Source organism: Gymnoscopelus microlampas, assembly GCF_963454915.1.
Source record: "Gymnoscopelus microlampas genome assembly, chromosome: 3".
Classification (NCBI taxonomy): domain Eukaryota; kingdom Metazoa; phylum Chordata; class Actinopteri; order Myctophiformes; family Myctophidae; genus Gymnoscopelus; species Gymnoscopelus microlampas.
The window spans coordinates 28,961,704-29,105,882 of NC_139940.1; the positions used below are offsets into that span (position 1 = coordinate 28,961,704).

At 40.8% G+C, this 144,179-nt stretch overlaps 4 protein-coding genes across 7 annotated transcripts; 1 reads left to right on the forward strand and 3 right to left on the reverse strand.

Moving 5' to 3' along the window:
• Positions 1-13,067: 13,067 nt before the first annotated feature.
• cUnh8orf76 (chromosome Un C8orf76 homolog) lies at positions 13,068-18,575 on the reverse strand. The gene is made up of 8 exons (XM_084052905.1): positions 18,466-18,575; positions 18,077-18,178; positions 17,124-17,267; positions 16,486-16,536; positions 16,212-16,356; positions 15,918-16,071; positions 15,279-15,411; positions 13,068-15,098 (listed from the first exon to the last, which is right to left on the reverse strand). Exons 1-8 carry the CDS (start codon positions 18,568-18,570, stop codon positions 14,919-14,921), a joined length of 1,014 nt encoding a protein of 337 aa, XP_083909031.1. The 5' UTR covers positions 18,571-18,575; the 3' UTR covers positions 13,068-14,918.
• Positions 18,576-19,341: 766 nt separating this feature from the next.
• On the reverse strand, positions 19,342-36,594 carry tbc1d31 (TBC1 domain family, member 31). Its single transcript, XM_084051369.1, has 23 exons — positions 36,243-36,594; positions 35,467-35,607; positions 34,681-34,796; positions 33,734-33,912; positions 33,231-33,382; positions 32,675-32,834; positions 31,358-31,558; positions 30,434-30,607; positions 29,870-29,949; positions 29,490-29,636; positions 28,729-28,862; positions 28,179-28,312; positions 27,625-27,804; positions 25,338-25,570; positions 24,762-24,834; positions 24,059-24,138; positions 23,828-23,963; positions 23,455-23,547; positions 23,067-23,195; positions 22,465-22,659; positions 21,833-21,902; positions 21,411-21,590; positions 19,342-20,542 (listed from the first exon to the last, which is right to left on the reverse strand). The coding sequence occupies exons 1-23, from the start codon at positions 36,311-36,313 to the stop codon at positions 20,406-20,408; spliced, it is 3,195 nt and encodes a 1,064-aa protein (XP_083907495.1). The 5' UTR covers positions 36,314-36,594; the 3' UTR covers positions 19,342-20,405.
• A 2,770-nt stretch (positions 36,595-39,364) lies between these two features.
• derl1 (derlin 1) lies at positions 39,365-47,838 on the forward strand. The gene is made up of 8 exons (XM_084053798.1): positions 39,365-39,695; positions 41,872-41,983; positions 43,313-43,377; positions 44,024-44,050; positions 44,190-44,285; positions 44,664-44,716; positions 45,338-45,448; positions 46,592-47,838. The coding sequence occupies exons 1-8, from the start codon at positions 39,543-39,545 to the stop codon at positions 46,749-46,751; spliced, it is 777 nt and encodes a 258-aa protein (XP_083909924.1). The 5' UTR covers positions 39,365-39,542; the 3' UTR covers positions 46,752-47,838.
• Positions 47,839-47,982: 144 nt separating this feature from the next.
• Positions 47,983-75,168, reverse strand: zhx2a (zinc fingers and homeoboxes 2a). Of its 4 annotated transcripts, none has more exons than XM_084053797.1 (14): positions 74,782-75,168; positions 71,736-71,844; positions 62,307-62,833; positions 61,334-62,029; positions 60,667-60,879; positions 58,921-59,163; positions 57,402-57,617; positions 56,836-56,920; positions 56,450-56,635; positions 55,045-55,193; positions 53,757-54,021; positions 53,490-53,646; positions 52,616-52,741; positions 47,983-50,982 (listed from the first exon to the last, which is right to left on the reverse strand). In XM_084053797.1, exons 3-13 carry the CDS (start codon positions 62,403-62,405, stop codon positions 52,624-52,626), a joined length of 2,427 nt encoding a protein of 808 aa, XP_083909923.1. In that variant the 5' UTR covers positions 62,406-62,833; positions 71,736-71,844; positions 74,782-75,168; the 3' UTR covers positions 47,983-50,982; positions 52,616-52,623. The 4 variants fall into 4 exon arrangements, with proteins under 4 accessions (XP_083909923.1, XP_083909921.1, XP_083909920.1 ...); XM_084053795.1 differs by having other exon boundaries at positions 52,620-52,741; positions 55,045-55,448; XM_084053794.1 differs by having other exon boundaries at positions 55,045-55,448.
• Between the last annotated feature and the right edge of the window lie 69,011 nt (positions 75,169-144,179).

A 144,179-nucleotide genomic window follows, 5' to 3' on the forward strand; every position in this document is an offset into this window, starting at 1 on the left:
TTTACCATTTTATATGGTTTGCTTTATTTATGTTCATAGTGTTGTATTTGCCCTTTATGGTTTTATGTTTTATTCTTTATGTTCATTGTGTTGTATTTACCCTTACATGGTTTGTTTAATTCTTTGTTCATAGTGTTGTATTTCCCCTTATGTGGTTTATTTTATCTTTATGTTCATAATGTTGTATTTACCCTTACATGGTTTGTTTTATTCTTTATGTTCATTGTGTAGGGTTGGGATTCTTCATTATCATTATAATTGTTGATGACCAAATGGACCATTACAGGTCTGTAACTCTTTAGTGTACAAATGGAACCAAATGGACCCGTTATGGTGGTCCTTGAAATGTAAAAGTTTGAGGACCACTGGTATTGTAATGGTTTATCAGACGTGAAGTCCACACACCAGCTCTGACAGTGTGATGGATACAGTTCCAAATGCTAACGCAGCTACAAGCTCTTAGCCTGTCTCAAAGTGGGGTCCGGGGACCCCCAGGGGTCCTTGGGGGGATTTCAGGGGGTTCCCAGCTAAAGTAGTGAAGGTAGCATCATAAACATTTTAACCACTTTATCCATTTATATGTTTATCGTGCCGCGCTGTGAGCTTGGACATCTGCTATTTTTTGAACATTTTCGAAGGCCCGCTCTTGTCCCCAGACGGCCAGGACGCTCGCCTCTTTCGCCGTTTCCACACTATGACCCATTCTAAAGCATTTATAAACGTTTATAAGCAGTTTGTAGACTATTAACAAATCATTAACAACCTGTTTATTGACATTCGTAAATGATTACTAAAAGCTTTATAACTACGGTTACAAATCATCTATAAAGGTATTAGTAACTATTCATGAATAAGCCATGTATAATACATCTGTAAATGATTATTAAATCATTTGTAACTGATGTTACATAATATATACAAGCTATTGGTAGCTTGTTCATGTTTAACATATGCTTTGTTAAACATTCCTAAAGTATCTATACATCCTTAGTACATGTTATTATGTGCCCTATAGTAAAGTGAAGACAGTTCATCATTTACAACTGTCTGTTAATGTGTTTGTTCATGTTTAACATGCTTTGTAAAACATTCCTAAAATATCTATAAATCCTTTGTACATGTTATTATGTGCCCTAGAGTAAAGTGAAGACAGTTCATCATTTATGACTGTCTGTTAATGTGGACTTTCTCCTTACCTGTTGCAAACTACCTGGCTTTCATGAATGCAGACACCAAACAATTACTAGAATTATCATTCATGTTAAGCAAATGATGCGTAAGACATTCGTAAAGAGTATGTAAACCATTTGCAGACGTTATCATGAGCCTGAGCCTAGTTGCTTCTTTTGGGCTTGTTTTCATAGACCTGTCCGCTTGTTTCTTTTGCAAAATCTGGCAACACACTGATTACCTGCATTACACCTGCAGTAGCCTACTAGGGAGGAAGTGAACAGTAATGCAGTTGCAGACTGGACAGAAATATGTCTAATTCATGTTTTATGTGTTTTAACTGTCTTTTTTGATGGTGGCTGTTTGTATCCACAATGTTTGTTTTGATGTGTAGGCTAGTAATGTCCTCCATGCTTAGCAGTTTAGCTTAGCAGCTAAAGCTAACTTGCACTGGGAGGTGGTGACTGCAGAGGCTCCAAGCTGCTACTCTGTGATTCTGTTGTGATTAATTTCTTTGTTTAAATGTCAGTGTGTGTGCTGTGGCCAAGAGTTGCTACATTTTATATCTTAATAAATTGTAGTATACTTGTATACTATATAACGTTACTTTTGCCACTTTTTGATGTCACATGTTTTACTAATCACTGTTAAACATGAAATAATAATGCATAGTCTTCACTTTACAACAAGGCCCATGATAACGTTAGCAAATGGTCAACACACTCTTTACGAATGTCTTACGAATCATATATTAAACATGAAAGATAATTCTAGTAATTGTTTGGCATCTGTATTCATGAAAGCCAGGTAGTTTGCAACAGGTAAGGAGAAAGTCACATTAACAGACAGTTGTAAATGATGAACTGTCTTCACTTTACTATAGGGCACATAATAACATGTACTAAGGATTTAAAGATATTTTACTCTACTCAGAGTCATAAGTTTACAAAATGTACTAAAGTACAGTGAACGTCTGTGCGGTTTGTCTTCATCACTGAAAATAATGTACATGTAAACTGATGTCATGTGCAGTTGGGGTGAAGAAACACAACCATTTCACTCCTAATAATACTTATTTGATTTGACATCCTGACTTGCTGCTGTAGCTGAGGCTTGAACCTGTTACCTGCGGCTCACTAGTCAGTGACTCTATCCATTCACCTACAGCTGTTTCCTTGGAATCTATGGTTTTGAAACGTTTTGTTGTCAACCCCCCAAATTGACATGTATTTGGGCAGTGGACCCCAATGTGAAAAGATGTAGTGTCAGGGCCCCCCATGAAAAAGATTTATATTTATGCTGTAACACATTTTTTTAAAAGTTATTTGTCTTGTTTGTTGTTCAAGTCAAAGCACCAGGAAGGCTGCACTTGTCAGCCATCTGTTAGCTCAATGGGTTGAGACGCAGTATTCATGATCCAGAGGCCATGAGTTCAAATCCCATTGATGTCTTTCCTATGATTCTTTCCTTTGCAGACTGGCTTCCAGAAGATCAACTGAAAACTACCAGGAAGGCTATATTTGTCATCCAACTGTTAGCTCAATGGGTTGAGACGCAGTATACATGATCCAGAGGCCATGAGTTCAAATCCCATTGATGTCTTTCCTATGATTCTTTCCTTTGCAGACTGGCTTCCAGAAGATCAACTGAAAAGTACCAGGAAGGCTGTACTTGTCAGCCATCTGTTAGCTCAATGGGTTGAGACGCAGTATTCATGATCCAGAGGCCATGAGTTCAAATCCCATTGATGTCTTTCCTATGATTCTTTCCTTGAGTGGGTTCGATTCCGAGTCATGTGTCCCCGGTAACTTGGGGCAACGGATAAATTGACTGATATCCGTAGAATAACTTGTAGGAGTGTCCTGGTTCAAATCCAGTCACCACCTTAGTAACCGAATCTGGCCAATTCGGTCTCAGTTACTGAGATAGATAGATGAATGCTTTAACAGGTTGCATTGACGTTAGTGGGAATCGAACCCAGGACCGCTCGGTCCTGGGTTGTACTGGATTTGAACCAGCACACTCCTACAAGTTATTCTACGGATATCAGTCAATTTATCCGTTGCCCCAAGTTAACTGGGACACTTGACTCGAGTGGGAATCGAGCCCACTCAAGTCAAGTCAAGTCATGTTATTGGACAGACGCTCTACCAGTCGAGCTATGCTGTTGACTGAGAGTTACAGGTTTCCTGGTGGTTTTAACTTGTTTTCTAGAAGTTAGTCTGCAAAGGGAAGCATCACTAAGGATATCAGTCAATTTATCCGTTGCCCCAAGATACCGGGGACACTTGACTCGAGTGGGAATCTAACCCACTCCAGTCAAGTCAAGTCAAGTCATGTTATTGGACAGACGCTCTACCAGTTGAGCTATGCTGTAGGCTGAGAGTTACAGGTTTCCTGGTGGTTTTAACTTGTTTTTCTAGAAGTTAGTCTGCAAAGGGAAGCATCACTAAGGATATCAGTCAATTTATCCGTTGCCCCAAGTTACCGGGGACACTTGACTCGAGTGGGAATCGAACCCACTCAAGTCAAGTCATGTTATTGGACAGACGCTCTACCAGTTGAGCTATGCTGTTGGCTGAGAGTTACAGGTTTCCTGGTGGTTTTAACTTGTTTTTCTAGAAGTTATTCTGCAAAGGGAAGCATCACGAAGGATATCAGTCAATTTATCCGTTGCCCCAAGTTACCGGGGACACATGACTCAAGGAAAGAATCACAGGAAAGACATCAATGGGATTTGAACTCATGGCCTCTGGATCATGAATACTGCGTCTCAACCCATTGAGCTAACAGATGGCTGACAAGCACAGCCTTCCTGGTACTTTTCAGTTGATCTTCTGGAAGCCAGTCTGCAAAGGAAAGAATTATAGGAAAGACATCAATGGGATTTGAACTCATGGCCTCTGGATCATGTATACTGCGTCTCAACCCATTGAGCTAACAGTTGGATGACAAATATAGCCTTCCTGGTAGTTTTCAGTTGATCTTCTGGAAGCCAGTCTGCAAAGGAAAGAATCATAGGAAAGACATCAATGGGATTTGAACTCATGGCCTCTAGATCATGAATACTGCGTCTCAACCCATTGAGCTAACAGATGGCTGACAAGTACAGCCTTCCTGGTGCTTTGACTTGAACAACAAACAAGACAAATAACTTTAAAAAAAATGTGTTACAGCATAAATATAAATCTTTTTCATGGGGGGCCCTGACACTACATCTTTTCACATTGGGGTCCACTGCCCAAATACATGTCAATTTGGGGGGTTGACAACAAAACGTTTCAGAACCATAGATTCCAAGGAAACAGCTGTAGGTGAATGGATAGAGTCACTGACTAGTGAGCCGCAGGTAACAGGTTCAAGCCTCAGCTACAGCAGGATGTCAAATCAAATAGGTATTATTAGGAGTGAAATGGTTGTGTTTCTTCACCCCAACTGCACATGACAGCAGTGTTATATCAGTTTACATGTACGTTATTTTCAGTGATGAAGACAAACCGCACAGACGTTCACTGTACTTTAGTACATTTTGTAAACTTATGACTCTGAGTAGAGTAAAATATCTATAAATCCTTAGTACATGTTATTATGTGCCCTATAGTAAAGTGAAGACAGTTCATCATTTACAACTGTCTGTTAATGTGACTTTCTCCTTACCTGTTGCAAACTACCTGGCTTTCATGAATGCAGATGCCAAACAATTACTAGAATTATCTTTCATGTTTAATATATGATTCGTAAGACATTCGTAAAGAGTGTGTTGACCATTTGCTAACGTTATCATGGGCCTTGTTGTAAAGTGAAGACTATGCATTATTATTTCATGTTTAACAGTGATTAGTAAAACATGTGACATCAAAAAGTGGCAAAAGTAACGTTATATAGTGTACAAGTATACTACAATTTATTAAGATATCAAATGTAGCAACTCTTGGCCACAGCACACACACTGACATTTAAACAAAGAAATTAATCACAACAGAATCACAGAGTAGCAGCTTGGAGCCTCTGCAGTCACCACCTCCCAGTGCAAGTTAGCTTTAGCTGCTAAGCTAAACTGCTAAGCATGGAGGACATTACTAGCCTACACATCAAAACAAACATTGTGGATACAAACAGCCACCATCAAAAAAGACAGTTAAAACACATAAAACATGAATTAGACATATTTCTGTCCAGTCTGCAACTGCATCACTGTTCACTTCCTCCCTAGTAGGCTACTGCAGGTGTAATGCAGGTAATCAGTGTGTTGCCAGATTTTGCAAAAGAAACAAGCGGACAGGTCTATGAAAACAAGCCCAAAAGAAGCAACTAGGCTCAGGCTCATGATAACGTCTGCAAATGGTTTACATACTCTTTACGAATGTCTTACGCATCATTTGCTTAACATGAATGATAATTCTAGTAATTGTTTGGTGTCTGCATTCATGAAAGCCAGGTAGTTTGCAACAGGTAAGGAGAAAGTCCACATTAACAGACAGTCATAAATGATGAACTGTCTTCACTTTACTCTAGGGCACATAATAACATGTACAAAGGATTTATAGATATTTTAGGAATGTTTTACAAAGCATGTTAAACATGAACAAACACATTAACAGACAGTTGTAAATGATGAACTGTCTTCACTTTACTATAGGGCACATAATAACATGTACTAAGGATTTATAGATACTTTAGGAATGTTTAACAAAGCATATGTTAAACATGAACAAGCTACCAATAGCTTGTATATATTATGTAACATCAGTTACAAATGATTTAATAATCATTTACAGATGTATTATAAATGGCTTATTCATGAATAGTTACTAATATCTTTATAGATGATTTGTAACCGTAGTTATAAAGCTTTTAGTAATCATTTACGAATGTCAATAAACAGGTTGTTAATGATTTGTTAATAGTCTACAAACTGCTTATAAACGTTTATAAATGCTTTAGAATGGGTCGTTACAAATGATTTAATAATCTTTTACAGATGTATATAAAGGGCCCAGATTTCGCGGATTAGGGTGCTTTTTTCCCCGTTTTTTGTTACTTTATTTCGGTTTTAGGGTTAGGGGTAGGGTTAGGTTAGGGTGATAGATATATAATTCCAAAAAAAAAAAAAAAAACTTTAATTTTTTATATATATATTTTTTTTTATCGGTGGCTTTGGACAAAACATTGGTGGCTATAGCCACCGAAGCCCACGCCTAACGACGCCACTGCAGGCAGGGACCCCCAAACTGATGGGGTGATGGAGCAGGGACCCACTACCTCGTAGGGTAGGGGGTAGGCCACCACATATATCGTATATTTATGTATAAAATTGTGTTTTATATGTATAAACAATTAAACATGAACAAATGGTTGCCTGGAGTCTGCTCCTATACCCACAGGTTGTCCCAGTAGGTGTGCAAAAGACCTTTTTATGGAAGTCCATAGGTCCAAAAATTAAATAATAAATATCACAATGAAATAAATAATACACACAATGATATAAATACAAAATACAATTAAATAAATAAAAAATACAATGAAATAAATACATTTATTTATTTATTGTGTATTTTTTTTTATATCATTGAGTTTTCTATTTATTTCTTTGTGGTTCTTATTTATTTCATTGTAACTTTTAATGTCAACATTTATATATTACATGATGCCGCTTTTAGCTATTTAATCAAGTCCATAGGTCCAAAAATGTAAAAATAAATATCGCAATGAAATTAATAAAATCCACAATGAATTAGATAAAAAACACAATGATATAAATAAAAATACAATTAAATAAATAAAAAATACAATTAAATACATAAATGTATTTATTTATTGTGTAATGTTTTCTATTTTATTGCGTTTTATATTTATTTCATTGTGACTTTTAATGTCAACCTATATATATTACATGTTGCCACTTTTAGCTATTTCATAAGGTACATTGGTCCAAAAATGTTATAACAAATACCACAATGAAATATATAAAAAACATAATGATATAAATAAAAAATGCTAATAAATAAATAAATACATTTATTTATTTTTTAGTGTTTTTCATTTAATTGTGCTTTTTATTTATTTATTTTGTTATTTATTTAATGGTTCTTTTATTTCATGCTGTCTTTTCAAAAGAATGGCTTCCATTTACAGGATAATGGTTTGACATCACCGTCTGTCAATCAACAGGAACGGGGCGGGACCATAGGGCGGGACCTATTTGCTGATTGGGTAATCCCTGGCTCTGGATTACTTTGGTCTGTCTGTAAACATAGGAGACTGAAGCCAGCTCCGCCATTTTTAAATCCCACTGAATATCACTAGTGTTTTTATCTGTAGGTAAAGTAGGCCTATTATAATCGATTTTGAAGTAAAAGTTATGGCATATTTGAATGAGAATGACTTGAGGATATGTGATGTTTACTTTAGATTAGATAGTTGTTGTTTTTTTCGCGGACCCCCTGCGGACCCCCCCGCGATTTCCTCCCTCACAAAAATGATAGCCTACTTACTTGTTAATGTTTTTTTTTTTGGTAAATAGATCAGAGAGAGAGAGAGAGAGAGAGAGAGAGAGAGAGAGAGAGAGAGAGAGAGAGAGAGAGAGAGAGAGAGAGAGAGAGAGAGAGGTTGCCACAATAAGGTGTCAACGAGGTGGTCAGCAGTGTAAATGGCTCTTACAATTTAAATAAGGCTACAATGACCAGTTACAGACACACTTCATCCACCTGAAAGGTGCGAATAGTTGCTACTATACTTTTTGGGAGGGATGTTCAGCAATAAAAATGACCCAAATAAATGACAGTATCAGTATGCTCAGGGTTAAAAACATGACAGTGCTTACAGACAAATTATATGCTTGGCTTGATTAATAAACTAAATAGAAAAAAACAGATTACAGGACAACAATATCAGATATCCCCATCATGCAAGAATAAAGACAGTAAACTCAAATAGCATTCAATGTTAATAATGAAAAAATATGTAATCAGTTACTTCAACTTGATTATATGCAAGTATAAAGACCGTAAAACTATATATACATTGGGGGTGGTTAATAATGAATAATATGAATGAATATTTGATTGGGCGCTGGGTCCGCGGAAGTTTACAAAATTGTGGAGGGGGTCCTTTGGTCCTAAAAGGATGGGGACCCCTGAGATAGAGAATGCCAGTGTTAAACATTACTTACAGCAGCCCTGAAGGTTAAATCTGTACTCCAGGTTGAACACCTGTATATCGGTATCAGAGAATGAACATTTTAAATTGAATGTTCAATAAGGAGGTTCAAGCATGTTTGTTTTTACTTTCTTTTATTTTTTCCCCAGTTTTTTTTCCATAAGCAGAATTAGAGGGTATCCAACAACATAATTATGATTTGTTTTAGTTTTCATTTCATTTTATTGTATTATTTAAATATTGTGTTATATATACATTGTGGGTTTTCCTTTCCTTTAATGCCTATGCGAACCCGGGGGTCTGGTGAAGGGGGTAAGAAGCGGCCTGGGTTGTTTTACAATCACCATGACCACCAGATCAGAGGAAGAGAATGTCCCTATTTCTAGCAGGCAAAGTGCCTCCCTGATTGGCACAGCATCGATGGTTGGTTGGGGTAAGTCCCTGCGACATACTAGCGTCATGTCCAGGGGATGTGCTTGTACATCAAGCTGCCTTACGCTAAGGAAACAGGCTCCTGCCCTATGGGCCTCAGGGCTCTGCAAGGCTTACTTATAAGCATGGTATCTCAGATCTGGTTCAGAACCTGTATGGAACTGTGACTGAAATCTTACAATTTGGGGCTATACACTGTTGGATAATGTTGATCTTGTGGTCTTCACAGCCAATGGTCACCACACGAATCATGCCATAGCCAGTCAGTTTGTGCAGAATCTAGCAGATATCCTCTTCACTGGAGGAGCCACTCCTGGTACTGGGGTCATATCACTAAAACTACCCCCGTCCTCGTACCTCGAAGCGGGGAAACTTTGTCTAGCTGATAAGAGAGATTGAGCATTATACAGGCCCCAATAAGATGTCTCTATATACCAGCTCTAAAACAAGTACCAAGAACTGATGCTATCCAAGATGCCATCAACCACAGTGTTTCAAGAGCACAGAAGGAGGACACTGCTTGGCTCTGTCAGCTCCACTCTTCCCCTGGGCTGGTTGGCCTATAATGTTGTGCAAGATCACAATGGTGATGAAGCTGAAAACAATAGGTGTCTTTGTCCGCTGCTTGACTTGCCCCCTGCCCATCCTGATACAGTGCTCAGTACCACTGCCTACTTAAGATACATCACTCAGCATGAGCTACAGTCATATAACGTTTGACATGCAGCTGTATGGTCGCTTGCCTGATCTAGTGGAGTGATCCACAGCGATGGTCATCAGTGGTGCTCAGACCTGGGATGATGCACACTCTAATGTCTTTTGTCGGCTTAACCCGATAACAGATCGATTCAACAGCTGTGGAGGTGGAGGAGCTAGTAGGTGTGTCATTTGGAGTGCATCTTTAATGGAAAGGCCTGGCCCAAGGCTGTGCCTTCTGCATGGTAGTGTCTGTTCTTCTTCAAGACTTCTTAGAGGAGGGAGAAAAGACTCATGAGTAGATAATGGTATTCCTGGAGAAAGCAAGAGAGCACCCCACAGGCTATACCTATGGGTGGATTGCCTCATCAGGGGAGCAAGAAAAGAATGGAGCTCTCTGCCCTCTTTGACTACGAACTCGGCCCGGTCCCTTCAGAATCAGCTTTATTGTCACATCACAGGTTTACAGAAGTAAAAAAGTGGGTGAAATTTGTTTTTGTGCATAGTTCCCAACATATTATTTCCATAGAAAAAGAGAAAGGGAAGAAAAAGAAGGGGGTGGGGGTGCAAGGGGGAAAGGAGATCAATCAAGTAAACAAATTATCTACATATTTACACATACAGTACCTATATCACGTACCTGAGATAAGATATCATGTCATGTAAGCAGAGACAAACAGTTCACACAAATTCCCACTGCAAATGAAAGAGGAGCCTCTTTTTCCAGTGTACAGATTGTCTATCAGTGATATATATTAATGTATTCGGCTGTTTGCTTGCTTACAACAATAATATCTATCTCTTCCTATGACATAGCTGTCCTGTGGTTGCAAAACAAACCACACTAGACCCCAGGGTTCTCACAGACATTACTAATTTACCCTCAGAAAAGAAAACAATTATGTATAACAAAACATTTTAAAACATAAAATAAAGACAAAAACAAACCATATATATCTGGATACCCTCTGAACCTGCTTATTTTTTTTGGTTACCAACTTTTTATTTTATTTTTAAAAAAGCTTTTCAGAGGGGAGAGACATTACATCACATCACTATGTATGGACAAACAGTTCACACAACATCACACACTAGCATAAAAAAAGCATATCTTTTCAGTACATAGATCAGTCAGTGATCATTAATGTACTTTCTCATTGTTCATTCTCGTCCTCTGATCTGGTGGTCATGTGATTGTAAAACAACCCAGGCCGCTTCTTACCCCCTTCACCAGACCCCCGGGTTCGCATAGGCATTAAAGGAAAGGAAAACCCACGATGTATATATAACACAATATTTAAATAATACAATTAAATTAAATGAAAACCAAAACAAATCATAATTATGTTGTTGGATACCCTCTAATTCTGCTTATGGAAAAAAAAACTGGGGAAAAAAATAAAATAAAGTAAAAACAAACATGCTTGAACCTCCTTATTGAACATTCAATTTAAAATGTTCATTCTCTGATATCGATATACAGGTGTTCAACCTGGAGTACAGATTTAACCTTCAGGGCCGCTGTAAGTAATGTTTAACACTGGCATTCTCTATCTCAGGGGTCCCCATCCTTTTAGGACCAAAGGACCCCCTCCACAACTTCCGCGGACCCAGCGCCCAATCAAATATTCATTCATATTATTCATTATTAACCACCCCCAATGTATATATAGTTTTACGGTCTTTATACTTGCATATAATCAAGTTGAAGTAACTGATTACATATTTTTTCATTATTAACATTGAATGCTATTTGAGTTTACTGTCTTTATTCTTGCATGATGGGGATATCTGATATTGTTGTCCTGTAATCTGTTTTTTTCTATTTAGTTTATTAATCAAGCCAAGCATATAATTTGTCTGTAAGCATTGTCATGTTTTTAACCCTGAGCATACTGATACTGTCATTTATTTGGGTCATTTTTATTGCTGAACATCCCTCCCAAAAAGTATAGTAGCAACTATTCGCACCTTTCAGGTGGATGAAGTGTGTCTGTAACTGGTCATTGTAGCCTTATTTAAAGTAAGAGCCATTTACACTGCTGACCACCTCGTTGACACCTTATTGTGGCAACTTCTCTCTCTCTCTCTCTCTCTCTCTCTCTCTCTCTCTCTCTCTCTCTCTCTCTCTCTGATCTGATCTATTTACCAAATGTGTGAAAAGAAAAAAAAACATTAACAAGTAAGTAGGCTATCATTTTTGTGAGGGAGGAAATCGCGGGGGGGTCCGCAGGGGGTCCGCGAAAAAAACAACAACTATCTAATCTAAAGTAAACATCACATATCCTCAAGTCATTCTCATTCAAATATGCCATAACTTTTACTTCAAAATCGATTATAATAGGCCTACTTTACCTACAGATAAAAACACTAGTGATATTCAGTGGGATTTAAAAATGGCGGAGCTGGCTTCAGTCTCCTATGTTTACAGACAGACCAAAGTAATCCAGAGCCAGGGATTACCCAATCAGCAAATAGGTCCCGCCCTATGGTCCCGCCCCGTTCCTGTTGATTGACAGACGGTGATGTCAAACCATTATCCTGTAAATGGAAGCCATTCTTTTGAAAAGACAGCATGAAATAAAAGAACCATTAAATAAATAACAAAATAAATAAATAAAAAGCACAATTAAATGAAAAACACTAAAAAATAAATAAATGTATTTATTTATTTATTAGCATTTTTTATTTATATCATTATGTTTTTTATATATTTCATTGTGGTATTTGTTATAACATTTTTGGACCAATGTACCTTATGAAATAGCTAAAAGTGGCAACATGTAATATATATAGGTTGACATTAAAAGTCACAATGAAATAAATATAAAACGCAATAAAATAGAAAACATTACACAATAAATAAATACATTTATGTATTTAATTGTATTTTTTATTTATTTAATTGTATTTTTATTTATATCATTGTGTTTTTTATCTAATTCATTGTGGATTTTATTAATTTCATTGCGATATTTATTTTTACATTTTTGGACCTATGGACTTGATTAAATAGCTAAAAGTGGCATCATGTAATATATAAATGTTGACATTAAAAGTTACAATGAAATAAATAAGAACCACAAAGAAATAAATAGAAAACTCAATGATATAAAAAAAAATACACAATAAATAAATAAATGTATTTATTTCATTGTATTTTTTATTTATTTCATTGTATTTTGTATTTATATCATTGTGTGTATTATTTATTTCATTGTGATATTTATTATTTAATTTTTGGACCTATGGACTTCCATACCTTTTCTTTCTCTACAAAATATGTATAAACATATACCATGTTATTGTGCATTCAATACTAAGCTATTAAAATATGCCATGCTATGTTTAAAGACATATTGACATTTTTGGAAAACAAATTAACAAAACGTTTTTAAAACGTTTTTTATTTTATTTTTATCAAACAATAATTTCGCGGATCCATGCAGTACCTCCGTGGACCCCCTAGGGGTCGCGGACCCCCTGTTGAAGACTTCTATAGAAGAATTGCAATAATTGAATGTCATCTTTATTAAATTCAAAGACAATTGGAAGGGAACAAAAGATACAGTATGGGAAGTATGAGGGGTCATCCTAACATGTATGATGACTATGGTGCTGACTATGGACAGCAAGAAGATTAGCTGTCACAGAGTCAGTAAAAGAGCACCTACATACATAAGGCTGCAAATTGTAACTGGCCCCTGTAATAAGTCTAAGTTATCAACTCCCAAATGTTTACTGTACATATATATTTTTTTTGTAATTACATTTTCTTTCTTGGGTTTATCCTTTTAGCATCCTTAAACTGTACCTGTGCTTTTTTGCAACCTGTTAAAGCATTCAATCTATCAAAAAACATAGTCATTAACTATAGTCAGCACAATAGTCATTAGTCAGCACCATAATCAGTGCCATAGTCAGCAGCACAGTAGTCATTAACCATAGTCAGCACCATAATCGGTACTATAGTCATTAACCATAGTCAGCAACAGACACTAGACAGTACCAGTCATTAACCATAGTAATTAAATACAATACTTCAATGGCTTTCCACCACTGAGAGGATGTAATCCATACCCGTCTGTGTTGTGAGCCTTCTAGCATGGCGTTTGTTTTCCTAATGAGCGAGTTGCCCCAATGTTACAATACATTATGTGCAAACAAATTAGGGGTATTTACAGATGATTGAAGGCAGTTTCATTATTACATTAAAAGCAGTTAAATCATTAAATTGAAGTTCAAGTATAAAACAATACCCAAGCTTAAAATTGATTCAACTGTATGTGAAAATAAATCAGTTAATGTATTTAAAGGCTTAAATTTATTAGAAAAAAAAAACTATTTAAGGAATGTGGCTGTGGAGAAAATTGCCAACTGTTCATAGAATGGAAACAGAGCAAGTAGCAATATGTGCAAGGTAAATTATAGACGTTCATAAATAGGCTACATTTCCAGGTAAGCTATTTGACAACTTGATGCATCAAATGTGATATCTCTGATCTGTCCATTACTTATTATTACTGGACATGTCTGGAGATCTAGATAACTGTTATAATCCATTCCTTTGTTCTCCCGATGAAAATATACAATATTTAAGGAAGCATATGCTCTCAATAACCTGTTTTCCAAACTGTACCAACATCTCATCAGTGAGAGCCTTTTTCAGAAGTTCTATCCATGGGTGCGGTCGGAAATATGCACAAAGCGCTCACAGTGCACCAAAGTCAGCGCACTGACCGACCCTAGTCAGATGCCGGTGAAAACAACAATGGTGGAGGAAGTAATTGCTAAACACAACGAGCTAGAAGAGGTGAGTACTAGTGCCAGTAAACTCAGTTTACTGAACTGTTGTTTATTATCTGACACCCGGTGGGAAGGCAGTGAGGGACAATACAGACAGCAGGCACGGAGGCTCAAAACAAAAAACAAAGCAACATACAATACATCAGTGGTTCTCAAAGTGGGGTCCTTGGGGGGTTCCAGGGGGTCCCCAGCAAAATGTGTTAATACAGTATCACAATCATTTTAACCACTTTATCCATTGGCTATTCAAAGATAGCACATATACAAGCTCACAGTGCTTCACTTCGTGCTGCACTAAGAGCTTGTACATGCTATTAAAAAAAAGAAAGAAAAAAATACACAAATCTTCTCTTCTGGGGGTCCCTGGCACAAAACATTTTCAGATGGGGGTCTGCGGCAAAATACGAATGAACTTGGGGGTCCTTGACATGAAAAAGTTTGAGAACCACTGAATTACATCCTCCACAGGCAAGGTGTGTTGTTGTTACTGACCGTTCGTAAATCAACTGAACTCACAGTGACATCACTGCCAGAGTGCTCTGAAAACTGAGCAGATTCTCAGTGTAGTTCCAAACGCACCCCGTGTTTCTAGTATGTGGGGTGACAGTGCATGTCTATGTAAATAGCAGAAGTAGAGCTGTCAAAAGGGTGATCAGTCAGTTAAATGTTGTCTGTGTCTTTCTATAATGACCAGGTCCATCGGTTTGCAGTACGCCAGTCAATAGGATCTTGTTCCACCAGCGATCTTTGAAGCTCTGCATACAGAGACCAGCTAGACTTTCACCATCCTGGTTGTCTTCTCTCATCTTCTCTGGGATCAGGTCCTCTGACATCACCTAAAGATCAAAGAAAGAAAAATAAACCATACATGTAAAAACCTAATTCATTCTGCTATAAAATCCAAGCCACAATCTTTGCAATTACATGGCATAATTAAGCTAAATTCTAACCACCACCGCTATCTCCGGACTGTGCATTTGGGAAGATCATGGACATAACAAGGAATGAAGTCTGACCTCAGTGAGTGTCTGCCTTGTGCCCTCTTTGGGATTTAATTGCTGTAACACTTCCTCTGTCCTCTGGAGGGTGCTCTCACTGCGCTGTAGCACAAAGGAGGACTGCTGCTGCCTTAGGATTCTCAACAAGAGTCTACAAAGAACAGAGGACAAGAGAGAGAAAGACACATTATAGATAAATACTGCTCTACATTTTTCTTTCATGACTTGTAGTACTTTTAATAATCATACTCCATGACTGTTGCATCACGCATAACTGTTTAACCCATTCTGTACTTGGAACCTGTGATGGTTGCCTTAAATTCTACTAGTTAAATAGCAATAAATACAGATTTTGCGTTCTGGTGGGATGAAAATTCTTAAAAAGTCACTGTCCAAACACCAGTCTTATCCTTTCAGAATGCACAATGTGTATACAATATCTGAACTACCTGCTTTCTCTACAAAAACAAATGTTTTCTTTTTCAAATTCATTTCTCTAATGAAATCTACTTCAGTCATGGAGGAAGAAAAACATGAAGGCTATGGTGTGTTACAGAACGACTTTCAAGCCTTCTGACAGATGATAGCATGAACAGTCAAGACTCCCAGTCATCCAGGTCGCTCTGGTTTTCTGATCTGTCTTCTATAGTAATATACCTTGTTCGGATTAAACACATGCAGGCCTTGAGCCAGACTCCGTTTGACTCATCTTCCTCGCTGCTGTCTTCCCGGTCCACATCATTTTCCTCTTCTCTACGTCTACCAGGCTGCAGTCCTGTGGAGTCACACTGCAGGGTGCGGAATCCTGATGCTGTTGTCAAAGAGATTGAGGATAAATCAAAACAAAACAAAAAGCTATTATGGTGGGGGTGCGTGTTGGCTAAAACAGCTAGAGCTGCTTGAGCCCCCCGCCATGCTATATGAGATAGTATATGAGACTCCAAAATGTACCCTGTAGTTTGTCAACCTTCAGCAGGTCCAGGCAGGTCAGTCCCAGGTCATACCAGTACCATGGGTTGAAAGGTAGCAGGTTACACAAGTCCTGCAGAGATGATATCTTGGATCCTGTTGGCCCAAAGTGCTGGTGGATGCTGACCTTTTAGAAATAAAAAAGGAAAACTACAATGTATTTATACGCACGCACACGCACACGCACACACACACACACACACACACACACACACACACACACACACACACACACAGTATGGGTTCTGTTGCTGACCTTAAGCAGCAGTAGGCAGGTCAGATGACACGTGTTAGAGGCTTCTTTGCTCTGGAGGAAGGAGAAAAACAAATGACTACTTTCATGCAGTAACTCAGAGTCATATTGATTACAGCTCCCCTTTTATGCACTGAGACATGTTCATATTGTGGTGGTGTTATTTGGATATCTGATGAGCAGATTGGGAAGGGCAGCACAAATGTATGATAAATGATTTAAGTCAATTAAATGGGATTAAACGTAAGATCATCACTACATCAGAGCTCTAGCGAAGCATGCTGGTAATTAAAAAGAAAAAAAAACTAGGTCAAACTACATGTCTATTGATATCCACCGATGTGCTGTTTTGAACTGTAGTGTATAGTAAAGCTTAAGGAACAGGACAGGGTCACATGTTACTGTCCTGACAGGGAGGATGACACAGCAATGAACTTAATTAATCTGTTTAACCTGATGAGATCCTTAAAAGGATTGAAATTCCGTCTATTGTCTGTCTATTAAGGTGTTTGTACTGTAGAGCATTATATAATATGCAGGCCTGCCCTTCAATGAACTATCTCTGTAAAACTCACATAATACCTTCATGTACAGCAAAAGGAACTGTACATGACCAATAATAACAGCAGTAGTAATGGTACCAGTAGGTTAGTCATCTCCAGGGCTTTGTCTTTGTGTCCTAGGTGGGTGTAGCACCGGGCCATTCCCTCTAGAACGTCTCTTCTGATGGTCAGGTTATTGTCAGGAACCCATTCCAGACAGCTGATATATGCATCCAGTGCTTTCTGAAAATCATGGAGGTTGAGAAACTGGTTTGACTTTGTATAGCAATTCTTTTGTAATGTACTATACGTTTTCTATCGCAGAGGTTGCCAACTCAGGTCCTTTGGACCCCTGGTGCTGCTTGTGTTCTATCCTACAAGTTCTAACACTAGTCCCTGATTAGACAGTAGACACCTACCAGGACACCAGGTGAGTGAGTGAAATCCTGAGAACCGGGGGTTGGGCAAAACGCTGTTCTAGTGTAAAACCGAAAGTGATAAAGATGGAGGAGCTGTAAGATGGAGACGTTCTACTCTAAACCTGAATGTGATAAAGGCGGAGGAGCAGTTCTACTGTAAAAGCGATAAAAATGGAGGAGAGAGTGGACGAAACGAGACGGAGGTCATGTGATTTATGAGAGCATAATGGTGGGGTGGTCAGGGTCCATTTCAGATAGTGTATATATTTAGTTAAACTTTAAAATTCCACTTTAGAGGCACTCCCATTACTCTATCACAAATCACTACTGCTGCTGATACATCTACTATAGTGTTGAGGCCATTGAATACACAGCCTGATAAACATTTAACAGCATTTTAATATTTTCTTCATAATGTGTAGACATTAGACAGGAATCTCTATATCTCTATAGTTACCATACAATAATAAGGTGGAAGCAGGTATCATTTTGGGCAAGCATTAGCAAAATTGCTCCATTTATAAGTGACACTGCGACTTCTGCTTAAAATCAAGGGATATCCATATCCTCTCACTATATGAAATCAATAACACATTTTAAAGACTTGAATTAATACATGTTGTTTCCACATACCTGATAGCCCCCCTGTCTGAAGGCCAAATCAGCTCGGAATTTGAAGACTTTCTGCTTCTCCAAAGAATCGTCTGTGTCAACAGCAGAGCCTTCACAAAACCACTGGGAAAGAAAGATCAAACTTCATTGCATTTATAGTTTACCTCTTGAGTTTGGTTTCGAGTCGTTTTCAATGACTCGCAGTCTCTTCGCAGATGCCATTTATAGCTAGAAAATGGAATAATAAGCAACACAAAAGACCAGTGGTGGAAAGTAACTAAGTATGTACTCAAGTACAAATTTGAGGAATGTTTACTATAACCATCTCTGTTATTGCCTTACTGTTGCCTTTTGTGTCATATAAACCTCTAGCGACATGATAACTCAAATTAAATGCTCGACATTCTTACCTCTGGTTCACAGTACTTGGCATTATAATTCAGTAGTGTGGTGGAAACTTTGTCTTTTGTCTCCACAAACATAGAATCATCAAACCCACTTCCAAATATCTCCATTTTGACACGAGGAGGGCGGAGTCACGCATTTTACGTCACTACGTCACTACGCAGGCGGACTACGTCAGGACGCACGTTGACGAAATAAATAATTTATAAATACATGCATGCAGCATGAAATTCATGAATTCAGTGGTGGAAAAAGTACTGACATTTTTAGTAAAAAGATCAATACTGCAATGTAGAAAATTGCAAGTGAGTAAAAGTACAAAAGTATTGGTATCAAAATGTACTTAAAGTATCAAAAGTAGAAAGTACTCATCATACAGAATGTCCCCTTTCAGTTTTCAAATGTATAAATTGTATAAAAATCTTTTGAAAATAGCAGTGGGCTTGTAGATCGGCTATTTTCAAATGGACGAAATGTACATAGGTAATTAACATTAAATGATTCATTTATTTTTTGTAATCATAATCAAAATCTACAAAATAACTAGTAACTAAAGTTTTCAAATAATTGCAGTGGAGTAAAAGTACAATATTTGCTTCTGAGATGTAGTGGAGTAGAAGCAAAAGTACTGAAAACTGGAAATACTCCAGTAAAGTAAAAAAAATACCTCAAAATTGTACGTAAGTACAGTACTTGAGTAAATGTACTTCGTTAATTTACACCACTGTGGAACATACATTCTGTGAGACATTCTGTGTTTCCAAATTAGACCACCTACTGGTTTATTCCAAGCTGCTTTCTACACTTATCCACTGTGCATGCACCAAGTTCAGAATCTCAAATCAGACACCCACAAATTCACAAACACCCTGGGGAAAACACACAATTTACTATTTAATAATATGATTATCTGTTTTGATATTGTCTCTGTATTGATTGTCCAGTGTATGTAACTTTGCGTGATCATTGTTGCTGCTGCCTGACCAGGTCTCTCTTGAGAATGATACCTCAGGTCTCAGTGACATTACCGGTATAAATACAGAGTAAATAATTTCATAATGTATTGGGCATAGTATTCTTGTCTCATGTAAACAAAAAGCACATGTAGAGGTACAGTATGTAGGCAGATATTTATAGCATGTGCATCTTAGACTGCACAATGAATTCTACAGCAGGATATTTTGTTGACATTTTCTTTTATTAAAATAAAAAATTAAATAAGTCAAATAATATAAAACACATTAAAATGCAAATCCACACAGCTACAAAAAATAAAAAATAAAATCCTGAACGTGAATGGAACGTCTGACATGAAGGGAATTCCATTTCATCATGAGCGAGTCTCTGAGTACATGCAGCACTCTGAAGGCCATGAGTAATGCACATTATCGGTATTGCTGTATGTGTATATAAAGTCAAGTGGATATAATGACGTAGCATGATCTTTTGTTTCTCTCTGCCACTGATAAAGAGATAAGGTAGATTGTCATAACATTGCCATGGTGTGAAAAATCGATTGGCATAGAATCATCGGTCACATGACCATGGAGCAGGATTGTGTCAACTACGCCACAAACCTGCAATGGACACATAGTCTACATAGTCGGGTTATGTTTGTCAGGCATATCACCAAACAAAACGTTCCCACAACAGCTACAGTGTGTCCTGGTCTCTGTCCAGGTGGTGCATCAGTGAACCAAACAGGTGATTTAGTATGAGTTTACAGAGACACAGACACGGAGAAGACAGAGTGCACTGAGACCGTTGTACTCTGGATGGGAGTTTTTATATCTGTATTGTTGGAACATGGTGAGCAGGTCTGCTTCGTCGTCGCCTCCAGACTTGGTGGAAATTTCGTTCACCGCTTTAAGTCACTGAGAAGACAGGGTTGAGCTGGAGCTCGGTGGCTGCTGCTGGCGGGACAATAAGACACCTGTGGCATTCACTAGGAGACAGGGGACTGTGAAGCAAAGGAGCTGCCTTCTCTGGCCCTGGCTGCCAGCTTCTGTCTCAGCTCTCTGACGTCCCTCATCAGTTCTCTCTCTTTGCTGTCCAACTGGGCCCGGCCTCTGTCCAGCGAAACTGAAAGACATACATAAAACATGCTCAACTAGAAAGGGTCTCTAATATGCAGTAGCAGGGCACAGATCTCTGCCAGACTTGGTGGTGTACAGGCATGTTGTCACGATACATAACTGCTTAAACCCTGGACTCCGGACTCTGTATCAAATCTCTTCACCAAAAACAAGCTCACAATGCATTGCTAAGCGGTGTGTTGCGAACTCGTAGATGATCAGCCATTTCTACGGAATGTTTGCCCCCCCGAATAGGGACGCTATGCTAGGGTTCAAGTGGTTAACTAAAAGTGCGTCTGTCCCATGCATGTGCACATGCGTCTTATTTGACTTACGGCATTCGTGCATACACGTGGAATATGTGTTGTGGTGTCTCTGTCTGTGTGTGGGTGGTGCGTTACAGACATGTGCAGGCATCATAGTTGCCTGTGATCTCTATGTTTCTCTGGGTTTTTGTCAGTCGCTGTGTGCGTGTGTGTGTTTCTGTAAAACGTGTCGAATGGCACAAGCTCTGAAGTAGAGTCTGTATGCCGGATGGATAGCGGCGTTATATTGGCTAGCTCTACTCCATAGCCATGACATATATACCACAGCCTGGAGTGATGGTGGGTCTAATGTAATGCATTCAGAAACAAAAATAAAGTAACAGTTGAATTCATTGAAAATATTCGGGGAGTGTCTTCCTTGGCCTACTGGCAGTTTGCACAAAATGTTTGGTGCGGACACATCCAGTGGTTTTCAAGATTAGTGGAGCACACACAGACACTCAGACAGAAACACGGATGGGCGAAACCATAATCTCCATCCCCGACCTTTACATGCATGAAAATGGACTGCAGTATTGACTGAGTAAAACAGAGACCGACTGTGCTCACAGTTGGTGGAGGTGCTCTCTGAAGGCGAGTGGCTGTTGAGACACACCATGGTGGTTCCTTCCTGGCTTGGATTGTTCATGGCGACGACATTACCATTAATAGTAGGAGCAGGGATGGCACTTTGTTTATGGAGCAGACCTCTGGTAGAACATGGTGATCTTATCCTCGTCTGTCTATGGCCTAATGGGAGATAGGGAGTTAGGGACAAGTGTTAGAGATCAAAGACACACACAGCCAGTGGTGGCCTCAAGCATCGGGGAGCCTGTTTAAACTGAACCAGTTGAAACACAGCTAAGGCCGCCAACACACAGCACATGTCTGGTACTTTGTACTTGTCTGAAAAAGATTTTCTAGAATTGCTACTGTGTGTGTGTGCGTGCGTGCGTGCGTGCGTGTGTGCGTGTATGTGTGTGTCCAATTACCTGTGTCTGCTGAAGACAATGATGGGTGTTGCTTTTGTAACTGGGCTCTGGCACTCATGACCTCATCCCACTGGAGCACACAGATAGAGAGGCACAGTAAAGTTTTTGAAAGAACACACTGACATTTGAATAATCTGATCACCATCAGGCTGTGTGATGAACAGATGACATGGCATTTCCCATGTCTGTGTTGAGTAATTGCACACTATGTTGAGATGACACAAACCTTGCAATCCTCAAGCTTGTACTTGTGTCCACACCGACACATGCATTGGTGTCAAAATTTCAATAATAATGCAATGCATCACTAATGTCATCCATTGCTTATTTCTTTTAACTAGTTACTAGTCAATTGAAATTGAGATGTAAAGGTCAGTCATTGTTCGAATTAAAAACAGTGACTTTCTTCTTTAAGGCCGAATTCACACCAGCAGCATTTCTACCGCTGCCTTTTTTCTCTAAATGTCTGTGTACAAAATGTCTGAAACACCCACGTCTTCAGACCACAGCATGCTTTATGTTCTGGTTGACTGCCGCTTTGTCACGCCTTGGAATAGAGCTCAACTTTACTAGGCTCGGCCTCCTGTCACCAGATTAAATGTATGTGCATACGCACGCACACACACACTTACCTTTCTCCCCTCCATTTCTCTCAGTGTGTTCACCAGCCTGTCTTGCTGTTCCATGGTTTCTCTGTGCAGCCCGGCCAGCCTCTGTTTTTTCCTCTCTTGTTCTACATCGGCCCTCTCAAGGCACTGTGCCACCTCTCGCTCCCAGTCTGACTCTAAGTCCAGCTGGCAAGCCTCCGCCATTGACTCCTCCAGGGCCTATGTGACAACGTGTGTCCACGGCATGAATAGAAGACAATCATTAATCTCTGTATTAAAGTAAAAAAAATCATACCAGTACAGTGACATACATAATTAGCAATTTATTTGTCATTGTGTCGCGCTGATATTGATATTGGCACTTCATCATGTGCGAGTAAAACCTTGTTCAATACCAACCCAGCACAGAGTTTTCTCGAGTTCTATTCAGGCATTATTTGAATCTCCTGTTAATGCAGGGATTCCCAAGTATTGTGATCCAGAACCATTGCTGTGGATGTGCTTCAGTCAGTCCTGGTTTTGTGTAATCGGTTGTAGACATGCGTGTGTGTGTGTGTGTGTGTGTGTGTGTGTGTGTGTGTGTGTGTGTGTGTGTGTGTGTGTGTGTGTGGGATTGTAACACCAACCCGGAGGTTTGCTTCTGCATTGTGTACGAGTTCTCTGTAGCTCTCCTCCTCTTCGTCTACCCTCCTCATTCTCATCTCCACCTCCTGCTGAACCTCCTGGCCAACGCGCTCCTGCTCCTTCAACAGTTCCTATAAGAAACAGAGGCAAAGATGTAAAGTTCACAACCAGACAATTCTGCTGTCAACTAAATTAGCTAATACTGCGTAGCATGCTGGTCCAATGTCATCTCACTGAACATCACTCAATCCTCCACGTGTAAAGATTTTCAACATTTGCTGAATATAAATAGTCTTGAAGGGACTGCTACATAAATGTTTGTGTAAATGCACACATTTACACACAAAAAAGCCCCAAATCCCATCTCTAATGTGAGGAGATGTTTTGCACCTGTTCCAACTGTTTCCTTTGAGCCTCCATTTCCATCTGTCTGATTTCTATATCCTCAACTGCTGCTGCCGTTTCATGCTCACGGAGATCCATCTATAGCAGGGCATGACCATGTTATAACATATGAATGTTATAAAATCACAATAATCCATTTATAACAACAGCAGAACATGAAATGGCGATATTGGTTTATAAGATGTTGTTAAATGCGAAGAATCTTTCAAATTTTCAAGGCAAGGACAATGACACAATGAACAGTAGCACATGGTCCATGTATTAAGCTATGAAGCGTTTACATGCTATATATTATGACACAAAGCCCATCTGCCTTGCAATGCTAAGACCTTCCATGGTTACTGGGAACCCTGCGTACCTTCCTACTAATCTCCTGCTCTAGTCTTTGTATATGGGAGGCTCTGAGGTCTTGCTGGTGTTTGAGGAAGCGTCTTCTGGAGGCATCCAGCAGCTGTAACTCCTTCACCTTCATCTCCCTCTTCATGGCTGCCAGCCTGGATAAGGGCAGATTTGCATCATTAGGAAGAACACGATAATAACCAACTGCAATAATTCATGAACTTTTTGAAGTCAAAATCTATGTGTTTACTTAGTCCTCTGTTGTGTTAGTTTTTCCTCCTCTTGTGCCAAGATGTGTCGACGTTGTTCCTCTGCCTGTTGCAGTAGCTCCTGCTCAAAACAGTTCAGTCCAATTCATTTCCATTCAATTCAACAACGGTGAATCAAACTGACTTTTTTTTAAAGGACGGCTATTGTATGTCAGTTGGTCTGTTCAACCACCGCTTTGGTCCCAATCATGATATCTTAAAAAATACTAGATGTATTGCCATAGAATATGCTGTTCACTTTTATGCTCCCCAGCTAAGAACTCTATATATTTTGGTACCCTAATGACCTAGCCTATTGTGGCTCCCAAAGGCCAGAAGTTTGACTTGCACACAACATATCGCAAAATCGAATGGCCGGATTGCCATGAAACTTGCTGAATGCATTCTTGCTTCCCAGAGGATGAACCACCCAGAAGGGTGACTCCATGTCCTTTCCACTAGCACCACCACAAAATGTAAATTTTGCACAGAAGATAGCATAATAATCAGATTGCAAGATTGCTGCTAATAAGCAGATTGCAAGGTATCGTGGAACCCATGGCCTTCAGATCAGTGAATGGTGAATTGTATGACTGCAAATGAGAGATCAGCTTGCTCACAAAAGTAACACTACAATGTACTATCTTTATAGAATATAAAGACATATACATATTTAAAAGAGCAAGATGTTGGTTTTGAGTTTACCTGTTGCGCATAATAAGCCTCCTCTTCAGCTTTGCGGCGCACAAAATCTGTACGCAGATCTGATAATGCCTGTCTGATGACAGAAAAATACACCAGACAGTTAAAAACAACCCATTTCTCATACTGAAGAGATCACACAGACAGTATGACATACAGACAGGTAAAATAAGTTCTATAAGCGTTCACCTGGACAGGGACATAAATTCTCTCACTCATACACAGATTATTTCTACACAGCACAAATACCACTTGCTTGGGGAGACAGAGACAAGTGAGCAATCTTGACAGTTCTCTCTGCAAGATATTTCTGCACCCCGTCTGTTCAGATCCAGGCACAGAGAAACATCACTTTCTATGATACTGCCTGTACTGCCAGTAAATATGAATGTTACCGTCTGCAAAATATCGTACAAGAGTATAGGTATTGTTATCATGTCAGGTGCCTGATGCATAATCCTCTACTTTGCAAATAAAGTGACTGACTTTATCTTGAACCATTAATATAAACAGGATTATATAATAGCACTATGAATAGTACCAAAGTCTTCTATAGGGAGATACAGTATAGATGCTCACCTCTCTCTGAGGTACTCCATCTCCTGCTGTCGTATCTTCTCCCTCTCCCTACTCTGGTATTCTACTATGAACTCTGGGTAGTGGTTGAAGACGGGGTACTGGCCCTTGGTCAGAGGTGTGAAGTCAGACAACATGGCCCTGGGGTGGATGTCTGCTGGTGTGCTGCTCATCAGACGATAGGCCTCTTTGATCATTGCTCCCACGTCGAGGTTGTTACGATGGTGAAAGAAATACTGAGGACGATGAAGACACAGGTAGAGACAGACTGATAATTTAACTTAAGAGAAAAGAAGCGGCAGTGATACAATGAGAGTGTGTGTTTGTGGTCTATAGGCCCCGATTCATAACGAGGGTCGTAAATATGGTGTAAATGAAGTTCGTAAAGGAGGTCGTATTTCTGGTACTCACTAACGGACGTGCAATTCAAAAAGGGGTTCGTATATGACAGAGACGTGCGTATGACCAGTTCTATATTATAATGATCCCGATCCCGAGAGGTTCATTTACATTGCTCCACGCCCCATTTTGCACCATAAAAGGCGTGAACCGTGACTCAGCAGTTTCTCTCTAATCAAATCTGTCACTTTACTGAACAGTGTTGCCATGTCCGCTTATTATAAGCAAATTCGCGCTTATTTTTCTGTAAAGTTGCTTGTAAATATTGGTAGAAGTGGGGTGCGTTTTTTTGGGCTTGTTTCTAAAGTATAGTTGGTTATTTGGGCTTGCTTCACAATTGTTCAATTGTTTTAACCGGTGGTTCTCAAATATTTTATGTCATGGACCCCCAAGTTAATATGTAGGCTAATTTATCCCTATAAGCCCCATCTGAAAATGTTTTGTGCCAGCTGGAGGCAGATTTGTGTTGTTAGAATGTTTAAAAAATCTTCCAAATATTCCACATTTTATTACAAGATTTTTTTTTAAATATAGCAGATCTACAAGCTCACAACGGTTTAATTAAAGTGCTTATAATGGCCTAAGTGCCGGTTGCTTCTTTTGGGCTTATTTTCATAGACCTGGTTGCTTATTTCTCTCACAAAATCTGGCAACACCGGAGTTTAACTTCTCGTCCAAACTTACAGCTGTCGGCCGCAATGCCTTGACACTGACAGAGAACTTGAACATCATTCTGATCTGTCTGGAAGCGAGTCCCACTATTGCACGATGGATCAGCTGAACGTAATTTGTAATGTTTACAAGGTTTAACCCCGCCAGCAAATAATAGACTAATAACCTGGAAAGGATAAAACATGCTCACGTTTACCAGGTAAAAAGATGATGTTGAGAATAAATCCAGGGCATACAAGTGGAACGATTATGGACCAGAGCTTATTGATTACTTATTGATTAAATTAGTTAATTTTGGATTAATATATCACTGTCCTACGTCTGAATGGGGAATGGATCTTCTGGACACAGCTTTCATCACTATAGTTTCCTCATCAGATGGTGTGTGTGGCGTTCATGTGATCAATATACAGTAGAGTAGCCTACAGTAGGCTATTAGCCTACAAATTAATACCGCGGCACAGACACTGGTGCATCAGTCCCTCCGCAGTTTCATTAAGGCATGAAGCCTATTTTCATTATTACGTGACACTTTGGCTGAGATGGCCCGCTGGCAAACACACTCAGGGACCTAATAATTCAGCTCTAAATGCGACTCATAGCCTAGAAAATAAATAAAAAGCGGTGGAATCTACATCATGTCTATATTATGCATAGGCTACAAGCAATACATCGTTTGACATTTATTTTTTATTTTTTATATATATGTGTTGACAAATGTTGGGCACATATATATTTTATTTGAGGTTTGCCACTGTTGTAATTGATTATGGCATGAAGAATAAAGCATTCTAAAGACATACGCAAATTTCAGCCCTGGCAAGACTGCCTCGGGGGTGACGTGAGAACGTGCGCACCTGACGCACAAAACACAGACCAAAAAATCTTTATGAATCAGGTATAGTGTGTACGACTTGTCCTAAATGCCGGTACGTACAAAATATGGTCGTAAAGCCCTTTATGAATCAGGCCCTATAGTGTTTTAATTTGTTTTCTTTCTCATGGTCACTATGTCTACACCTGCTGGTACGTTTTATGAATGAACAGCCTTAATGTATCCTGTACCCTGATTTGAGTATCTCGCTTGACTTTAAATTCTGGAATACCATCACTTGACATGGTCTATAGTTTCATTGAATTTCACTGCTGAAAATAACAGAATAAAAATGTAAAGAGAGGAGAAGAGCAGAACCTGGACAGCAGGAACCATCTACTGTACCTCGAAGTCCTGCTTCTGAGAGCAGAGAAGCAGCGGCGCGCGGCAGCACGTGATGTAGGCCACACAGACCATGAGCAAGAAGGATGGGTGGTTGGAGAATACATTGTCAAAGAGGCGGAGCCACTCATCACGAGTCAGCACCTCGGAGAACAACGTCTCCAAAAGGGGCCACACGTACAGCTGGAACACAGAGACACACACTGGTATCATCATATTTCAACTGCTCCACCTGGCTTCCCAGTGAAGAGTCAACAAAATACAGTGAAACCATTTTCTGCAAAATAAAAAAAACTAAACAAAAATCCATGAAACATGGAATTTTTCTAAAGACATGTCCTTCCAACAGAGTATCACAACGTGTACAATATATAGACCGATATCATGTTAAGATACTTCACTGTGAAGTTATGATCCCTTAGGGGGAATCGATCCCTTAACAGGGAGGTCAGAGGGCATGGTCAGTCACAGAGCGCCCGTGGTACTGGGATCGTCCAATGATAGAATGGTCCCTCCCATCACTGCCTTTCAACTGATTTGTAATGTAATGCTGTTACCTGTGAAGTAATTCCACAGTCCACCAGGTGTTGGAGCAGCTCCTTATCGTGATGAGCTAGCACGTTCTCTACCATGCTTAGGATGTTCAGCGGAGGGTTGGGGAAGTACTCAAACCAATGCTGGCACCAGTTCACTGTAGAACATATTATGAGCAAAATAAAATAGTTGAGGTATTCACTTATTTGTTTCAGAAAAAAATACTTGAGATTTCAAGTTGTTCAATAAAACCTGTAGTTCAACTCTGTCTCCACCTGCTGAGCCATTGAGGCTCTAAACTGTAGAGCCTACAGCTGAGCCACATATAACAGACAATAATTATCATGAGGAACCTATGATTACAGTCCCTCTCCCTGCTCTAGCTAGAATCATAATCATAGATTATAACCAGATAGCATTTTCTCACGTACAATAGCTGGTGGATGCTGTGAAATACTTAAATTGGGTTCCAGAAAGTGAATACTGAATCACAGGAGACTTCAAATAATCGCTGCTGAAAACAATCGCTGCTGAAACAAAACACCGAAACCATAGTAACCAACAACTCCATACCTATAACAGTAGCCACCACCTCGAAGCAGAGCAGTGGGTTGTTCTCAAACAGCTTGACGAAGGGAAATGCCACCAGGGGAAGGTACTCCGTTTCTCCAAAGATGGCCGCCCAGTGGGCTAATGAAGACAACACCCTGTAGAGAAGAGGGGATAGAAATTAATCATGTCTGCTGAGATGGGAAGCTAGAGGACTAATAGAAAGGCAGATTTTAAAAAGACCTTGTAAAAGCACCAAATATGTTTGTAAAAGGATCGTACCACTGGTCTGGCATGCTCAGTCTATTGACTAGGATTCAATGTATACTTGACTGCTGACCATTTTATTTATTAAGTTTAACATATTTATATAAGTATAACATAGTTGTTGTTGTTTTTCATAGGATTCCATTCATTTCAGTAGAGCATGTAAATCAACTGGGAGAATCGAATACACTAAATCTAAACTAAATATCGCCCTACTATTATTAGTTCCTGAAGGAAGATTATTACCAAATGACATTCAAATGTCCATGACTTTTATAAGTGAGGTTTAGCCAATGTTGACTCAGTTATTCAGGTGGTTTGGTAATGTTTGGAGTGATTGTAAACATCTAAGCAAAATCTAAAAATGAAGCCATTATAAGGAAAAATAGTCCACAGTCCACACCACTATGTTCGAAGCTGTGAATAGACATGTATGGACATTTAAGAAGTGTTCACAACAATTGTACTTATGTTTATCAGCACATATGTGATCATTATGATTTGAATTAGTGATGTACCTTTGCAAACCCCTCTGTAGCTTGTAGCTCTTGATAGGGTATTTCTCATGTAGGCTAAGGTAGGCTAAATGAAGACCTTTATCTGTTAGACTGCTGTAGGCCGCATGGTTCTCTGGGAGACGCAACAATGTGCGCCATACAAACATCCTGGAAGACACGCATATAAGGAAAAACATAAACATACAGACACCCAATAAAAAGACTTCGAGATTGCAAATGTGTTTTAACAAATTTGTATGTATGTATGAAACAACTTTCAAATTAATGTCAAATAGCATTTTATCTTGAACATTTTCCAACAGATGTGTGTGTATTCATAATCAAGGACCAAACAGTACACAGGAAATACAAATTAATCTCAAAGCCTTGCCTGTTTTTACCTGTATTTAGCAGGGTATTCTCCAAAGGCCTTGAGTAAACCCACCAGTCTCTTCTTATTCAGACCAGCTGGAAGCTCATTCTGTTCAGAGACAAACATAAACAATTAAACACTTAGCCAACCACCTGGGGAATCAAAAAAAGTTGTTAAAATCTAACAAAGGGGAGAGCAAAACCATCGTACAAAAGTGTTTCCTTCCATTCTCTATTTGAGGATCTAATGATTTAAGTAACTGTTAAACGTTCCCATTCCAAAAGGCAAGACATGTCACTTCTTGTTATGTGTGTGTATAAAACATGTTGATATATATATATATATATATATATATATATATATATATATATATATATATATATATATATATATTTGAACAATAATGTTACTTCTGCCAAAATAAAGTGAAGATGTTTGTATCCTATGATGTATAGGAACTAGCAAGAGGTTTGCTAACCTTGATGTGTATGTCACATGCTTTGAGTGTGAGTTAACCTTAGCATGTGTGCATGCAGCCATAAAGATAAAGAGACATTACCGTCCTTGTCCTTCATTGCATTCACAGTCCTACCTCTTTGTCCTCTGTCATGGAGCCAGGACACGGTCTAATGACATTGCTCTGAGTCCGCCTCCCGGAGGTCTTGGCTGGTCTATGAAGGACCTCTGACCCAACCTTGACTTTTAGGTTAGAAGAGTTACCATCAACCTCGCCACCTGACACTACTGCCACCTGGGGAGGAGGGGGCTGGGGGGCAGAGAGGGACAAACTGAGGTTTGAACAGAGCAGAACAAGAGCAGTCAGTTGACATACTGGTTCATGGTGGTACAAAACAAAGGAGCAAGCTGGCGAGGAGGGGAAGAGACCTGGGAGGCAGGATCTCCCTTAGCGGCCAATTTAACCTAATAAAAGCCTGATCTACGTATTTGTCGTATGTTGGTGTCGCATGGCCAAAATATTGATCTACAAGCTTGCATCGAGATGCAACGCATTGTGAATTTGTAGATCTACAACGGAGTACAAAATGATTAAGCGTAAGCCTAGGCTATTTTTAGCGGTGCCAGCCGCTCTACATTTGACCGTGTCTGTGTGTCCGTCCGTATGTTATGTCCGTCCGTATGAGCACGGCAAACGCAGTGTGCAGCCACCAGGAGGCAGAGTTTAGTAAAACACATTTTTGAAATAAATTTACAGGGATTTAACATTGTTTCTCTAGTTCATATATAGCCCAATTAAATAAACTCATCAAAGGCACCGCTTCCTTCACACAGGGTGTGATTTTTGAGAAGAGAATAGAAGAGACGTAAATGTGGTTTTAACACACACACACACACACACACACACACACACACGCACACACACGTGCACACGCCTCTATTCCTGCATGATGCTCAGAGCTCTGTATATAGAGCCATACTCATACAACATTGATCATAGCTGCAGCAGCATAGATGCAGACTGAAATCATTTACATTTTCATCTACTTCAAATCATTACCCTGTTCATCTTCTGGGTCAGACTCTGGACACTGTAAACATTGATACTGCCATTATCCATAATGGCCACAACATGGCGTCCATTAGGACTGACTGTTGCTGTGGTGATGGCATCGTCATGGGATCCAATGTGGAAGAGCAGCTTGCAGGTGTGGATGTTGATGAAGCGCATTACACCGTCTTGACTCAATACACCAAGTGTCTGAGAAGACAGAAATAGTATAATATACATTGTGAACCAGTGGTGGAAGGTAGCTAAGTAAATTTACCCAAGTACTGTACTTAAGTACAATTCTGAGGAACTTTTACTTTACTGGAGTATTTAACCTTTTACTCCACTACAATTATTTGAAAACTTTAGTTGCCAGTTACTTTGCAGATTTAGATTATTATTATTACAAGTATAAAAAACATAAATTAATTAAAGGTAGGGTAAGTGATATTTTTTGGTTAAAACAAAAAGTATTTTGTTAAAAGGTTAAAATACTATATTCTGATAGTAATCATTGCTATAGAGTGTTTTTTCAGTAACAGATGTCTCCCTGTCTCTCCAGCTCTTTAATAAACAGAAAATACATTTTTCGGTAGGTGTCAAAATCTCAGCCAATCAGGAGAAACTAGAAAGTACCCATTTTTAAGCTTAATTTGTATAGTGTTCCAGTTCCAATTTTGCCTGCTAATTTCTTTGTGTAATCACTTCCAATTTCACTTGTTAAATCTGTATCCTGATTGAGTTCTCTATCCTGGTTGGATAAAATTGGAAATGAAACTGAAACTGAAACAAAAATGCATTTTCTGTTTTATAAAGAGCTGGAGAGACAAGGAGACTCCTAATACTGAACAAACACTCTATAGCAATGAGTACTATCAGAATATATAGCTATTTAACACTTATTTTAAACAAAGCAAATCACTAACCCTACCTTTAATTAAGGCCTATTTCATACTTAATATATATTATATTATATAAAGTATTTTTTTTATATTGTGGTATTAAGTATTAAGTATTAAATCGGAGTACTTCCTCCACCACTGATTAGAACAAATGTGATTGTGGCTGGAGATTTGGGCATCAACTCGCCAGTTGTGAAACAGTAGAAACTAGCAAAATAAGTTTGATTTTTGTTTTGGCTGATTTTCGTTTTTCTTTCCATATCAACACAGTTCGAATGTTGAGGAAGGTTTTAATTCCAACAGATATACGTTTAATGACAAAACAGACAGACAAGCACACATACACACAGATATACTGAGCATTGGCACTGAGAAGAGAGGAGAGGAGTAGAAGAGGAGAAGAGAAGAGGCTCTCTGGGGGTACCTGGCTGGCTCCTGCATCAAAGCTGTCAGGCAGGAACTCCAGCTGTCGGATGGTTCTGACCTTCACAGGCATTTGAACCACCCTGATCAGCTGTCTGCTGTCCAGACACCACAGGTGAAATAGGTTGGAGCGTCCTCCTGCTGCAAGGGTCTTACCATCACTGTCAACACAAAGACACCACACCCACTGTTACTGCATACTAACAAGAAGATCAGTGCGATACGAATGGATGTTTTGACAAAGACAAATGTCTGCCTGCCAGACCTGCAGCCATCGAGCCAGCCAACATGTATTAGTCTTGATTACGTTTCTCAAAAGTTCCCATACCGTACCTTAGTTGGAATTTGGGTTTGGCTATTTTCTTTTTTTTTCTTAAACATTTGAAAGTATAAAATAGGGTTTAAGTGATAAATACCAGGAGAAGACTAAATGTATGCCACGACGATATATCACGACGATATGCTAAATCCCAGACGATATCTAGTCTCATATCACGATGGCGATATAATATCAATATACTGGCCAGGCCTAATTGATACTGCCATAGAAAACCCACCGCGTGACAGCGAAGGCCTTGTAGCAGATTCGTGGCCCTTCCTCTGGGACTGGTAGTTGGTATTTGCAGGACAGCGTCTCACTTTCCCACGCAAAGATGGAGTCATCACTGAAACAGCTGAGGATGGTGTTACTCAGAGGCAGGAAAAATACCTATAACACAAACAACTGTATTACAATTACAACATCAATAACAGGAAACATTTCATGATGTTGTTGCAAGATACACTGCTCAGAGATTGCAACATTAGTGCAGCAAACACAAAGGGACCCATAGATGTAGGCGTGCAACAATTAATCAAACTAATCCATTTAATCTATCCTAAGAAAGAATCGCTAATCGATAACTTAAAAAAATAATAAACTAATAATCTATCCCTATTTTGTTATAGATGAAGTTACAAAACATTACATTAATAGTGAAAATAGCCGATCTACAAACTCAACGTGTGGGCACCGTTATTCACAGTGCCTAAGCGGTTCATATTGTGTGTGCTTCCTTACCCTCTGTATGCCAACAGACTGTTTGATGTTGAGCTTTCTCTTCCTCTGGAAGGTGTCCAGGTCCCACAGCTGGGCCGTGTCTGAGGAGGTGGTGATGGCGTAGCGGCCTGAACTGTGGGCAGAGATGGAAGAAACTGCTCCCTCATGACCCCGCATCCAGCTGACCAGCTGTTTTGTGTCTGGTAATAAATGAGTAGAACAGAATAAAGAACATACATAAAAACAACAGAGAGTCACTCAGGAGTAAAAATTAGGAATTTATGGCAGTGGTTCTCAAAGTGGGGTCCGGGAACCCCCAGGGGTTCTTGAGGGCTTCGCACGGCGTCCCCTTCACGATGCCTGATGAAGGTCCGAGCGACCAAAACGTTGTATCTGTAACTTTTTTTGCTGTAAGTGAAGACAGTGTGCGGGACTCCCCTTTTTTGCTCTTTTCGAGTTCATTACTCTTACACACCTGTCCATTTCAGTAGGTGTGCAAAAATACTTTTTTTCTAGGGTGCCCCAGCTAAATGAGTTAATATAGCATCAAATTCAGTTTAACCACTTTAACCCTATTTTATACTTTGGTTATTCCAAAATAGCCGTTAAGCTCACAATGTGTTGTAAATATTACAATTGCATATCACAGGTTAAAATCCTATCAAATTATACTGATTTCTGGCCTGCAGTCCTCTAAATATTATTCTAACTTAAATGCTTTTCCGCCCAGAATTGTTCTTGGCACACTCCTGTCTTAAAAATGTGTCTAATATGGTAAAACTGTGGAGCTTAGGCTGATTAGACTGACAAAGACTGTGTGATGTGACGTCTTCATCAGGGATAATCTTAAATACTTGTATACTTTAACGGTGGTGTATCTGCACGCCACCATTAAAGTATACAAGTACTGAAGGAATGTAATTTTGAAAGAGAATGGCTGATTGTTTATGTAGAAATAACTACCATACCTTTGTCAAAACATTTTATGGAGTAGTCAGCCAGGGCCACCAGGAACTCTGTGGTCCTACGGAGGTTGAATGCCAGAGCGGTACAGGCCAGACCTGTTTTCTGCACCAGGCGGAACCTGTCTCAGGTCAAAGTAAGATATAAGACTAATGATAAAATACACTTCACAGACACTGAAAGTGATTTTGAAGATCAGAGCAGTACAGTTCATGCAATGCAATCAGATGAAATTCTACCAGACTGGAATACACTTAACACAGCAGTAGCTGTAGCATTGGCAGTGAGTGAAAATAACTTGTGTAACTCAACCATCGGTGGACAGACTATTATAAATATTATACAACAGTTAATTTACAATTTAGGCATTTACAGTAGCAGACACTCTTATTCAGGCCAGGGCGACTTATAAAGTATGAGATCAGAGTAAATGGCATGAACCCTAGTCAACAAATGACAGGGTAAATGATCAGTAGAGTACAAAGAAAAACAATTACGCAACTACAGTAGGATACCAGGTAACCAAAAAACCTCCCATCAGTTTAAACAACAGCATTCGTATTTAAACAAACAGTATATATTTATCTATGAACATATATGTGAACAAGTTACCAAAATACATCTGCAAATTGCAAAATAATTATAAAAAGGTGTGCCATGCTCTGTATTGTCCTGTAAGCTGTAGGTCATCACCAGTGTTTTGAATTGGATGCTGGCAGCAACCAGAAGCCGATGAAGGGAACGCAATTGAATAGTGATTTGGTTCTCTGTGGCAGTGGAATATAGCTAACCTGTTTCTGCTGATGTCAAAGACGTAGATGTTGCCATGATGATCTCCAGCCAGGAAGCAATCTCCCGTGGTGTCAAAGGTCACATGGAGGAAACGCACAGTCTTGGCTTGTTGGGCACTGCGCATCACTGTCACTAAGATTCTGAGAGGCAAATAACACGTTTAATATAAACAACACTTCACCACTGCTATTTTCTTCTCTAACACCACCACCCATGCCTGCTTAATTCATGATCTGTTTGGTGAGCTCTGAAACTGCACTGTTGGGCAACATTCGCCACATTTCCCCCACCTGTCCAAGGATTTCAACAGCAGGTTTCTAGACCAGTCCCTCATTTTGGCCGCTACTGTTTCACCCTGACAGTAGATAGAGCAGTTGTCAGGAGGTTAACGGTTTCCCCTTGGCCCCAGTCTATGTGTCCCTGAACTAGACACTTAACCCCTAACTGCTCCCCCCTGCGCGCTAGTCGTAACCATCTGGCCAGCCATAAGCTGGGTGAAGCTGAATTTCCCCCACGGGATCATAAGGCATCCAAAAATAACAAGAATAAATTAACACTGAATCAAATGCAACAAGTGGACGTTGGCTGGCTGATATTTCTCCCAATCAACAACCTTTAAAAACATCTGAGAAGAAGGCACATACATTAACACAGCCCAGCTAAATCACAGCATGAAGTTGCAAAAACTTCATACACGCTTGCTTGGTGCACATATGAATCTGATTTATCATTACGTACATCCTTTGTAAGCAACTAGCATTATTTACAACCTTACCCAATGCCTGGTGCTGGCTTTCGGTGCCATACTTTCCCCTCCTCTTTGTTTCCTATGTCTGTCACTTGCATGTTAAAAGGTGACAGATAGGAGCTACAGGTGACAGAAAGAGAGGTTATAGGAGAATGAACAGTTAGCTAGTGTTCATTAGCCATAAACACAACACAGCCTATCGTGCGGCGGGGCGAACAGCGCGAAATTTGAAAGAACATTAACATTTCACTTTATCCACGAAGTCACTGATAACAAGAGCTAAGCGCCGTCTTGTACATCGCCTAGATTTTTTTATTTGAAAGGCAACCAATATCCTTCCTTTGATGTAATCGTCGGGAGAGGAATCTTTTTCGTAATAATTATTTTCACGACAGATATTTGTCGCCTGAGTTAAACGTCACGCACGCATGTAAACAGAAGTGTGCATTGTGGGAGTTGTAGTCCATAATACATGATTCAGCGCTAATTCCAGTTTTTGGTCACATGTTGCATCACTGAATGCTATCGTTGGTATTATGTGCAAATGCTCATGACAATGATTTAAAATATGTCCTCAGGATTAATAAGACGCCCCGTTATCTTTAAGGCCACTGTAGTGCACATTTGACAGGAAGTATAATCAAAACAGAAAGGTAGATGTTGTCAAGTTGTCGAACACAAACCACAGCCGATCTCACCGTTTAGTTGTCAAAATAAGATTGTGACATAGTCAGGCCTGGAATTTCGTCATTTTAGGGGAGAGGCCACTTGGCCTTTGCCTTTGGTGTTGTCCATTTTTTGAGGGCACAAATGCCAGGACAGGAAGGCCATCAAATAAAACAAGATTTTAGTCCATTGAAAGAATTTATTGAATTTAAGGGTTAAGGATGATTTTAAATGTAATATTATCTGCAGTGAAATTAAAACATATATGGTATTTACAATCTGATCCATGCTCAGCCCTGCACCAATCAAAGTCACTGGATTGGTTTTAAGATGGGGACTCAGGGGATTTAAGAATTCAGAATCTCAACAAAAGACACTGGTGTCTACATGACAAGAAAGTGACACTGCTGTGTACATATTGACAAGAAAGAGACACTGGTGTCTACATATTGACAATAAAGAGACAGAGGAGAAAGTGGTAGAGTCTAGCCTGGCTCCAGCCCCTGAATCGCTAGCCATGCCCATTAAAAAAATATGTTCAGGCGATTCTGGTCTGGTGACGCTCTCATAGGAGGTCTCAGCCTCGGTTGAAAATCTGTACGACGAATCGGGATCGGGATAATCCAGTATGAACCAATCGCCAAAGAGTCTTTGAAAAAAAAAAACTTTGGCCACGCCCCCATCTCAGCAATCGGCTGCATTGAGAGGGCTTTCAGACTGAATAATGGAGTGAAACGAAATGAAAATTCAGGCTGAGTGTCAGGCTAGGTACAGTCAGCATGGGGCATTAAAGCTGTGGCCTCAGGGCGTGCAATTTTTTTGAGGGGCGCAAGGCTAAACTGGGGCAACGACGGCCATGGCCTTTGTGGCCTCCTTGAAATTCCTGCCCTGGACATAGTCGTAAAACAAGAATGCCAAACTCACATAATCTTGATTTATTTCTTTTTTGTGAAGATGGATGGATGGGTGCGGGTAGAGGTAACAAGGGGAGAAAAGGGATTGTTGGGGGCTGTTGTGTTTACTTATTGTGATGCGACCAGCTTTACTTATTTTTATTTCCATATATATTTTTGGTTACATTGCATTGTTTACCTCCCACTGTCCCTGTGACCCCCACTGCCCCTTCATTTGATTTACTGTAGGCTACTCTTCTTATCTTGTTCGTCTGTCAACCATTCATGTTTTATCTGTCTATAAATGTTTAATGCCATCCACTTCCTTTTCAAGAGGTCAATTTATTTTCTCCTTGTAAATAAATAGTTCTTACCACTTAAACCCTATTTCATTGACCAGAGTCAATGGGGGGTTGTACAGAAATTTAATTATAACAGTATGGCTTCCTTATAAAACAAATTGTATAAAAAAGGGCTTAGGTGAGCATGAGAGCCTGATGGCAGGTCCTTATTTGGTCATCAGGAAACCTAATCTTGACGTGAAATCGTAGTCTCAGTCTTCTTCATCAGGATGTGTAGTGGTGTGAGAGTGTTTGTCAGTAAGTTTTCCATCTCAACTTTACACATGTGCTGTACCTTGAACCCATGAAGACTCTGTATCCTCTCTTTGATATTTATGGTTGTCTACTACACACCACACTAGCCTTGGATCAAGACTATCATAGATGTATTTTATCGAGTCTGACTTTTACTTTTGTATATACAAATGTCAAAGTCGATCAAATACATATATGACAGCCTTGATCCAAGGCTAACACCACACAATCATCTGGAACATCTGGATCTGATCTGGATGGAGATGAAGCATCAAGTAAAAAAAAAAAAACACAGGCACACTCACAGAAAAACAGCTATTTTTTTTTCTTGCACTTGCACTATACTAACTAAAAGTTTTGTTTGTTTGTGTATTGCAGGGGTCTTCAAAGTTTTTCTGGCCAAGCCGCCATGGACCCCTTAGCTGAGAGAAAGGTGAAGCAGGGACCCCCACCACTACATATTGTATAAAATTGTGTTGCAGATTAAACTTTTTCCTAGATTTCATAGACTTGTTTGACAGCACTGTCAAGTGTTGTGTTGGATTCATGTTAATGTGTATTTTCAGATTTTTAACCACTTAAACTGTCAATACTTTTTCCTCCGTGGAAAGACTGGTGATGCGAGGTTAGTCAATATTTAGTAAACTTGACCTTTCACTCTGTACTTGGTCTGTTCTTCTTTCCCTCTACACCAAGCCTCTTTACCAAAAATAGCCATCTACAAGCTCATAAGAGCTTGTAGATCTGCTATTTTCGGCTAATGTTCCCCTCAGGATAGGGATGCTAGGGTCCAAGTGGTTTATGGGGGGAAAAAAGTATCCTATCACACAAGGATTTGGTGGCCCCCCTGTAGTAACTCTGAGGACCCGCTAGGGGCCCCGGACCCCCTGTTGAAGACCCCTGGGTGTAGCGTGCATATTATGGATGCTTTTATTTTGAAAACAGCTGACCGGAAATGCCCTGGTGATTCACAGCAACTTGACGCAGATGGAACGCTAGCTACTGGTGATTAGCCACGTCATGTCAACTAAACATAGCAGCGGATGAACAAACGGAGACGTTTTATTTGTACTTAGAGAGGGGCACCACTGTGTGCCAGTCAGTTGTTTTATCTTCGGTGGATCTTCTAGTTCTCTGCGTTTGATCGGTTGTTGTGATCATCATATGCAAAGATGTCAGACATCGGGGACTGGTTCAAAAGCATCCCCTTTATCACCCGGTACTGGTTTGCTGGGTCGATAGCTGTTCCTCTGATAGGGAAACTGGGATTGATCAGTCCCATGTACCTCGTGCTATGGCCAGAGAATTTCTTCAACAAGTTTCAGGTACGTATAAGTGGTTGTGTGTGCTCGTCTGACAGTTCGATCGTCTAACTCTTATGTAGTCTCGTTCTCAGCCTTCCTATACTCATGACTCTTTATGCGACCAGTTAGCAGGTGGCTACTAGCAAGGCTCATAGGCCTCCATATAACAGTAACAGCCAATCAGAGACAGGGAAAATAGGTATGACTTCCGGATGCTGTCAAGCTACTATAGGTTGATTTGAATAAGAATAGAACAGGACACCTGTTTAATGTCTGTCTGTGTCGTTGAAGCGTTTAATCTGTCTTTTACTCATGATTACACACACACACACACACACACACACACACACACACACACACACACACACACACACACACACACAGCACAGGCGGGTTGCCGGGTTTAAGGTGTCAATAAATGACATTAAGGGGCTGGGCTGGTGACTATCAAAAATGACATTACATATTGTATGATAATGACAGGGCTGGGCTGGCATATTATGACTACAATGATTCCTCAGAGAAACAGACATAAGATTTGACATGATAGTTATAAGTATGACATTTCAATATTGCGGGGAGCGCTTCGACCAACATTCATCAACGTGGGCTTTTAGCTGAATTGAACATGAGCTGGGATAGATGACACCTTTTCTTTACAATTTGCCACCTCTAGCCTAGAGGTGGCAAATTGTAACAAGACTTCAAATCATAGTAGTACCGCACTTATGCTGTATGTATTAATACAGAGTTTGACAACACAGACAGTTTGAGTTGAGCTGAAGCCTTTTTTTAACCTAAAATGTGTCACTATATCCGGAAGAGAGTAATGACAATGATTATGCTCCAAGTCAGCCTTTAAATCCTGGATGACTTCTGCTTCTGTGAAATGGGATCAGGTGTCAGAAGTAAGAAGTAAGTAAATAGGTCGGAGTGACTTTTAGGGTGTCTATCCCTTTTTTTAATGTGCTAGACCACTTGGAGATGGATTGCTGAGGTGGAGCGCAAACACCTACAGTACCATCAGCACTCGGGCGAGTGCTCTCTGACTGAGCGGACACATTACTTGATGTCATTGTTCTACCCATCATCACTATTAGAAGGCCTTGCTTCATCCTGCTCTGACTGGTTTCCCCTCTTTTGTTAATGCTGTCTCTTTGACTTTTGTGGATAGTCCAGGGGCTCACTCTTGGGCAGTTTTTTTGTATTAGAATATCAGGCTAGCCTGATTATCAGACTGAAGCTGCGTGGAGCTTCAGTCTGACATTGGCTCCAGTGTAGGCGATTACAAGGGGGAGGTGATTAGAATTTCCCTAAACCGATCACAAAGGATCCCCATCACCCCTCTGACTCTCATTGGACGGTACTTTTTGTACCGAATAAATCCTAGGCTCACATTACAACACCAGACCAAGAGGGGCAGTCCACTCAGAGAGTGGGCGGGGTCCATGGTCTGGAACCAGGCTAATATCAGGCCACTGTGCGGCCTTCAAATCCAGTCCATATTAGCGCTCGGTTGGCGCAGTGGTAAAGTAGCCCGCCACTGCTGAGGTTGTGGGTACGATTCCACCGTGGTGCATCCGGGTCTACTGGCCCGTGTTCGGGCGAGGGAAGCCAGGCAGGGAGGGTGATATCACTGCACGTAATCCTACGGGCTGGGGTTACACCTGTCAGCAGGGAGTGTTGGGGCGGGAGGAGTAGGACGAAGCCTCTACGTCCTCCTGGTGGGGTCTCCTCACTCACTGGCAGGTGAGTCGGTAGGATACAACAGCAGTGACAACACACAGAAATGTGTATGGGGAGGAATTTGCATAACGACTAAATTGGGGAGAAAAATGGGTAAACAGACCCCATCCTCCACCATCGACCCACCCTCTAGGCAATTTTAATATAGGATAAAACACAATTCAATGTGTTACAATTTAGGCATTTAGCAGACACTTTTATCCAGGGACTTACAAGTTGAAAAACTCAAGCTGTTTAGAACATCAGGTGTTCCGTCTTTTCTCTCAGATTTGGAAACCAGTGATCTCATCTCTCCATTATGTACTTTACACAAGACCTTAGTTGGACTTCACACTAACATATCTGTAACCCTGCAAACTACAGCGAGCAACCTACCTTTTCTGCTTTAGTTATAATAAATGCTATAGGGGGGATATACACAGAAATATAATGTGTCTTGTGTTTGTTTCAGATCTGGAGACCACTGACGTCTACCCTGTATTTCCCAGTAGGCCCCGGGACTGGATTTCTCTACTTGGTCAACCTCTATTTTCTCTATCAGTACTCCTCTAGGCTAGAGACAGGTAAGCTTATTGTACATTACAGCAGTGATTCCCAAACAGTGTGCTCTGAGACAAGTCTAGGTGTCCGGATTTCGTGAATTATTTTAATACAACAAAAATAAATAGTAGACCTAGCTTACAACATGTGTTGGTGTGGTCTGTTATTTTTGCTATGAATACAGGTGTGCATTGAGATTTTGACTTCCTCATCATCGGTGTGCCTTGGGCATTAAAGTTTGAAAATCACTGTGCGAGTATGTAGTATGTACACTCATGTACAGTGCACACATGGGACAATATGAAAATTAATGTCACGATTATCATAGCCAAAATATACATATACAAAACGTATACTGAAATCACTTTACCTTGCATTTTGTTAAGAAACTAATATTTGTATTTGCATCATGGCACGTATTTTTGTGATCATCCTTTTTAGTGAAAAACAAACAAGGGCAGATTCATACTTCATATATACTTAAAGTAGTACAATGCAACTCCCAAAAAAATGATTTTTAGCAGCCTCTGCTGGTCACTACCGTCGTTGCATGCTTGAAGTCGATGCCTGCATTACCCAGAATTCCATTTGTTTTCACCGGAAGACGGAAGCGTTTCAAAAAGTGTTCTTTTAATTGTTTTTTACTATCTGCGGATCGTTTCTCTTAGACAGTGGAGCATTAGTTACCGTGTGCTGTGTTTTCTTTTGCTGTTTTTTTCCCATCTTCAAATCCTATAATCTCTTAAAAACAGCGTGAGATTCCTTTTTGTAATTAGCGCGGTAGTTCCTGGCCAAACAGGAAACCGGTGCGGTAGTTCCTGGCCAAACAGGAAACCGGTGCATTTCCGTTTCCGTTTTCCGGCCGGATGACGTCATTTTTGCGGGAAACACGTCCCTGTCAACTTTCAATAGAAAATATGTTTATAAAAGGCTTTCGGGGGTGAAATTCATGGAGTGGGTGTTGTGAAACATTTGCCACTCACAAAATATATACAATTTAAAATTTTTTTTTTTATAAGGTATTCATAAATTATAAGCCCCCCCTGCATAAATAAAGGATAAATAAAAATAGCAACATTGTGTGAATCTGTTCTTTGAATAACGTCAAAACTGGCATTGAAGCATAGGGTTAAACTGTAATACTTTGAACCCGTTTTAGTTAAAAACGAACCTGAACAACACTTTTCAGCTTTTTCAAGTCACAATTATCCCAATAAGGGAAATTCACCACAATAAATGATCTTGAGTGTTTTTATCCTGATAAAAGATCAAATCTAATATCCATCACCAGTGCAGCATCACGCTTTTCTGTTAACCTTTTTTCTAATAAATGCTCCATTTTTGTCTTGCAGGAGCGTTTGATGGCCGGCCAGCTGACTACGTCTTCATGCTCTTTTTCAACTGGCTCTGCATTGTTGTATCCTTACATTCATCACAGATACAACACTGGCCTTCATCTTCAAGCATCCCAAACCCATTGAATCTTCTATTCAGGCTATTAGGCCTGTTGTTCTAGAATCGACTTGAGGTTTTTACTGCATTGCTTTGGCATCAAGGTTAAAACTTTGTTAGCTTGTATTCCTCTCCATCTCTCTACTTTCCCTCCTTTTTCTTCTGCACCCTCTCTACCCCTCTCTCTCTCTTTTTCTCTCTCTTTCTCCAGCTCATCTTCTCTTTCCTTGTCCCTCCAGGCTGCAGCAGTGTGCCAGGTTTGGGTGGCATTATGCCAGTGGCCCAGTGGCATTCTACCCCTGCAGAGCAGCCTAAAATAGGTCACATGCAGCACATGCTCGCTCACACCCTTTCCTTGTTTGAAGTTGTGTGTAGTACACTATCAAGAGTTCAGCTCTGATTAACAACCCTTCTGGATTGACAGATTGATTTGGATCAATGCATTATTCTTTCAGTGTACTTTCACACCCCCAAGCTGCCAAGTTAATGTGTCTAGTTCAAGAACAGAGATGGTCAAAAGCTTTTCTAATTCTCATGTTACTGCCACAACAAGCCATGCTCTGTAATCAAATTGTGCCGTAATGTTGTGGGCCTTGACTCTGAACCTGTAGATAACTGGACTGATGATGGACATGCAGGTGAGAATTTGTTATATTTATACACTACAGCAGCATTATGATCTCACATTTACCCCAAGTCCCCCAGGCACCACTACCCTCTTATCAAGTTGTCTAGGTATTTGATTTTTTAAATTAACATTGTCATTGTTGTTTCCAGTTGCTAATGATCCCATTGATCATGTCTGTACTCTACGTCTGGGCTCAACTCAACAGAGACACCATCGTCTCTTTCTGGTTCGGAACACGATTCAAGGTACACGTTGCGAGCTTGTAGATCTGCTATTTTCACAAATTTGTTTTGGGAATATTTCTCCTAGATGTCCAAAATAGGGACGCCATGTTGAAAGTGGTTAAAACAAGTCCAAACATTCTTTCCATTAGCACTTCTGTTTGTAGATGGTGTTATGTAGTAGTCAAGATTATATTAGGTGTGATTTTTCTTTTTTATAGCTGCGACAATGCAACTATGGTAATTCTGTCGTTCCTGTCCTGTCTGCCCATTATCTCATATACCAAATTATCAGTATTACTACTCTTAGTCTCTTTACCTTGAATGTCATTCAAAATAATTATTATTCATTGTTAAACATAATCATAATATTAAGGTTAATATTAATTTCCCGTCTCTCAGGCTTGTTACTTACCTTGGGTCATCCTGGGCTTCAACTACATCATCGGAGGCTCGTAAGTAACCACGTCTTTCCCTACCTGTTGTGACAGGAAAGACATTATGTTGCATAGTAAATGACACACACACACACACACACACACACACACACACACACACACACACAGCTTACATTTGCATCTGATCAACTTAAGTACTGTCGTTTCAAATGTTAAGAAAAAAGTTCAGCATTAAGCCTTATATACTGTAGTTTTTGCACCATTGCACAGTGCCTGCTGCAAAACATGTTGACATGTCATTTGGATTGTAGCTACTACAACTAACATTCCCAAGTCTGGTGCCACAGTTTTCAGTGGTCACAAACATATAAGTTGTATTCTACTATGAGCATAAATACATGATTAAACGTATTAAAGCTGCAATTCATAACTTTAATGTCCCACTCGAACTTGGGTACCTTGCGCAATGGCCAAAGTCGTTACTGTTGAGCTGTTTGTTAAAGTAAGGCTTAATTCACACACACAAGTTATGGATTGCAGCTTCAATGATGAATTCAAATGAATAAATGCTTTGTTTTGTGTATGTTGTTGTCTAAGGTGGTGAATGAATAGATTCATGAATACATTAATGATTCATTCAATGAGTAAACATTGTGTTGTCTTCTGTTTGTTCTCTAGTGTGGTGAATGAGCTGATAGGGAACCTGGTGGGTCATATGTACTTCTTTCTGATGTTTAAATACCCCATGGACCTGGGAGGACGCTCCTTCCTCTCCACACCAGAGTTCCTGTAAGTATGTTCTACCTGCGTGTGCACAAACAATTTAATGCACATCCTCCTATTGGCAGAGGACAAATACATTACATTTTTGGGGTCCTTGACATGAAAAAGTTTGAGTACCACTGATATACATGTAGCAACATACCCTGCAAGACATGCAATACGTGTTGAGAAAACTACTTTGCTATCTGATCTACAATATCCAGAATTCACTGCAAAGGCTTGGTTGTCTAGCATTTTGAGGCCATTGCCTTTAGTAGCAGAGGGGAGAGCGGCTGTAGTGTCTGAACAAATCATTGAAATGTGATAGTTTCCCTTTCATTAGCTTGTAATGGTAAAACAAATGCTTGAGAGAACATTGTTAATGCGTGCACACGCTCACACAGAGCCCATGCAGTTTCCCAGTGGGCATGCAGTGCCGGTTTTCCGGTGTGTAGTTTGTTTGACTTTTGTCAGAATGTTGGCTCACTGAAAGAACACTACAAGTGAAAGGACTGCCAAGTGGGGTCAACGCACATCGCTTCTGTCCTATCGGTTGGCGCCTGGTCAAGGTTCACTGTGTCTGAAGCAGCAGCACTGAAGCGTGTGAAGTCCGACACACGTGTGGTGTTGGATTCAACATTGGCGAATCTTGGTCGGGCGCCAACTAATAGGAGACAATTGCAGTGCATTGATTCCACCTGGCTGCCATGTTTTGCTTGTAATGTTCTTTCATTGAGCCAACACTCCAACGTGCAGTAGGTCAGACGAACTACACACCAGAAACTGGCACTCCTGCTGGACCTGCCCACAGCCCCACAAGATAACATGGGAAATGGTTGTGTCTGTCTCATTGGCTTGTGCTGCAGATGTGCTGAAGCCTGTGTGACTGGGCCCTGCCCCTAACACTGTCACACTGAATGGCCCAAGACAATATCAATTTTGCCACGTCTCAAGAACAATATGAAAATGTAATCTGGGACGATACAAAGACAGCCAAATAACGTACAATGTGTGTGGACACCTCTTAGATAAACGTTTTTGCTTGTAATTTAGTTTTTTGTTTGTATTAACCTTTACTCCAATTGATAGACATGAAGATGAGGTTAAAAACAGTGGAGTAATCCTATAAGAATTATTCACCTCTTTTCCTCTTTTCCTCTTTGCCTCTAGGTACCGGCTGTTGCCCAATAGGAGAGGAGGGGTGTCAGGCTTTGGAGCTCCTCCCAGCAGGAGACCGGCACCAGAGGAGCAAGCAGGAGGTGGAGGTGGAGGTGGTGTAGGAGGAGGCCGTCATAACTGGGGTGCGGGCTTCCGTCTGGGGGACGACTGAGATGACAAAGAGAGGAATTCCTGCTCCTGACTCCCTCTATTGAATGTGCAATGAATGTTCATCATTAAAATCCTTGCTTCTTCACATCCTCCCTTGGAAGGATGACATCTTTGCTATTACAAAGGATGAGGGCAAGCTATTTATCCATCTTAGTTTATTTCATAAATGGTACCATCAGGGAACACGTATTAGCAGGTAACTGCACAAAACGAAGAAGCAGGAAAACAAATAACCACCTCTCACCCTGGAAATGACATCTATGTGTGTTCTTCAAGGCAATAAGGGAAAGAGATGTCGAAGCAAGCATTTTAACCAAGAACATAGCGCACATCAGGACTAAGACTCTGCCTGCAGGTTCCATTCACGAAGCAGAGCTGGCTTCCTACCACAAATACTACTGTGGATGAAGTTAACAACAATAAATGGATTTCATGACAAATCGCATAGCCCCTCTTCCACCTGTTATTTTTCCTTCCTTCTCATCCTTTTTTCGACCCCCATTGGACTGCGAGACTAGACAAGTGGTAGCTGCAGACCAGCATGTTTTTGTTTGTTTCTGTGCTTTCTTTTCTCTGGTCCATATCTGTTGGTCTCTCTCTCTCTGTCGGTCTCCCTCTCTCTGTGATGCCATATTAGATTACATTGTAATTACCAACTTGTTGGGAGTGCACAGCCAGCCAACCAACCTTCTGCTGAACACATTTGAGACCATTTAGAGAGCATCGTTTCATGGTTTGGATTTACATACAGTTAGGCACGGAAGATTTGATTTCTAACTTGTTGGGTTATAGATCTGATTTAGCTACGACTGTCTAAATGGTGAGGAAACAACAGAAGAGTTGTATTTTATTTATCATTTTTAGAGTCATGGAAATTTTATATCTGTGCCATGGGGAATTAGAAAATGACAAGTTTGCGGTTCCATTGTAAATACAGGAATTGATTCATGGGAGAGTTGGGATTCTGTAAATGTCTCCCTTTTAATTAAATCAATGTGAAGATAAAACTTAACACTTTTGCCATGGCACTTACGAGAAGCATGGAAGACAATTACTCACTATTGTGTGGAGAAGGATTATCTATTAATCGCAAATTATGAAGAGCTGCAGGCCCAACAAGTGAAAGTGCGTTATATTTGGTGGAAATTTGTAAGGGTTAATGAAATTCATGATTTAGTTTGGCGATTCTTTTCCTTAACGTTGTGCAAAGTCTCAAGGTATAGGTGAGCGTACCCTGCTGCACACCACTGTGCCTCTGCACCCTGGTTGAGTGAGATTCACTGTGACTAATGTATAAGAACCTTTTTCTACACAGAACCAACCACCACTCTTCTGGGTTCATTATAAGTTTGTCAGGTTTGCGATTCTATTTGTGTTGGGATGATTTCACTGCGCTTGATGTTTCCCACTGCTAGGGTTCAAAATTAGTTTTGGTTTGTCTTATAGATGCAAATATGAAATGCCAGTTCAACAAAAACAAGTCCAGATGTTGTGTTTTGTGATGTTGGTATCATTACCTGCTACAGTTTCAGTTCAGTCAGCCAATGGCATTTTTAAAAGATATGAATATCACAAGATATGACAATGCATACTCTTACGCCTAACTTGGGGAGAAATCATTTGAAAGTGGTTTAAGACGTTTGTGCTACGGTGCACTTGGTTTAACTTTTTGTTAATGGTTTTGTTAAAGGACATTCACTGAAAATATGAATCAATTGTTTTTTGTTTGAATACAAAATGTATTTGACCACTCACCCATGTGGATTACAAGTTGTAAAAAGTTTGTGATCTGACACCACTCCCACGTGGTTTGTCTCTAGAGCTTAATGTATACTTTATTGTAATACTGCATCGCTCACTGAAAATAACTTTCAATTGAAAAACATGTCATGTTCGGACAGCGACAGTTGTATGATTTGGTATAGATTAGCCATGACAGGTTGGCTCTCAAGACTCGTCTGCTTTGCTTTGACCACCTGTCTGTTTCATGTTTTGTACAATTGCATTTTGTACTAAGTAAACAGAAGCAAACTAAAACTGCCTCCATACACTTCTTTGCAAAGCCCCACCACCTCGCATGCCATTTGACATACAATTCATTACCAGACATGAAGAGGTCTCAGTTGGTTGTGTATTTATTGAGTTACAGCAGAGTTGATGTAGAAAACAAAATGTAAAGCAAGCAGTATTCGACGGTTAGCACCCAAATGTACAGTATTCCAGATACCTGAACACAAAACTAAAGCAGCAACAGAAGTTCAACCAGCTAACAGCCATACATCCACAGTGCAAAGCAGGGTTAAGAGTCAAGCCAATCAATTCAGGTCATTTCTTTCCCCCCCAAAAGCTTTTTGCCAAAGGAGAGCGTTAATATCTAACCAATGATGAAATAAGAGTAATACAATTCAGCCCACCTGGAAAGAACATTGCTTTTTACTAAATTAATTACCAACAACCACTGTAAGAAATGGCAATTGACAACTGACATTTTAAATCCTTATGAAATTGTGACATAGGATTTACCGCCTGATCATTACAATTATTCCCAACCGCAGAGTTTTAACTGCAATTAAACATAGCATATGTGGAGATATGATGCAAAAAGCATGTTTGGATGCTGGAATTTACAAAATACCAATCATCTCGACTGATAAGAACAAGATGGGGTCTAATATCGGCATGGCTTCCCTGTGGATGGATCTCTGATGTTGACATCAGTCTTACCGTGTGTTTGTGTGTACACATATATACATATACACACACACACCTCCTTGGTCTACTGGCAGCTTGCACAAGAAATATGGCGCAGTGGTTTGCGAGAGTAGCCGTGGACACCCAGACGGACCCTCTTCTAGATGGCCCTCCTCCTAGGAGCCATGCCGTAAAAATCAGTAGTGGTGTCATGCTTTACTCATCAAACTGATTGTATTGAACCTAACCCTGCTTCACATAGAGGGGAACATCTAAATTCAGCCAGACTGCTAGAGAGAGAGAAGATAGGGAGGGGGTGTTCAAATATCACAGCTGAACAAATGTACTTTCTTTTAACGAGAATTTGAATCACTTTATCGTGTGATATGTAAGTGCCTGACATGTTGAGTCAAGAAAATGTCAAGTTTTCAAAACAAACAGAATTACTGAGAAAATGAAAAGATTACAAAATGTATTTCACCCAGTTCTGATGTTATAAATCAAAATGTTTCCAAAACAAATGTCAGACAACAGAGCTGACAAGGCAGCATGGTGTGACTGGTCAGACATTCAGACACTGGTCAGACACTCCTCCCTCAGTGTTGCATCATCGCTATTTATGAAGAAAAAAAAACTAAAACATTAAAACATTCAGGAACATTTCAGCTTCTTGAACATACCCCCAGTCCTGAAGCAAGGAAGCAGCAGTTGATTGTAAGAATACTAAATGAATTAGAGAAACATCATGTACAGTGCATTAACCTGCCATAAAAACTGACATCCATTTATCCAGGTCTGCCCACTTGCCTAGTTATTATCCCAGCATTCATTCTCTTGCCTTGTTTTCTCAGCAAGCAGGCTGTGGTTGTCTTTAAATTGCCTAAACATCTGTCCTTTCCTTGTAACTGCTCCTTCATCTCCACTTTTGAGGCTGGTTAAGTGTCTTTAAAAACATTTCAAGGTACAAGGAAAGGTCACAACTTCAGACAATTCAATGACCTCTTACTACAATAAAGATGACATGGCCTATTGTGAGAATAGCTGTTATTACCAGTCCATGCAAATATAAGTGCCATCAATGACCACTCTTAATGAGTAGCCTGTAATTTGAATTTCCAAAATATGACTGAATATTACCAACTGACATACAGGTAGGCTATTATATGCCATGACCTAAAAAAAAACATTCCTCCTTTTGGGGCACCTGTCAAAGACTTCTTTTATAAATGTAACAAAACCTGCCATCCCAGCTAAATTGTACAAAGGTCGTTGTCATTTTTGCAATACAGAAAAATATTTACAAGGGCCCTTTTTTTCTTCTTTTGTTTTGAAGTGTAGTAGTAGTAATAATAAGAACAATGCATCAAGTCCAGCTTTGGCACTCTTCTGTCAGCCTCTGCAACACACATCAGTGCTCAACAGTGGAACTGCGAAGTCCACAGCGCTTTGTGATGACATCACAGGCAGAGTGTAAGATCATTGGTTCCAGATTCAGCCATCTTGAGTCATCTCCATGGTGACTCAGCAGCCAGTGATTCCCACTACATGACAAATAATTGCATAAGAGCAAAATATATTTGTTTAAGTCATTACATTGTACACTAAAGCAGCATTTAGTTCCAACTATACAGAGAGGCAAATTTACCCAGGTTTTGAGCAGACGGTCAGTTGCTTGTTGTATATTATGTAAATGGTGCCAGACATGCGACATTTAGGACCCTCATGGAGTTTTAGCCAGTTAAGCTTTTAAATGTTTTTGTCAGTCCCGGTCTGCTTATGGGGCGAGTAATGTAAATAGTTTAACGGCTGAAATCTTATCATGCATGCAACTTCCAGTGAAGCATGACTTGGTTTGCTCCTTTACTAATAGGGCCCTTAATCGCTCAAAGGTTTTAAAGAACCTGCTGGAAACGTCAGCAGTGCTGTGACGAGGCACTGAGCGTCTTTTCTGCACTGTTCATCAGGGGTGTTTTTATATCTAGTCGCCAGAGTTCAAATATATTCAACTTTGGTCGTTTGTACGAGAGCACTTTGTGCTTTCAGCTGTGAAAAAAACCCGCATTGGTTTACACATGGCCTTAGGGAGGGACAATGTACACCTTTATGATTCTTTTGAATATATGTTGTATTTTGTATATAGTTTTTCATGTCAGCAGATTTTCAGCATAGCTCTGCAAAACCTGATAGGTGTTCTGTTCAGCCAACATAACTGATACCTCCTGTGTGGGTGGACAGGGGTTTTAAGGCAAGGTTTATGCTTCGTCTTTCCCACCTCCAACTCTATGAAATGTGTATATTTCTCATTGATCTTGCCTTCCATTTCTCTTCTGTAGCAGAAGAGAAACGTTCAATGACGTTGGCAGCTGACGGCAACGTCCTTGTTTCTGTTTTTACAGCGACGTGAAACAGATTTCCTTGTTATTGCAAACAGAAGCGGTCATGTGTAACATGTCATTTGAAATGAGATACAGTGAGAGCCAAGTGCTGGAGAATCTCGCCATTGTGTTCGTACTGTATGTACCCGTCTTTATTCTGCTGTACCGTGTATACAGTATTCTGTTGGAAAGACAAAGAACAATCGTGATGTGTAACAGGTTGTAGCCGGACACGATCGCATGTGGAAAGAACCCCAATATGTTAAAAACTTTTTTTCATACTGTGTGCGCATGCATGTAAAAGCAAGAACCGTTTCCTAATGAGAAGCCTTTACACATTTCCACTGTATGTGTCCTGTCCTTGATTCGGGGTCCTTGGAACAATTTCCTCCTCTATGTGAGAGAGTGCATGTCTGCTGCCAAACACATGGTGATCAGGCTGTCAAAATCTCTTTCTATCAGCCCGGCATGTGATATTTTAAAAAGACCAATAGGGGATAATTACAGACTTCAAACTTCCTGAAGGGCTGGAGGCTGCAGCTGTGGAACCTAAAGGAATAGTTCACTATTTGTAAGGCTATATATTCTATGAACGAAAGTTTATACTGTGCAGTAGGGGCTAGGAAACATAAGAAATGTATTCTTTTAACTTAGGTTCATTAAAAAATATTAGCCATCTGAAGACTCACTATAAAAGGGGGCAGGCAACAACTGGAATTTGTCCATATGGCTAATTGAGAAGGTGTATTGTATTTCCTCACAGCAGTATTTTATGTTTTATCTCACTAATGTAACCTACCTACAGTATCAGCCAGTGACTCTTCCAGGGTGCTCCAAGGCCAGCACATCAGTGTCTGCTGCCAGTTTCTGTCTATCCACTCCTCCATCGGTCTCCTCTCCCACCGCCATAGTCACCTTCACCCACCTACCACAAATACACAATTTAATAATCAAAACGTTTACAAACCCTTCATTGGAGCAGGAACATGATCGTGCTTATCCAGAGCACTTTAAGTGCAAGCAGTAGAATATCTTAAAATCAATGTTATAATCTTATTTGAATTTAATTTTGGTTGAACTCATATAAATGCATTTGCACACATTATGTCAGTTAAACAAGCTGCGATTTAAGTTAATGTTAGTTATATGTTAAGCTATAATATATATGTTATTGTTGATCCCCCCAAATTAGTTATTGCCAATACCCCCATGTATATCAAGTCCCTGTCACTGCCAACCCCTACTGTTTGGTATGGGTAGGGTGTAGACAACTCCATGTCACATGGAGTTACCAGCCCCTTCTTTTCATGTGACAGTGAGGAGGTTCATTGGGAGGGCATAGCATGTGCAGTCGCCTGCATGTGTTGTGCCCTCTAGTAGCAGCAAGATTCAACCACAATTTTAATATTTTCATGATTATGTCAAGATTATTCAGTGGAGAACTTCAATGAGTTCCATTGGGAAGTTCCACTTCAACCATGTTATAAGAAAATGTTTTATCTGAAATAATGTCTCTATGTGTTTAATTAAAAATGCAAACAGTAGAACAGTAAGCTGGCTTTGTTTTGGTGCTGACTCATGTATACTGCAATATGAGTCTGAGTAGAGGATTCATATTGCGTATTGATGATCAGGCGATGAATACGAGGCTGACAATCTCTCTCTCTACCCACCTCCCTTTGTCAGCAGTGTTTGGGCTCAATTGGCCCGGACTGGGCAAGCTCAGGTCTGTCACACTGTGGCTCAGTCTGTTAGTAAACCACTGGACTATGTCTTGGTTAGACAGCTTGGCTGCTGGCTTCGTCCCAGCATCCTCACCAACCCCAAGGGCTGCATAAGGGGAACAAGAAACATTACAATTTCATTGTGGTGCCTAAAAAGAGAAACAAGACAAAAAGGGAAAGACTGTTTGATATCCATATTTCTTCCCATTATCCTACCTTTCAGGATCTTAGATCCCCGAGGAAGGCTGAGGTTTTTCTCAGTGTTCCCCGATGCAGAGTTCTGGCCGTTCTGTTCCTGGCCTCCTTTCTGTTGCCCAACATTCTGGTTCTGGAAGCCATCCATCCAGTCAAGGAGTCCACCGGTCTTCAGAGCTGAGCGATGGTCCTTGAACCACCTGACAATGTCGATACGTCCCAGTCCAGTTTGTCCCTCCAGCTGGCTGTACTCCTCAGGAGACGGCCACTGGGTACGACAGAACACCTGTCAAAAACAGATGACATATTTCAGATTACTAATACAGTATAGATAAATAGTACATTTGAGTTTATTTAGTTCCATTACGACCAAAGAGATGGAAATAATATCCATTACAGGAGCAGCTTATTTATTTAAAGGCCCAATCAGTGATACAAACAAACAAATGGGCAGCCCCACCACCAAAAATAGAAAAATAGCAATGGAGACATATTTGTATTATTCTACAGACAACAGCTAAATTAAAAACTGTATAGTGGCCGTAATTTGTATAAAACGGAGCAAAGTTCCATATCTTTGACCTACAAATCATACTCTTTAAAGCTTCTGAATAATGGTCATTGGTTACTACTGTATTACAATGTATTTTCTTCCAAAACCTCTACAGGTACATACAAGTGCTCATTAAAAATACTGGCTTGGACTTTGTTTCTGCCCACTTGCATCACCCCCCCCTCCCACTGACAGTCTGACCAAAGCACTTCTCTCCCAACCAGTCTGTCAAATTACAGAGGTGACGTCTGCAAGGTAAATGCATATGACAACACTAAAGTATCCCCATTGTGCAAGTAAATAGAATAACATTTGATATATATTGTGGGTTAATAAATAGGCCTACATATTAAAGAGGTTATTTCAATTGCCGATCGTTCGCGTGCGCGTATATGCACGAGCGTGTGCATGTGATGTAGCGCTCCGATAGTAAAAAATACACAGTATACCACTGCTTGTAGATCTGATATTTTCACTAGTTTGGGTCCCGGGCAAACGTCGAATTTCTCTTTTGGGTCTTGAGCTAAAAGGTTTGGGAACCACTGGTCTAGCCCATTAAGACCGGGAAAGCCTATCCGTTGTTATACCTTTAAAACCGGGAAAGCATGTGTGTGTGTGTGTGTACACACACCCACACCCTTCCCCTTGGACAGTTTTTTTTATTTTTTTTTAATATGTTTAAAAAAAGAATTTGGACTTGACTAGGTTCAATATCATGACATCATCTGTGCGACAATGATGTCTTCTCATGCTTACCTCTCTGAGGAGGCTGAGAGAGTGGCTGGAGATGGGAGCCGGACTGGTGGAGGCCGAAAGGACGGGAGGATGGGGAGAGGAGGAAGAGGAGGAGGTGAGGATGGGAGGTGAAGCTGAGGACGAGAGGACCGGTGGATGAGGGGAAGAGGCTGTGAGTACAGGAGGGGAGGAGGATGACGAGGATGAGGGGGAGGAAGAACAAAGGACAGGTGGATGAGTTTTCACGTCCTGTTCATGATGAGAAGCTCCGTTAAGCAGCGCCCCTGGTCGCTCCAGTCTCTCCTCTGTGCTTTTAGAAGCCATGGTGAGTAAGGCTTTCTCCATGTTGTCTCTCAGTGCTCTGCGCTCCGAGAACCAGCAGTCCACCTCCGTCTTGGAGAGCCTTGTCTGCAGGGCTAGCTGGTCTACAATGGGACAGAGTTGGGTGCACCTTAGGAGAGTTTCTCGTGAGTCAGAATCTTTTTGCTTCATGGTTATTTTTTGATTGATTGATTGAAATTTTTATTAGGCAAAAGAATGTAAAACAACACAGTTACATTTATAATGCTTTTGTCTAAAAGGTCCGGCCAAAAAGTCCTTGCGGGCTTGTTTCCATTGGGGTCCTTGAATTATCCAACAAGAAATGCATGCAAATTGTATTTACATCGGGGAAGGCAGTTCTTTTTCCATAAAAAGGCAGCCACTGCATTACAATGCTGAAAATGACAGTACTGCCTTAAAGTAACTCGGGGAAATAAGATATCTTAATCACTTCAGGAACTTGAAGAAGAGTTGTGACTGCTATGGGTCAAATTAAACAATGTCTTTCCGCAGAATAAAATGGGTTTGCAATAGGGGTGTGCCGATATATCGTCCCGCGATATATCGCGATACGTTTTCGCGACGATATGTATCGTTTTGGAAAAAAAAAATATCGTTTTTGAAAAAAAAAATTTTTTTTTTTTTTTTTTTTTACAATCATAATAATCAGGCATGCAAACGGCCCCGAAGTGAAAAGAGTGACAACATATTTTTTTTTCAGGTCAGGTGTCATACTATTTGGATTCAAAACGGCTATTGTAGCTGAAAAGCTACAAGTTTGCATGTCTGAATAATGCAAAAACAGAATTATTTGTTTGCATTTTCTTTTTTTCTCCTCCATATATTTTCATTATAAAAAAAAGTGCGTATCGTATCGAAGTTGTGAGCCAAATATCGTATCGTATCGTTTCGTGAAATTAGTGTATCGGCACACCCCTAGTTTGCAATAAAATTATTATAATATTTTAAATGACTAGTATCTAGTAAACAATTAATAGGGGCAGCACCGTTTTTTCGGCTCATTATTTCTCCCATTTCCCATCTTACCTGTCCCTCTATCCAATGATGAGAAAAATATTGTTATGTTATATGATGAGCTTCTTACCTAGCTCTGCCTCAGTTGGCGGGTCGCTCCTCTGGAAACTCTCTTCCATCGCCTTCAGCTGTTCTGATGACTTCCCCTTCACCCTCTCCAACAGGGGAAAGTGGCTGGGAACCATTTTCCTCACAGGACCCTCCTTAGATGCTTGTGTCATCTCTGCCTTAACTAGCACCGGTGGCTGAGGAGCACCTTAGATCGACACAGACACAATGTAAAATGTCAAGACATAGGTATGGTGAGGACTGATGATTATAAACAATAATGCCAAAGGTATTATTAATGCTGCAAAACTGAAGTTCTCTAGCGGTTAAATCATTTGGGAACTCAAAGTGATAAAGAAATGATATAATAGGCATCCAGAATGTTTAACCAGTTTCTTTATCTAGTACCTTTGAGGTTGAGGAGTCTCTGTTCACTGAACCACTTTTTGATCTCTCCTCTTGATAGCCCAGTGGTCTCTATGAGTCTGTAAATCTACCATAAGAAAACACAATATGATGTTAGGCAAGAGAAAAAAACGTCCTCAGATAAAAGAATCTGTACCATTCGTGTGCCTTGCATATTTTCTTAACTCTTTTCTAATATAACAATGTAGAAGCTTGAACAAAATAATGTAATAATGTAACAATAAGGTGGATTTTGGGAAACAAAATAAAACAAATAAACAAATCTGTATGTGTCCCAAATGCCTGCAACACTGGGGAAAAATAACAAACAACACAAAATCTAATAACACTGATGCCTCAACATCTTTGGCTATGTTACTATGTCTGCAGATTGTGAATGAAGCCGCACAAATTACAATGAAGTGTTCAGTGGTGAAACTGCACAATATAGGGTAGCTGCTTGTGTTCACGTCCTAAAAGAATACTTTTACACCGCTCCAACATTTGCTTTCAGCTTCTTTGGCATGACCCAAAAACAAATAAAATTCCATTCAGTTATCCATTCCTACCTCCTCTTCCTCAGGAAACGGACATTGTGTGTAGCTGGCCCTCAGCACAGACAGCTGTTCAGCAGTTTTATTGGGGTCAACAGTAAAACTTAGCAGCTTGGGTGACACAGACTTGGATGTGGCAGCAGACGCCTGGATGGTTTGAATGATGGAGGGTCGTTTTGTTTCTGCAGCGATTACAGGAGATGGTAGGGGTCGCTTGAGGGACTGTGCGACCTGTGGTAAATGTAGCGAGAATTCATTAGAAAACTACAGCTGTAAATTGGTGATTTGTCTGATGATAAGTCAAGAGGTAAAACAGAACCTGGCCGACATGTTGATAAGTAGTATCATAATAGATCGCTACAGGCAGGGACAACATCCTTTTGTAGACCGACCCAGAAGTTTCCATAGCAGATTTTCAATGCATAAAATAAGCTCTGTGGCAAACAATGGCTTGAGTTTTAGAATTCAAGGTTGAGATATTAAAGGGTGTAATTTATGGCATAGAATAAAACATTCTTAGGCAAAAAAGCTTGGACTTACATTATCCACCTTATTTGCATTAATCAAAAAGCTATGGTAAAACATTCCATAGGCTATCTGGTGACTGGAAAATCAACAGATTGGAAGAGAGTTTGGGAAAATGTCTCTCTCTCAAAATTATAATGATCAAATGTTGACTCTGAGGAAACGTTTTCAACTCCAGCTCTGTACAACACCCATTTTCACACTATGTAACAATAACAAACTGGGAACATAGTGTATGCACATGATGTGGGAGTGTGCAGATGTGAATTACTTTTGGTTCAGAGTTTCACAAGTACTATCCAAGGTAATGGGAACTTGTATTCCCCTCTTGCCTAATATTTTAATGTTGAACGATGATTCAGCGATCGGGTTGACATAACCAAAAAGAAGACTCATGATATTAGCATTATATACATTTACTGTTATGATTATTCTATGATTACTCATTTTTCTTTTCTTTTTTGTACCTTTATTTGTTTCGGTTCTTCGTTGTATTATTATTCTTATTATTATTTTGTATTCATTTTATTTACTTATTTATTTTTCCTGTCTACGCTTGTTCAACCTGTGGGACAGGGTGGGGGTAGGGAGTAGGGCAAGTTTAAAAAAATCTGGAGGGACAAATAAGAACCCCCTGTTGGGCAGTTGAAATGTGTATTGGAATTGTCAAATGGTTGTAGTACTGTGCAGTACTGTGACATGCTTGTCCAAACCTACAGCTATGTGAACATAAAATAAAATAAAAACTTGATCACAAAAACTTTGGCGAAAAATCTGGTGATGGAACAATGCAAAATCATTCCCCGTTTTTTGTAATGGAAAGTTATTGGGACAATGCTACCTAATCTTGCATGTTGGTGTCTGAAAATAAATCAAGAATACCTTAAGTTCTTTAAATAGAAAGCAGTTAAGCAGTCCAGAATACATAATCATATTGAATTATTCAAATTCAACTATTCTTGTAGCTGTGTCTGTACAGGTTTCACATTTATAAGGGTATCTGTAGTACCTGGTTTGCCACAGTGAGTGCTAGTGGTGCACAGGTAACCGTAGAACCATTAACAACAGGAGTCAGCACCAAGCTGGTTTGTCCTAGGAGATGACATGGGAGAGACTGGAGGAGAGATGCCGTGCTTTTACACAGGGCAGAGGAGACAGAAAGGGTAGTAGATGATTGGCTGGGTACAATGGTGAATGTCTGGGAGACGGAGGAGATGGTGCCATTGAACATCTTTTTCCTGGCTTCTTCCACCTGTAAATAAAGAAAAAGTACATTTTGTAAGCTTGTTGAGCTAAATGCTACACAAATATGTAAGCAGTGACTGTAGCAATACAAAACTGTGAAAACTGTGAATCACCCATATTATAGTATTTCATTATATCTCCTGGCAGCCCTCTTGGTATGTATTCAAAACAATCAGGTTGGTTGCAAATGGAAAAGTTGTACCATCACAACTCGGAACCACACAATAAGATGTGTTCGATAATGCTGTAAGCGGTATTAGGAAATTGAATGCCAAGTGGCGATCAGATAGTGAGTGGCTTGTTTCAAAGTAACCTGCTTTAGTCTTTCTCCCTCATGTTAAGTCTCTTTGGGGGGGCGGCAATGGCTCAGGAGGTAGAGCGTCCGCTTTGGAAACGGAAAGTTCCCAGTTCGATCCCAGGCTTACTGTCGAAGTGTCCTTGAGCAAGACACTGAACCCCTAATTGCTCCAGATGAGCAGGTTGGTGCCTTGCATGGTTTCCTCCCCCGTCGGTGTATGAAACGAAATGGGTGAATGTAATGCACATTGTAAAGCAACTTGGATAAAGGAGCGGCAGTGGCTCAGGGGTAGAGCAGCCGGATGGGAACAGCAAAGTTCCCAGTTCGATCCCGGCCTCCCCCAAAGTTAGTTTCAAAGTGTCCTTGAGCAAGACGCTGAACCCTTAATTGCTCCCGATGAGCAGGTTTCCTCCGCCATCGGTGTATGAATGGGTGAATATAATGCACATGTAAGGCGCTTGAGCTATATAAATGCACCATTTACCATTTATTTGACAAATGCCTGGTAACTTTAATTTCTAGTTTAGAATAATGTGCATAATGCAATCCTAATGCGAGTTGTCAGTGTTTCTGGTAATGCATAATGCTGGTAGAAAGCATTTGATAGATTGAACATGCAACAAATTATTTGCTTAGCTATTGCTAAATTGATATATCACTCATAAAAACAACACATTTAAGCTTTGAATATATGTGCACTTACAAGACAGCTTGGCTGATGTAATCGAGTTATTATGCGGTTCATTGTATTGTATCAAATATTTGTTGTATAACAGCTGAGGGTGTGGGTGGGAAAGGGTGAGCAAGCTATCTGTGTATTTATAGTATAATTGTGTTATGTAATGTTGTTTTTGTTTGCATTTCTGTTATTTAGTATTCGTCGAGTACCCCCTTGAAAATGAGATGATACATCTCAAGGGGCTGCCATCCTTTCAATAACATCTGAAATTCTGAGTAAATACAGGAAAGGGAATTTTAGCCCATACGCCCATTTTAACACTACATAATCATAACCATTATATCAAATTATTAATTAACAGTTTTCCTCTTCAAGAAATCAGCTGACACCCTGTCTCAGCATTTCTTAATGAAACAGACTTTCATTTCAACTATACCAAAATTATACCACATTGAGCAAAACGATGAACCATGAAAAAAATGTAATGTGATTATGTACTGTATATCCTAGTAGCTAATTAATATAAATCTGACCTCCTCAGGTGACCAGCTGATGCCCTGTTTGAGCCTCTGCGTGGTGAACCACACTTTGATTTGCTCCTCTGGATGTTTGGAGGCTGCAGTTAGCCAGGACAGCTCAGCCTGTGTTGGGTAGGGGAACTTGTTGAAGGAGGAGATGAGAGTGAGGTTCCCATCCAGTGATGGGTTGTATTTGGTCGTGTTGAGGGGCACAGCGATCTTCGGCACCTGGAACAATAGTCGGTTCGGGGGGTAAAAAACAAAAACAAACAAAAAACAAGCTTTCGCATATGAAACATGTTAATTCAAAAAGCGTTAATCTTCAAACTTTAATGGAGGTTGATAAGGCATAATAGGGTTGCAACTATCGATTATGTTCTTCGCAATTATTCTATCGATTACTTTTCATGAATCGAATATCAAGAAGCTTATTTTTTGTATAAGTTTACATTTTTTTGTATAATGAATCGATTAACCACCTAAGCGTTATTTAATACTTCGTCGCACAATGGCGTCCTGCAAAAACGTCTTGTTGTGTAGATATTCGCCCATGTAGTCATGCCCAAAATAGGGATTGATTATTAATCTTTTCTTTTCTTTAATCGATTAAATTGACTAGTTTGATTAACTTAGCCCGATTAGATGTTACCTTCCTTGCTGTATCCTGGCCATTAATTCCTACCTGTGAGTAGTTTTGAGGTCGCTGCAGGGAAGGCATGATGTGGGAAAGGCCATCTGCTTTGAGGAGCGTCGACTCTGGGATGATGACTGTTCCATTTACATTGACCGCAGTGATTGGTTTCTTGGACAGATCTGGAGTCAACTTACCTAAGTGAGACTCTGTCCGTTTATTATCTGATGCTGCTCTCGGCTTGCCACCCTTGCCCACGGCAGACTTACTGTGGGGGAGTGTACCAGAGTTGGATGTGTTGTAAATAACCGCGTTGTTACTGCACCCTTCTATCGTCTGCTCCAAGATCGTCTGATTGTTCAGTTTAATCCGTTTGAACTTGAAGTTGCTCTCCCCCGGGTGACATCTCTCATTGTGCTCTGTTAGGGTGTCAAACTTCTTCGTGTTGAAGTTGCAGACGGCACACAAGTATAGAGGGTTGAGGATGACATTTGGGTGGTTGGCATCGACATGCTCTTTGAAGGTGTTGATGTTCTGGGTGGAGAAGGGACAGTATTTACACTCATAGCCTCCTTGTTGTCTGCGCTGAGGTTTGGATGAGTCAGGTGGCTCCGTTTCTGGTTTCTCTGGAGCTAATAATGGAGGTTCCTGGGGTTTGTCCACATGTCCTGAAGCCACAGAAGGATGCTTCTCTCTGGAGATATCAGTTTCCATCGGTCCCTCTTCAGCATTATCTTCTACTGTTGTCTGTAAAATAGAAGTGTTGCTATAATATTTGTAAACACATTCATTCATCCTTTCCCCCTATTATTTAATTGAGTTATTTAATTTAATTAAGTTATTGACTGCGACTCATCATATACTTGACATTAGTGCTGACCAATGACCATTTACCAAAGCACAGAAAAACAATGTTACCGTTTCTTTAAATCAAACAAACATTTGTACTCCTTTTCAGTTTTACTGTATTCCTCATACAGGTGTTGAGCCCACACTGGTTGAAAATACATCAAACCTAACCAACCTCCATTTCCTGCGGTTCCTCTGCCTCCTCATCCATCTCCACCAAGGTCTGCTCTGGTCGGATCATGCAGGGTGTAGAGGCCTTGCGTCGGCTAGCCATGGTTGTTAGAGGCTGAGCGTGTGATGAACAGGGATGTGGTGCAGCAAACTGCTGTTTAGGCTCTAGTATTAAAAGAATGCCTAGGGTTCTTGTCTAAAGTGGAGCATCTGCTAGAACTACGTCAGGAAGCATCAAATGAAGCAGAGATGCCTCAGCTAAGGTGGTAACGGGCAACAAGGAGGAGGGCCTGTATTAGGAGGTCGTATCCGAGGCATAAGCACATAGGGGCATTTCTCAAAGGGAAAATGGGGGTAAATGCCTTGGGCTGAGGCCTACCCTTGATGCAGGGGTAGCTGGGCAGAGATGCAGGACAATGGTGGAGTTTGAGGGTCTGTCAGGGGTGATATGTTGAAAGTGGGATATAGGCCCTCTGACAGGGTCAGCTCCAGTGGTGGCCAGCCTCAGGGAACTGCATGACTGGACACTATCTGGATGGGAGAAAGGCATGGAGAAAAAAAGTCTTTGTCAAAATCTTTGTCATTAAAACAAAAGCCAGTTTTAAAATCGGTGTGATACTAGGTTTGGCTAGGGGTTCAATAATGTGACATCTGCAAAAAATGCAACTAGGGATGCGATATATCATGGTATATGTAATTTCATATCACAGTAAATATCACAATGTAGGGTGAGTCATTTTCAGTTTTTAGTGACTGCTTCTTCTCCCTCATCTCGAGTTGGTTAATTTCCCTCTCCTTGTCCATGTTTCCTTGTTGCTGTCACGTGGGAATCACTAAAGAGGTCCTGCCCACATCACACAAAACAGTCCCGCCCTCTGACATCGCCCGCCCTTAATATACTAAAGGGAATAGCTACTACAGTGGAAACAGTATAGCATCATCTCCAACGGTGGACTAACGCTGCACGGTATAGGCCTATACATCATACACCAAGGCCTGTCACAATTACTACATCATCGCCTAATCGCAATTATTTGAGATATTCGCAATTATTTAGCTTAATCGTCATAATTGTTTCTATGTTGAAAATTCTTCATATATTTTCATACATTCAAAAAACAATAGCAGAAATAGCACAAGTAGATCAGCTCTTTCTGCTATTTTTACATGTTTTGAAAGTATAAAACTATTAAATATGTCAGTAATTTCTTTGTATATTTAAGTTATTTTTCATATCTGCCCTGTGCAATTTTTGATTACAAAGCCTAAAAGGCAAACAGAAATAAACTTTTTATTCATACTTTTCAATGTTCAATGACAAAAACACAATGAAATCGTTTCGCAATTATTTCTGTGACAATTAATAGTCAACTTAAATTTGTAATCGTGACAGCCCTACATACACCACAACACCAGCTGCAACCACAAGATATATATGTAAATGAACAGAAACTTGAAAACATCTTGATATTGTGGGTGCCTCGTGCAGTACCCTGTTGCATATGGTATTCATACAACAGAAAGAAATCGCTTTGAAAGCAATTCTGCAAGACAGACTTGAAATGTATTTCATACTATGCTTATTAGAAGCAGGTCAAAGTCCATTAGTCCATAGATTACAGTCATCAAAAGTCCACAATAAAATGGCCGTTCACGCACATTTTAAGCGGATGGCAGAGACCACAAATATAACAAATACAATGGTGAACGATATAGCTGTAGTGATCGTTGTAGTTGCAGTGCTCGGTGTGAACAAATTCAACGATTATCTGGGAGTGTGTGTGGTCTCCTACAAATTTCAATTAAAATCTGAAAAAATTGATTAGCCTACCTACATTGTACAGGCCTACAATTCGTTTGCAAAGCGGATACTTTTGTATGTCCTCCCAATTGTTCAACTATACAGTACATTAGCAATAATATATTATGTAATTTATATTACAAAATATTATGGAGGGGGGGCTTTTCTGAGTCTTTGTTGATAGCGACAGTGAAGATAGACAGGAAATGGGGAGAAAGAGCCGGTGAGTGTCAAGCAGCTAATGGTCAGCCCGGCCTGGGAGTCGAATCAGGTACTTGCAGTCTGCCTGACAGAAAGTGAGACTAGAGCCTATGTGGTACGTGCCTGACCACTCGGCCTTCGGGCGCCCAGACTGACAACTTCTTTAATGGATTGAGAAGCATTATTAAAACGGGGCTACTGATATCCCCATGATATCTAAACTCCTTTGACAACCCACAGAGAGACATCATTAGAATGCACACTCATTATTACCACAGCATTGCTATGGCAACGGTGGACACAGCGCTTCTGTCACAGATACAGTAGTTCTAATGCAGGATGGTGGCATGGTGGGGACACTGGGGAGACAAAAAAGGAACTACAGTATCATTTTGATTCCATACAGCTAGGGTGAGATGGCCAGAAAGGCATTGGAGCTCCACTGTAGTATAATGTTGATCCGAACAAGACGACAATGAGAAAACAATCATGTTTATTTTAACAAGCACAAGCAGTGACCACTTGACAGTACAACTGTTCTGTTGGGACCTGCCTAGCCGTTTTTACTCAAAGATCAAAAGCTCCAGCACTGCACTTCAATTGAACTGGTGCTCAAGAATGCTGGTTTCATGAATCCTAAACAGTGGTTACTGCTTATGACTTATTTAGACTTTGTGTTATATTGAGGATTACAACTTCTTGCGTGCTCAACGTAGCTTTTTGAAGGACTAGCCAAGGTACACTTGGTACTCACGGATACTGAGTACGAGCATTAATATCGTTTTTTTTTTTAAGTTTAAAAAAAAGAAACAATTCCATCAATGTTTAGCATTTTAGCTTATGCTGATCAGGATTTGCCGTGTTGAGCAGTAACGTATCCTAAAATTATACTTATCAAACATTACTGTTCAAAATCTCAAGCTTGAGACCAGGAGCGGGTGGAGAGATTTACCTATTCGTGCACGGGGAGGAGTTTAAGGGGCGCATGAGTGCTAGGTGTGACATGTGCAGGTCCTTTGAGTCCATGCTGTCACACCAAGTATTGTTTTGGAGCCATTTGATAGACATTCCACAGAATTGTTTGGAAGCAGTGGAAGCATTAATAATAAACCCCCCTGTACTCTTTGGTTATTTGGTTCTCATTCTATAATTAGGTTATATTGATTATGCTTGTTTCTTTTATTATTGTTCAGAAATCATCCATCCATTGCCCGTCCGATCCTTAATCCTACACCTCTCAATAAATGGCTCTTGGATCCTTGTGTTTGAATGTTCACCCCACAAAGGTTCTATGGTCCATTTACAACACCTGTCCGCATAGTAGTGCAGACAGCTTTTCTTCTCTTTTCTTTTTTACAATTACTTATGGCCTAATAATTATTTAAAGGTTTCATGACATTCAGTTTTACAACACATTAAAAGTCTTTGTCATGGTCCTTCAAACGTGTATAAAAGGTTTTAACTGAAAATTCCACTCTAGTGAGCCATTGCAGGTGTTTTTCTCTCACATTTCTAAAGCCTTTTCAACTGCAATGAAAAAATAAATCTTTGCCTGCGGGTGTCGCTGTTGAGGGATTTTGCCTGTCAATCATCGCCTCTGCTGTGGCCCCCCAAAGGAAAGGATAGGGGAGGGGAGGGGCGAGGAGGAGAGTGGGCGGGATTAATGGCCTGTAACTTCACTATCCAAGGGCCAATCTCAGATTACTTTTCAGCCTAATTATTCAGAAAACCCCAGACCACAGAAAATCCACTGAATGTTCAAAGTTCAGTTTTTGTTGGGTGTAATTGAGGTCATAAAACCCCCCCAAAAACATACAAAATAAAAAAAGTGAAAATGAATGTCATAGAACCTTTAACAATAACAACCAAATAGATTATAATGTGTTCCTCCCTCTGGGTTATGGGAATTAAACAGCAAACACGTTCCTCCACATTATGGGAACAATGTCACTATGATGTTGCTTATAAACACAACACTATGCAAGTTGTTTTATACTGATGGTAACAAGTGGAAAACACAGTCTACACAGTGCACCTTTATAATACAAAATAATCGCTGACAATTTGGACACTAAGAACTGTATGTCTGTAAATAGAGAGCCAATCAGGTAGACTAATGCACATGGAACCAGTTAGCATATCAGTAGGGTTGTTCTTAGACTCACAAGTCAGTCTCTATTCTCTAAATGCTTTGCTTAACTAGAAACTGAGGATCATCTCCTAGCTTTTTGTTTTTAACTGGGTGGAAACAAATAAGAGTAAAACAAAACAATAACTAGAAAAGAACCAGGTCGGTTCATGGCATGCCAATCGGTCTAACTGTGCCGGAGATCAGCTGCTCACAGGCGGGCGGGCGGGCGGGCGGGCACACACACACACACACACACACACACACACACAGTCTTGGCTATGCCTTCGGCCTGGCGGAGACAATAATAAAAAATGCACTGCAGAAGGTGGGATCTGCAGAATGGCAGTAACAAAGGACAATCTAATTTGTGCAATGACATTAGTAAGTTTGAATTTGACACACATTTTCTAGTTTCAATAGACAATCTCAAACACTAAAAAAACACATTAGATTTGATGCTCAAGGTGCTTCATGTGTATATTAAAATACCAAGTTTCCAAGTTACTGAAAAATAACAGTAATATTACCTCCCTTTACAACCCTAGTCTGCAGACTGAGCTGTGTTCTGGAGCCATACTGTCTCAGCGCTCATTAAACTTGTATGAAGGTTCCTGGTAGCCTGCTGTCTCTCTCTCTGTATGGTCTGTTGTCTGTCTGAGCCATGCCACATATCACCAGAGTCACCTCTCTGAGAGTTATGTCATTAAAATCAGTAGAAGACCTGATAGTTCCTAATGCTTCCTGATAGATGTTTTTTATAAGCTAATGCTGCCAAATACCAAATCCATTTTTCAGACAGAAACCACTTTCCAGTAATGTCAACAACAGCATCAATAGCTTTAGATGCAACATTCACAAGTGCAAAGAATATAGTGTTACTTTTTATATGAAATGCATATAGTTGTTTACCACAAACAATAAACACCTGAAGGGTTGGAGGAGTAGATATGGTAGCTGTGGGATGGGGTTCATGCTGCTTCTACAGAGACTACAATGCAGACCAGACTCACTGTGTGTGTGTGTGTGTGTGTGTGTGTGTGTGTGTGTGTGTGTGTGTGTGTGTGTGTGTGTGTGTGTGTGTGTGTGTGTGTGTGTACTATGTTTGTTTGTTTTTCCCTTTTGACTGCTTTCTCCACTATCAGCCCCAGCAGCAGTGCGGAGGAGGATAAACATGTGTTTTTACATGATTTGTTTGTGTGAGGGGTGGAGAGTCACCAGTACTACAGTTACTGTAGGTCCCATTGTGGGTGTTAAGAGAGATGTGTAGCCTACATTAAAAAAATTAAATAGAGACAGAGAGACAGGTTGAGACTGAGAGGGTGAGAAAGAGAGAGATGGCTGGGGGCTGAATTTGGGACTGGTGCCGAATTAATTTAAATCTCATCAAAGTGCTGCACTGTGCATGGGTACTTACTTGATCTGGTCTGCATAGCAACAGGCTAATGCCCATGCAGGGCTTTGATCAAGCTATAATAAAGTGAATAAATAATGAAGAAAATGATTTCCCCATAGCAGGAATTAGAGGGAAAGCATTCCAGAAGGTGTTGCCGTCTTCCAGCTACCGCTTGCCTGAATCCATGTAATTACGGCACACTCGTTCATCATATTGGTATATCGGCTGATATTTACTTTTAAATTATCTGTCAAATCAGCATTGGTAATTATTGACACTTCTAACCAATATTGTACTTTATATTTATGTTTTAATGAGAAGCTGCAAATAGAGTCCAGAAGGAAGCACGCACATCCCCAAAAAACGTATCAGGTGCTGGACAACAATACATACATTTGAGAAAAGGAAGGGAAGTCCGCACACTGGTAGCTCTCAGTAGAGCTGAGCTACCAGTGTGCGGACTTCCCTTCCTTTCCTTAATGAGAAGCTGAAAATGTTTGCATCTGTTCTGCACCCAGAATCACAATTACTGTAAAACAGGTTTACGGTAAACCATGCTGGAAACTTAGTATTTCAATGTTGGTGTCGGTATGGATCGATTTGACCATGCAATTAATCGGTTATTAGCTAAAATGTCAATATTGTGCATCCCTATTCTGAAGGGTTGCAGCAGTGCAAGAAAGGAATACACTTTATTATCAATCAATTTGCCAGATTCCCATAAGGAAGCTCAAGTAACCTTAATGGGTCATCACTGCCTTGTAACAGGCTACAAGATCTTGAATGTAGTTAATTCCAATAGGCTTTGCTGATTGGAAGCAAATGATAGACAAAGTTTAGACATGATGACTTTATTCTCCCGCCAGCCATTTTGCCCCATTGGGGCGTTCCCATCCCGAGTGTGATGTAAGAGCAAAATGGCTGCCATGAGAACATGGCCTATAGGGCCAGCTACAGCATGCAACAGGTGACTCACACCATAAACAGTCATACCATAAATAGTCACTGTCGGGCAGAGACCTCCTATCTCCATATTCAATTTTGTTCGTAAATTAATACCCTACTTGATCATACTACAGCATCAAAAGTAGCAAAATCTGCTACTTTTGAATTTGAATCCTGAAAAGTTTTGGACATATGAGGTTTCCACCACCACAGAGACGATATCCAAGAGTCACAAACTCAGGCAGCTATGTTACCATGGTAACAGGCTAGCCAAGTAAGCACATTATGCGTCCAACAGCAGAAAAGTTGAATGTTTTGATACGAACCAATGCCGTCTACAGCGTGGTTGTGTGAACATGTTTCAACATGATGGCATGCCATTTACAATGTTGTCCATTCATGTAATAGCCCCACTGCTTATGTACATTATGTGTGCGCATGTGTTTGTATAATATTGTCTTGGCTAAGTGACCTTCACCTTTGTATACCTCACTGTTGTTTATCAATATTTGTAATGTAATAAGTCACGCTGAGGAAGACCTGTTAGGTTGAAACGCGTCCGTTGCTCTGTCCGTGGAAGGACATTTACTGTGTGCTGGCTGTTTTCTCAGTTTCAATCATATAGGTTAATAACTGAAGCTTACATTCTAGGACTGCACTAAAGTTGATTTGGATACGAGCATCTACTACAGTGAATGCAATAAATATAAGATCTCTCTTTTAAGATCTCTAGGCTCTTGTGATTGGCCCAAAGCTAACCAACGAGGCATGCTTGTGTTCTGTATTGATGACGCAGAGCAGAGAGCCTCTAAGCTTGGTGGAAAGCACAGAGCTATGTCTCTCCTATTGCCATATTTATCGGACCCGTGTTAGAAAATGTTACATTATGACAGTAACAAGCATTCACATGGCTACCACATTAGCTGCTCAATTCAAGAGCCAAACTGTCACTGATACAAACCATACATTTGCCTATAATTAATTGCTCTGCATGTTTTGTTAGTCAAATAATGTGTGCAGTGTTTCCCACAGAATGACAGTGTGATTGTGGCAGGGGGGTTGTTACCGTTTGTGTCAGTGAGCATTAACGGTAATGACAGACGCTAGCAGAAGATCCCAGTTTTACCTCTGTATAGAAATGGGACGTCACTTCACATGACGTTTCAGAGGAAAGGAAGTATCATTTCTTGTTTCCTTCTATCTAGGGGTGCAACAGTTAATCGAACTAATCAATTAAATACTAAATACAATTTTTGGGTGACACTATTGTACAGTGTCAAGTATAAAATAGGGCTATTCGATTTAGTCAATAACCAAAAAAATTAAAGAAAATTCACATCGATTTGTATACTGTATAAAAAATAAGCTTCTCGATTATTCAATTAATTGAAAAAGAAATCAATAGAATAATCACTAAGACGATAATTGATAGTAATTGATAGCCCTATTTGCATCTCTCAATGCATCCTCGTGAGGGTCTAAGAAGACGCAAGGAACATACACAAGTTAGGGAAACGTGGATGTACTTTAAGTTAAGAGACTTGGGATGCACCTATTGTCTTCCTCTCGTTCCTGTCTCATTCTCTCACTGAGATCCACCCACAAGTGATGACCTCATGTCTGTAGTTGCCTTAGTCACCTAACAACACATAATAGTAACCAAGCAGCACACAGCCGAGTGGAGAAGTACAGAACAGAACACAATATAGGATTTAGTGACAGCATCACAGAGCTGAGCATGCCAGGTCATGATGACAACATCTCTGCTCAACCAATGCACCATGACTCACACCAAAGACCTTCATTTTTCACCAAAGCATCAGACAGCCTGAAAAATGAATGTAGGCTAGTCTGTAATTTATTAGGCCAGTACCTGAAGAGCACATTCCCGCCCCTAACGAATATGGCCATACACTGTTACCTTCCTATTCCACCCTGCGACTCAGGCAGCCATGTCAGCTATGTCTGAACCAACCGCTACAGGTGAAGACTGTAGTGGTTGAATGTTGCTACACCAATTCAGAAGTGGGGTACAGCCCATGCAGTTTCTTGCAGGAGAAAACATTGCTGTTTTCAGATATGCAAGTTGTTGATATTTACCTTATTTCTCAAAACCAGCTAAATGATCAAGCAGTAGCCTACAGAAAGAAAATGACTACAATATCCTTCTGTAAACTTGATAGCTTACATCTGAATCTATAATGATTGAACACATAAGCTTGACATTTCTTTTAAATGTGTTAGCTTGTGCTTGATGGAAGAGATGCAGCAAATGTGGGAGTGATTGCAGGAAAGCATACGCAGTAAAGCACAGATCTAACATTTTTACACCTTAATTTTTCAAGAGTCACACTTCAGAAGTTGTCTCAGACCTTTTCAAAGATTAATGTCATACTGTGTAACTTTAACTTAAGTTATTTTTGAAAAATAATATTTTTCACAATCAGTAGTCTACATAATGTGTTTTTTGACAACTAAACACTATTAAACATTATCTTTATTTGCTAGTGTCTGCACTCGCACCAAAATGACGTACAGGCAACAGACATTTATTTATGTATTGTACAGTTAATAAATACCGTTTGACAATGTGTTGTTGCTTTACAAAATATCCTCCAGCTCTAAGACCCTACGGCATTCATTTTTCAGCGTTCCTTCCGTATAGGCCAATGCTGTAATAACAACAGCGGTGCTACAAGCAGTGTCATTCTATTTATATTTCAGTAGAAATCTGTACCAATAAAATATATATTCACACACACACACACATACGTATGTGATATATAGAGAGAGATTTTATATATATATATATATATATATATATATATATATATATATATATATATATATATATACACACACACACACACACACACACACACACACACACACACACACACACACACACACACACACACACACACACACACACACACACACAGCATATATAATTGGAACATACCCGGCGCATGGTCCACCTTGACAGAGCATTGGTATGTGATGTAGTCTATGCTATGCCTTAGATCTGGTCCCCTGGTGCTGGAGAATTGGCTGCCCAGTGCCCACGGCTCCTAATAGTTAGGATGGGTTAAATGCAGAGGACAAATGGCAATAAATACACACAAAATATGCACGATCATCAGGGTAGCAGGTCACTAAGCGTTAGCTTTTTGTGTTTGCTGATAGGGATGCACGATATTGAAATTTGGACGAGATTCAATCATTTCCATGGTCATATTGAAAGAAGATTTGTAACAATAGTGTGTCTTGTTCCGTCCTCGCATGACTGAAGTTGAACAGCCATTGCAAATGGTAAATGATGTATTACTTTCAGAGACTTTGACATGATTTCACACAGTAGACATTGCATCCTGTGTAGGTACAGTAGGTTAACACAAGCTGTTTTCCCACCAACTCTTCAATGTGGTTGTTGGCACATAATCGTTAATTGGCATTCGTTTTTTGGTATCTGTCCATTACCAATAACACATTTTAAAGTAATTATTGGCAGATACTGATAGGAGGACCTATATATATCATGCATCCCTTTGACTAGCCAACACTGCTGTTAATTACCTAACAGCTTGATATAATAGTTTACCAAAATGAAAAAAAAGTTCAATATCCACATAACACACAGCTCGCTGTGTGTGCCAGCACAACTTTGTAGTAGTCTTTTCCAAAATAACCCAAAAACCAATATTTACACCATTTAGTGCAAATCTTCACTACAGCTGTTGTTTTTGAAAATGTTCATGCATGTGCATACTCAGACCTTGTAAACACATACGCTGAGCAAAACATGCACTAAATAACCAATATACTATGGCATTTTGCTCCATCAGTGGAATCCTTTGGTTTCAGAAGAACCAGATTATGCTGCATGAGCTCATTGAGCTGGAGTAATTTTTTGGTCATTTTTGCCCTATATGTAACTCCAACTGTTCACCTTTAACTTCGGTTTTGGAAAAAGCTGCTACAAAGTTGTAATAGCCTCCCTATGTGTTATGTGGACAAAGAAACGTCACCTGTGTTTGAATAGGCATGAAAATGAATTAAATGTTTGGGTGAGCTATTCCTTTAAGGGTAAAAGTACGCTTTCACACACCATGTCATTGCCAAACCTCTTAATTGTCAAGCTTTTTATATTAGATCATCATTGGGACATACAACAACATAGGCTCTTGTTCATGAGTTGTTTTGATCACACATGTGTGCCAACAGACAGGAAGTAGATCCATTATGGAATTTGTAGTTTACTTGCCTAAACCAAAGCAGCACCACATGTGGTAGTCAGACAATACTTTACAGGAAACAATATAAAATACATATACCATCATAAATACAGCCCTACAATAACTGATGTACTATAGCATAACCCTCAAGTCAAATTCCTCATTTAAACCCAAAGGTCACTGTCTGGTGTCGTCCTTAATGGCTTCCCCTACATATAATTCTACCTTACCGTATGTATTCTCTGAAAACTGCCAAACAGTTTAGACTCCAGTGGAGAGCAGCATAATACAGCCCCACTGATGACTACAACGCAGGAGGGCAGCAGCACTTAACCTGTCGTTTGTTGACTAGGGTTCATGCCACTTTGATCTTGCACGTCTTTCAGGATAAAAGTGTCTGATAAGCGATTGTATAAGTCCTCTGGCTATAAGTCTGTGGACAACAGTGCAGCACTGTCTTGTGGGGAAGGGCCCTGCTAAAAAACAAACCATGTAGATCACTGGTTCTCAAAGTGGAGTCCGGGGACCCCCAGGGGTCCTGGGGGTCCCCAGCTAAATTAGTTACACAATTAGCGTCACCATCATTAACCACTTAAACCGATGTTTTATACTTTGGCTATTCAAAAATAGCATATATATATATATATATATATATATATATATATATATATATATATATATATATATATATAGTTTATCTCAAATCTTTGATTCTGGAGGTCACTGTCACAAGATATGAGATGGGGGTCCGCCCCAGCCAAATACATATCATTTTGGGGGTCCTTCCCATGAAAAAGTTTGAGAACACCACAGAAGTGTCACACATACTGTCATATACAGCAAAGTCTATAGACTCCTTCAAAGTGCCGCACACACATACTGGAAGCACCCTGAGACTGGGTACAAAGCTCACAAAAGTTCCAATTCCAATTTCTGACCAACTGCGACTGACTTTTACAGCAACTGTACCGCAGTGCACAGATACACAGTCAGTGTGTGTGTGTGTGTGTGTGTGTGTGTGTGTGTGTGTGTGTGTGTGTGTGTGTGTGTGTGTGTGTGTGTGTGTGTGTGTGTCTATCTGCAGCAGAACGGCCGTGGTCGTTCTGAGGGGAGGCAGCGTCACCAGGGGTCCGCCTACATCACACAGTCACGGCAACCAACCAACCCAGAAATCAAACTGTCCACAAACACGTTGGGACAACAAAAGTAAAGCGTTATAAAGCCCTCACCACCAACACAATAACACGACGGGGGTTGAAAACGCCGTGGTTATAACAAAGATGTGGACAGAGAGAGAGGGGCGCAGAAAACCCTTCTCTAAAAAAATGTTCCCCTCGCCATCGACGTAACAACATGTCGGCAAAGGACGGCCATATTTTGCTGGTTATGTCGACACACAGGAGGAGGGGAGGGAAAGTAGACACGATGTTCTCCCTTCTTTTCGCTTTACTGGCCGGTTTACGGTCAGTTAGAAGTAGAACTCGCATGAGAGCGAACGTCAGTTAACAACTTGGCACGGTGTGCCAAAGCGTCGTAACATTGTTTACTGTACGGCATGCAGGTGTAAACTAGCGGGGCAGGCAAAGTTCATGCAGGCTAGACTTAGTTAAAACATCAACCCAGAGGCTTGTTGTTGGGTGTTTAGTGAGCCACACGCCAAGGCGATCTAACTGAAAAACAAACAAACACAACCCCATGCAGGTTTAACTTCTTCTTGGACCGTTTCCAACAACAGAGGAAGAGTTTAGCGATTTTTTTTTGTTTTTTCTTTACCTGCTCCCCCAATATGGTGTGATGCTCAGGTGGATCAACAACAACAAATCCCAAAGAAGCGATAGTTCAGCCGACTGATCAACTTATAACTCTGTGAACAACAATATTCCTGGACGCGGGGTCGAACATCCGACCACCAGACAACACAGACGACAGAAAAATTGCCGATCACAAGGAGGCTCTACGCCAAATGCCACATGATCGCCGACGTCAGCGGACGTATTTGCATGCGATACCGGAGCCCCGGTGTCCATCCATAGCGGGTCCATACGGTTACTACTACAGACCCGCCCCGGCTGGCGGCGGTGGTGTAAACACAGCCGGTAAGAAGTGCTTGATGCAGGGACCATGCTTCCTGTGCTAAAAATGAATGAACTGTGTCTTGCCGTCAAGTTGCTTCTGTGTTGATGTTTCTGCCTCTCTCTCTCTCTCTCCTCTCCTGGATGCTCATTGAATATTAAATGAGCAGAGAGAGAAGGGGGCGTTTCGTCGTTGGACAAAGTCCCTCCCACTCGTCCTGTTATCCCCCCACACACACACCCCGTGGAAAGAGGGAGGAGAAGGTGGGGGGGGGGGGGGGGGGGGTGGGGGGGTGTATATTGCTGCAGTGTCATCTCAGGTGGAATCTGTCCTTTGCAGACAGAAAACTGAAACCTATATTCTCTCTCTCTCTCTCTCTCTCTCTCTCTCACACACACACACACACACACACACACACACACACACACACACACACACACACACACACACACACACACACACACACACACACACACACACACACACACACACACACACACACACACACACACACACACACACACACACACACACACACACACACACACACCAGGGTGGATCATAATCCTCACATGGTACATATCCCTTAGGTCAGCATTTAAGTTACCGTTTAGGGAATAGCTACAAACTATCCAAAAGTGTCAGAATCCAATATCTCTGACACAACAGTGACCCCCACTGGACCTGCTTTGGAACGACACATTGTGACCTTGGCCCACAAACACACTGATATGGTCTGCACAACATCCTATCTCAATGCTGATCTTTATGACTGTATTACTGGAGTGAGTAGTATGCCTTTCTTTTTCAGTGCTGAGACTTCTTGCCCTTTCCCTGAAATGTTATTCCTTTAAATGATTATCGCTTTTCTCATGATTTCACCTATTACACATACTTTCAAAAAACGAAATATGTAAATTAAGGCGTGTTGAGGCAACTGATATATGGGTTATGTAAAAGGGACATTGGCTTTTGTTCCAATCTACTTGGATTTGGATTAATATTGGTGCAGTTGGGTAAAAAGAAAAAGAAAATCTATTCTGTTCCAAAAAGCATACCAGTACTGCAGTGCCAGTGATCTCTACCTGATGCATTATTCATTAGCTGAGTTAGCGTCTAGTGGCTGCGGGGAGTTTGGGTTTATTAGAAATGCAAATTGGATACCAATGCACTCATGTTAATTATTAATATCATATTAATGTTAAGGTCTCACTATTCTGGTTTAATTGGCTTTCATGTCCTGAAAACGCCCAATAGTAAAAAAAAAATCCAATTGATGCCTATGCATTGCTGTCGTAAAGGCTAAGGTCTTGAAACCTTTCCGTGAACCACCTACAAAAAGTACAAAATACAAATACTGTTTAGTTTCTGATGAAGAAACATTTCTTACATTGGTGTAAAATATGGAGTGGGAATATAACACTGGGTTATCATATGGATCATTTCATCATATACTTATTTATCTATTTTTGTTGCAAAGCTGCAATTTTGGACCTTTATTTAATCCTAACTTTAATGTTTATTATACAATATAATTAGCCCATATGCAGTAGCCTGACATGGCCAGACTAATATCACTGCGTAGACGTAGATATTAATCTGGAACTTCGGTGTGGAAGATTCATTTCCAAGGGGCGGTTACAAACAGATTCAAACGTCACAGCTAAAAATGTCCCACTTTGAATAGTGGGCTCTGATTGGTCACCCACAACTCTGGGGTGAGCAAAATATAATTCAAACCGAGGAGTGGTAGACCTATTTGCCCAGGGCTGTTTGTTTTAGCTGTGGCAGATTCGTCTGGTTTCCAGGCTACATCTGCAGTGGTTGGAGGTGTCTCCCTACCCTTCCATTGAAATTGTAGGACACCTACTGGTTGACAACGGGTAGTGGTATTGTCTGAAGCTCATAAGCCAATATCTCCCATGGCAAAGTGGGGATTCCCTCTTGACTGAAAGTGTAGATGTTGGGAGAACCGGGTCCGAATCTCAGGTAGGACTTGAAACTTACGGATTGAAACCGTTTTGTTATGAACCTGGCCTAGGGGAGCCAGGGAACATAGCATAAATACAGGGGAGATGCAGTTTTACCAAGAAATGTGTTTTTTATTAAATATAAAAAAGTAATTGAACAGATCAGGAATAAACAGATGAGGTGTGGGAATCAGTAAAGTCAGTAGTGTAATGTGCGTGTGCATGAGTGGATTGTGTAGGTTGGGTGAGAGTGTTGCATGGGTTAACATAATTGTTGAATGAGGTGTATAGTGGGTGAGGTGCAAAATTCAAACGAACTGGGAGAGGACTGGGGAGACGAGCACCCAAGCCCAAGTGCTCCCCAATTAGGCTGATGGCCATCATCTCACTGCTCCCCAATAGGAACCAATGAGAAGGAGAAATTAGTACAAAGTAAATACACAAACCATAACCAAGTTAAGTGAAAGCCATAAGTGATATACAGGGAAATTAGTACAAAGTAAATACACAAACCATAACCAAGTTAAGTGAAAGCCATAAGTGATATACAGGGAACCGTCACTTGATGTATATACAGTATGTTGTATTCTATGTTTCCTCTTTCAAATGTGTTTGGATGCAAAATACTAAATAAGGTGCTCAGTTCTATTCTATTCTATTCTATTAATCCACTCAATTATATTCTCTCTTAGCCCAGTAGGCCCTTCTATTTTTGATAAATTGAAAAAGCTAGTGCCTTTAAACTTAATGAAAACATACAGTATACTGTACTGTTTTATTTGTAGGCTATACACAGTCAATCCTCAGTGTTGATATCCATTTGTAACTCTGAGACTGCACAAAATGTAGGCTAACCAAAGGTGTATAGTTGATTTTCTATATTAAACGTTTTCATCTAATAGTGTAATATGTGACAGCACCAGCAATGTCCATCCATAGTGTCATAAAAGCCTGATTTATACAATGCTTTCAGGTGGCCTTTCCAACTCATAGTGGCCACCAATAACCACTGAAACTACAGCCACTTAGACATGAAACTCATGGTGATTCTACTTATGTATATAATCATGCATACACTGCACCACTATGGAGCTACCAATTTGTTACCACTTTCGCACCTTATGCTTAACCTCATGCACAGTATATATGGTATCTGCTGGTCTTATGCTATGTGTATATGAGATATCTTGATCTTCGTATGTTCTCTTTGACATGTTTTTTAATGTTTGATCTTCTCCCTTTCTGTAAAATAACAACAGATTATGGAGCTTACGCAAAAGCGAATTTCACCCACTTCTTTACACCTGGAAACCAGTAATGACAGTAAAGTTGAATGCACTATTTTAGTAGAACTTGATAAAGAGGAGACAACACAGCACCTCCAACGTTGCTGTTCTGAGGCTCTGCTGTTACCGATGAAGCTAGGAGACAAAGTGACAAAGAGTGAATAAAACAGACTTTCAGTTGCAAGTTGAAATTGTATCAGCCAAAATGCAAGCATGGTATGGGAGACCTTTTGTGAAACATTAGGGTCCACTCTTTGTCATAGTATGCAATCCATATATCAGTGTGTCATAAACAAAATGAAAGTTTAAAAAGGCCAATGAATAACAAGGAAAGTAATTATAAACGTCCCAATAAAGAGCTATCGCTGAAGTTTGTACAACTGGGTTTAGTGAGCTAACTTTGAGGAATAACTATTTGTTTAAGTCTTGCTGGAAATTGTATAAATAACGCACACACACTCATATGCAGAGAATGTGTGCATATATACAGTAGGTAGGATAACAGCAGGAGGGAAATCCATGCTTGTCTAGATGAGGTTAGCCTACAAACAGATAAAGACTTAATGTTATTTCTTTATCAGAATTATTTATCAGAATTGCAACATAGTATATATTTTAAAATAACAAAAGTTGAACTAGGCAGTTTTTAAAATAAGTTTGAAATGTAATAAGGCTCTACACCAAAAATAAACATTTGTTTATTTTACCCACCATGAGTTAAATATATGTTCCAGGAAGTGATCCATGCTATTCTGTTTCAATCAATATACTGAATTGTCAAAATGATACAATCTCCAGAGAGCCATGAGTCATGACTGTAATCAACAATTGAATTAAGAGAGACACTTACAAGCTGCTCTGTTGTTAGTTCAAAGACTGATAATCAACAATACATTGTACCCATGACACTTTCGAAGCATCCATTAAATCAGCCTTCCAGAAAGTTACATTTAAAAACATGACAAACGCCAGAGCCTTTTAGTCAGAAGCTTTATGGAAATTGTCACTTGATGGCGCCAAATAGCTTTGAATGTAGCTGTTATGAACTTGGAAAAAGGAACATGACTGAAGTCAATTTCTTTGTTGGTTGTGCATGTTATTTTAGAACAAATAATATTGAATTAAACTTTAATCAGTAACCATCATTCAATCTGGTAAAATTGGCGCTAGGGGATGTAGGCCTAATGGTTAAAGACATGGTCAGTGAATGGAATAGAGCAAGTGAAGTGATTAACAGGGTGAGCAAAGAGCTTGAAAAAGAGGGAGACAACTAGGGAGGAAGAAAGCTATAGATAGAAAATAGGAGGAATTATATGACAATGGCTTACATTGAGGGATAAATGTCAGTGTGGTCATAAGAAATCAGGAGCAGCTGGCAATTGGCACCAGTGCCCTGTAGCTGATTAGCATACATACTGTCGATGTTCCTCTCCTCTCCTGTCATCTAGCAATTCAAGTAAAAGAAGATAAATGGTTAATTTAATTTTTGGCAGTAGCTGTGTGTGCAAGCTTATCTGCATGTCTGTCTTCTGTATGTGCTTATTTGTGTGTGTGTGTGTGTGTGTGTGTGTGTGTGTGTGTGTGTGTGTGTGTGTGTGTGTGTGTGTGTGTGTGTGTGTGTGTGTGTGTGTGTGTGTGTGTGTGTGTGTGTGTGTGTGTGTGTGTGTGTGTGTGTGTGTGTGTGTGTGTGTGTGTGTGTGTGTGTGTGTGTGTGTGTGTGTGTGTGTGTGTGTGTGTGTGTGTGTGTGTGTGTGTGTGTGTGTGTGTGTCCAGAACAGAATTGTTGGCCCAATCAGACACTGGAGTTCCCGTTTTGGTATACCTGGATCCACAGACAACTTTTTTCCTAGGGTTCATGGAGTGTGTTACCATGAGCAAATTCAAACCAACTTCCCTTCCCACTCTCTGGTTCTAGGTGTGTTACATCTGTTTGGGAATTACACAGAGAAGAGGAAGGGGCAATTAGCATCAATGGCCATGAACAAATTAGTCCTATTTACACTTTTCTATAGTCATATACTTAATTGACAGCTCAGCTACAGAAGAAAACGATGGATAGGAGATTCTGGGAGGATGATCACACGATGAAAGTAGAGAGAAATTGCAAGGCTAGAGGGATAGAGTTTAAAACAATGGGCAACTAGAGTAGAGACTGCAGTAAAACATAAAAAAACTCTCACACTATCACACTTAAACCACTGCAAATGAAGTCCAGAGCTCTAGGAGGTCAAGTGAGTACATAATCCCTCAACACAGCCTACAGTATTGTTCTGGTTTCATAGAAGGATTCTGACCTAGTCCTGGACTAATTAAAAAAAGAAGGGAGTTACTTTAAGGGTTTCCAATTGGCTCAACAGATAAAGGCACATGTACTTCCAACTTCATGTTTGAATCCAATATGCTTTCTCATGTCAAAGTATGATATGTGCTGTGCCACATCTTCTGTCTAGGCCCATGAAACGCAGGACATCACATCAACTTTGGTTTAGATTTAGGGCGTCTTGGTGGCACAGGGGGAAAGTTCCTCCCCACCACTGTGGAGACAGGGGCTCGATTCCTCCACAGCACCCCCGGCTTGGCCAGGGGCTCCAACGAACACGGTTGAAAGCCAGCAGGGGAGGGCTATCTGACTCACTGCACTGAGTGCTACAGGTTATTTATTTGGGGTACCCTTTCAGCAGGTAAACACAGTAAGACACTGTAATATTAGTTATTAAAGTAATATATGGGTAGTAGTGGAGACAAAAAAAGGTAATTAATCCTATTCCGATGCCTGTATGTCTCAATAGGGTCACCCCAGTCAAAAAGTCTAGACACGCGACTGGAAGTTAAGGCTAAGTGACTTGCTCAGTGACACTAGACCGGGGCCAGGAGGCAAACTGGCGACCTCCTGTTTACCAGACGGCCTCTCTACCGACTAAGCTACATCCTTCCAAGGTTGTTAATTGTGTTAGGTGTCCTCGTACTTCTGTCTAATCAGGGTCTAGTTAGACCTTGCAAAGCAGGTGAATGCAATTAATTTACTGCACAGTAAAATCCTCAGTGTGTTAATTTAAGTCTTATGGGACAATTTGGGTAAATTCCTACACTCTACAAGTTTTACTGTGTGGAAGGATTGAAAATCAGCAGTTGCCGCTCTTCTCCACACTATGTTCCTCTACTCCTACAATTACAATTTACAATTTAGGCATTTAGCAGATTCTCTTATCCAGAGCAACTTATAAGTGCGTAATTAGAATAAGCAGAGTAAGCATGAACTCTATTCTACAAACAACAAGGTAAATAGGGACATACTGTAAGTAAGTAGAGTGCAGAGAGAGCATGCCTCAAAGAAACTAGTATAACAGGCAAACTATGAACGTAGCATTTGTCTATACAACATGTAACCTAAATAATATTCGTAACGTTTGTGTTCAAGAGAAAAACAAGGAGGTTGCATGCCTTTGGTTGCCTTCAGGGATACATTGGTCATGGGACGTGGTAACATGCCGCATCCTACCAGTCTTTTGAGCAGGCGCACGTACATGCATCGATTAAAAACAACCCTTAAGTTCACACCTCAACAAAGTTTACAAAGGCTGCCAACTGCCGGGTGTCACACCAGCGTGAATTAACATAGGAATGAGCCTAGATGCCTATCAATTGTCCATTGTGTGACCTGTAGTGTAGGAGTTAAGGGACATGCGCGTGGCGTCTTTAAAATAGCCTCCCACCAGAGATAGATTCACCAATACCTGGTTGCCTTGTGTGCCAGCGCCAGTGTTTGCGGGCAGCAACCAGAAGCCAATGAAGGGAACGGAAAAGGGGGGAGACTGCGAAAAGTTTGGGAGGTTGAAGACCAATCGTGCTGCATTCTGGATAATTTGGAGGGAGCATGCATCAGATGTTGTTAAGTGTAAACCTACAGAATCGAGTGACCTCTTAGTGTGCCTTGAAGGACAGCTAACTGTCCAGGACAACATCCATGGGTTCTTGGCAGTTATATCAGAAGCCACCAGGGTGACTTTTGTCAATGGAAAGGGGCCAGACTTACCTGGGAAGAAGAGAAGTTCAGTCTAGTCGGCATTGAGCTTGAGGCGGTAGGAAGAAATCCAGTGCGAGATGTCAACCAGGCATGTAGCAATGTGCTCTTCAACCCGAGTAGCAGAGGGAGGGAAAGAGAAAAACTGTTGAGTGTCATAAGTACAACAGTGATTAGAGAGCTTGTGAGCAGAGCCAAGTGATTTGGTGTAGAGGGAGAAATGGAAGTGGGCCCAGTTCAGACCTCTGGAGGACCCTGGTCAAGAGGGTATGGGGGGATGAAAGCAAACCTTTCCAATAAACCTGGTAGGTCCGACAAGACAGGCAGGAGGAGAACCACTTGAGTGCCGTCCCAGTGATGCCAATTGGTCAGAAAGGGTGTACAGGAGAAGCTGAAGGTTCACTGTGTCAAATGCTGATGATAGGTATATAGAGGAATCAGGACTGCTGAGTGGGAGGCAGCCTGGGCAGCATGAAGTGATTCTGTGACTGCGAGGAGTGCTGTTTCAGTTGAGTGGGCTGGTTTGAATCCTGACTGGTTGTGTTCCAACAGGTTATTCTGTGAGAGATGGAGAGAAAGCTGGTCAGAAACGACACGTTCAAGAGTTTTGGAAAGAAAGGAAAGGAGTGATACAGTCTGTAGTTCTTGACGTCTGAGTGGTCAAGGGTGGGTTTCCCTCGCACCCCTCCCCTCCTCCTCCACTTTTCCTTCTCCTTGAACATGGATTTTCTTTTCTTTTCCTAGATGATGATAATTTGTTTGTTTCTCGTGACACAGACAGAATATTTTGTCGTCAACCAAAGGCAGCAGCACAATACACAAAGCTTGGCTTTCCAACGATTCCTCTCGGGTAGAAGGCAAGAGGAAGAGGGCAATTTAAGCCAGCGATTCATCATCATGTTTCTGTGAAACACTTATCCCTGCGGTTTTGAGGGTATTGTCACTTCACAAAACCAAGATATGAAAATATTTACCACAATGACATGCTGGGCCAAGGTTTTTCTTTTTTTTTTGCTTTTAATTGTTTCCACTTTGTACTGTATGTGGATTTCATTCTGTATTTACTGACTTTGTGACCATGCACATATACATTTCTGCACATTTGCATGCACACCTGTATTTGTGTATGTTCAGGTTCGTCTTTGACTGAATAGCCGTCTGTCTATGTACAAACTATGTGTAAACATATGTCTACTTTGAGCATGCTTGTGCACGTGCCTGTAAGTGTAAGCGTGCTGGTGAGTGTGCATATTGCATGTCAGTTTTCCAGTGTGTGTGTGTGTGTGTGTGTGTGTGTGTGTGTGTGTGTGTGTGTGTGTGTGTGTGTGTGTGCTTGCGTGCGTGCATGTGTGCGTTTGCCTGCGTCATCTCTCTGTGTTACAGTAAGGCAATAAAGAGCATGTGAAATGTTCAGTGTGTGACAGAGCTACCACTGTGGCTTCATCAAACACATATGGTTACTATTAGACCATATGGCTTCAAAGACGAGAGCGGGGCGCAATAGAAGGATTTAAACAGTGAGAGATAGGAGAGAAAGAAAGAGAATGAAGTATAGGAGACAGAAAAAGACAGAAGGGGTTTAGAGAGAAAGAGAGGGACATAAAAAGGAGATTAACTTGTTGCTGGTGGACCTTACGCTGGTACAGTAGAAGGTGACCACTGATGACAATTTATTGGTGGATACTATAATGCCTTGCAGCTCTCCATAATAACACTTGTTGGAAAGGAAGTAATGTCCATAGTAGGTTCCGGTATAGCACCAACCTTTGTCTTTTTTTACTTTTCTTTTTTTTTAAAGTAATGAGCTTCAAAATGTTAACAGATGGTTAAGTGATAACAAGTTATCATTACACTTGGATGAATCTGATGTATCGTTTTTCCAACAAGGCACAATTTAAGGCAACTTCTCCGTTCAATGTAATGGTGCTAAGCTCCAGGGGAAAACATCAGTCACTTATCTAGGATGCACATTGGAGCGGAGCATGACAAGTGAGTCAATGGCTCTCCCAGTTATTGGCAAGATTCATGCAAGGACAAAGCGTACCTAGCAAGAACAGCCAAGTTATTTGATAGGACCACCATGAGGACATTGGCTTCAGTATGATCGTTCAATGTAATTTCGATTGCTCCTGCTTAACCTGTTACAGTGGCATATCTAAAAGAACAGAAATAAGCTTCAGATAGCTCAAAACAAATTAATAAGAGTAGTCCTTTACCTCTCTCCAAGAGCTCTAACCATTTTAAAGATTTAAATTGGCTCTCCATTGAAGGTAGTAGAACCCAACAGTTGAGACTCAATATGGTCTATAACATTTTAAAAGATCAATGCCTAAAAAGGGTATTTCCAGTTCATCAGGGACTTAATGCTATGTTGATGAATTCTTAATGGCGCGCTAAACTGTAAACCGCTATGGAGCTTGGAGCCTGGTGTTGCTAGGCATTATGCTCCATGTAAAACCACTGAATATGATTACTGTCCTGTTTATTGAAATGGACAAAAGCCCACTTTATTCATGTTCTACTTCTATAAATACCCAACCTGCGTCACCAGCACAGTGTTGATCACTGAAAAAAATCTGAAGTTTATTTATATATATTATTTTAGACCTTCTCTTTCGCAATTGGCCTCATTAAAGGTAGGGAAAGTGATTTTCTTTGATTAAAATAAGTGTTAAAATATCTCTATATTCCTTATAGTACTCGTTGCTATAGAGTGTTTGTTCATAAACAGGAGTCTCCATGTCTCTCCAGCTCACAGAAAATGCATTTTCGGGTTGGGATATCAATTTTATCCAATCAGGATAGAGACCTCAGTCAGGATACAGATTTAACAAGTGAAATTGGAAGTGAAGACACAAAGAAATGAGCAGCCAAAATTGGAACTGGAACACTATAGAAATTAAGTAAACTAGACCATACCCGGTCGACGCGTCCGTGGGGGGATATGCGCACATGATCTGGCAACCCGGGAGGCAGTTCGTCCCATAGCTGGGCAGGCCCGTAACCATGGCGACAGTGTTTGACACAAAAACGCTAATAAGAAGCTGAGATTTGATGAAATTGAAAAACGGCCTTCACAGTTAAGTTCAGATGGTAATGGTCAATGGCTGTGTGCAAAATCAGAGCAATTGGTCCAGCCACTGAGGAGAACCGGGTAGCTTCACCTAGTGTACCTACTCACTACTACGCCCTTCACTACAGACGGACAGAGGTTACTAGAATTATAGTATGATATAGTATGATACATGGGTACTCTCTCCTGATTGGCTGAAATGTTGTCAGTGTCACCTACCTGAAAATGTATTTTCTGTTTATTAAAGAGTTGGAGAGATGGGGAGACCCCTGTCACTGAACAAACACTCTTTAGCAATTACTATCAGTATATAGTGCTTTAACCTTTTAACAAAAACCTTTTTGTTTTAACCAAAACATATAATTTACCCATACTATAAGTTTGGGGAGTTGATCCCAGATCCCCCTTAATCTAACACTTACCCAGGTGAGTCCCTTATAAATGAATCAATCAACTTTTTAAAATGTAGAATTACCATGTGACATGGTCCTGATACACTTCACAAAAAAGTGAAAAGTGAAAAATGTAATAAAACCATAAAGCAAGCATAGTCACACCAAAGTAATAACAGGGCAATTGGGGAAGGGATACTGTCATTACATCATTACGGTGCAACCTGAGTGACAGGCTGTATGGAGACAAATATTTGGACAGTGAGTGAACACATTGAAAAGTAATTTGGCATGTTATCATCACTAGGACAAATATGACGTTATAGCCTAAAGGCCAATTCATAGTCCAGATGTAGCATACACAGACCAGTATCAGCTGGGATCCATGCGGACAAAAATGAGGCAATAGCAGTCAGACCTCAACAAATGTCCGCCCGGGCATGTCAAAGCTCAATGTTTTACGTACCTAGCATTCACATACCGGCATGGCTCGGCATGAAACTGTTTCACACAGGGGTCATCGCCATGCTGGCTTGTGGTGGACATTTTTTCAAAATTCAATTTTTGCCATGGACGTACAAATTGAACGGACAATAATATTCCAGAAACACATAAAGATCTAACCCTGAATGACCTTGAAAATAAAACGCTTGAGAACCACTAGTACTAGTGGACTCCTAATGTACCATAGTGTCAAAGTAAATCAGTGTCATACATATTCCTGGAAAACCTGGAGACTGACATTCAATAATTGGGTCTTATGATCAAAATGAGAACATTATAATGCTATGTATAAAACAAAAAATCTAACATTTACCACGGACAAGGACAGGTCTTGCCACGGACACATGTGTCCGTGTACGGACATATTGATGACCCCTGGTTTCACGCCAACATGCATTATCAATAACAAATCTATTCCACGAGAAAAATGTTGGTGTGACTAAGGGATTTGATGAAAAATATATGTTTTTACATGCACAGATGATCAACAATGCAATTTTCACAAGTTGTCTGGAGTCTGGACAATGGCTTAATTAATGCCTGCGATTGGTTAGAATAGGTATACGTGCTGGAGGGACAGGAGCTTCGTAATTACTAATTACCTATAGTGTAGATCCCATAAGCCGGATGGACAGCTTGTGCCTGATTGGCTAGTTTTGGTCCATAGCCTTTTTAGTTATGGTCAGCAATCATACATATTTCCTGTGTCCTGTACGTATACACTCCACAAATCTCTGTGAATGTATTGTGTGAGTAGGACTGTCAGCCCAAACATCTGGATCTTAAAAAAAAATACCAAAATAAAGACCAAAAAGATGACAAGTGAAGAAGAAGAAATGAAGCTCACATCAGACAGAGAGTTGGTTTTGAATGGCTAAATATGCATCAGGGATAGATCTATGTAATGTAGCTCTCATTTAGATATGTGCAAGTTTGACACCTGTGTGTGTTTCTCCACAGCTGAGTAGGCCTGCTCAAGCTGTAGCCAATCACGTCACATGAAAACTGGTCGACGCAACCTTAAATGACCCCTGCTGCATCATTACAGGATGCATTAACTCAACACCTCTCCCACACATCTATGACCTAGACGGCATCACTCTCCCCCACACCAGGCAGTCCGTTATAGACCAAGATGCATGAAGAACACAGATGACCAAACAACAATCAAGGACCAACATGTGAATGGAAGAAATGTGACACCCAAGGTCTTGCATGGCTGGATAGAGGATTTATACCCACTTAATGCCTTGGATGACCTCCAATGACCTTGGATGTGAGTCTCTACATACAGTAGATGTGTGTGGAGCACGGGAGGAGGTGCAAAGAACTGATGAAACCCTAGAGAACTACACAACAGAAGATGTGCAGCTGTGGATCAGTGCAGACCATGTCCCTGTTCTGCTGGAATGTGCTGATGCCCCCTGGTGTAGCCCAGAGGACCTGGCAGAACCCACCTCATGTCATGGACACATGATGTGTGCTTGTAAAGGCGCTCTAAATCATGCCGATAAAGTTACACAAAAAGAGACATGCATCCCCAACCCTGCATATGTATATACAGTATATATACACAGTGCAAAGCCAAATGAGGACATAGACCTCGTCATTGTCAGAGAAGGTGATAAAGGATTGTAATATGCAGACCATTATTATGGCATACATCCTTCACTTCCGCTTTGTTTCCCTAACCTGCCTGAGGCATCTGGACGTGCATATATCACTGACTTCCCCTGGCATCCAAATGTATCCAAGTAGTTTACATAGACATGACGCATTTAAGCCATTGGTCTATAATCTAGGTATAAAAGGCTATCTACATGTAATCTGTTGCAATGTGCTGGCTATTACAGTGTGTTTCCCCTTTCATTTCTGTGTATATAGAATTTCAGAAAGCCTTTCCTTCCTTGTCTGATAGGAATGTTACATGCATACAGTGGTAGAAGTGGGGCAGAGCTGTAAACACTGCACTGGATACATTTAGTAAATAAAGAGCTCCATAGTTTAGATGAGGTTTTTATTGCTGGGCTTGGCAGCAAGGCTATAATCTCCTACAGAGTTATACTACATCATCATGGCATCTCTCTTACTTACTGTTTCTTCTCTTTCTTGCTCTCTCTCTATTAGTCTCATACGTACAACTAAGTTCAAATACCTTTCCTTAATTCTCTTTCTTTTCAATCAACTCAACATTATAGTCTGTCTGTCTGTCTGTCTTCGTTTCTGCCTGTATTATTAAAGGACAAAAACATTTTATACTCTTCTGTCTGTCTGTCTGTCTGTCTGTCTGTCTGTCTGTCTGTCTGTCTCATCAGCTGGGTCCCTGATTACAGATGTCTTAATTGTGTTTGAAAGTTTCAGCTTTCTCCAACCGCAGGAATATCCTACCCTCCAACCCTACCAAAACACACACATGTACACGTGCGACGTGCGTACACACATGTAAAATAGATGACTTTATGACCAATTCTAGTGACGTCAGCCCCCAAGATGCAAGGAAATTCTTAGTTTGCCAGTAAAGTGTGGACATTATACAGTGTTGCTAGGCAGACACAGGGCTGAGAGAACGTCTGCCTCAACTGACTTCTCTACTGTCATCAAACCATTTACAACATTCTGATACTATAAAGCACCCCCCCCCACACACACACACACACACGTTCCCTCACCCCCCAATAGCCCATTTTCCATCCATCCACCCACCCACCCACCTACAAACACGTACACATAACAGACACAGACACATTTGTATTACTATGTGTGAGGACATTTTAGTATGCAACATTTTAGTATGGCAATTTTATAAATGTAATTTTTACAGGGTTTTTTTGTGGCCTTTTTGTGTGGCACACATCTAAGTATAACCATGAGTTATACTTTGATGTGTGCTGTTGTCACACACTGAAAATAGCTGATCTACAAGCTCACAATACATCACACCCTTTACTTATGAGTAAAAAAAAGGCTTAACCCCAACCCCTAATCTAACCTCTAAAAGCCTAATCCTGACCCTGTAACCCCAAACTGAATCTTTTTCTAATTGTAAGCCTAGCTCCCCAGATGTATTTATTTTTTTTACCATAAAAACAGCCATTTCTCTTGTGAGGACACGCACACACGCACACACACACACACACACACACACACACACACACACACACACACACACACACACACACACACACACACACACACACACACACACACACACACACACACACACACACACACACACACACACACACGCCCTATTCTTCCTTTCTCCCATGGTCCAGTGGCTTCCACAATGCCTGTGTGTAAACTTTGGCTCACTTGTAGTATTATCTGCCATTATAGTTAATGGACCTATCTAAATATCTCCCTGTTAGCCAATTCCACAGCTTGGACTGATTGCAGAGGTTGTAATAGTTGTTGTGAATTCCAGCATCAATAGAAAGACAATGTCCTACTGTTGGATGATGAGAGGGAGAGAATAGCAGCTTCTCTACTTATATTTATTTGCTTTCTTTTTTACTTTTTTATTTACCATCTATCGTACTGCCCTGTTATGTAGAGTTCTCTACTTGGCTCTGCTCTGCCATTCTTTATATCGTAGAGAAAAATGTTGGTTCTCATGAAGTTACAATATTTATTTATTATTATTATTTTTTTCTCAGTTCTCCTCTTAATGTCACATCACCTCATCTGACCTCTCGTCTCTGTTCCTGATTCCTTTCTCTTCCCCCTTCAACATTTTTAAAACTATGTCAGTATTTGTTGATTTGGGACACCATCTGTACGACATAGTATAAATACATTTTAAGAGTCTACTTTAGCACCGAAGTTCACAAGAATCTGTAAAGCAGGCCTTCATATGCTTCACCTTGGTTTGGTAGGACTTTAATGTCTCTGAAAGATAATAATTATTACACAGGTCAATAATTATCAACATACAGTACATTAGTAAAAGTTATGTACTCAAAGTAAGATGACATTGTCCCCACCTTCCTCGCATTTCTTCGGATTCCTATTTCACCCCTTTCTCCTTCTCTTTTCTCCTGCAGAAGGTGAACATGAGCCTTCCAACTGGGCATGTTTGCGTGTAAAGGAAAGTTAATTGGTCTAAAGTGGCTTAACAACCATGCCGGCTAATGGTGTCCGTTTACAACCAAGTGAGTGAAACTGAGCAAACGAGCGAATGCAGGCACTGCTGTGTCCCCAGCCAGAGCTGGTCAACTTGAATTGTACTCACCCTGGAATCAGCGTTTGTTCGACGTCAGTCGATTCAGTCATATTCCCCTGTTTAATTGAATGAATGACTTAGGGTCACTGATTTGGATGGAAGGAAATCACTGCATGACCAACAAAGTAAATGAGCAAATGGGATGTGTGGTCATTGAAGCAGCAAATAGCTGAGACTAGTACCCCTAGCCATGAGCACATTACTGTTTGATGTCCAGTGCAGGATTTAAGATGCTACCTGATTTCACGCTGTTCTCTTCTTAGTGTGCTGGAATACGTTCAGTTTTAGCAGGGGTGGTGGAGTTACGGGCATTCAGGATGTGGGCATACTGCTGAGCGAAGGTGGGTATCCCATACTGTGATGTTAGCCTCTATTAAAGTGCAGTTATGAGGCGGATGTGTGAAGGACCCTAAATGCCCACAGAGAAAGGTAGGTATACCCTTTGTCCCACTTCTAGCGGAAGCATAGGAATGTTATTATCTCATGGCTTTGTGTCAAATACATTCTGTCTCACAGAATATCTACTTAGTAGAATGTTGACTAGGCTGGTATATGATGAGTGTTGATATACATTTGTAGAAGTGTAGACATTTGGGTACATTTTTTGTTAAATGAGTTAAATGTACTTATGTACTAAATGGATTTTATGTGTTTGGTTCATTCTTTTAGTGTCGGTTATTCTGCTCTATCAATTTGTCCCACAATTTCTCCTATACAAAAACCTTCTTTGAATATTGTGTGTGTGCCTGCGTGACATCAGACAGGGGTGTAGCTTAGATCGAAACTGGTGCCTAATGCAAACTTCCTATAATTTCACTATAAATGCCCATACATTTGTGAGGGAAACCGAGGCTGCATGCCACAGTACAGTGGTGTAGAGTTTGGTTGGTCTTGTAAAAGTGACCACAGCCAGTTCCTTCCTAATTGTTTTATAGCGTGCTGTGTGTAGGTATGTGTGTAGTAGAGGAAGCTAGAGTGACATTTGGTCTCCTTTCCAGAGCCATATAAAGCTTGGGACCATTTGTTGTCCGCCCCCCATAACACTGAAATTACTATATTCCTGTAGTCATTTGGTGTCACACATTATAGAAAATTGATTCGTAGTCTATAGTTTGTGACTTGACTTGATAGAACATTGGGACTTGAAATAAGGCTTGCAACTCCATGACTTGAGATAGACTTGTAAGTAACTCAAACAATCGTGACTTGTCCCCACCACTGTCTCTGACCAATCAAAGCTGGGTTTTATACTGGGGTCTGTTTCTTGTGTTCTGTGATGGAAGCTGGACAATGCAGATTTACACAACTTCCTCCACAGCTGTTCTGTCCCAAACAATCATCAAAAAACAAAACTCCAAGCAAGCAAACACTAGTGGTTTTGAATGCCCTCTAAAACTGACCAAACACATTGACATGTGGGGAAACGTAGCACTTTGGGATTGGAAAAAAAGAGTGAAAATGAAATAAATGCCATGGCTTGTTAAATTGCACTATAGTTTTTGTTCTGTGGATTCAGAGCGGTAAAGAGCCAGAGTAAAGCCTCATCTGATACTGTATTTCAGTGTGGTTACTTCACATTTGACTTCAGAAAGGGCGCTGTTCCAAACCGCCTCCGCTGCAGCGAGAGGAGAGGAGGACATCAGGACATCTGTCCTGTGAATCTGTGTGGGTCTCTGTCTGGCTGTACTGTTAAAGTTTTCCTTTTTTCACTTTCAAACAGACACATGTGTACATGAGCGTACATACAATTTCATGCGCACAAATCAACCGCTGCTGCTGCATATCGTTGCTCTCAGGCAGAAACCTTGTATGTCCCCATATTTAAATCTTTTCATAAATGAAGATGGTTGTACAAGAGTGGCACGCAAAAGTGGTGAAAATAGACGATCTAAAAGCTCACAACGCGTCTTCGCTACTTCTGAAATATTTTGAAAGTGAAAGTGGTTACGTCTGTCTATGGGTATTATAAATATTTAACCAGTGAAAAGTATTAACAAGAGCTTGTGACTAAATAACTACATTGAATCCATTGGAACACAGGCTATTTTATTTTCCATTTCCACCCAACAGCGACAATGTAGCCGGATCTTTGACAGTCCTGTCTGTTTTGTGTCAACCGTTCTTGTCAGAGACAGGGGGCCCTATTTTGTGTGTCTTAAAAGAGTAGTTCACCGAAAAATGTTCTTATTTCCTATCAATTACACACCCCATGAAGCCCCCCATGAAGTCAATAATTTGATGACCTGCGGAATATCCAGTAAGAGACTCAAAGAGTCTCAAAGAGTCTCCTACTGACCGATGACCTGCTCATCAAATTATTGGCTCAGGAATATGTCAAAAATAAAAGAAATCTCCATGAATTCAAGGCTTCATGAGGTGTGTTATTGATAGAAAATAAGTATTTTTTTGGGTGAACTGCTCCTTTAAGTACCAGGTCTTGACTTAAGAGCTGTAGGAGTTTGCATGTTCTCCCCGTGTCTCCTAGGGTAGGTACCCTCACAAAAACTTGCAGTAATCCTGGTCACTATACTGCCTCCCCCTGGCCAGCCGGGGCGCCTGATGGAGGGGAAGGGAACTGGTTGGAATAACGTGTTCCTTCCACGCGCTACGTCCAACCAGGGAAACTCTCCCCTGTCAGGTGACAAGAAGGTCAGTTGGCTCTCATGCATTGAAGGAGGCATGAGCTCATAATGTAAATTTAAAATATATCACAGGACATGTCAACAATGAGGAAACTCTCACAAACTATGGGCCTGTGTGTTTAGGAATAGTGATGACGACTCAGACACCATTAAGTTAGATGGAGCCTCCGAAAAATCTGTTTATTCCTTTCTTATGGTCCTGTGGTCTTGTTTCCTCAGTGTCACATCAATTTTCAGATCAGATTTTCAGAATTCTGAACTGAACCACCGGCATGAACACAAACAAACGTGACATTTCTGTGTTTCTTATGACTGGGCAATTAGCTCCGTTAACCACTATGAATTCTTGCTCTAATCAGATCCAGCGTGTGTGGACTGGTTATTATAGCATGAACATCATCCAACATTCAGCACCACTATTTCACTTAAAAGTCTTCTGGCTAGACCGCAACAGCGGGCAAGCCCCATAAACACGAATGCCTCTGACTCAGCGATCGATAAAGTTACTCTATTGGTCAGCTGGTTGGCCTAACAACGAGCTAGCAAATCGCAGAGCAATTGTCCCTCCAGGCTATGGGACTTAATTCCTCCAAGTGATGGGACGTGGTCTATCCTAATTACTGATATTTTCTCATCTTTTGGTGCCAGGGCTGGTGCTGCTACTAGCACGGTCATGGGGAAGCACATATCTCTGACCCCTGGTTCCAGTCAGCCTGGATGATCTATTAAACTGCCATGACCAAACCTCTTTGGCAGTGGTTCTCAACCAGTGGTCCGGGGACCACCAGTGGTCCTTGAGGGGGTTTCAGGTGGTCCCCAGCTAAATGGACCAAATAAACCAAATGGACCGGGTCCATTTGGTTTCATTTTACGCTCTCAAGAGTTAAATTATTGTTAAACATCTGCATTACTTAATGCAATAATTGTTATTTTGATCAACGTTTGCCTGTTATCTCTCCTATGGTACCAACATCAATACAGCGTGGAATTGTGGACAAAAGTCTAAATCTAATCAAATGGTGGTCCGTGGCTCAAATGCCGAATAAATAATGGACCTTGATATGAAAAGGGTTGAAAACCACTGCTATGGGGATAACATGAAAACCTGAACATCACTGTCTGATGAGGTTACAACGACCGAGTGTCGCCGTCGTTTCAAATGACTTGAGTTCTCCAGCATTTCATCCATGGTCAGGTCATATGGACCAGCGGTTCTCAACATTTTCTGGATCAGAGCCCACTTGAAAGTGTTTGCGGCCCACCCATCTGAACACTTTTCGGCTGCCGTGTTGAGTGGTCAGATGGGTGGGCCGCGTGCATTTTCAACTTTATTTTAGTAATCATTTAATCATTCAATGATGTTCTGGCTTGGAACACTGGAACTAACAAAGTATTCCTATTTATTGGTATGACAATACATTTTCAAGGTTTTAAAGAAAAGAAATGCCATGTACCGTCATGATATTATGGTTAAAATCTTAGTGTTTTGCCAATTATTTCAAGTACCCCTTAGTGGACCCACTTGCAATACCCTCGTGGCCCACCAGTGGGCCCCTGCCCACAGGTTGAGGATCACTGATATAGCCTTTAGGCTTTGTCCTATATATATATATAGTCTTGTTTCCCTTCTGTTTAGCTGCCCTGCCATGCTCCTACATATCTCTTACTGCATGTTGAGTCCTGGTCCTGACTGACACCCCGCTCACTGAGCTGTAGGTTATCGCAGGGTGGTCCAACATACAGGAACTATGCTGTAAATGACCCAATGAGAGCTGATCCTGAGGGGATGCCAGGCCAATCAGGGATTGAGAGAACCTTAATGAATTCCTTTGTGTGCGTGTGTGTGTGTGTGTGTGTGTGTGTGTGTGTGTGTGTGTGTGTGTGTGTGTGTGTGTGTGTGTGTGTGTGTGTGTGTGTGTGTGTGTGTGTGTGTGAGTCTGTGCGTGCGTGCGTGCGTGCGTGCGTGCGTGCGTGCGTGCGTGCGTGCGTGCGTGTGTGTGATCACGCACGCACATGCGTGATGTCATCTTCCTATGGCTGGTCACAGCGGTTAAAATAACTGCGTTGATGTATTACTTCTGGAGTCACATTCCACACACACCTACACCCCCCGCCCCCCAGAGCAAACACACACACAAGCACGCACGCACGCACGCACACGCGCGCGCGCACACACACACACACACACACACACACACACACACACACACACACACACACACACACAGTCACACTCACACACACACACACACACACACACACACACACACTCACACTCACACTCACACACACACACACACCTGGAGGAAAGACATTTTCCCACACCATGACAAATTGTAGACTAGACTTGTAGATAACCTTTTTCACATTATAGAAGCAGTAATTCATACTGCATAGCAGGACTCCAAACCCGGGGTTGAGGGATGGAAACAAACATCTTATTTTACTAGGAGAAGAAACATGAATATCCAAATCTCCATTACTGCTTAAATATCGTTGTTTTTTTGTTCCTATAATATTCAACAATAAGTCAGGAGATATATCTGTACCAACTCCCAAATGTCTTCAGATCTGTGTCATGTTTTGGCGTACCTTCTGTATCAATGTGTGCTCCTACTAAAAGACCTGTGCTACAGGCTGCAGCTGAACCTGAAGCCACAAGTTGTGTAGCTGAGTGCATTTCCAGCCATTTTGCCTGCCATATCCAGTTGCAACATACTAGCCTACACCAATTCACGGATGAACAAAGTAAAAAATAAATTGAGCTCACTACCATTACAGATATTGTCTAGACATAAGATTGCAGCTACGTTAAGTTAGACGATTAAAGCATATATGCTGCATTCTAGTCTCACGCAAGTGTGGAAACGTGCATTTTCATGCCTGAAGTTTATTCTTTGCCCATTGTGATTATCATTGAACGACAAGACAACCTACTACTAGGCCAATCAGCATCATATTTTCTATGCCCGCTGACAGCAGGACAAGGACCACTTTTTATCAGTCAATGACAACAATGTAATTTTGATCAATTAATAATCACAGAGCAACCTCCAGGCTATGGGATACACATCCCACAACACTATGGACTTGAACTAGCGGATCTGGTGCCTGTCCGTCTGGTTTATGGATCATGGAGTCCGCATACTGGATTATGCTCCCATGACCATTATCCAATTTGCCAGCATAGTCTGTCATCATTCATTCAGATATAGCTGTGTACTGTACATCTTATCCTACATGCAATCAGTTTCACGTACAATTTAATGTCAATTTGTGTAGCTGTGGGGCAGCAAAAAACCCTGGCACATTTTAATTCATAACCTTTGATTGACTGGTAATTATAAACATAATTGTCAGGAATGAAAAAAATAGCAGATCTACAAGCTCATAACACGGCACTCAGTGCTGTGCAATGAGCTTGTAGATTTGCTATTTTTGAATAGCCAAAGAAAACTAAAATGACAGAGATGCTTTCCTCGATTAAAATGTGTTCACTATATCCAAAGTTTTGTATGTCTGTCCACACAGCCTGCCACCCTGGTCGCACTGTAATGATAATGTCATGTATTTGCATTTCCCCTTTCCTATACATACAGTACATGCACACAACCCCAAAACATTGTCGTCACATGCTCCAGACAGACAGAATGATGGAGAGAGGTGGGGCATGACTCCTGGCGGAGATGTGCGCTCTGCCGCGTGCTCCTTTCTAGTTAATTATGTCTCGCTTTGATCATTGTTCAGCAGCATCAGCAGAAGGAGCCGGAAGAGACGTGAAGATGAGAAGCCACTTTTTTTTTGGTACAGTATACTGTACTGATGTTCACAACTCTATTAAGGGAAATACCATATTTTTTTTATTTAAAAAACACAAAACATGACCATAGTGGCATCTTTATTGTATTGCTGATCATTAAGCAAGGAAATGTGCAAACATTTATAATCTCCATCCATACCGCAGTATGATGGAGTGACTGACTGACTGACTGAGGGTGCTTTGTTCATTGTGTGTGTGTGTGTGTGTGTGTGTGTGTGTGTGTGTGTGTGTGTGTGTGTGTGTGTGTGTGTGTGTGTGTGTGTGTGCGCGCGCACGCCCCCGCATGTGCGCACGCCCCCGCATAAGCGCAAGCCAACTGGGGGTCTGCCTTGGTGGTGGCCTATTACGAAAAAGGCAGCGGGGGGCAAGGTACACAGCCACAGAAGCAGACATGCACGTGTGTGCGCCCACGAACTCTCTCACACGTGAAAACATACACAGAGGCTGAACTGAAAGGCTACTGAAGGTAATTGTGTCAAAGGAGATATGTGGTGTAGGAAATGGAGGGAGGGAACAGAAGAGGAGAGGAGGTAGGGGAGGAGGAAACTGGAACTGGGGGGGTCTGGTTGGTAATTGGAGCCAAATGGACAGCAGATGAACCAGAGTGTTTTACTACACGGTCGGAACAGTTTTCTCTCTCTCCGTCTCGCTGTCTGTCTTTATCACTTTGTGTCGATCTTTCATTGTTTTCACCATTTTGCCTTTGTCTTCATCTTTTGTGTTGTCTATATTCTAGTATATACCATGCAGAATCGGGGGGTCACTTTTGTTAAATTCTGTGTGACGTTGTGAAATGTCCCAAATCTAACCCAGAACATGAGCTGCAATACTGTGGAGTTGTTATTGAAATGATCAATTGTCTCATAGATTTCTAAACATGTTATAATATTTCAGCTGTTTTATATCAATGGCTTTAGTTGTAGGTTTTTAACACAAGAACTATTGTAAGTTTCTGTCATCTCACAACTAAATATAATAATATTGTTTTAACTAAAAATGTAAGTGGACTGCAATCAAATTAGATTATACTGTATAAGCTGAGATCCACAAACAGCTTATGTTGTGTAGTCATTACAAAATTAACATACAAAATACATTGTGAATCCAAAACCATATTGTTTTTCCTTAAAACATCAATCTGATATCATAAATACGCAGAAAAAGTAATGTTAGCAAATCACTTACACAGAGGAAGCATTAACAGTCTGCCAAAAGCAGTGCAGAGAATCCTCAGTCTCAGGAAGAACAGTAACTAAGCTCATTGAGCAACAGAGAGGTTGAGTGGATTTAACCTCTAAGAAACTCAACAGTCCTTTTGGGGGCTGCTATTAAACTCATAATTTCTAAAACACAAACCGATAGTGCGTGTGTGTGCGTGCGCGTGTATGCGTGGACAGAGGGAGAGAAAGGAGAGAAAGAGAGAAAAGGTGCCTATAAGTGAGAGTAATAGGGGGTAACCATGAATGAATGAAAATGTGCAAAAGGAAGAAGGAAAAAAAGTGAGAGGGGGGATCGGTAACGAAGGGGTTGTGAAAACAGCTGAGAGAGAGGTATTGAAATATTTGACAAGTTGGTTTTCCTGTTATGAAACAGGAGTTGAAACTACGTTTCCTATATGCTCAGACTGTCAACAGAGACCGTAGCTAACTGTATATAAACTCCCCACTTGCTCAACATTTAAAATTACAACCGGTTTCAAATTGCCACAAACCACTTACCTTAGCGTATACCCTATGGTTTGAACAACATGATACACACAAAGTAAAGCAAAGGTATACTGTAATGTTAAGGAGGTTGCAAAAATATATGTATGTATCTTCTGTATGTGCATGGCTGTATTAGTGTGTGCATGATGAGCGTGCGTGCGCGTGCGAGAGAGAGAGAGAGAGAGAGAGAGAGAGAGAGAGAGAGAGAGAGAGAGAGAGAGAGAGAGAGAATATGTGGCTGTAGATTCTGTTGTGTTTGACTGCATTGTACTGTATGTATACATGGTTGTGAGTAGTTTATACGTGTTTATGTGTACACATATTCATGTCTCAAAACTTTGTCCCAAGTCAAATCCCACAGGTCAAAACACAAAACATTAAACTCAGTAAGAATGTGAGTAATTCCCTTGATCCAATTAGTTGTTGGCCTGCCATGTCAGGACCAATCAAGATTGAGTACACCAGGGGTTCATTAGGGAAAAAACAAAGGCCAAGTATTAATTAGCTTGCTTGGTTTTAATGCTAACAAACCGTGTGTATTGTATGAATGTTATAATGCTGATGTAGTTGACATGCTCACAAAGAAACAGCGCACGCACGCACGCACGCACGCACGCACGCACACGCACACACACACACACACACACACGTTTATTGCTATCCTCGAGGGATGTCACCTCAGGGAGGAGGATGTCCCTGCCATTCATAGTCCCATGGGGCAGTTATGGCTCACATAAAGGTGATGTGCAGCCACTGTCCCTTGGAGCTAAACAGATACACACACACACACACACACACACACACACACACACACACACACACACACACACACACACACACACACACACACACACACACACACACACACACACACACACACACACACACACACACACACACACACAGACAAACAGACATGCTTGAATACAGAAACATATAACACATAACATATAACACACACACGCACACGCACACACACACACACACACACACACACACACACACACACACACACACACACACACACACACACACACACACACACACACACACACACACACACACACACATTGAGCAAGACACTGAACCTTGAGCAAGACACTGAACCCTTAACTGCTCCTGATGAGCAGGTTGGTGACTTGGATGGTTTCCTCCGCTATGAATGTGTGTGCATGGGTGAGTGAGTGTAATGCACCAAGCGCTTTGGATAAAAGCACTTTATAAATACGCCCTTTACCATATACACAGAATATCTGAGTATTATTTAATACTTGATTTAAGATCTAATACCTTGTTGAAGGTATTGGTTCAGTGACCTTGTGAGATCCTGTGTGTCCTGTTTTCTTCTCTCTCTCTCTCTCTTTCTCTTGTCTTGCCTTTTCTAGGATATCCCTTTTCTATTTTCTTCCCCTCTCTCTACTCCAGAGGCCTGTACTACAAAGCAGGACTTTGGGTTACTTAAGGTTTAAGCCTCGGTTTTCAGGGTTATGGGAGTTGTTCACTTCTTATCGGGAGGCGTACATCACCATGTTAACTTAAGCCTCACACTGCTCCGGAGCAGTTTATTTATGTTCGACATAACAGATAAACATGAACTGCATTTAGCATTGCCTACTGAACAATAAATTCTCTGGAAAATGGGATCACTCATAGGAAATCCTGCACAGATCCTGAGACGGTCTCTAAAGGGGTGTTCACACAGGAGGTGAAGATAATTTTTCAACGCAAAAACATGAATAGATATGCAATGTGTATCAGGCAGCGCAAATGAGGCGTTAGGAGGACAGAATTGTTCAGAAACCAGCACATTTTGATATAGCCTCTTTCACACACGCACTGTAACCTGGAAGTTATCTATTAATAACAGGTGGGGCTGTACTGTATGTGAAAGAAATGTCTGAGTCAGTAGGATCTGACATACAACAGACCTTATGCTGCCAGCCAGCTCTCTTAAGCTAAGTCTGAGCCTTGTCCGATTCAACCCAAGCTCAATGTGTGAAAGGACGAGGTGATACTCTGGTGAATTGACATTCAGCATGCGGGCGTGTTGATGACGTTTCTATTGGCAAGGAAAGAGGAAGCTTATATATATATCGTTGCTGTCCGGCAGAAACCAGCTAACTCCATTTTTCATTTTTGTTCCATAGATCAGTGCTATTGAACACCCTTTACGTCTGTGTGTTGATTACATTTTTTTTTTACCAATGAAAAGTATTAAAAAGCGCATCTGACAAAACCAGCTAACTCCATTGGATCCTCAAACTTTCTGCTAAACCAGCTAACTCTACCAAAGGAGGGTGGAGTTAGCTGGTTTTGCTGACTCCAGGCTCCACCCTCTTTTGAGCTCCAACCTCATTGTGAGCTTGGAGGTCCATTCAGCTGTTAGTATCAATGATGAACAAAACCTCCTAACTCCACTTTTTGTTTTGTTTTTGTCATTTCCTGAAAACGAGTTAGCTATATATATATATATATATATATATATATATATATATATATATATATATATATATATATATGGGTCTCTTGCGAGGTCGCTACAGTATATAGTGAGAGAGATACGATCACTGAAAAGCTGTTGAGTTGGAAATATTCACGGATTCAAACTTGGACAGACAACTCAAAAACAATGTCTCTGGCCACCGCTGTCGCCGACAGAGGCATATTAAGTGACAGAGTATACGCGTATAACTTTCCAGCTCTTGTCATTCAGTGTATATGAAGTAAGATCATGTATAAAACAAAAAATTACAATAATCCCATACTATAAATCAGACACAGACAACATGAAAGCATTGCATGTGTAAGTTTTTCTTCAGCTGGAGGAGAAAACACCTACAGTATTAGCACAATTTTATCAATCTGTCAGTGGTATTGTAAGAGCACCAAGCCTCCTAACAGAATGTCTATTGTTTTGTGCCTGACCTATTGTATTGCTGAGATCATGACAATGTCTGGCATGTACATTACATGCATGATCATTATGACACTGGAGCCAAGTTATAAGTTGAGTGTGTGTTACAGATGAAGAGCTCTCTTGGGGTGATATTATTCTGTGAGGCTTCAATGAGAGCCAGATAGTGATTGATTGCTGATGTGGAAACTGATAGTGTCTATGTGTGTGGTTGTGTGTGTATGTGTGTGACTAATAGTGTGAGGAGTGTTGATGTTGCAATATTACTGGCCTATAATCGGGATTAGAACCAGAAGCAGTCAACGCTATTCCATTTGGATACTCAACACATGCAAAGCACTGTGGTCTATACATGCTATGGTACACACAGACACACAGACAAGCCTACTGTAAACAGTCAAAGAAACAGACAGAGAGCGTTGATGACAATTCACCCGCTCCAGTGGTGTGGGTATAAAAAAAGGCTCAACTTGAAGTTGCATGCTTATATAAACAAAATACTACAACAATAAAATGTATTGTTATAACTATTTTGTATGACACAACTGTGATTCTATAAATAGTACATTTAAACATTGTGGATTTGAGTACATTTCCCATTTGTCAAAATAAATAAAGCTATTTCCCCCTGCAGCTTCCTCTTGATGGCTGCAACCCATGTCTTACACAGACCCGGGTAGGCCAACCGCCCCCCTTTCTAGATAAACCCTGTAAAGACCAGTTATAGGACCTATACCATTCTCTTGTAACTCCAGTCCTCTCAGCAAATAAAAAGGAATAGAAGCACCAATTTTATACTGGGAAACACAGAGACGGTAATTGACTCTTACACCACCTTGGCAGTTGTCAAGCAGATATTGGACTGTAGTTAAAGCACTGACATCAAATCCAGACCCAGTGTAGTCAATAGACAGATGAAAGAGGAGACAGAGGCTAGTACAACAGCATAGTTGAAGCACATATTATGCTGTGGTAGAACATCTACCAAATGTAATCTTGTCTTGCAGAAAGACACTTCAACACTAACCCAGGAGGAGCCGAGGATCAAACCAGGAAACCTTCCGATTCACAAGCGGTCGCTCTACCTCCTCAGCCCACTCCATGAATTTGTGTTGATGACCGTGGATAATGTCAATATGCAAAAAAGAATGTTCATCACTGTCTATTTTGATGCTTTTTGCGAGTATCTCGCTGATTTCTTTTTACCAGGGGCATGTTTTTTGGAGCACATGTGCGTGCACCGTCTGGGATGTGTGTGACATTTGGAACTCACTTACTTTCTTGTCTCCGCCAGGCCGAAGGCATGGCCGGGACTATGTTTTGCACCCTGTCCAATCTCGTATCATATATTATGAATCGCTATAGTACATCTCTACGGGGTGCCCGATATTTGATTGCGTGCAATCATAAAGCAGACATTAGCAGACATTAGCCAAGAGATGTTCACAGATTACATTGGTGGAGTTTTCACTGTGGTTTACAATTGAGTTTACTGCAATGGCTCAGAAACTAAACAAAACAATTATCTATTTTTTTTTTAAATACCAGAAACACGGCAGTAAACTCAGCAAACACGCAGCACCAAGTCTGAATACTTTGAGTGCAAACAGTTTTTCCATTGCTAATCCTCAGTTAATCCTCAAGATAGTTGGAATAGAGTGGACAGTGTAAATGTGCTTGATGTCCCTATTGATGTGTTTCCTAATTGATGAGCGAGCTCTACAGCTGCTAGTGTTTTCATTATCAACCCAAAGCTTCACACGCGATACCAATTATGGCTGAACACCACACACTGACTAATAATGATCTAAACAACAATGAAAGTGATAACATTGGCTTCCTTCCCTTCGTCTAAAGCTCTAGTCACCTGCCCTTTCTCTCCCTCTGTCTCTCTAAGGCTCTTTCTATCTCTCACTCTCTCTCTCGCTCTCATTAGTATGTGAAGATGCATGACAAGCTTTCCTCCCTAGTGTCTCTAAGACAACATCTAGGACATTTTAGCCAATTATGTGCCCCTGGCTTTGTGACAGAGGAACAGGCCATTGTGGATTCATAATAAATCTAGTTAAAATGTGAAATGGTCCGTCTGTGCCCGGCCCAAAACTTCTTTGATACATCAGCCAAGTGAATATTGAAGTCTAATGTCCCTCAGCAATTAGGCCAACAGTATCATTATCACTCTCAATTACAGTATATATGCCATTTGCCAAATATGCGGGAAATTGTCTTTTGCTATCCATTTATATCTGCAAGCTACCCCGCCCTTTAGTCAAGAGAGAAAGACCAATTTAATTTGGGAATTACTGTCATTATGTGGAGAGAAGGGCTGATGGATGGTAAAAGGGAACCAAAGCTTTGATTTTCTCTTCCAATTTCCTTGTCATAGGCCTACTCCTCGTGAGTGTGGCTAACTTGACGCTTTGTAAAACAGTCGGGAAAATGTTTTTAACAAGCAGAATTTTGAACCAATGTTCAGCCAAGACATTTCCCCACCCAGGTCATGTATATCCTTGTTGCCCCTTTTCTTTCTAGTACTGTATATATAGAAGTTATTCCTTCCTTCCTTCATTCTGCAATCTGCATCTTTCTTCCACTGAATATTCTGTGATTCTACATAATTGATACTGTATGTCTGACATGAGGCATTGGGGATAGAGGAAACATTGATATTGGGATCATTGAACTCAGGAAGTTCCTCAGGACAACAACTAAACCTTGACGTCAGGGGGTTCTTAGATCGTGGGTTGGCATTAAAAATGAGTCACAGAACTGGTGTCTGCAGTGACAACAGTATTGAGCCTGGGCCCTACAGTAAGATTCTGGGGTTTAAATGTATTCAATGTGGGTATTGTGCAAGATCGGACATTAAAAAAAGGGATGTTGTGACCATGTGTTGTGGTCTGATGACTCAATTGTACCTTTGTGTGAATGGGGTGTGGGGTAAGATGCTCAGATTAATGTCGTTATTTGCACGTTATTTTCACGTCATAGTTTCCTAGCAATTTCCTTTTCTGTTGTTTGACCTGACCACACATAATGAAGTTGGTCAAAATAAGCTTCAGGGAACCCCCAACACATGGCACTCAGTTCTCTCTCTCTCACACGCACGCACGCACGCACGCACGCACGCACGCACGAACGCACGCACAGGCTCTTGTAGGCTCTTGTAGGCTTTATTGTGTTTTTATCCCTTTGAAAGATGTGTACAGTTACATATTTATTCATATGAGGCGCAGTTTACGGAGCTAGTTCAGGCCAGGCAACTCAAGGGATCGGGCTAACCGATCAGGTGACTAGACTTCTCCTGGTCGGTGGGTTATAAGTATTGCTCTGCCTACCTGTTCATTCTAGTTGCGCTCTTCTGCTGCGCTGACGTGCCGATGGATCCTGCCGGATCTGTTGCCTTTGCTTGCCTACGTATGCTGCTGACCATGAATAGTCTCATCCCACCGCCTCCCCGGCATCCACCTGTAGGCTCTGTTTCTAGATCCCCGTGGGGGTCTTTATTCATTCCCTGTAAATGCTATTATTTGGCATGTAACATTTATTAAAATGTTATTCTTACAAGGAGTGAATGGATTCAGAGTCCTGACGCCAAACTATGCTTCCTCATGCTTTCTATATCCATGCTCAAGCTTGCTTAATAAATATATATTCTAATCCAATCCAAGAGTTGTCTGACTGAAATACATTTCTGTCAAGAAAGATGTCAAAACTTCAAACTTCATCACCTTTTCAGCCTTCATTCATCCAAACGAAAAAAAATTGCATACAAACAGGGTCCATGGACTTGAACAGAATTACGCGGCATGCAGGATGTACACAACGTTTTAGCCCTGCAAGCTGCATGAGGACAATGTCAGGCTGTCAGTCCATCTAACACATTGGCCCATGCAACATACAATATCTCTGTTGTCTGGCAGAAACCAGCTAACTCCAAAATGTTCATTTTTCATGAAAAAAAAGTGGAGTTAAGAGGTTTTGTTCATCTGAGATATGAACAGCTGAATGGACCGCCAAGCTCACAATGAGCTTGGAGGTCAAAAGGGGTGGACCAAGTTTTGCTGAGAACATTTCGTCAGCTGAGCTAGACAAACAATGCTTTCATTTTTCCCAAGCCAGCGTTCAACAAGCTCAGTTTGGATCTGCAGTGGATAAGCTACTAATGATGTGGGTAAAGGCAGTGAAAGTACAGTAACTAAGTACATTTATTCAAGTACTGTACTTAAGTACAATTTTGAGGTATTTTTACTTTACTGGAGTATTTCCAATTTTCCTCTACAATTATTTGAAAACTTTAGTTACTTGTTACTTGCTTTTCATTATTATTACAAAACATGGATTAACCACTTCAGCCCTATTTTCTTTATACATATGATAACTTGTGAAACGGAACATTCGGCATAATGACTACTTTTACTTTTGGTACTTTAGGTATATTTTGATGCCAATACTTTTGTATAAATCACACAAAGATTTGGCAGACCCCCTGTAGTAACTCTGAGGACCCCCTAGGGGTCCCAGACCCCCTATTGAAGACCCCTGCTGTAGCATGTCCTTCCACATACATTATGCCCTCCCGGTGAATCTTCTCACTGTCAGGTAAAAAGAAGCGTCTGGTGACTCCATGTGTATCAGGAGTCACCAGAAGGAGACATGGTTGTCGACATCGTTCCCAAGATCAACAGGGCTTGGCAGTGACAGGGACTGTATACATGGGGGGAATTGGCATAACGACTAAATTGAGGAGAAAATGAAAAAAGAAAGAAAGGAGGGGCGGGAGGAGGGGGGCAGAAACAGGAGTGTGAGGTTTTGGCACTTTGCCTGTGTTTACATCATCATCAAGCTCAACATCCTGCCAGGATGATGATGTGCGGCTGATCATGAACATAAAGAGAAATAATGTGTGTGTGCATGCGCTCATGTGTGTGTGTGTGTGTGTGTGTGTGTGTGTGTGTGTGTGTGTGTGTGTGTGTGTGTGTGTGTGTGTGTGTGTGTGTGTGTGTGTGTGTGTGTGTGTGTGTGTGTGTGTGTGTGTGTGTGTGTGTGTGAGAGAGAGAGAGAGAGAGAGAGAGAGAGGGAGAGAGAGAGGAAGAGAGAGAGAGAAAGAGAAAACGCTTATTTACTTGTGTGTGAGGAAGTTTGCAAACAGGGAGGTCAGCTGAGTGATTTCCAGGTGGCAGGCAGCCTGTCTAATGCACACTAGAGAAAATAAACTTTCTCACAACTCCCAATGCAACCTCAACCCAATCCAACCCTGACAGGGACCCCAGCCCCTGCCTTCTCATCTGGCTCTCAACATAACCATGAGTGTAGTTGTCCTACTGCTGCCTGGCTGGAGACACTTTGCATGGGGTCCTGGTGTGTGACAACATTCAATTCAGACCCATTTTCTCAAGTGTGTATGCCTGTATTTCACTTTATGAAATGAAATGAAATGAACAAACAAACAAACAAAAAAACAAACGGATACATAAACAAACAAACAAACAAACAAACAAACAAGCAAACAAGCAAACAAGCAAACAAAGAAAAAATAAATCTCTGTGCGCTTGTGTGTGCCACAGAGAGATATGTACCGTACACTTAGCCTGGTTCCAGACAAATCTGCCATTGCAAAAAAAAAATGGACCTTGGCAGATTATGTCTGGCCCCTCTCAATAGAGATTGTATTTCTCTCCCTCCAAAGAGGGACCAATCAGGGCCCAGTATGCAAATATAGGGTGGGTTTATCACCAGAGGCATTTTTTGAATTTGCCCCTCGGAAATGCAGGTTCCACACAGAGATTCCAGACTAATATCTACGCAGTGATATTAGTCTGGCCATGCCAGGCTACTGTACACTGGCATTAAATAGGTCTGGTTCCAGGGCCTATTCACAAAGCCATAGACAGAAAGACTGAGAATAAACATGAAGAGATATGGGTGAGGTGAGTCATGTTTGAATTCCTTGAAACCCTTAAATTACAGGTCCTTTATAGTATGCATGTGTAATCAAACTGTAGCAAAGGTTGATGCAGTTGCATCTGTTGACAACATTATAGACCTTACTTTAATTATTCACTCACTAACCAGGTTGATGAATTTGGTCACTTTTCAGGGCAAAAGGGAATTGTTGGTACAATAAAACTGCCTCATAATATTAGTAACCTGTATATCCACTGGTAATCGTCGCCAAATAGTATATTTTTGTCACGTCTAATTACCCAGTAATTACGGATATGAGTGGGCTGTAATTTAAAGACTTGCCATCTGTTTCTATGTGAGTCTACATATTTGTTTCACATCAAAAGCTGAGTACAAAATGAAAGTAAAGCTATTGAGTCCCTTTTTTTCTTATTGGTTTCCATGTTAAATGACAGTGAAAAGAACAACGGTGGAATTTCATTGAAACAGGCTATGTAGCCTTGATGATTTCAGAGCAGGAATTACTATAATAAAGTCTCTCAGTTAGCCGAGTTCACACTTTTTTTTAAACTAGAGGTTCGGGGCGCTACGTGGCCCTCACATATAGAGTTCAGGTTTCAAGCCTGAAGGGGTGAAACCTTATTGTTTTTTTTGTCATGTTTCTTCTTTTTTTACCTGAGCTTTTCTGCACATTTTATGAGATGGTAAATTCTACAAATATAAAACATTCAGAAATAGTAATAATGTGCAAACTCGTCAAAATGTTTCCAATCACCAGAGGTGCATGGCTCTAATAGACGCCTTAAAAGACGACGTCACACTGATAAGAACCAGTATGCGCGCGCAGGCCGGCACCAAATGAAACCCATTCTGTCAAAGAAGATAGTGGCCTAAATGTTATATGGCTGTAACTTATTATTTATCTGAAACTTTGTAGAGATATTAAAGGCTTCACTTCGATGGCATGCTCATCGACTACATACTGTAGTACATTTTAGTCTGGGAATATGAGAGATACCTTCTTTACTGAGCTTGAAACCTGCAATTGCAGCTTGCGGGTACAACTCACAAATAGCTGCACTCTCTACTGAAATAAAAATATTTCCATCCTCCAAATGATAATATTACTTGATCTCTTAACGCAGTTAAGAGAACAAGTGTGTCTTTTTGGTGTCATTGTCAGAGACACTCATTTAACCACTATATGAAAACAGAGATTGAAACAACCCTAACCATTTTCAGTGGTTGCATAATCACACATGCTCTGACAACAATACATCCACTTTGGCAACATGGAGGCAGTCTGCTTTTAGTCAAACACATACAGTCAGCTGTGATTACGTCTCTCTCTCTCTATCTCTCCCTCTCTGTCTCCCTCTCTCTCTCTCTGTCTCCCTCTCTGTCACTCTCGGCCTCTCTCTGTCACTCTCGGCCTCTCTCTGTCACTCTCGGCCCCTCTCTCTCTCTCTCTCTCTCTCTCACTCTCGGCCTCTCTCTCTCTCTCTCTCTCGGCCTCTCTCTTAAGGCCCGTTCAAAGTCCCTAGATGGGTCTTTAACGTGCGTCAGGCGGTGAGGGATTCCGTCCGTTCTTTACGGACACATGCATAGTCGCTCAGGAGAGAGAGATTGCACGTACCCAATGTTGCCATGTCTGCTTATTATAAGCGATTTTGGGCTTATTTTTCTGTTGCTTGTAAACAAACGGTTGCGGTTTTATTTGGGCTTGTTTCTAAAGTGTAGTTGCTTATTTGGGCCAATTATTATTTAAACCAGTGATTCTCTAATATATATTGTAGATCTGCTATTTTCATATGCAGTGGTGTAAAGTAACTAAGTACATTTACTGAAGTACTGTACTTAAGTAAATGTTGAGGTAATTGTACTTTACTTGAGTATTTCCAATTTCCAATACTTTTATTTTTACTCCACTACATCTCAAAGGCAAATATTGTACTTTTACTCCACTACAATTATTTGAAAACTTTAGTTACTAGTTACTTTTCAGATATAAATGATGATATTATGAAACATACATTAACCACTTTAGCCCTATTTTATACATAGGCTATTTGAAAATAGCCGATCTACAAGCTCGTAGCTTGTAGATCTGCTATTTTCAAACATTTTTGTACTTTTACTTTTGATACTTTAAGTACATTCTGATACCAATACTTTTGTACTTTTACTCAAGTACATTTTTAATTCCAAACTTTTACTTGTAACAGAGTACTTCTGCATTGGAGTAGTGATACTTTTACTTAAGTAAAACATTTGAGTACCTTTTCCACCACTGTTCATATGTGGCCATGTCGATTCTTTTAGGCTTGTTTTCATAGACCTGGTTACTTATTTCTCTCACAAAGTCTGGCAACAGGTTACAATGCTATGAAACTAGCATTGTAGCCCTGTGGTACAACAGGCAAAACGTAGTAAACGTGCGTCGGCCTGACGGTGAATGTCGACTGAACGGACGGAAAAACGGAGCCATAAGTGACGGAGGGGGAGTAAAAAACGACAACGCAAGGAGCGCCGGCGCTCGTTACGTATCCTTACGTCCGACTATGAATGATACTTTATTCTCTCTCTCTCTCTCTCTCTCTCTCTCTCTCTCTCTCTCTCTCTCTCTCTCTCTCTCTGTTACTATCGGCCTCTCTCTCATTCTCACATGGAGACATGCTGTGTAGATACACAGGCTACATACATCACTTGGCAAGCACCCGACAGGGTGCACATATACAAAACACAAACACACAACATCTTTCCACCTCGAGTTTTGACTGTGTTATAAAGCAGAATAGCGGAAGCGTGCGCACACACACACACACACACACACACACACACACACACACACACACACACACACACACACACACACACACACACACACACACACACACACACACACACACACACACACACACACACTCTCCTGCAGACCACTCCAAATGTGTATTTAAACCACTCAAGGCAGTCTGGATTGGCTAATGGTGATGTATTTGTACAATAACATGCAGCACAGCCCTCCGAGGACCGGCCACTCACAGCCAGCAATGCAGAACCTCACAGTCGTTCCATACAGTTTAATGGGCTGACAGGACTGTAATGCGCTGTGTATACAACCCACTCAAAGAGCAAAGACACAGGGAGGCAGAGGGATGGATGAAAATGAGTGGAAGACAGAGTAGGAAGAGGAAGAAAGATAGAAAGGAGAAAAGAGGGGAGAAGGCAGATTCAAAGGAAAAACTTGGCTGCAGTGTTTGTGTTTGTATGTGTGCGTGTGCGTGTGCGTGTGCGTGTGCGCTTTACTCTACCCCTCAGCCAAGTAAGGAAAATGTGCTTTTTACTCACAGCATCCCTATACTGGAAAGAACATTCGCCAAAAAATTGCAGATCTACAAGCCCATAACGTGTCGCGCTGCAAAGCATTGCGAGCTTGCAGATCAGCTATTTTCAGACATTTGTAGTGGACTGTACAGCTGTAACTCAGGTCTGTTTAACTAAGATTACAGGGTTTAAGTGGTTAAGACATCTGATTGTCTCCGCCAGGCCGAAGGCATGGCGAGAGAGTATGTTTTACCCTCCGTCCGTCCGTCCGTCTGTCCGTCTGTCTGTCCGTCCGTCTGTGGACAGCTAATCTCTGCCACCGTTGGCTTGATCGCAGCCAAACTGTGCACACACACTCCCTGGATGCCAATTCAGACCCTCTGCCCCAACATTTTCACATGGGCTTGTTATAGCGCCACCAGGAGGCCGCTTTTGCTAAAACACATTTTATGACAGTACTCCTACAAAATGTGTCCAAACGTCACACAAATCGGTACGCAGTATCTCTATAGTCATTAAACCAAACAACTTTTTCAGATTTCTCATATTCCATCTGGATTGGCTAAAAATGGCTTCCAAAGTTTGCAGGACTGCTCCGTTTTGAACAAAATGCCTCAAATCATGAACACAGCATGCAATTTCCGTGAAATTTTGCACGCACATTCTCACTAGGCCGAGGAAGAACTGCCACTTGAGAATTTTGAAATCAGCCTCATGGTGGCGCTACAACAGGCTGCTTTGTGTTTTCACCTATAACTGCACCGATCTGTGTAAAACTTTGTATGTGCACTCCCTAGAGGTCAAGGAAAAACCTTTGACCTGCATTTTTCACATCTGCCTTTTATAGCGCCACCAGGAGGCAGACTTATGTAAAACATATTTCTTTACATTACTTCTTCCGATTTTATCCAAATTTCACGCAAATCAGTACACATGATCTCTATAGTCATGTGATCAAGGCGGATCTGTTTAATTTTTCATATTCCATCCCGATTGGCTAAAATTCACATCTTAAGTTTGCAGGTGTGGCCCGTTTTCAACAAAATGCCGCAAATCATGAACGCAGCGTCCGATTGTGGTCAGACTTTGCACGCACATTCACACTATGTTGAGGAACAAATGCTACCCTTTTAATATTTGCCTGTTATAGCGCCACCAGCAGGTCTAATTTAGCAAAACACATTTTTTGAACAAAATGCCTCAAATCATGAATGCAGTGTCCGATTGCCGTGCAAGGCCTAAGAAGAAATGGCACCCTTTTCACATTGGCATATTTTAGCGCCACCAGGAGGCCACAATAACCTACCTGACCTGGCGGAGACCAGTGCTCCGAGGAGCACTTTTTCTAGTTGGTATTCTTTTCACTTAGCAGGAATGCTTCATTGGAGAGAGAGACATCGTAAGCACTGTAGATGTTATCTGGTGAGTCTCACAGCATTCAAGAGGAGCTTATTGACACTAAAGTATGATTACATTCTGTCGTACAATGGTGTTGTGTACCGAAAATAGCTGACGTCTCTCTCTCTCTCTCTCTCTCTCTCTCACACATTATCTACTCCTCCCTCATTATTCAAGCGGGGGATTAAGTGTTGCAACATCAGCTCTGGATTTGGAAGATATTCACTTTATTACCATGGCAATGGCTGGTTGATACACAAAGAAAGAAGTTGGCTTCTTCCTAAAACGTCTCACAAGAACACAACTCCTTTGACATTTGCTGACGCACTGTGAAGAGGGCGTGAATATAGCAACAACCATATCTCTTCAGAAGTTTAAAAGAAAAAGAAACTGAGGGAATATTGATGACACTTGCGCACGTGTTAACAAACACACACACACACACACACACACACACACACACACACACACACACACACACACACACACACACACACACACACACACACACACACACACACACACACACACACACACACACACACACACACACACACACACACACAAACTACAGTAGATACTCGTTAAAGGGGATCCAGTGAGTTCCTATTCCCAATAAAAACGTTTATTTTGCGTTCACTCTTTATTTATCACAGGTTTTACTCAACTTTACAACTCCACTGCAGACTGTGAAATAGTTTACACCAAGTTATAAATGTATGTTCTAATTACATCCCCTGTTGTAATGATTGGAGGTCATTCTGGATAAGAATATCACCAACAAAGAAATATCACCAACTATAAAGTTATATATAAATATATAACTGTATAGTTATATAATGATATAATATAAACCGAAAATACTCAGGTCAATTCTGTAGGCTGACAAATATGTTTGTCAGTCATACAGTATAATAATCCTTCATAATAATAATAATTTCAATACATCTCTGAGTGTATTTAGGGACAGAACAGGAAGTCGAGCAGAAAGCACACCCCCATCACCTTGATGACGCTACAGTGGAGAGGGTCAGCGACTTCAAATTCCTTGGTGTCCACATCACTGACAAACTCACCTGGGACGTACACAGAGTCCAAGTTGTGAATAAGGCACAGCAAACACCACTATTACTTCAGGTGACGGAAGAAGTTTGGCCCAAAGGTCCATACGGGCCTTCTATAGAGGTACCACCAAGTGCACCCTGACTGTCTGCATCACTTACATATGGGAACTGTACAGACTTCAAACACAAAGCAATAGAGAGGGTCATGTGGACAGCAGAGCACACCAGTGGATGTGAGCATCCCTCCATTCAGGACATAATACGACAGACTTGTAGGCTGATGTAGAATCATGAGAATCAAGAGGGGTTTATTTGTCACTCACTCATACAGGTTAGTGTTGGTGTGACATGGTCTGCAGCACTATGTGCAACAACAGCAGTGAACTATGTATGGGATTCTCAGGCTAAACCAAGCAGACTATTAGTTGGACATTTGGATATTCAAAGTGCTACTACTAAAAGTAAACAACTACAACATCTTCTATATCACTGGCTCTCAAAGTGGGGTCCTTGAGGGGTTCCATAGGGTCCCCAGCTAAATTATTAATAGTTAGGAAACAAATGGACTTTACGGGTCTGTAAGTCTTATAGTTATGGGGATCCGTAGCTTAATGCATACCACAATTCTGGGGATCCTTGAAATGAAAAAGTAAAGAAAAATCACTGTTCTATAATATTGTTACATTGTGTCCATGGTTTCTCTGTCCTCCCTGTTTATTGATCAGTCACCAATTGACTATATTCACACAGCGGCCATTTTGCTCTCACGTCACCCGGGGTGGCATTATTTAATTAACTTACAGTAATAGCAAAATGGCCACTGTGTGATTATGGTGAATTACTACTATTAAAAAGTGAAATAGCCTATATGGTTTTGATTATACATACATTTGAAGGGTCAACCAGATTACTCTTATTGATTTGTCTTTCATCAATAGACCAGAAATAATAAAGGTTCTTACAATTGGCTACAGGGATGTCTGACCACAATATGATTCGGATTGAGAGATATAGTAGATCAATAAAAGGACATTTATTTACTCAAGATACCAAATGCCAGAACAGTATACAATTAGGGTCAATTAGCTAATCTCAAAAAGGCAATTAAAGAAATAAATTGGAATTTACAAAGAAGTTTGTTCAAAGAATGGAACATAACTGTAATTCTGTAAACTTCAAAAAAACATACACAGCTTCATGAAGAAACAGAAACAATAGCCAAAGAGATCATCTACTGTGATTAAATGACAAAAAATATGGTCACTCAACAAAGGGGGCATGCTCTTAAAATGGCTCTCAAGAACAAAGTAGAACATGAGAGGCATTTACGTCACTGAGAAATAATGTTGTAATTATTCTGATGTTAAGTGCTCATTGTGCGTTGTCGTGTTTTATGCTACTGTCATCTACGTAGATGCCTGCGCTATGCTTTGTTTCCTGTGTGATCTTCCATTATGCTTGAATGTTGAATTATTATCTTTTTATCTAAGAATTGTATTTGTATTTTCATCTTCAGGTAATCAAAAAGAGTGTAGCCACCGATACGGTCAAAATTATAAATACATAAATAAACACAAAGAAGATCGCCTCCCCACATAATTCTAAACAATCCCATCAGAAAAAAAGAAGATCCCATGTATGGATGGACTAAATGTGTACTGTAAAACAGTTGGGAACTGGATTGCTTTGTTGCAGTTCGCAATGCATTTTGTTAATGAGCGAGAGAGAGAGCGAGAGAGAGCGAGAGCGAGAGCGAGAGCGAGAGCGAGAGAGAGAGAGAGAATGCTCTTATTTTGTACAGTCTATGGAACACACTTACTGGCAAAGGAGTGATTTCACGATGTTAGATAAAACTTCTGTAGCAAGTTTTGTTCCCATATGGTTAGCTGTCAAATTAAAAGCTCTCCAGCTTTTCATAAAGTATAGCCATATAGCTTACTAGGTTTTTACCTAAGCATTCAGAACTCTTGTGGAGTCCCAAAATGAAACAGGATTGCATTGTATACGGTATTGAAAGTATTCCATTAAGTTATCAATTAATTAATTTATTAAGTGTTGATAAAATAGAATACATTTTTGGTATTTTGTCTTCTATTGAGACATTTAGATCATGTCAAAGGTCACGTCTCACCTAGACACAGGATTTGACACAAATTCAAGATTCAATTTATCCCCTGAGCAAGCAGGCAGGCTATATTAGCTCAACGTTAGAGCTAAAGCTGCACTTATGCAGGAAACCGGGTTCAAATCCAGGGTAGAAGAGGAAAGTTACATAGTGCAGCTTTAGCTACTATGTGGATCAATGCAAACAAACAAACAAACAGAAAACGTTTTGATTTGCGTCCCATTCTGAACAAAATATAATACATGTAGCACTCTGCTGTCTGATACTAAAATACAAAAATGCTTGGTTCTCGAGCAGTTCTCAAGGCCATTGCTCCTAGTGGCAGAGGGGAGAATGGCTGTGGTTTTTGATAGCCCCATGGCTATGTCACCATGTAAAATCTGTGACGCTTTCAATTATCTGCTTCAGTGATACAGTGAGCATTGACTGGATGGATCCAGAACCATTAGGGTTGAACAAAGTTTAAGATCTATTTTGAATTCTGAACCATAATTGGAGAAACCGGTAATACATAAAAGTAAATAGTAAAAGTAAAAATTCCCTTGACCACTATGACATGGTCAAGGAAGTGGAGATGTTTTACAAATAACTACATGACTTACAACTTCTCTCACAATGTTTAAATCCCTCTCTCTTTCTCTCTCTCCCACTTTCCCTCCTCTTTCCTCTGCACTCCTGCACCCTGTTGTCTCTTCACCCACCTCTCTCTCTCAAAAGGGCATACTTGCACACATTTCATTTCAAAATCCTTGCACAAATAATGTTATAGTTGAACTGCACACAAGCGAAACGCAGACAGAAACATATAGGCATAAACAGAGAAACACAAACACAAACATACAAACAAATACAGTACATACACACTCAAACCCACAAGTGACTGTGATGATTTTGCTGATCTGACGTGTGTGTGTGTGTGTGTGTGTGTGTGTGTGTGTGTGTGTGTGTGTGTGTGTGTGTGTGTGTGTGTGTGTGTGTGTGTGTGTGTGTGTGTGTGTGTGTGTGTGTGTGTGTGTCTCAGTAGGATGCAGGTCAGCTGAGTTCAAAATAGTCACTTTTAAACTGTAACAGTTTAGGAGCAATATGCCAACTTGTGATTTTGTATGCATGGCTGCACAGCAACGTGGAACTTAACGTTTACATAATTTGATTACATACATAGTGAGGTACAGTATAGGGGTACGTTATGTTCCCAAGTGATTCGTTGTTCAGAACGACACTGATGCCAAATCCTGCATGGTCAGATATAGGGAAAGGAAAGAGTATTTTCTGGTCCCCAGGGGGAGTGGAAATTACTTTTACTGCTTCATCCAGCAGATGGCTGAAATGGGCAAACGGCATGGAACTGTTATAAGTGTCTTGCTCATGGGACACTTCAACACAAGACTGGCTGAGCAGAGAGTCGATCCGGTGACCTTCCAAATCACAGCTTCTCTAACCCCTCAGCTGTACGGCCGCCCCAAATATAGACGGTCTGGGCTTATCGTTGCTGTCGGTGGAAACCTTGTACTCTATGTCCAAAACTGTTACTTTTCAGGAAATGGACAATATAACCTGTGTTCCAATGGATCCAATATAGTTATTATTTAGTCACAAGCTCTTGTTAACACACTTCATTGGTTCAGTATTTATTTATTAAACACGCAGTCTTAACAACTTTTTCCATGACACCCTTGGCCTTGTATGACAAGAATGGAGATGTGAGGTTTCTGCTCCACAGCAATGTTATGTGATTTATCACGTGCATTATTTCCCACACAGATGAGATGACAGGTACTGGACAGTTGGCAGGGGATTCATCTGCCCTCTGTGTGCCCAGAATCCCACCGACTATACTCATCCCAGAGGGAGACACAGTTATTAAAGTCAGCCTCGGTGGCATCTGTGTTCACATGGCACTAAGTCTAGGGCCTCTTGAACGTCTTTGAGAGACAGAAACAATTGCAGCGTGGCATACGTGTAGACATGTACAAATGAGTCAGAACAGACTCCCTCAAATTAAGAAACCCAATCTGCAAAGGCTTGACGAAAGAGTTGAAGACTTGATCCTTATATTTCATCTGCACTGTAAAAACCTTTGTGTTAATTTATCAATTTCTAACTCTGAGAGTGTGCAAATGTTTACATGTTACATTTGCACACTCTCAGAGTTAAAATTAGCACTGTTGATTTTTACAGTGTACTGGGTTCGGACCATTTGTGAGCAGCTGGCTGGATTGGACTGATGTGCATTAATAACTGGACATGAGTCAATGGGTGGTTTTTAACCCCACATCCCCACAGCAGTGGCTGGAATGCAACAGGGGTTCCAGACTTCAGAGTGATTAAGTTGAATAACATGGGCTTTAGTTGTAGATGGACCTCACACACACTTCCTGAAACCTGGATACGTTCTACTGTATGTCTTCACATTGATGCTGGTCCACACCGTTTCCCTTTGTTAAAAAAGGGAAACAAAGCTGGACTTCTGACACAATGTCAGATATACTCTGTAAAATCCTGAGTGTTAATTTGACTCTGAGAGTGTACAAGTGCAGAGTTACATTCTTTTTAAAAACTTACTTTTACTTCTACTATATCTCAGAGGCAAATGTTGTACTTTTACTCCACTATAATTATTTGAAAACTTTAGTTACTTTCTTTGTAGATTTCGATTTTTATATTTAAAAACAACATACATTAACCACTTTAGCCCTACATGTAAATATAGCCGATCTACAAGCGTGTCGCGTTTTCAAAATGTCTACATTTTGAAAACTTGTGAAATGGGACATTCTGCGTAATGAGTACTTTTACTTTAGGTATTTTAAGTATTTTTTACTCAAGTACATTTTTAATAAAGGACTTTTACTTGTAACAGAGTATTTCTACATTGTGATATTGATACTTTTACTTAAGTAAAACATCTCTGAGTACTCCTTCCACCAATACAAAACTGTGGGTCTAGTATTACAGTGTTCTCATTAAGCATTCAACATCAGTTAATTACTGATATATTGACAATAGTACAGTTCATCAGTCATTCAGGCTTTGAGGCTTGACAAATCTTCGCCTCATATGCCTAAAGGCTTGATGAATACAGAACCAGACTTTTGAGGTCCATGAATCATCACCCGCTCTTCTCCCAGGACTGCTGTGCATTCTTGTGTCTGTTGGATTTAACCATGTTATGGGAAGCGCGCTTTGATGCCTGATGACTTTGACTGTGGTAACCATTGTGCTGGATGTAACGTGAGAGAACTTGTGGTTATTAAGTAACTCTGTGAGAATTATGTTCATAGGGTCCACATGTCAGTAGTTGTAGGCTGTGTGTGTGTGTGTGTGTGTGTGTGTGTGTGTGTGTGTGTGTGTGTGTGTGTGTGTGTGTGTGTGTGTGTGTGTGTGTGTGTGTGTGTGTGTGTGTGTGTTCACACAGACATACATCTTTGCTTCCATTTAGAGTTATATTCTGTTGTGTTAATATCAAGAACAAGAACATCTGTCCGGAGGTATTATCTTTCTATGAACTATTACGTTTCTTTTTTTCTGTCTCCGTAACATTCTCTCTCACACTCATTTTCTGATTGTGAGCCAATAAGTGCTGTACTACTCATCAGGGCACAAAACCTACATAAACACGCACGCACACACACACACACACACACACGCACACGCGCACACACACACACACACACACACACACACACACACACACACACACACACACACACACACACACACACACACACACACACACACACACACACACACACACACACACACACACACACACACACACACACACACACACGGAAACTAGGGCAATGGAAAGCCCCTTCACTTTCTCTGCCTCCCTCTGCAGTAATGACTGTAAAACATGTAATGGCTGTTTGATTGAACCAAACGGACTGTACTTCCATCAGTCTTATAACTCAGAGCTGCCCAGGGACAGGGTGATCCTTTGATGTGACCTCTGGCAGAGTGGCTGTTTCTGTACCGTTTGATGTGCATCAAACAGTGGACTGTGAACAGGGACAGCTTTCACCTATCCTACAAGTACTGTATCAGGATGATCACACCCCTTCACTTCAGGAGTACCTGAAGTGAAGTACCTCTCCTTTGCACCAGAGGTACTAAAAGTAAAGATCCCCTTTCATATTCAGTCCTGCATCAGTAACACAAATTGCACTTGTAACTAGTGTACAAGAATTTGGTAAAATACCTAAATTGCATGGATGGACCTAGAAGGGTCAAATTTGACTCTTAAAGAGTAACATTAACTCTGAATTTGACTGTGTGTGGTAGAGGTCTGCAAAGCCATCATCTATTCTGCCGAGTGCTATACAGTATTAGTAATCCTCCATCATTATTACAGCCATCGGGCTACTTTATTGTAGATTCCAATTACCTAGAAGAACGTGGTCTCCTCCTTCCCAAAGTTTCTTCGTCCCTGTCTAAGGATCACGTGTGTTGTTTATTTCCTTCATTAAATGTAGGCCTGTAAAGCCCATTGAGACTGTAATAGTGATTAAGGGCTATACTGTAGCCTACAAATACATTCAAATTTTTGTTATACCACTGAACATCATCAGTATAGCTGATACATCCACCTTTTAAATGGTTCCACTTGGGGGTGAAGCGGTACAAGGAGCATACCAAAAAAAAAATAACTTCTATAAAGTAATTCTATTGAGAATAAGTTAAACTAAAGTGTTATGGCCTGATTAGTCCTGATGTTATCTTTAGCACAGCAGGGCGTCTTAGGCCTGAGAAGGGAGTTACATGTCATGTTAAATGAGATTATCTCCAGTATTGTGCTATACAAGTATGGACTCCCTGCAGTGCTTCAGTGGGTCATCTGTTCACAATGTTGTGGGTTCAAATCCAGCACACAGCCCCTTGTCATGTAATATCCTGTCTCTCTTGCATCTTTCTCAGCATAAGAGAAATGTAATCCAGTGTATAAAAGAAAGACGACTCAGATCCACGCCATTGATGCTGTGATGTCATCACTTGCAGGAAATTTCGCAGAAAAAACAACAACAAAAGGCTAAATATACAGGTTTTTATCTGTACACTGATGAATACTCCCATATGATAATTGTGAACAATCTTTTTGGCACTGTGTTTTGTGGTCAGTGTTGTTACTTACAACAGATGTTGAGCAACATGAACACGCTAGCAGAACGTAGCAGTTCCATATGTGTGTCCAACACAGCTTTGGGCTTCTCTCTGATGGAATACAGAGTGACAAAACAAAGGATGCCGCCCTATAGAACAACAGTCCACGCTGTCCTACTGTCCTAGTTTCAGACTCCTGCGGGCCTTTTATATTGGTAGCTTTCATTTACGTCTTTGGCATCTCTTAATACCCTGTCTCAGATTCTATGATAGTACTGTTCATGTGTGCCAAAACCTGACCAGTGTTATGGCACTTTTCCACTGCATTGTGCCGGCTCATCTTAACTCAGCTCTACTGGCCTTTTTTGGTATTCCATTGGGCAAAAGTAGTACCACCTGGTACTTTAATTGGTATCTCCTCCGTTGAGGTTCCACGCAAGCTGAGGCGAAGCCAAAAGGTGATGTGAAAAAGCTGTAGACTACAGATTGGTCAGAGAGAATCACCAATGTCATTGCGTCATTGTGTCATGATGGACTCATTCATACTGCATTGCACATTCACTGCCGGGAATTAATTAACTAATTAATCCGCCACTGCCGGCGTTTTAACTAATCTTTCGAGACCCACAGACATTTTTTTTCAATAACGATGTAAACATCAGATGTCAGCTAAAAGTTTCGTTTTTTTATTGAACAGTACTGGTTAATTAAATATTGTTTCCAGACAGCATAAACAATAGCTTTAGCATTATTTTGAGCTCTCCTACGCTGAGTATTGGATGTCACTATGATGACCAGCTACACCGAGGCGGTCCTATTTAAAAAAATAACCTGTATTATGTAGTTATTATTATTTAGTCACAACCTCTTGTCAATACTTTTTATTGGTTCAATTATTTATGAAAAACACAGACAGAGTTAACCACTTTCACTTTCAAATATTTTCAGAAATAGCAACAAATAGCTGATCTACAAGCTCACAGCGTGGAGCTATTTTCACTACTTTGTACGATGGAGTGTAGGGCATTAATTTATGAAAAAAATTAAAGTAGAACAATCGATATACAAGGTTTCTGCCCAACAGCAACAATATGCAAAGTGCATTGCATAAAGGTTTAGAGAATGCACAGCCTGACTGTCAAGCACGTTCTTCTACAGTCCATGACTCAATTGTCAAAAGGTTCATTAGCGCGTGTTCTCCCATTCCTCTTTATCTCCCCTCTTTGAGAGAAATGTCGCAATAGTTAAAATCGGTTAGGGATCACAGCTTTCATGGTGATTCAATCAGTTTCTATTTCATCGAGAGCACATGTGTTCCTAATATTTTTGGCACTTAGCGAAGTGACTGAGCCACCGGGCCTGGACTCTATCTGAGATGGACCCTCAGGCTCTTGGCACTATCATGGTTCGTAAACTAAACCTTTTATCGCGCTGCTTCCTGTGACTCACAGCATGAGTGGTTAGAAGATAAGGCCCTTTCCCCCAAACAACAGGACACTTCTAAGTCACTTAAAACTCAGCAAGGCAGGTGTGTATTTATGTAGAATGGATTTTCAGTTTTCAAACAGAATAATTGCAGATTTTTGGGGGAAATTCACTCCAAGCCCCATAAGGTAAACACCTAACTGGTTAGTCAGTCACTTACTGTACAACGTGGGGTCTAGTTATAACTGTAAACTGGTCATAAGACACACCCTCTGGGGGAATACGCTGTTTTGTGCATCATTTGAATTGCTATAATGATGTCTCACCAATATATTATTTGCAGGCTAATACAGTACAATACATCTCTCAGCTAGGGGCTTTTGGATTATTCATAATCCGCTTTGTGCTTTTGTCAAAGTTGCCTTGGTTGTTCTTATCAGACAACTTTCTGTGGCTCACAGCTTTATTTGAGAGTCAGGGGTAAAATAAAATAGTCCATTATGCTTTTAATAACACTAAAGATAGTAAGAAATACACAGGTGACAATGTGCTTTTCTCAATTCACGCGTGCGTGTGTGCGCGTGCGTGCGTGTGTGTGTGTGTCTGTCCACATGCTTACACTCATCTCTCAGCTGCATGCAACAAGCTCAGTGGAGATTAGAAGTCAGATGCAGGGAGCCAAAGTCAATATTGAGTGCATTATGGTCTGAATCTCTAGAACATGGGTTTTCAACTGGTGGTCCGTGGACCACGGGTGGTCCGTGAAGGTATTGCATGTGGTCCCTGACCATGCATTTAGTAATGTAGGAAAGTGAAGATTTGTATTATATTTAATTTCATCGACCACTAGTTGAGAAACAGTGATGTATGATGACGCATCAATGTTGTCAGTTACTTGGAAGTTGGATGTCAAGAACTTCCACAGAAATGGGAGTTAGAATTTCAAGGGAAACTGTACCGGTTTACCTGGTTGAGTCATCATTAGTAGGAAATGTGCCCATATCAATCGCATATGTGCTTGCTCATACATACAGTATGTTGCAATGAATCAGTCAACATGAGTTTAATCCCGGGAGCAGTATGGGTTAGCGCCCCATGCTGTGTCTTCCGTGAGGAAGAAGCCCAACAAACCCGCGGTGAGTCCTTTAGGAGGGCCATTCCAGCGTACCGCAAGCGGAGCTAATACCATTAGACGGCCCAATCTAGTGGTATCGGCCCAAGGAACCATCACGCCAGAAGGAAATGTTTGGATCGGGGCGGTGCATCTGATCTGGCGCAGCGCTCAGGTCCTGGACCTGGTGAGACGAAGGAGGAGCCCGGCCAGGAGACAACCCACAGAGCCTAGTCCCTCCACGTGCCAGAGCCTCCCCGAGTCCCGGCAGAGTACTTCCGGAGAAGCGGACTGCCCTGTCTTTCCCTATAGGACTGACCGTGGGTGCTACTGGGACGTAAGTTGGGGCTTGATCAACCCTGGCTGGGTCACCTGGGTGAGGGTGTATGTTGCGAGACCCGAAACACCCTATGACCCCAGGCTACAACACTGATGATACGTCCCAGTTGCATCCATGTGATGTTTTTCTTTATTCAGTTATTCTATTTATAGTGGCTCATAGGAATTTATAGACTACGTGACAACCAGGAATAGTTTGGTGACCACAGGAGAGACTGTTGACAGCCGGAATGTAGACGGTATCCCGGGAGCAGTATGGGTTAGCGCCCCATGCTGTGTCTTCCGTGAGGAAGAAGCCCAACAAACCCGCGGTGAGTCCTTTAGGAGGGCCATTCCAGCGTACCGCAAGCGGAGCTAATACCATTAGACGGCCCAATCTAGTGGTATCGGCACAAGGAACCATCACGCCAGAAGGAAATGTTTGGATCGGGGCGGTGCATCTGATCTGGCGCAGCGCTCAGGTCCTGGACCTGGTGAGACGAAGGAGGAGCCCGGCCAGGAGACAACCCACAGAGCCTAGTCCCTCCACGTGCCAGAGCCTCCCCGAGTCCCGGCAGAGTACTTCCGGAGAAGCGGACTGCCCTGTCTTTCCCTATAGGACTGACCGTGGGTGCTACTGGGACGTAAGTTGGGGCTTGATCAACCCTGGCTGGGTCACCTGGGTGAGGGTGTATGTTGCGAGACCCGAAACACCCTATGACCCCAGGCTACAACACTGATGATACGTCCCAGTTGCATCCATGTGATGTTTTTCTTTATAATATGGAAGGTTAAGAGAAGAGAACAGCAAATTAAATTAAGGCAGTCATTATTTAATTTCAAGCTTTTTCCCCCACACCACGCCCATATCCCCCCTCCCAACACAACAGTGGTCCCCAGGTTGATTCTCAGTCAGGGTGGTGGTCCCTGGTTCATAATCAGTTGAAAACCCATGCTCTAGAAAATATAATGCATCTTTGTTTCAGTTGTTCTCAATATTGTTCCTGATATCTACAATGGTTAAGTACCGTAGTTGAATTCATTAGTTTACTGAATGAATGAATGCCTGGAAAAAATGTTGACTGGCAGGCTTGTATAGTGGATAGTTGGATGGATAAGTTAAAGGGATTGCACTATAAAGTGAAATTCATGATTCTTTCAACTTATTTGGTGGTGTTACATAGACCATAATGACTAGTCACCATAACTGAATCTGGGTTACATCTGAACACATTAGAAGAAGGTGTGTTTATAACCAAAAAAGGTGATGTAAACTAAAAGGTAACCGTCTAAACACACATCCATTCTTTAGAATCTAGTGAACATGTACATGTATTGTATTCAGGACAATTGTATGTTGTCCTGAAGTAATTAAAGGACTGTGTTCACCTTTCTTAATGACAAATGTGTGTTTATTGTCACATACAATACAGTGACATTTTTGTACATTATGGTCTGTCTGTATGTACGTAAAACCACTGCATGTAATTTGATGTTATATGTACAACAGTAACATAAACTAGATAGTTGTGCTCAGTAGAGCACAAATCTCCGCCAGGAGGCATGAATTAATAATAATAGTGATACTGTATGCATGTAGTTACATTTCTATGTGCAGCCATGAAAGAGTTGCGCGGCATGTGATAATGAGTTGAACTGTCTTCTTCCCCCTCTCTCGCTTACACGTTTCTACCTTTCTCGATTGTTCTCTTTGTCTGGGCCATGTGATGACAAAGTTAACGTGTTACGCAAGTTCGAAAAGGCTCTGGAAAATGGGCCGATGGGATATAATAAAGGATTCTGATTACATTCTCGATAGAAAGACAGACCAAATTGGGAAATTCAGCGGTCGTAGAAGCAACAGCAGTAGGCATGAAACACAGGAGTAGAGGGATAAGAATAAGATAAGTCAAATAAAATATATAGACTTAGAAACTATGCATATTCTATCAATAAATATAAGTATACAGTGCAATCTATCATCAGTAAATATGGACATACAGTACATCTATTGTATCATATGGATGGCCTACAACAGTGTTAGCCAGACTACAACAGTGATTATATGGATAATATACTGTACTGTACGTACAGTCTATCAGCAGTGGATATAATGAGTACATTTATCAACAAGTAAACATTTACGGCAGTTATCCTTAACAGGCACCTGTTCTGTAGTGTGCATCCCAATAAGCCTGTGTGAATACGCCAGAGTCAAGTAACTAGAGTAGATATGGAGACAAACATTTGGACAGTTAACACAATAGGAAAGCATGTGGCATGTTGTCATCACTAGGACAACCATATATAAGCTAATAAACTAAATAGTAAATTATGGATTTCCTCTTATTGGGGTTAAATGGGCACAGGTAGATTGCCGACATCAGCAAACTCCACATCTAATGATCCAATTGCAAAGCTCACATCAGTTATTGCACAGGTGTCCTGCTCAACATCATCTTTTGCTATTAGTGCTAGCTATAGCTAAAATGACTGCCACTTGTCCTTTGAGATTTGAACTATCTTTTTAACCTGGTGAAGTGTTGAATTCCCAAACTGTAGTCACCTGTTCTATATCAAAATTGTACCATAGCATGCCATTTGAAGTGAAGTGTTCTTGCTAAATTAAGGCTAAGGCTAAGTACTTTATATTCCCTAGTGATGTCTGATAGGCAAGGCAACCATCCATCACTGGATGTTTTGTCTGCAGCCTAGTTGTCACTTAAGTGGGGAAAAGGCCATTCAACCCTCATAGAAATTACAACCACTTATAACCCCTTTTATTTTCAGAACACTCAACAATAAAAGATTATGCTCGCACACTGCCACTTGCACGGTCAAGAGAAGTGAATGTGAAGCAACGTTTCGGTCGTGTAGACCTTCCTTAGGCATGATACAAACAAGCTGACAGTATCACTAAATACCTTCAGACAGGTACAAACCACCAATAATAATTAACATGTGATCACTTCAAAGAGAAAGCGTCTCTCTCTACCATCATTTGAAGTACAAAATTACAATAATAGAAGGAATGTTTTCAGAACAATCACATCTTCATGGATGATACATAGTAACAAATGTCATATTTATTTTATATCATCTTACATCGATAACATCATACAGTATAGGCCATGTAAATTGTTTCTCATATGCACTCTGTCAATGTATTCAGTCAATATATTGCATATCCCATTTCCCTGTCAGCCAGGGCGATATACAGGGTACAGTGGACACACTGCACAAAGGCAAATTATTCTTCCTTCTCTTGGCAACCTTTACCATGCATGTGCATGCTACAGTGCAACATAGACTTGGCATGTTATCACAATAGGGTATTGTTGTAGAGAATCACGGGAGGCAGGGGGTGGGGGCATTCAAGTTGCTAAATCTGTTTCTGGAAAGAGAGAGAAACAAGGTGGGGGAGGGAAGTAGGAAATGAGAGAGAAACAGCACAGCAGAAATGAGGGGAAAAAGAGGAGGGACAGAGAGAAAAGTCCACACAGCGTCACATTCACTGCCAACTGACATACCTTCATTCATCAAAACTATGGTTACCCCCCGCAACAGTTCTTAGAAATAGCTCCCTGACATCCAGTAGCTCTCAGAGGCTTGTGTTCCCAGAACCAGCCTCGCTGGATGTGCTGCACATCCTTAGGTTTCCCCTGGACATTGTGGTAACTCAGACAACTCGGACAACATACCATACTGTACACTCACAAAGAGATGGGTTAGAATTGGTCTCTCTTCACCATTGTCTTAAGCCTAATTTATGCTTTATCGTAACGGACTGCATCACTCGCCAAAAATAACAGATTTTCAGATGAAAGATTTGATGCTCAGTTGACATGGCCGTATAATGAAGTATAATTTAGGTTTAACAGGATTCTGACATAGAAGGGCTGGTTTGTCATCTACAGTACATCCTGATGAATGGGAAGATATACAAAAACAACTTGTGTACAGAAGAGACTGTTATATGGTCATGAATATACAGTATATACTGTATATATACTGTGTGTATACCGATTTTTCTCTTTTTAGGGGAGAGGTCACTTGGCCTTTGGTGTTGTCCATTTTTTGAGGGCACAAAAGCCAAATGCCAGGGCAGGAAGGCCATCAAATAAAACAAGATTTTAGTCTATTGAAAGAATTAATTGAATGTAAGGGTTAAAGGTAGGGTAAGTGATTTGCTTTGGTTAAAATAAGTATTAAATAGCTCTATTCTGATTGTACTCATTGCTATAGAGTGTTTGTTCAGTATTAGGAGTCTCCTTGTCTCTCCACCTCTTTATTAAACAGAAAATGCATTTTCGTTTCAGTTTCAGTTTCATTTCCAATTTTATCCAACCAGGACAGAGAACTCAATCAGGATTCAGATTAAACAAGTGAAATTGGAAGTGATGACACTAAGAAATGAGCAGACAAAATTGGAACTGGAACACTATACAAATTAAGCTTAAAAATTGGTACTTTCTCCTGATTGGCTGAGATTTTGACACCTACCGAAAAATGTATTTTCTGTTTATTAAAGAGCCGGAGAGACAGGGAGACTCCTGTTACTGAACAAACACTCTATAGCAATGATTACTATCAGAATATAGTGCTTTAACAAAATACTTTTTGTTTTAGCCAAAAAATATCACTTACCCTATTACCCGATTTTAAATGTAATATGTAGACTATCTGCAGTGAAATAACTACATTATGGCATTTACAATATGATCCCATGTTCAGCCCTGCACCAATCATAGTCACTGGATTGGTTTAAAGATGGGGACTCATGGGAGTTAAGAATTCAGAATCTCAACAAAAGACAATGGTGTCTACATGACAAGAAAGAGGAGAAAGTGGTACAGTCAGCTGGGGCATTAAGCCACTGTGGTCTCAGGCGGCCATGACGGCCATGGCCTTCGTGGCCTCCCTGAAATTCCTGCCCTGTATGGACTGTCGCTATGCGGCCCTCACATCTAGAGTTCAGGCCGCTACGCGGCCCTCACACTTGTGTCGCACCGCCGATCCAACCAATATGTCTGAGTCATAGTGTCGGGGGCTTTGTCAGAATACCCGTTGTACCCATCTGTCTGTGTCCCTTTTGTGTACATATATGGAGATCTCTGTATCTGTCAGTCCTTGTCCCTTTTATGCCCATATATGATGTAATCGTATATGCCCATATATTGGAATGCCCATATTGGTTGTATCGGCGATTATGGACAAGTGGATATGCAAATTACTCGACGGCGGGCACCGCACTCCCTTGAGTCCATGCCGTTTCGCGCACTGAGTTTGAAGTCAGTCGGTCCAATATATGCACATGACCATTTATGGGCATAGCGGTCGGATCTGTGGCTCTGGACAACCGGATCTCTGAATCTACCAATCCCCCCACTCTCAACCCCCGGCACGTCTAGTATTATGAACTTGACTTGACCCCACAATATTATCAGGAGATAGTAAAAAGCACAACGTCTTTACCGTGGCCCACTGACTCACCAGGATTCTCCTTTAGAGCTCTGTGTTCTGTCCTCCTTCAGAGTAAATCACCAGACATGTTTAGGTGAGTAACTATCCCAGTTAGATGTTGGTCCTCTCCTCCTGCTTTAATGTTGACCCATTAGCGTGACACACTGCTCCTCTCTCTTGTGCTGCTGGGAAACACTATCTGGGTTTTAAAGTGCCCTCCTGCTGGTATTTTACTATTACCTTTTTCAGCTAACATTTGCAATATGTTTTGAAACCTAGTGGTGGATTAGGGCAAAAAAGAATAACTGTGTCCTTTGGTGAGGAAATTCTGGTTCTAGCCTGGGACCAGACGAATCTGCCAGTGAAAAAAAAATGGCCCTCTGCGATTTGGGTCTGGCACCGCTCCATTGTGAATCCATTTCCTGCTCCCGAAGTCTGGGGTGACCAATCAGGGCCCAGTATTCAAATATGGAAGACTGTAATTGGTAGTTGGTTGTAGGTTTAACCAATAATGTCTAGAACCATTGTTTTGATCTGTCCCTTGGGAAAAAAAAACTTCCTCATAGAAGTACCAGACTCATATTCACGCAGTGATATAGTCTGGCTACGCGAGGCTATTCTGGTTCTTCTTCCCCGACAGATGGATTTTAAAGTGAAAATATTGCCTGTTTATTTCCACAATGTTTTTGATTATTAAATCCCACTACTTTGCCTCATTTGAAAGTGGTAGCACAAATGCTGCTATTATTTATAACCATTACACATATCAGAATGAGTTACATGAATATGCAAAGCTGCAGCGGATGCAATTCAAAGACACATTGTGTAAAAATCCCCACCACTGATGGAAACTAAGCTGAGCCATCCCACTAAGATGGAAAACTCAGTAACTTTGTCCATGGGAGGCCATAAGTATTGCTTCAGAACAGTTCTGTTCATTGTTCATGATTTAAAAATACATTTCCCTCTATCTTCTCCTGGCTTGTAGCATAGGAGTCTATAATGTAATTTGTTTATTAGACATTTTTCTTTGTCTAACTCTTACCCAATTCAAATCTAACTGTACCCATTTATACACATTATCCTGAGAGCAGGAGCCTCTACTCTCAACAGTTCCACAGTTGGAAAGCGAAGAGGAGGCAGGCAGAGAAAGTCCTGGATAGACAACATCCAGGACTTGGATGGAATGGACTGGCTGCAGCTTCCAAATCCTGCTTCGTACAGCAGAAGATCGAGAGCGCTGGAGATCCCTGACTGCCCAAGTATCCACCATGACACCCATACAGCCCCCAAGGCCATGGGATGAGTGAGTGAGTGAGTGAGTGAGTGAGTGAGTGAGTGAGTGACATACTATATTATAATAAAACATTTACAGGTCATTTTTGTGTAGTCATGTTCATGAGAAACAACTACACAGGCCTTTGACTCACCGCCTTGCCAGTGGACAAACGTCACAGAATGACCTCTGACCTGAGAGGATAAGAGGGCACTGAGTCAGAAGAGGAAGACATTTTGATGTTGTGTATACGATGTGTATAACGACCATATCCTCCCTGCTGTGCAGTTTCCCATTAGTAACTTCCCATGATGTCACCTTCACTTCAGATACATCACACAACACTGCTCATTAAATGGATGGTTTGAAGATCCTTTTTTTCCCGGATTTTTTTAGAATAACTTCTTTTATCAAATGAAAACGTAAACACACAAGAATACAGAAAATGCAACACAAGTGAGACAAAAAGGAGAAGACAATAATGACTGATGGTTCACATTATAATTTTACTTTCCCAAAGGAAATACAATCTATTATTGTCACAGTGATGAACTCCAACTGACATTTATTTCTATCTGTATAAATTGGTGTCAATTCTGAGCAGCTTGTCAGAAATTACACCAACCCCAAAACACATTACAGTACATTATCTCCAATATGTATACCACAATCTGCTCAATGTTTCAAGATGTGTATTTTCTCATGTATTATTTGAACCATGCTGTTTTAATATGTAAGGGACAATCACTGACGAGCCGTGTGGTTATAGAAAGATAATGCATGACTTAACTGGTAATTGCCTCCAGTCCACAGAGTGCAATATTTTTTGATAACTGCACAGTTCGTTGAGTTGATTATGCCACTTACTAACCAATTCAAATATAAGTGGTGTTCATTTATATTTTGGAGGCAATGCACTCGTTATTTTATTTTTTTGTACTACCTTGGAAAAAATGTCACCCCTTCATCGTACGATGGTGTTGCATGGTACAGTAAGAAATAGCTACAAGCTCACAACATGTCCCGATACTTTGTGAGTCTGTTTAGTCAATGTGACCGTTTTGACTTATAGAAATAGTCTTATAGGATAGAAACTGTTCCTGAACCAGCTACATTGGGCCCTGGCGCTCCCATACCGTTCGCCAGATGGTAACAGAGTGGTATAAGTTATACCAACTGATATATTCTCCTGCTCCGAAATAGTTTTTCTCCTGGTGATTCAGATCAAACGCACATTGTATGCACACACGCATACACACATACATTAATGCACGCACGCGCGCGCACACACACACACACACACACAAAATTGCCAATTTCTCTCTCACTGTCCTTTCCTTTTTATGGTGAGATTAATTCTACCTTCCATCTTTCAGTGTGAAGGGCCCGAGAGGATAAATCATTTAAACACAGTTTTCCTGGATCATGTAATGCGTGCACACACACACACACACACACACACACACACACACACACACACACACACACACACACACACACACACACACACACACACACACACACACACACACACACACACACACACACACACACACACACACACACACACACACACACACACGCGCACGCAAACACATGAAGTCAGGCCCCATGGGTATCTTTTTATGCTAGTGGTAGAAGGCAATGATCACCAGGGACAGCGGTTGGGTCATTAGAATAGCAGTTATAGAGGGAAGAATAATAATAACACCTCAAGAGAGTGAGTGAGAGAGAGAGAGAGAGAGAGAGAGAGAGTCTGCATGTAAAAAAAAGATTATATACCCTCCCAGTCATACATACCTCTATCCATCCATCCATCCATCCATCCATCCATCAGGTATTGTCAGGGTGCGGTTTTGAAATCATTTCAGGTTCTAACAGGCCTGTAATGTAACTTGTACAGTATATTGAATTGTCCTGCTGACAAGGTGTCATTCTACACTATAATAAGAGCTGCACAGCAGTTTCACCACTACAGTGACTTTAGTTTTTAGTTTTCTGCTATTTAGTTTATCCTACAATGATTAAAATAGGCTACATGTTACATAACATAATACGGCATCATAGAAATATCAAGGATAGCACCGAAAATTCCCCTCCATTGTGGTTGGTCTTGGCAGACAATGTCTAGATGAACGCATGCTATACATCAACAACAATAATAATGTGATTATTTACAACATTTCTGATAAAAGAACCTCCCTCCATTGCCAGTCTCCTGAGTTTAGCCCAACTCTTGGCCCTTTTCTACCACCTTAAGACGGGGTGCCGTGATTTTCAATTATTTTTTATCCCCCTAAAACATCATCATCAGGTATTATGGTTATACTAGGAGGAAGATTTTTTTCAAAAAAGTGTACAGAAAGTGTTAAGATTATGTTTTTATGTGGACACGCCTCCAGTTCATTAAGTATACCTGGTTATCACCTTAGCATCTTCCACCTGAACCAGTCCCTCCTCCTCCTCCTACAAGACGACCCACCTGTCCTAGTCCCTCCTCCTCCTCATGCCCACACCTGTTGTTATGATAATGAGGGGGAGGGTATATTTCTACTGTGTCATTAAAGCGCTGTTTTTCTATTGGCACGTTTGACCCTCAAGGTTTCAGCCTCCAGGAAGAAACTCAAAATAGTCAGAGAAGACATAAAACACCATAAAAACACCACCAGGGGGCTTAATGAAGTTCTATCAACCTCATAGACACATGAATAACAGAAAAAGTGCAAAACCATGGCACCACCTCTTTAAAGATATACGTTTTTTTGGTTTGATGCACGTTTTTGCACATGTGAAAGCAAATGGGAATTTCTCCTTTGTCATTTTCTTTTATACTTTCAGAGAAATAAATACCAGATTTGACTGTGTAATACTGTACTCTATATGTATTGAGAAACTAAGTAACCTGTATCATCCTATAAAGAGATGTTATCTTAGGATGAATATGGGTAAGCCAAACTTAAGCTATTTGTTTTAGCTCGAGTAACTAATGCATATTGACAGAGATTTGCCATATAAGGCCATGGATATTAATATCATGACACAGTTGCTAGCAGCCCTGTGCCTTGGCAACTGAGCCAGCCAGGCAAAAAGTTACTCATGTGAAACTGAAAACATTCAGTGCCAGCAGATCACTGCTGATTAAGGCTAATAGTTTGCTCTATGGTGACCCCGTTTCTCTGCGTTTCCCAGAGTAGAAACGGCATACATTGTAAAATGTTATTAAGCCACTTAATCATTTCCAGCCACTGGGTATGGTCATAATGCCCTTCAGGAGGAGCTAGATGGCTAGCTGTATACCTTCAGGAGCTTGCCTGCTTGTTTGATTTCTTTCTTTCTGTTCTCTGTGACTTTAGCCAAAGTTAAGCATCCATGTGTCATCATAGTTTGGCCAATGCCTTTCTGCCCCCCCTCCATCTCCCCTTCAGATGCTGGCTTGGTAGTGATGGGAACCATGCTGCTGTACCTATTACTGTAGGGTGACACAAAAGAGACTACAGCTTTACTCTTTTGTACATTATTATGTTAACATACAGCAGACAGCACTCTATGTGTTGGCTTACTTGCTTCACTCTTGGACTGTAGCCTACTCAGGCACACATGAGTGCAAGTCCCCCCCAACACACACGCACACACACATACTTCCATTCTTGTGAGGACATTGAGCTGATGTCCTACATTTATTCCCTAAACTCTAACCCTATTTATTTATTCTTGACCACCATGTGCCTGATAGTCTAATTCACACACTACCTGGGTTCACAATAGGAATAATGTAGGAAAAACCTCTCAGTACACGACTCTTAGAAGTAGAAGAATACATACTGTACAGTACTAAATGCAGAAACACAAATGTAGGGAAACACTCTCATGTAGGATATCTAATTTACAGTGGATGTTGGTGAGATCTTGTCAGTAGCCAAGCACATATGGAGACACTTCAGAGAGCACAAAGGCTTTTCCAACACACCAAGTTTTCTCAGGGTCAGTACAAACGTACGTGCGCACACACACACACACACACACACACACACACACACACACACACACACACACACACACACACACACACACACACACACGCGCGCGCGCGTATCTCTTAAAAAGGTACAGGACTAGCAGTGTTGAAACCATTTCAATGTGTAGAGAAGCTAAACAATGCTCTTTGTTCATTGGGAACAGGGTTTTCACTTCAATGCCAATAGTATCTTTCTCTCTCTATTTCCTCTATGTTCTTTTTTTCTCTCTCTCTCTTCGATCCATGCCATCTGTTCATTAATCTCTGTCTCCAATTCTCTCCATCTCTCATTAGTTTTCTCTCTCTGTCTCTCTTGTTAACCAATGAGCCATCTGTCTTTGCTAGCATTGACGCAGACACAGAAGATATGATTTTAGTAACAATGCCACAGTGCTTGTCGCACTGTAGCTGTCGAAATGGGGAGAAGCTGCTTTGGGATTTTCCCCCAATGTCTAGACGGCCATGAAAAGGCTGAATCCGAGTTAAACAGCAAGGGTAACCATTAGCTCACAGCCCCACTCCTCGCCTTTGCACTTCCAGATTCAAGTACACGTACAACACACGTAGGCACCCGCTTTTACACCTCCCTCCTCCCCACCCGCGCCCAGAGGAGGTCCGATCTACGCTTGCTTCTGAGAAGGGAGGAAGTTTGGATGTAAACTAAAGCAGCGATATGGGCCAGATCTTAGCGTGAGGTCACCCTATGCTTGTTTCTCTCCATTTGGTTGTGATAAAGGTGCAGAGTGGGCCCCATGCTAGACACTGTAGGTAAACAGCATGTTTGATGATCAAAGCTCAAAGCTGTTCATGTGTGTAGGCCAGTGGTTTTCAAACTTTTTGTGCCCAAGCCACATCAGTTGGCAATTCAAAATCTCAAGGCACACCTGTACTCAAAACACAAATAGCCAATCTACAAGCGTACAATGCGTCCTGTTGTAGTGTATTGTGAGCTTGAAAAGGCTTTTTTCATTTTTTTTAAAAAATTGTGTCTGCATGTGTGTGAGGGGCTATAATGCCTATAATGACCTGCCCACAATAGGGATGCTAGGTTGAAAGTGGTTAAAATAAATTATACTTTGAGGTATGATTTGCCTCTCTGTGTTGGGAAATCAGTACTGATTCATACATTTTTGGATAGTTGTATATCTCTGCTGTCCAGCAGAAACCAGCTTACTCAAAAATGTTTTTTCAGGAAATGACAAAAACAAAACAAAAAGGTGGAGTTAGGAGGTTTTGTTCATCATTGATAAATCTAAATGGACCTCAAAGCTCACAATGAGGTTCGAGGTCAAAAGGAGGTGGAGCCTGGAGTCAGTAAAACCAGCTAACTCCACCCCCCTTTGGTGGAGTTTTTTTTAATCAACACACAAACGTAAAGGGTGTTCAATAGCACTGATTTATGAAAAAAATGCAAAAGCGGAAAAATGGAGTTAGTGCTGTCCGGTTTCTGCCGGACAGCAACGATATATTGCATAATGTGTGGTTGTCACAAAATACCAAGGCACACCTGGACTTGTCCCACGGCACACCAGTGCTCATCGGCACCCTGTGTAGACAAGTGTGATGTGTTCTATATTTGCATGACACTGTGTAATAGGCTATATGTCAATACTTTGGATCCAATTTACATTAAAAGTACACTCTTTGTAGTTTCTATGGTAGAATTTAATAATTCTATCCTGGACAATGGTTTGATACAGTACAAATTATGATACCACAACATGTTATAATACCTTGACGAACAGGATACACTGTGTGCATTAACGCAATGGTTTGTATTCCACTTTCTATTTCATGGCCTGAGTTCCATTTTAGAGTCTCCCATGCAGTATATTTGGTCCCCATCTGGTGATTGGCCAGACATCTTATATTTTCATTTTTTACCATTGTTTGATTTGTTAGTTTAATTTATTGCTGACATTTATCGTCATGTACAAAAAATTCAGCTGGTCAAAAACGTCACAGACGTGAAATTCACCTGGCGTTCTTTCAACCTTTGAAAGGTTTTCAGAGATACAAGATTTCTGTAGGGCACATTAAGCTTCTCGCTGTATCCCTGTGTGGTGTGTTAAATTTCTCTTGGTGTCAAAGCCAATCAGTCAGTGTTATACTTATACTGCATGATCAATGGCACTACCAAGGGAGAATTGCATCATACCACAGTCCATTTAGTTTGAAAGGGGAAAAAGTCTGACTGTTCCCCACAGTGCAGGTGTATCATATAGTCTGTCAGCGTTGTTTGAACGAAGAACACTGCATACTAGAAGATTTCTACACAGTGTGCAATGTTATTGAGCGGACAGGGGATATTTCCTGGGGCAAGCTCCATGCAGAGGAGGCCATGACATTTTCTATAACAAGACTGGGTCAAAGACTCAGTATTTGGTTGGATGGATTAGTGTGCAATTTGTAAAGGCATTGATACTCTCAAAGAAACCATAGCTGGCAAAAATAGTTTGACTCAATGACCCAGTAGAAGTCTATCTGGACAGTGTAAATACAAGTGTCAATATTATATTGGATCTAAATATTTTATATTTTATTCTGCAAAAAAAATCTCAGCACAGTTACACAACCATCATTAACCATTATAAGAGCAGGGAGATAGATTCACAATAACAACCCCCATGGGGAAGCAGATTGGTGCTGGGGTGGCGGTGGGAGCAAACAGGCACATACCAACTGTCCATGCAGGGACACCGAAGAACGATGACTGAGGAGTGTTTAAATAACCCACCAAATTGGTTAGCTGATTGCCACGTCAGTGTATGACACATCTATGACATATCCGTATACACCCACATAGTGTGAAACCTCTCGAGTGTATCTGCCTGAACTAGCAGGCTACACATCATTTCTTTGCTAGCTTACACAGCTACTACACAGTAAAATCCCGCCACAATTTTAATGGGTTTGTCTATGGACTTCCACAGCTTGGAGAAATTGGTTGAGCTCCTTTTTCAATCGTCTCTCTGCTTGCTTGACTTTAGCTTTGCTGTTTTTCGAAGAAGCTGCTGAAACGTTTCTCTTGCCTCGTACCAGGAACCCCTGTCTCATCTCTAGCTGATGCAGCGGATGGATGGGGCCGGGGCCTGTCTCTGCTGACACTACTTGTTGAGCCATGTTCTCGAGTTCTGCAGTAGCTCTTGCCTTCACCCTCTCTTCTTTAATGTATGTGGTTTTGAACCAAGGTTCAACAAGAGAAGCCATGTCAAGCAGTTCCTTTGCGGTCTAGTCATCATAATTCTCATTTAAATAGTTTAGAATGGCCTCTTTGATGGTGGTGGTAAGCTTAGTGTCATCATCCTGAGGCTAGAGTATCTGGTTATTGAAAAGATAGAGAACCGGTTTCAAGTGGGAAACACTTGTGTACTACTCCCTAGAGTAGGCATCTGTAAGCTCCATGAGAAGAGCGCCTTGTTCATTGTTCTTGCAGACGCCAACTGCTCGCTCCACTTGGGGTAGCTCTCTCTTTGCCCACATGTGTAAATAAAGGAGAGGATTTATGTAACATAATATTACATAATACACTTTATAGGGCAGGTAACACATATATATTGTTATATTTTATATAAATTCAGATCTAAATCTGAATTTGGAAAAAAAATCATGACATTAATTCTCCTGACAGCAGTTTAAAATATATCTTGCATTTATCCAATCACAATCATTACCACGCCTCATTACGCTGGATGTTTTGCACAACACATTACTTGGAAATGGTTTCAATTCCTTTACCACAACCAACAAGCTTATACTTGCATTACTGCTTGTCAGTAAAAAACAAACAAAACAAATAAAAACAAATAAACACACCATTCAGATTTCAAATTACTAATTTCAGCAGATAGACCAAGCTCTAAATACCATTTGTGGCAAGTTAGGGGTTTAAGAAATGTGTTTTCTTTGGTAGCAAATAGCTCGTATTGATACCCCTATTCACCCAAGCTTTTAACATAAACATGCACATCACATCAGCCTTTTTGAAATGCCAAATCAATAAGGGAATCTATCATTTTGGCACAAACCGTTAAATGTAAATAAACATAATTCTGATCAGAATCTATGGATTAGAGCATAACACTAGGGTTCATGCCATTCATTCCGATCTTGCAGTTTTTAAGTCCCTTTAAGATGTTTTTAAGAGCATCTGCTAAATGCCTAAATTGAAAATTGTGGTCTTTGGAGGCCAAAACACTGTAAGCATGTCCAATCATTCAGCTCAATTGCAAGGATGTTGTTCATGACGTTATCCGTGATCACACAGACTCACTAGGTGATCTTCACTCAGTCCCACGACTCAAGAGCTTCTCTGAGACCTCTAGCTATACTTTCTCTTGTGTGGTCATCTGGGAAATAGCCTGTCTGTAAACACTGACTGCAGAGTGTCCAGTCTTGGATGAAGTGTATTGTCTGGCTCATAGGGATGTATCGTTTGGCTCGTACACATACAGTATCTGTACCTTGTGGATTTCTTCCTCTACTCTGGTCTGACACTCTTGATAAACAAAATGAGGCTAGTCGACTTGAGTTAAGGATTTTGGCTTGGCATTATGTACCTTGGGTCGAGTGTTGGTAGTGGTACCAACTCACGAAACCCCCATTTATCGAGCGTATAAATTGGAGCCATGTCTATGCAGAAGTACGTTTTTAAAAGCAGCTATTATCTTGTTCCATCTTAATGATTATTTGATGGTGAGCAAAAGCCTCTCGCAATGTCTGAGTCTGGTGTTTATTTTGAGAATTTGATTGTATTTTGCTGGCTCCAATCCGTAGACTCTCTCTCTGTACAGTTTAAAATGATTCTTGCGTAGGTGGTAAAAGAGATTAGTGTTTGAGTCTGTTGTGGGGACCTGTCTGCAGCGTAATTTGCCTAAATAGGTTAGTGGTGTTTGAGTCTATTGTGGGGACCAGTCTGTGACATAATTTCATACCCAAACCAGGTCCACATGACACAACTAGCCCCTCGTTTAAGGTAAAAGCTCATTATTTAGTCTTGGGTGGTCAGCGTCCTTCTCACCCCAGCACTTGACTGTTTGTGCTAACTGATTTGTTTACCAGCTTGCAATGAAGCGCAAGCTGGTCAATAAACAGACGCTGCAAATAGTCGTCACTTTCTCGTCACTTTCTCCAGGCCAGCCAATGAGGGCTCGCAATGGCTTCTCATATCCTCTCAGAATATGGCATTTAAACTAGGCAGTAGCCAGCATATGGCATCTACACGTAGCCCCTTTTACCCCTTATGACTTATGGGCAGGGCCCCTAAGTTCTTTTAACTCAAAGTACCTAGCTTTTTTAAACTTTTAATATAAGCTTGAGTTCCCTTATTAACTAATTACCATGAAATCACCAGTTTTTTAACCTTTTTAAATGTACACCTTATTAAACCTTTTCAAATGTACACCTTATCATGAAATCCTTAATTAAGCAAGTGAACAAACAACCAGATGTCTTTTGTAATTTTACTTAAAAATGAATTAAAATAAAATGAAATGAAAGTTATCACTTAGGTTTTTTGTGCAATACAGAATCAACAGTCAGGAAAATGCGATGTTCACTGTTTCACTTCCCAATACAATAACCTGTGTGAATACAAAATGATTGAAAACCTTGAACCTTAGATCTCCTATCTAAGCCGGCATATGACAATAAAACAAAACAAAAAGAGTAACCCCCGTTGCAGGCCTGATACCTTAATGTCCAAAAATATATCTTTACTCTGGTGAGCAAAAAAGGGCAGACTTACAGGTCAGGTGGATGGTGGTGGTGTGAGAGCTCTGTGTGTGAATGATGCACGGGTGGTCCACACGTGCAGGTGATCCATGTGTAGGTGGACTTTGGGTGGGCACTGGGCAGAGTCAATCTGATGAGAGGGGCAAATCCCACATTGCCAGAGGAAGGTTGAGCGTTGCCTGGTAGCTCAACCCGCTATCTGGGATGTCTTGCTTCAGGCGACGTCCTCTTCAGGAAGGTTTAGTACCTTGGCTGAGTTAGCTAACAGGCTACCTCCTCCCACTATGATGAATACACTGTCCAGCTAGCTTAGCCAACTAGCATCCAAACAGCATGGTTACATGGCGGCTTTCCGACATGTCGCCTTTCCGACGTTAACGAACCCTATACCTAACCCTCACCCTAACCCTAACCGCACGCGGAAGCCACTAGTCGGAGTGGCGAGATGTCGGCGTGGAAGACTGTTACCAAACAGCATACCCATAGTCACAGTGAAACTGATAAATGTCATAGTAACTCCTCGTCGAATTCACTGTGCATGAACCAGTCCAACACTTGCAACTCTACAGTACAGATTGCTTTGTCACCAATCTGGTCAAGACTCTATAAAACAATGTGTGTTACATTAATTCTCTTCATCAAACATTCCTGAGGGGGAGAGACTCCACTCTCCCCCTTAATTACTCATTCCCCACACCTGTGTTCACCTCACACACACACACACACACACACACACACACACACACACACACACACACACACACACACACACACACACACACACACACACACACACACACACACGCTGATTACTCATGCCCTGCACCTGTGTCCAATCTCACACTCACACACACACACACACACACACACACACACACACACTCTTCCCTTCCTTCAATTAAGTAAAATAAAACCATTTACAGTAACAGGTAAAATAAAACATTACAGATAAGAAAAGGTGAGTATGCAGTTCTTTCTCAAACAGTAAACATGAAATCAAAACTTATATATACCCAACCGGGTTACACATACAATGTCTATTTTAGTCTTACTCACTACGGATGTGATACTGTGTTCGGCCGCTGTATATATCTCTATGGTAAATCTGTGGCGCTGTTCCTCACTCGGCCAGCCAATCAAAGGACTAGCTCAGTTTTGCAGAAGCGGCTTGTTTAGTGTTTATGCGGACAGGATCACAGACTGGCAAATATGGTTTTATTTAAAGGTGTAGTGAAATGAAAATACGTTTTTCACACTTTTAGAGCATATCCGTGGTCATCATATGGGCATACCTAACAATAGATGCCAAAACAAATGAAAAAATACCATTTTTGTGTATTTTTCTAAGTCTAAAGTCCCTAAAAAGCCAATCTTAATTACTTCCTGTAAACGAAAACGTGCTGCGTGATGACATAACGCAGCCTTCATGAAAATAAATGAATCTTGATTACATGCACCTGTTTGATTCCCATAGCTGCACGTTCTTCAAACACAGCTGATTTTAATTACAGAGATACTCCGTTTTGAATCTCATTGAAGATGAGTGTATTACTCATTTTAAACTTCATCTGCACACTAAAATATGTATCTGAAAACATTATAGGTTAGAAATAAGCCAGGTAGTAGCAAACGTGCTTCACTGGCCGTCTCTCTCTCACTTGTAAACAAACACTAGCCGTGTTGCGCACGGCTGAAGTGATTGAGATCTAACGTCCCATAGCCTGAAGGGATGGGACCTTCTGATTGGTTTAGAGTCGTTGAGCCGACGTTTCAGGCTGAACCTTCAAAATAAAATGACCGAAAATGTCACTTCAGTGCGTCTTTAAAATGGTTATGGGACTTTTTTGGACCGCATTTGAAACGCAGCTGTTTGTGTTCATGTATGTGTGAGTGGAAATAATCGGATACAGTAGGCGGGATCTAAACCCGGACTGAACTGTAAACAGACCCTGACCAGCTTGGAAAAACTATCATGAGGATTCAGTGATCATTGCGTCTGTTTTATCACCCAAAAACACTGGTAAGTTGCTTGTTCAGATGAATGAAACGTTGAATGATGGATAAAAAATGTGCACGTCGTCTTGGCTCTGTTTAAACTGCGCGCATAGTGCTACTTATCAGTGTGACGTTGTCTGATAAGCCGTCTATTTGATTGGTGAATGGCTTAAACGACACAGTTTACAGACACCACCCCTCCACCATCTGACGACATTGGCAGTTTTTACTGTCATGAGTTTGTGGTACTTTTCAAGGGGTTTAGCTTGCCGCTGAGCTGGTATGACTCATTTATTTTTTTTGTGAGGTCAGGCAAACACCTACGCTGCCACAAAGCCACCACAGAGGGACACAGAAAGGGCTTTGAACAATGACCCAACTAGCAGGTCAACTGTCTTTATGTCAGGGTGTTGAGTAGGAATGCAAATGCAGACATTGCAGGCAAGGTTCAAAATCTAAGTAAACTGAGGTTCCAAAAACAGGCAAACAAAGGCAGGTCTAACATAAGACTTAAAGCAGACTCTCTGCCCAACACTTACAAACCTAACACATGTCTCGTCGACCAACACACACGGAGGGAAACGCATGGGTATATATAGACAGGGAACCAACTAGACACAGGTGAACTCAAAATACAATCAACTCAGGATAGGCTGGGGCAAACAGGACACAGGTGAGTATAGGGTTAACAAATAATCAGGGTGAAGAGACAAGACAGGTAATGGCAAACAAGGATAGACAGGAAGCACAAGAACACTACTACAAAATAAGATACTAAACACGTGGGAATTTATAGACTTACAGAACTACAACACCTAAACACTATACTGTATATAGAACATAATAGTATTTTTGGACAAGATCTTTGCACAACCTCCTTGCACAAATTGTATGTTTTTGGATACTTACAGGTGTTATGTTCATCCTTCAACTGCACAAATTCTGTATATCTTCGGTCGCTAATTTATTGTAGTCCCCCTTCTTACAGTACATCTGACAAAGATGAGACCCACCACACGTACACACACATGCACGGACGCATACACACACGGACACACACTTGTGTCTTTCAGACATGCTCACCACTTAAAGGAGTAGTTCACCCCAAAAATTACTTATTTTCTATCAATTACACACCCCATGAAGCCTTGAATTCATGGAGATTTTTTTGTTTTTGTCGCATTCCTAAGCCAATCATTTCATGACCGGCGGACTCTCCGGTAGGAGACTCAATGGAGTCTCTTTGTGTCTCCTAGCAGAGACATTAGCATCTTTCCACCGGTCATCAAATTATTGGCTTAGGAATGTGACAAAAACTAAAAAATCTCCAAGAATTCAAGGCTTCATGGGGTGTGTAATGGATAGAACATTTTTGGGGTGAACTACTCCTTTAAGCCCTATACTTGTACGACGAATAGCGAAAATAGCCGATTTACAGTACAAGTTTAAAACAAGTAGCATTGCGACATGGAAATCTTCTACATTAGTTCTTCTACAAGATTTTTTTTTAAAACAATATTATTAATGTGCTTTTAAAAACCCCTATATGACTCCACTCATAGACATTTCTCAGAACTTTGAACTTTCATCTAACAAATACCTTCATATGTCTGTTCACTTTTTCAATGGAAACCAGGTGATAGTGTCATAGTCTATCCCTGGTAAACATATAATAACATTTTACTGTTCCAAATTGGAGCAGTCTCACTTTAAAAACCCCTATATGACTCAACTCATAGACATTTCTCAGAACTTTGATCTTTCATCTAACAAATACCTTTGTATGTCTGTTCACTTTTTCAATGGAAACCAGGTTAGAGGGTCATAGTCTATCACTAATAAACCTATTTTAAAAGTATACTGTTCCTAATTGAATCAATGTCACTTTAAAATCACCGTCCTATACGACTCAACAGTAACACATAGACATTTCTCAGAACCTTGAACTTTTTTCTAACAAATACCTTCATACTGTATGTCTGTTCACTTTTTCAATGGAAACCATGTGAGAAGGTCATAGTCTATCACTGGTAAACATATGATAACATTTTACTGTTCCAAATTGGATTAATGTCACTTTAAAATCACCTTCACAATTATGTTACATGTGGGAGGTACTGTAGCTATGATTTTGTGCAACATGTGCACATTTCTGACTACCTCCAAATAGAGGCCCACACTAGGTCCCCACTCTTCCTGTATCCCTTGGCGCATGGTGGAGTCTGCTACATATGAGCATCTAACACATACAATAAGTCTCTGAATCCGTTCAGAATTACCCCATTCTTTGACAT

What these genes read in the sequence shown, in the direction of transcription:
- cUnh8orf76 (XM_084052905.1), bottom strand. Translation starts at nt 18,570, where the DNA reads ATGGAGATATTTGGAAGTGGGTTTGATGATTCTATGTTTGTGGAGACA. An exon ending in TCAGACAGGGGGGCTATCAG is followed by an intron (nt 17,268 to 18,076) that starts GTATGTGGAAAC and finishes CATGATTTTCAG; the next exon opens with AAAGCACTGGATGCATATAT. An exon ending in ATGTGTTTAATCCGAACAAG is followed by an intron (nt 15,412 to 15,917) that starts GTATATTACTAT and finishes TGTTCTTTGTAG; the next exon opens with ACTCTTGTTGAGAATCCTAA.
- zhx2a (XM_084053796.1), bottom strand. Translation starts at nt 62,405, where the DNA reads ATGGCTAGCCGACGCAAGGCCTCTACACCCTGCATGATCCGACCAGAG. An exon ending in CACTCACTGTGGCAAACCAG is followed by an intron (nt 57,618 to 58,920) that starts GTACTACAGATA and finishes CATTTACCACAG; the next exon opens with GTCGCACAGTCCCTCAAGCG. An exon ending in CGTTTCCTGAGGAAGAGGAG is followed by an intron (nt 56,921 to 57,401) that starts GTAGGAATGGAT and finishes TTCTTATGGTAG; the next exon opens with ATTTACAGACTCATAGAGAC.
- derl1 (XM_084053798.1), top strand. Translation starts at nt 39,543, where the DNA reads ATGTCAGACATCGGGGACTGGTTCAAAAGCATCCCCTTTATCACCCGG. An exon ending in CTCCTCTAGGCTAGAGACAG is followed by an intron (nt 41,984 to 43,312) that starts GTAAGCTTATTG and finishes TTTGTCTTGCAG; the next exon opens with GAGCGTTTGATGGCCGGCCA. An exon ending in CTCTCCACACCAGAGTTCCT is followed by an intron (nt 45,449 to 46,591) that starts GTAAGTATGTTC and finishes CTTTGCCTCTAG; the next exon opens with GTACCGGCTGTTGCCCAATA.
- tbc1d31 (XM_084051369.1), bottom strand. Translation starts at nt 36,313, where the DNA reads ATGCAAGTGACAGACATAGGAAACAAAGAGGAGGGGAAAGTATGGCAC. An exon ending in CATAAAATGTTTTGACAAAG is followed by an intron (nt 33,913 to 34,680) that starts GTATGGTAGTTA and finishes ATTTATTACCAG; the next exon opens with ACACAAAACAGCTGGTCAGC. An exon ending in ACTGTGGAATTACTTCACAG is followed by an intron (nt 27,805 to 28,178) that starts GTAACAGCATTA and finishes TCTGTGTTCCAG; the next exon opens with CTGTACGTGTGGCCCCTTTT.